Source organism: Mixophyes fleayi, chromosome 8 (genome assembly GCF_038048845.1).
Source record: "Mixophyes fleayi isolate aMixFle1 chromosome 8, aMixFle1.hap1, whole genome shotgun sequence".
NCBI classification, from domain to species: Eukaryota; Metazoa; Chordata; class Amphibia; order Anura; family Limnodynastidae; genus Mixophyes; species Mixophyes fleayi.
In genome coordinates this window covers 96,873,726-96,999,362 of record NC_134409.1, presented here as the reverse complement: position 1 = coordinate 96,999,362, position 125,637 = coordinate 96,873,726, and the positions used below count along the sequence as shown (strand labels likewise).

Below are 125,637 nucleotides of genomic sequence, written 5' to 3'. Positions count from 1 at the left end.
CATCATCATCATCATCATAATAGTAGCACAGGACACCCGAAACAGACACTGGCATGTCCCGTTGCAAAGCTAAATGGGAGGGAAGGGATGCTTTAAAAAAAAAAAACATCTGACTGGTGGAGTCCACCTTGTAGAAATATGTGGGGACGAGCAAGTAGCTAAGATACAGACCTGGTCCACAGTGGGAGAAAAGAAGAAATATCAGTCTTGGTCAGGTGCATTAGTAGCCCAGAGGGAACTGGTACCCCGGTTGCAGAATAGGCCCACTAATTAACTGTCTGAATCCAACAAGTACCATCTTAAATGGAAATACTCCTAGAAAATGAAACACACTACTGTGCATTCTGTTTTAAAATACTAACCTCGCCCTGCAATTCCTGTATTTCATTCAGTCACCAGTAAGGTCTGGACATTTGGAGATGAATGGGGAGTCAGGAGATTGAACATTTCATTTACCTGCCCGTGCCACTGCAGTACCCAGGAACAGAGGACAGACTAGGGCTTAGAGCCCTGTGCCCAGCTCATATGCTGTGTCAATGGACAAGAAAAAACAAAGGAAGAGTAGGAGTATTATAGGAGAGTTTTTCCCCCACTTCCCTGTCCCCTAGGGGTTAAACATAAACCAGTGTCCATTCCCTCCTACTGCTAAAGGACAAATAAATTCTGCTTTTAAAGAATGAGCTTCTAACACATTACACAATTTTCTGGAATATATTCGGGAGCTAAATAGAAATAAAAGCTAATGTCACAAGATACCTTTTTTGTATTTGTTCAGCTAGTATTTTACACTTAGTAGCTTAAAACTGAAAATCAGAGATGGTAGTTACTTAGTGGCTGACCCTTATACTTGGAGTCTTAACATAGATTCTGAGATCTGGGGTATATTTACTAAACCGCGGGTTTGAAAAATTGGAGATATTGCCTATAGTAACCAGATTCTAGCTGTCATTTTGTTGAATCTAATATATAAAAGAGAAAATTTGTCCTTCTGTCTGTCTTTCTATACAAATCCACATTTTTCAAGCGAAGATCATAAAATTTTGCATACGAGTGTATTAAAACATGACGGAGGCAACTAAAAAAATTTAAAATTGAAATTCATTACGGGGTGGGGGTGGCAAGGGGGGTAACACCTAAAAATCATCGAAAACGACCATAACTCTGGAATGTCTGGAACAATTTACACCAAACCTGGTACACATATGACTTACAGTCTGACAGCAAATATTGTGGGGGCAAGACACCCCTAGCACTCCTAAGGGTGGGGGTGGTGAGGGGGGGGTAACACCTAAAAATCATCGAAAACGACCATAACTCTGGAATGTCTGCAACAATTTACACCAAACCTGGTACACATGACTTACAGTCTGACAACAAATATTGTGGGGGCAAGACACCCCTAGCACTCTTAAGGGTGGGGGTGGCAAGGGGGGTAACACCTAAAAATCATCGAAAACGACCATAACTCTAGAATGTCTGGAACAATGTCTTGGAAGAAGTTCCAAAAAAATGGGAAATATATTTTTTGTGGATGCACCCGGAAGAACAGGTAAGACGTTTCTCATCAAGTTGTTACTTGCTAAAATTCGAGTACATTCCAAAATAGCTATTGCTGTCGCCTCTTCTGGAATTGCTGCAACTTTGCTCCCTGGTGGAAGAACAGCACATTCAGCTTTCAAGTTACCGCTTAATCTGGCCCGAAGTGAAACTCCCGTCTGCAATATCACTAAACGAACAGAAAAAGCTCAGATTCTGCAGGAATGTCAGGTCATTGTATGGGATCAATGCACCATGTCACACAAAAATGCTTTACAGGTCCTCAATCAAACACTTCAATTTTTAAGAGCCAATAATTTACTAATGGGTGGAGTCACTGTTGTATTGGCTAGAGATTTTCGACAAACATTGCAGATGTATTGTATAAGCGTCTACAATTTCCAGTTCGTTTAGCTTTTGCCATGTCTATCAATAAGGCCCAAAGACAATCTTTACATGTAGCTGGAGTCAATTTGGAATCACCTTGCTTTTCTCATGGACAATTTTACGTTGTGTGCTCAAGAGTTGGCTCACCAAGAAATTTGTATGTATTTGCCCCAAATGAAGAAACGAGAAATATAGTTTATCAAGCTGTTTTGAAGTAATTGTTTATCGCTTCGTTCCATCATATACAGTTCAAATACAGTTTGACATTTTCACTTTTCACCTTCTACTGGTCCAATTTTAACATAATATTTACATGTATGTTTAATATTTAGATTGATTTTTGTAAATAAACATTCTTTAAATCCCGGGCAACGCCGGGTATTCTGCTAGTGTATTAATAAATGATAACTATAATCTGATTGGTTGCTATAGGCAACTTCTCCACTTTTTTAAACCCGCAGTTTAGTAAATATACCACTGAATTTAAGGCAGCACAATGGCCCTCAGCACTCCAACTCTATTTAATGATTCTTTTTTCAATAGTTTAAGACATAATGAAACATTCCAATACTACCAAAAATAGTGAGTTGAAAACGGGACATCGGGAAACCAGCCAGAGAACCTTAGCCCTTTCCCATCAGTGACATAGACATGTCAACTTAATCATCTCATCAAGGGTGAGGAGCCTGCAGTGGATTAGGGCACCCACAGAGTTTCCATCTAAAAACTTTGCTGTACCTTGAAAATGATTTTACTAAGAGGTGGGGATAGAGGATATTTCCACTGTTGGTCAATAGCCACCCCAGCAGTTATAAAATGTTACCCAAAACATTTTCATATCCACAATGTGGTATGTGAGGGGAGAAGTGTTGTAGGAGTGCCAATTTGGCTGAGAGGGGAACAGAGAAGTTGATTACTTTGCTGGCCAAGGTGAAAACTTCACAACAGAAAGTCTGTAGCACAGGACATAACCAAACATTTGAAACATGTCACCTTCCATAGAACATAACCTCCAGCAAAACTTTAGTTGGAATGCTACATCCTATGTAACTTTACCGATATGAGCTATAACCTATTAATGAGCTTTATAAGCATTTACGAAAGGTTGAGGCATTGGGATATAAAGAAAGCATTCTGGAATATATGCTCCCACTCAGCAAGAAAGAGTTACTACGGAGGTTTGTTTCAGTTGTACCTGTGAATTCTGTGGGTCATCCACAGTCAGATTTATACGAAGGTTATACTTGCTCTACCATTACCCTTTGTTAGCTTAAAAAAATAAGTGGGGGAGGGGTTGGACCTATGAGAGATGTTTGCGAGACAAAGAGATACAGTTCCTAATTTGACAATATTAAAAATTGTGGTGCGATAGCTGATAGTGCTCCTGGAGGTGGGCAAAGGAAAGCGGACCCTCAATATCAAATAGATTGTTCACAGGCAGGATGCTCTTAGCAATCCAGGAGAAAAGATTAAAGGTTAGTAGGAATCAATAAATCGTCCTCTTTAGCGCAAACTTTATCCCACCAGTGATTCCCTAGTCAGAATGGGCAGGTTGTCAGCGGATGGTCTCTAGGCAGCAGGGATCCACAATAGGTCTGCCAGGGGAAAACTAGGGTTAAGTGCCCTTTCCAGGTCTACCCAAGGCTTTAGAAGAGGTGGGAGAGACCAATCTCTCAGGTATGAGAGAAGACATGCCTAGTATTGGATAAGATTTGGTAAAGCAAGGCCACCCTTATTTTAACTTAAGAGTCATACGCAGGGGTTTATTTTTCCAAACGTAGGCCTTTATAACGGCCGATAAGCCGAGCAGGGAGACGGAACGGAAGCAAGCGAAAAATATACTTTTTCATTGGTAAAAGCATCATCTTGAAAACCATTATTCTGCCCAACCAGGAGACCTAGTAACACATCCAAGAATTGGTAAGAATAGTGAGTTGTAGTAAAAGTAGGGAGAAGTTAAAGTCTTAAAAAGGTAACCACACAAGGAGTGATTTGTATGCCAGATAGAGAATGGCAGAAGTTTTCCAGGAATAATGAAACTTGTTTTACGATACATCAGTTTTCCATGTAGGATATTGATCGAAACAGCATCAGACTTGGAAGTATTTAGCCCTATTATAAAGAGCTAGAATTGCCTGGATGTGCACCAGCGAGATCTCCGGAACAGAAAAGAAAAGCAGCATGTCATCCGCAAAGAGAGACAGCTTATGGGAGTCGTTTTTAAAGAGGATTCCCCCACTGGCATGGGATGTTCTAATCTGTTCAGCCACTGGTTATTACACTTCATTTCTAATGTAGAATTCACTGCTCATTTTAAATCAAAAGTGAAAATTGTATTGTGTTTGCATGTGCCAATAGATTGTATAATTATTCAAAATATTTGCAAAACTCCTAAAACTCATTAGAATGTTTGATCCCAGTGCCTGCTGTTTATATGGGTATGTATGTACAGCTTTCCAGTGGTTTAATTATATCTGTATTTACCACTGCCATTTGTGTGAACAGAAAACTGGTGCTGGAACAGTTTATCACAGTATCTGCAGAGTGCTTTTCTTGCCACTTGGTTGATGCTTTAAAAAGTGCTTGTCTGAATAAGAACAATAAACATGAGATCATTAAGGCACATTTTGAAACTATGGATTCCCATATACCACATCAAGGTCACCTCATTCAGATGGGTACCTACACTGTATTGTCAGTCACAACAGTTTTGCATCTTCTAATATAGCACTGAGGGGTACACCTGACTTTACTGAAGCCAGAATGGGGGGAGATGATGTGGGCACTAACCGCCTCCCTGCCACTCTGGACTAAACACTTTCAGTAGTGTAGGGTCTGGTAATCACTGAGAGCACCTTATTTGAAAGCGTGGCCTACCCTCATTTAAATGTGGGGGCCCATGAGTTGCTATGTGAATGGGTGAGATCTGTTTATTACAACACCCTTCCCCTAATGTTATTGTCTGGTAATTATCAATCACTACTAAAGGGCAATATCATTTGAAAGAAGGGAATTCCCTCTTTCAAATAAGGATGCTCCTAATTTTTGTGAAGCCATGATGGGGGAGATATGTGCCCTCCACCCCTGTAACTGGACTTAGTTAATTCTGTAGTGTAGGGTATATTTGCTTGCTCTCCCAGGAGTCCAGGATATCTACTCAGAATTCAGGAGTTTCCTGAATATTCCAGGAGAGTTAGCAAGTATGGATAATAACTATGAAGGGGACTCCCCTCTTTCAAACGAGGGTACCCCTGAATGTCTAGATGGCAGGATTGGAGAGGTAGAGAACTTTTATCACCATCTCTCCATTCTTTGGCTCGTCTTTATTTTTCTGTAGGCAGTGTGAGGGAAACGTGGCTTAATGACATCATTAGGATTATCATGCTTATGATAACATTAAGCCCCACCCCTTCCCATTGACCACAAAAAAGGGAATTAGCTGTGGAGCACAAGTAAAATTATACTTAACTTCTTTGAACTCCCTATGTGCTACGGACGAGTCCCACTGGTTCTTAGCACTGAAGAGGTTAAAGGGGAAGCCACAGACTTTTAAAAGGTTCTTGGTGTGAGAAGCAAGCTGAACACCCTCATGAATTGTTTAAGAAGTCCATTCTTTAAAGGATGTGAATTAGTGTGTATATAATTGTTTCACTTAGATTTAATATTACAAAACATACTAGGGTTAAAAACAAATTTTATTCAGGATATTTTTAATGAAAGTTTCAGATTCATTTTTGGTATCACAAAGACATTCTGTGGTCTCAACGCCAATCCTCAAGTATCCCAAACAGGTCACGTTTTTAGCATTTACTTTTGTGGCGGTTTTGTTATGTTTTTTTTATTATTTGTGGTTGTTTTTATAAATGACAATATTGACACGTAATGTTCTTGGCCAAACCTCCAAGGAACGGTGCCCAGAGTTATAAATGATGAAAGTAGTATCACATTGTAGAAAAATCTTTGGTTAACAAAGACATTGTTATCAAAAAAATAAACAGATATAGTCTGTGTGATCACATTTCACTCCAGCAGCACAGATGCACTCAAAGGATTAATACCTGAATTGAAGTAAGCAGACTATACAGAAAACACACACACACACACCTGTTCTTCTGGCAAATGATCTAAGATTACAGGACGAATACAAAAGTTTATGTCTGCATATAAAACATCCCATTTTCTCCCAGCATCCAGGGACCTGCACAATATAGTAGTCAGTTTCAACATAAATGCCATTTAAAATTAAATTGATCGTGTGTAATACTCACAGGCATAGAAATTTTGGTCAGTGCATACTCTGTCCTATACACAAAATAGTCATAGGGAATGGTCAGTGAACACACTATATAGGAATGCTGTTCTGTAAACACAATTGAAGTGTATAAATGGTAACTTCTCTTGTATAGAATAAGCAATAGAGGAAAATCACAAAGCACCTCGCTCACTGTTCCATATCATTAAAAGGACTCTTGCAGTAAACCTTTCTGATAACCATCATGCTTACAATGTAAACTAATTAATTATCTATGCATAAAATAAATAACTTTACTGCATGTACATGTGCCAGATCCAGTCTACCTCAAATACGCAAATCTGCTATTATCGTTTATTTGTATACAAAGTTATCATACATGATGACCCATAGAGAAAGGACTTGTCATCGCATTCCCAAATTGTGCATGCTACACGCCTGTCCAGCTCTTAAATGGTTAATATATGAACACAGCCGTCCTCCTCACCCCTCTTCAGTTACCTGCATCATGATACTGGAACAGCTTCTCTTGTCATACACATATTGTACACAGTCCCTGGAGCCTTTTAAACACGAGGTCACACCCCCTTATTCCTCATTTGTCACAGAACTGCTCTATGAAAAGAATAGGAAATCCCCATTGGGCTTGCAGTCTGTTTCATGGAGATGCTCAATGACCTGAAACATAGTGATGTTTATGATAAAATGACTCAGACCTCAAGCACAAAATAAAAATACTTAAGAAAATGTTATCATTATATTCTCTGTTGTAAATCTAAAACAATACCAATAATATAAAAATGATTCCTGAATTCCTCCCTTCCCAGTTTTGTGCATCCTTGTGGAGTGGTTCTAAAGTCACAATAAAATGCTTTATCATTGTATTGTTATAATCCATGGAAGATTGGGTTGCTGTTGGCACATCTTGTAAAGTCTATATGGTGCCAGAGGAGAAGTGTGGAGTAAAAGTCTAATAAGATCTAGTTTCTGTTCCTTCTAGTTCTGCCAGTTTGTCTCCTACGTTGGGCTTTGCTTGTGCGTCCAGTCGACTTTACTACGGTTTGCTTTGTACCATCCTGAATCCTTGATGGGCGCTTGTTTGTTTTACATTGACTGCGAGCATGGAGAGACTTTGTGAGGCTGCAGATCCTGTGGGGACAGATTCATTTACATCAAAACCTAGCCTTTGACCACATCTCCAATAAACTAAATTGAAGCACACATACTTAGACACTTGCATACAGTTATTAAGTTAATTTCAGGTTTACTTCCCTATTAACTTATACAAAACAAAATAAAAGTAAATTAAATATTAAGTCACGTGAAATGTATAAGAGTTATTAACATACAAAGTAACTTCTGTGACTCTTGAGACATCCATAGATGCCAAACCCAAAACTGGTTTTCCATTTTGACAATATTTCTTTTTTCTTACTACCATCTGCTAAACAACCAAAATACATCATATAATGATATATTATAGCTTATTCACAAGAAAACTGCTTCAATGAGAAAACAAGATCTCAAAAAACATTGAGCAACTGATTCCAGGGATAGCTGTATGTGGTTAATTAGCACAACTGCTTGTACGCTTTTACAATCCGTCTCTGCTACTATTTAGGATCTCTTTACATGAGAGCTGACCGATAATGCATTGTACAGGTATTGGACAAAAAAAAAAGTAAAAGACCAATTTAACACAGTCATTTAATTTAGCATTGAGTCCCCACATGCACCCTAGTACTGAGACTACCAATGTCTGGAATTGGGTAGTCCCATTCTTTCACAAGAAGATCAATCATCTGGTTAATGGCTCCAGGACAACCAATAAGAGACAGATACAGATAGATAGATTTGCATTGTCACCCTGGAAGACACCCCTCCCATTAGGAAAGAAATGCTGCAACATGATCACTCAGTACCAGAAAGTGGAATACCATGGCTAGAAGTGCCTATCTATATAACCATCAGGTAATTACCTCTTTGACAGCAGTGGGTTTCCAGATTTTCTGGGTAGAGGAACCATGGATTTAAGCTGTTCCCCTTCCTGTGCCTCCTTGTCTTCTTCCTGTAGAAAAAAGTTATATATTACAGACTGTCTTAGGATTCCTATTGTACAAGGCACTTAACGCTTAAAACAGTGTTATCTTCACTTTAAAAAGAAACACATTCTAAATATATCTAATCTATATCTTAATATTTTTAGTGAAAATATAGCTGTAAAGTATTGCTGTAACTATATATTGAGAGCTTTTAGTTAATGACTGCCTATTGTTATAACTGCACTAATTAGAAGCGAGAGCCAAAACTTAGGAGCTAGGAATCTGAAAACTTTGGGATATGTAAAAAGGTATTAAAAAAAATAATATTTTGCAAAGCTCAAATAACCTGCAGAGAATTCCACAGTACAGTACAGTAGTCAGTGACCCACTTGACCACACCAGCACAGTACAGCAGCCAGTGTCTACAATTGACCTCTGCCAGCACAGCAGGCAGTTTCTCCCAACCACCGCCCCCACATAGCCAAGTCCCCCAACTATCACTAGCAGAGTATAGCAATCAGTGGGCCCTCTACCACTACAGATAATGTTCTGCACCAATGAACATACCACCACATGCTCAATACACAGAGCAGGGGACACTCATCTAAGCACTACTGCTCATAGCACTGCTTGCTTTTTTTTTTTTTTTTTTTAAATCCCACCTGGGATGCCACCAAAACTCTTGTCCACTCACTGACCATTTCTCGTCTTGACTACTGCAACCTTCTCCTTACCGGCCTTCACCGCTCCCATCTCACTCCTCTTCGATTTATATGTTCAATCTCTTCTTAATGCTGCAGCTTCCTCTCTCGCCGCTCCACATCTGCCTCCCCTCTCTGCAAGCCTTACAATAGCTGCCCTTCCCCTACAGAATAATCTTCAAACTCCTCACCCTCCTGTACAAGGCCCTCTCCCACATCACTGCTCCCTACATCTTAATACATACTCCCTCCCGCCCTCTCCGGTCGGCCAATGATAGTCACCTTTCCTCCACTCTGCTAACCACATCTCACTCCTGAATCCAAGATTTCTCTTGTGCTGCCCCCCCCGCCACTGGAACAATCTCCATCGTTTTATCAGGCTATCTATCCCTAGCCTGTATAGCTTCAAACGGTCATTGAAAACCCGCCTGTTTAGAAACGTCTACCAGTCTTCCGCTTACCCATTTTACCCATTATACCTCACCCTTCATCTCTCCCATTCTTGCTTCTTGCCCTCAGATCCCCGTACACTGGCTCACCACCATGTGTCAAACGTTTATCTGTCCCTTTCCCTTTAGATTGTAAGCTCTAGTGAGCAGGGCCCTCTTCCCTGAAGTGTCAACTTCAGTGTGTTGGTTTGCCTCCATGCCTCCTTTTCCAGTCAGGACACATTTCTCAAATGAAATTGAGACCAGTACTTGTTCAGCCCTAACTAAGCAAGAGGATGGCAAAGAATAACTCACTGGATTTGATCAAATGCAAACAAAACCCTTTTCTGTTCATGGAGTGGGCCTAAAATAAATACATCATTAGCTGAAGGTCAGCATGTGTGAATACTGCAGTTCAAAAAAGGGTTTATTTTCGTATTCACAAAACTTAAAACAGTGCTTATCCAAGTGTAAAGCACAGTGTGTATTTTCAATATACAAGCTAGGTAGCAGCTTTTGAGACATTAAAGTAGTACTATTAGTAGTGGGCTATTCCTTTAAAGGAGGGAAACACTTTGAAAAACCCTATTTATGTCCAGCCTCTCTCATGCAGTCTCTCCCGAGACTCCCACCGTTACTTGCAGTCAGACAATGCCGATCTAAAGAGTTGCTGTAGTAAATGACCGTGCACATTCAATTCGTAGCTCTATTTTGGTTTATTGAGTTAATAAGGATGGATTGAGTCCTCCTGCTCTAAAACTGCACTATCTGTGATCTCCTAAATGGCACTGTACAGATAGTGGCATAAGGTAATGGTGAGGGACCACCATCAAACTGCTAAATGAGGTGAATTGTCCACCTTAAAGGGAAATAACATTCCATATTTAACCAGTGCACATTTGTAACACTGTCCACAACACATTCCATCAATTTCAAGAGGACACAAATGGAGAGGCTTTTCTGAGCTACAAATGGAAAACATCTTACAAAACAAGAAGGTGCTTCTTCCTTTGGCAAAACACATCTCAAAACTAGAAGATAATAAAGGAAACCCGAAGTATTCATTTCTGAATAATGCTTTAGGCCGCTCCAACCTACAGCCATGGCCAAAAGTTTTGAGAATGACATAAATATTGGTTTTCACAGTTTGTTGCTTCTGTGTTTTTAGACCTTTTTGTCAGATGTTGCTATGGTAAACTTACTTTTGGCCATGACTGTACAGCATCTTGTGGCGTTTGTTTGCAGGCCCAGCCACATAGGCTTATGCCTAGGACAGCAGAAGCACAAGGGCAAGATTGTATTGACTTTTAATTTAAATTTCTTCAAAATAAATAAAAATGTATACATGACCAAAGAAAGAAACAAAATGTATATATTGTGTGCCATTGCAAATTATAATGAAAGTCTGGCAAGTGCAGGCGAGTACCTAAATAAAGCATATATTATTATTACTCATGGCAGGGCAAGGAACATGCGTACCCATGAGAGTGAGGCCATCAGAGGTTCCCAACTAGGGAAATATTCCACACTAGTGGCACTTATCACAGGCTTGAAGCAGACTTTAAACAATCCAGGCAGGCTTACCATACCTTATAAGTAAAATTAAGAATGAAGACAGGAGGTAATAGATACCACCCTGGAGGTCTTAAGCACATTCTCCTTATCATTCATGTCTAACTAAGAGATCCTCCTACCAACAGGCCTTACTTGGTCCAACTTGGAGCACATAAGGCTTGTTGGGAGGAGGCTATACAAAAAATGACTTCAGAAAAGTGAAACAGCATGTGGAGGCATACGGAGATTCAGGTAATACGTAACAATGTACTCTGCAATATGTGGTGGAAGAGTATGACTCCGTAATATGTGACTTATAATGGGGGATATATTTCTTTGGATCACAAAAAGAGAAGGGGGTGGGAGGTTATTTCTCTGCAATGTATGACTGCCAATAATTGTTTATCCATAGATATCTACTAAGATAATGCAGGAGAATGTGCCTGAGATATTGATAAGGTGGATGCAAGGACTCAATAATCCATATCCTCAATTAAATCATTTACATGAGTACTTTCCTGAATTGTGGTTTCAAGACCCAAATCAGGAAGATCAACATATACAGACGGTAAAAAAGTAGATCATGTCACAAAAGACCCCTGCTTTAAAGGAAATAAAAATGATCCCCAAGTCTTCTGTCCCTTGATTGTGTGAAAGACATAAGACCGATGTTTACAGCAATGTGTCCTCAATAAACACTTTTAGCCAGAACAGGTTTGGGGGTGATCTCCCCTGAAAAACTCATAGTTTGCAACAAATCATCCAATTTTAATACTCAATTTTCCCTCTAGGGGGCACTGCTTAACTATGGTTGCAAACAACACATATTTTAACCAATCGTAGTCATTAAAAGGTCCATTTTGATCATTAAACTATGTCAGTTATACACATCTGTGGGCAGCACAGTGGCTTAGTGGTTTGCACTTCTGCCTTACAGCACTGGGGTCGTGAGTTCAATTCCCGACCATGGCCTTATCTGTGTGGAGTTTGTATGTTCTCCCCGTGTTTGTGTGGGTTTCCCCCCACACTCCAAAAACATACTGGTAGGTTAATTGGCCGCTATTAAAATTGCCCTTAGTCTCTGTCGGTGTGTGTGTGTGTGTGTGTGTTAGGGGCTTTCGATTGTACCCCCCAATGGGGCAGGGACTGACGTGAATGAGTTTTCTGTACAGCGCTACGGAATTAGTGGAGCTATATAAATAAATAGATGATGAAGATGATTAAATTGCTCCAGTTTGAAGTATATATACTTATTACTTATTATATACTCTTCTATTTTACCATTGTTATGGTGGTGACACAGGCAGATTCAGTGATGAGGTTTTGAATTTTGCTACACACGTAGAGGAGTGAAGTGGCCCGAGCTGTGGATCATTTGGGATAGCGGGGTCAGCTGAAAGATGTAATTAAGAACATGCCCGAAAATGGTTGGATTACTCTCAATAACATAATTCATAAAATAATACGCCATTGTTTTTTGTGGCCACACACACACACACACACACACACACACACACACACACTCTGATGTGCCAATATATTTTTTTGGGAGTTTTTTAAAGGAGTGATTGTGTAAAACTTGATCCTTGTAAGTTGCATAAATATGTTTGTTACATTTCATGTCAATTAGGCAATGTAAGAGTTCTACCATGAATGCTTTCTAGCCATTTCCTGAGATTTCCATAGTGATGTAAAGGTAATACAGGATAGAAGCCTCCACATAGGCATTTCCCTATAACCAGTAGTCCACTATTTAGCACTGTCCCCAGGGCATTCCCATAAAGAAACAGAGGTGTTGCTATTTTCAGAGCTTCAATGGTCCTCTGGGGCACACTACTGGACTGGAATTGCCCACAGTACAGGAAGTAGGTGATCCCCACCTGTGTTTATACTACGTCCATCAAGCAGTCTTTCCCTTCTTCGCAGAAGGTGTCCATGATAGCAGAGAGGTGCTTCTCCAATTAAACAAGTAGAGTGGCTGACAGCTAGGCAGACTTGCTTTGTGGAAATGTACACTTTGGATTGGTTAATGTGCACACAGGGCCAGTTAGGTCACAAAAATTCAGTGTCCACTTTTTGACCTGCATCAGATCCCATGTGAACACTGTTCCAAAGATGTGGAAGGAATTGTAGCTGTCAGTAGTGGAGTTTGGAGGTAACACTCACTTTGTAACAGAGTTGCAGTGAGGGGTCAGGTTAACAGTGTATTTTACCATTATGGCTCACAGTTGAAGGTGTAAATGCTGGTCCTTTAAAAACAGTGTGTGAAAGCTGCAATGGGAAACAATATCTATATTTCAAAAGTGCTGAAGTGACAGATTACAGAAAGGTTTGCAGTTAGAAATCATTACGTTTATGTCCTGGTCTTAAAATTCTCTTTCAGCTGTTACCACACAGTCAAGCGAAATGAACCATTACTTGCCGTTTTGAACACACCACTGTGTTTTATGATATGATGGCAGATCCTCTGTTAAAATACTAGTTATTCCCATGGACATGTATTAGGAAAAAGTATTCTTATAGATAAAAGCTGTTGGCATTGTGATAACGTGTGCTATAGAATAGTTCTGATCATACCTCTCTGCTGCCAGGGGGCAGGAGACCCACGCCAGACAGGTCCAGGTCACTGATGGTTGTCACAGTTACAGTGTGATTGGGGTGATCGTAGAGAACAGACTCTGTTTTAGAGGTTACCAGCATCTCCAGTTCATCTGCTTCCTCTATAGAAAAGGCAATGACAACATTTATATGAAAAAAAATAAAAAAAATAAAAATATCGCCATAAGAAAAATATCCACTTTATTATGGCCTATACACAAAGAAAATAAAATAAATAATGATACTGAGGCTGCTATATGTAATAAAATGCATTTCCCCTCTTAATTCGTGACATTAAGATTTAATATTTCTTGTGACAATACTCAGGGGGAAAACATACAGAATATAATAAAATGATAAAAGAACAGGACTATTCATAGATAGGCTGCTGAAATAATTAAGATGTCACTGCTTATGTCAGTAAAAGATCCAAGAGTATACATGGGAATTGCACTATATTGCAACTAAAATGTGCTCAGACCACCTTCTGGTTTCTGTTCTACACAAGAATGCCAGGCCCAGCTGACATGACTGCATGTAGTTATTTCCCCAACAATGCAGCAGACTGCACTAAAAGGTTTATGTTCCTGGACAGATGAAAAAATTCCCAAAACAAAGAAGAACCTGTTGTCTGTATTGTCTTTGGTATGACATGTGACTTCCATCGTTACAGGAAACATTCTCATTGGGCTCATGTGCAGGGACTTTTTAAGGACTGACACCAGAGACAAATGCTCATATATTGTTAAAGGTCATTCTTTACTGTGGTTTTATTCTGCTACTAGACTAGCTATTAGTGTCACTAATTTCATACTGCAAGCATGGTAAGAGCATCAAATAGTATGATGAGCTTGGTTACAGGACTGGGCCCCAAGTCTTATGAGGACTTGGCACACCCCTAGTGAAGTGCCATATTATATAAACAGACAGAGCTAGATACATGGTGGTTGCCTAGGAACCTTCTTTCAATGGATCTCCAATAATTTGTTGTACATTTCTTTATTGCGTACAATCCTGCCCAGGCTACATAAAAGGAACATTAACTTTAAAATTAAGTTGGTTCATATAAAATAACTACTATTAGCATTAGCTAATATGTAGGTAATATTATGTAAATATGAGATAAGTTTAACGAGCTTATCAAAATTAAAGTTATTTTATAAGTTGTCATTGCGGTTGGGGAGATTTTCCTACACAAGCAGACTTAATGACCATAATCCCATTAAACAATGCAACTTCTGATAACAGAAAGCAGTAGTTTGCAGTCAAGTGTGCAGCATATGTATATACAACATCTACAACTCTGAAATTCTGAGATATATCTATAAATAATCTTGAGATCATTTGCAAACGACAGCTTGTTCTGTTTAGCACGCCTTTAAAATAACAAGCTGGTTTCAATGGTTTTCCGATTATTAACTTCAAGATGAATTCATACTTCACTACACAAACATTTTAGGATAAGGGGGTATACATAAATGGAAATTGTTACAGAAATTGCTCTGGAACAGCAACATTCTCAACACAGTCAAATATCAGGAAAGAAAAGTATGGAGGAAACAGTGTACCCAATTATAAAATCAACCAGGAACACATTGTGTTTGTTTGCACTAAATTATTTGAGCAGTCTTTTGATTATACCAACATTGTTTTTTCTTTGTTTGTTTTTGCAGTTTTAGAATATACTACTTCTACTGAAATATTGCTTGTTAAATCCATTACCCCTTAAAAAAATAATTACTTTGTAGCATTAGTTCTGAGCTCTCTAAAAACAAAACAGTTTAACAGTAGGAACAGAATAAAAGGTCATTCTAGTCTGCCTGCTTCTAAGGAAATTGGCAGCCAGAAAATCTACAGTGCGATACCACTAAACCTGCTTTTTTATGCCAATCTCAGACTGCAGAGTGCACATGAAATTGAGCGTTACAGCAGGTCCTGTAACATACAGGAAAAACTGGGACACATTGTGTTTGGTAATAAGATGCAGAAAGTACATTCTTTATTTTACACAAACAATATGCAATTCAAAGCAGTATTTAAAATGTAGCATATATATATATATATATATATATATATATACACACACTTCATGTTTCGAAATTGGCAATAGTGTACAAAAAAAAAAATAAACTTTGCTAGAATTTACATACTCATTACAGGTGCTGCAACTGTGGGGTTAAATTGGCTGTAATACAGAGATAAAATCACAGTAACGCCGGTACCAAAGATATTTTGGAAAAAGATGCTCTACATTCACAAAACATGTAACAGCTTCTTCTGATTGGATCCGCCACTGGCTTGTTGCTGAAATAGTGCACAAATGCGACTGTCTCCATGTTACATCCCCTTCTCATACAGTCATTATATTATTACTGTAAGGACACATAATACTGCAGTTCCTGTGTGTCCACAGAATGGTAATTTCTAAGCTGGACAAGTAAATGCTGCATCTTTGTTTGGTATAGGGAGAATGACTCCACCCCAGGACAGTAAGGATGGCGATTTCATATTGATATGGAGATTGCTTGTTTCACCAGAAGTATATCTTGTCTCATGATCAGCACCATAATTGCCTATAATTTGCATTACAAATAAATGTGCAAGGCTACAAAGGAGCTAACATCCCTAACTGAATCACCCTCTATGTATGGCATTCTGTGATCTGGACAGTACAGAATGAAACCATTATTTTTGACACTTCACTTGCAATAAGTATTAACTGTAAAAAATACATTTAAATCAGTGCACTGGCTTACATTTTTTATCATCATCAGCAGTGCAACAGCTTCTCTTACTAAGCTATGTTTGACTATATCAAGGTATTCACTACACATAAGCTAAATAACTGATTTAAGGAAAAAAAATTACCCTCTAATTACTCCCTTGGCCAGACAAAACTGCCCCCATCTCACATGTATAGGTGTATGTATGAGCAAGAGACTGACCTTCTAGTCTTCTGATACCTCTTGTTCCATGAAAGATCATGGTGTACTTTGACAGTGTATTTACCCTTACCACATGGGAGACAGCATCTACCCCTTTGTGTTACGGTAAGAAAAATATAACAATTATAGAAAAAAAAAAGGAAAAAAAACTGTGGTTCTGATGATGAGAAACAAAAATAAATGGGGAAAAAACCAAACACTTTATTGTGACCCATATAGCACACAAAATATCTAATAAAAAGGACATGTGTTATCCATTTAATTGTATGGATGACATATCATGTGGGTATTTGAAAGACTTTAAACTTATGTCTAGAGGCATTTATGTAGGACACACAAATGTCATTTGTTTATTGAATGTGTATTTTTCATACCAGTTTTCAGGAAAATGTACAGGTTTTTAGGAACACAATGAATTTTAATCTGCAACCTATTTTATTGGTGCCTGTAAAAGGTAAAAACTGACCCAGATTTAAATGGCTGTTCATTTTTCCCCAGAAGAGGAGTGGCAGGGAGTATGACATCTCTAATGGAATTCCGCAGTTATAATGACAACTGCACAATCAGGCATACTATACAGAGTGACCATTCACTTTTGGCCAATATAACTACTTTTTAAATCCTTATTTCTAGGAGCATATTTCACCCATGCCAGAGTACAACATTCTATACAACCCTTTGTGAATTTTAGATATAATTATAGTTATCAAATGTTGCAGTGAAATATTTTTTGTTGTAAAGTTTATTATAAGTGGACTCAAATTTTGCAGTACCTGTTTGGTAGGAGTCCCTCTCCTGAGACCTCCTCATTTTTAGCTGTGGGGACCCCTGATGAAAACCCAGTATACAGCGCAGACAACATCTAATAGTTATGTCAGTTCAGCCTGCCAACATCCTAACATCTGAAAGTCCTTGCACATTTAATACCATTACTAGACTTTCAGGCTATTATACTGGTACTGATGAAGGTAAGTCTAATATAAAAATATATAAAAAGTGTCGTTGCCCTTCATGATAAAAATAAATTTAAGCCCCCCCCCCCCCCGAAATTGGACAACCCTTTTAAGCCCTGGCAACACTGGTAAGCTTATACTCTAAACTACAATTAGCAACCGTTTAACAATTATTCCAAAGACAATCTAGATAGATAGCAGACAGATGAAGCTCCTTACCTAAAGCTTCTTCTCTCTCTTTCAGCATCTTCATGTATTCTTTGTGCCTCTATAGGGGAGAAAAGTATCTTGTTGACAGCGGAACCAAATACAACATGTCTGAACGATACCTATCTCACTGAGAGTATTAGATGCTCCCTTGACATTGGTGTACACAGGCATTTAAAAAACACAATAGTTTATTTCCCAGACATCTACCATTTCTGAGCTTTCTACATTACTTTACAACGCTCCTTTCAGATAGTCAGATGTCCATGTTAACGATGTATTGAAGCCCTGCTTAAACCATCACATTGTAAAGGTGGCCTTTAGTTAATATGCATTTACCTCATCTCTCATCTTCTTCTGCTCTTGTTTAATTTTGCGTTTGATCTCCTCCACAGCAGCTTTTCTCCTCTGTAATTTGCGCTTATGAAACCCGGTCAAATATTCCCTACAAGCAGATTGATAAGATCTGTGAATGGTTCCTCTAATCAACACACACGATTTTATTTACTACTATAGGAGCAAACCTACAGTAACCATTTGCTTTCATTAATATGTCTGCACTAAAACGGGCACAGCTACTTACAGGCTGGTTGCGATTGTTACAGCACAACTAGTTACAGGCTGGTTGCTATTGTTACAGGACAGCTAGTTGTAGGCTGGCTGCTATTGTTACAGGACAGCTAGTTGTAGGCTGGCTGCTATTGTTACAGGACAGCTAGTTGTAGGATGGCTGCTATTGTTACAGCACAGCTAGTTGTAGGCTGGTTGCTATTGTTACAGGACAGCTAGTTGCAGGCTGGTTGTTATTGTTACAGTACATTTGCACCTACATTAACCTTTCACAGCAATTATTTTTCTGCAGGTAGATAAACATTGGTCATGAAACTTGCATATGTACATGAAATGAGCAACAACTGGGTTCTTACATCTTGTAGTTTACAGCAGGACTAAGCCGACATGTACAAAAGAACTACTATTTAGTTACAAATATCATAAACATAGGGCATTTCTGGAGATGTTATTTTGGACCTGATTTATGGTTTGGCGCATTTCACAGCCAGAACGTATGTGTAAAAATTGATTACAAAAATTGCAGTCTTTAGTATGAATGTGAAGTTGTACGTATCTCAAGATACACCCAAAGTAACACACAACAGTGTTTCTACATCAGGCAAACAAATGTGTATATTTACATACAAGTATAGCATAGAGACTAGAGAAGTGGACTGACAGTTAACTATAAATGCAGAAGGCTTATTATCCTATTCGTACAAAATAAAATAATATAATGGAATTTTATATACACAAGAGCATAGTGCATTTAATAGTGTTATTAATAAATGCAGAAGTCATATTTTCAAATAATATGTAATGAAATACAAACAACCCCAAACACTGCTTACTGCTGTATCACCTAATGGTGTCTAATTGGAAACCAATAATAAATTTGAATAGAAAGACGCAACATTATGTCAATGAAATCAGTGTTATCAACTGGAGGATTGATGCACAAGCAGCCAATCAGATGCGGCTACGTAGCGCTGCAGGTGTCATCATTTTACATCTTTACACACCTCCTAAGAAACGTATCTGGAGATACTTCGAAGTCAAAATAAGTTACACGACCAGGAAGCATGATACACTTACATGTACAAATCTTTACTTTACTAAACTTAAACTTGCCTGCACTATTCCACCTCTGCAGGCATAGAGGCAGCAAGTCTAAGATACCCTCAAGCCTAAGTACATATGTATTTTTACAAAATGTATTTACAATCAGCCTTAAATTAGGCTCTTTATGTGCAAGTTACAGTCCTCTCAGTCTGTTGCACTTTGGGGGAGATTCAATTCCCATTGTTGTTCTTTAGAACAATGCTGGGTGCGCATCATAACCGTAATAGATGCGCATCATTACAGTTAGTACAGTAATTTCAACAGTGATTTTTGCTCCCTGAGCCATGATCAGAAATCAGTGTTAAAATTACCGTACCAACGATAATGGTACACGCCCGTGCTGTTGAACCTCCCCCCTCGACTGAGATTTGTAGTAATATTATTCTGTGATTTCTTGCTAGTAACTCATGTAATAAAAAATGTGGCATGCATATACATACATTACTTTTGTCATTCTTTCTTACTGCACATTCTGGGATTTACCACTTACTTTCTCTTTTCCTCATCAAATACCAGCTCACGTCGACTTGCAGGTATTTTCTGTTTTCTTTTCCCCATTTTCCTACAGATTGAGCTAAATTACAAGTTCTACTTCCTGATAAGGGTTTCTAGAAACATTAAAATACATAAAAGAAACAAAATTGAAAAAACATAAATATAAGCAAAGAATCCTGCATCCCTGGAAGGGAAAAAAAAAAAGGTTATTGTAATGACAAAATCCCACAACAAAGGAAGTTATTGGTTTTCACATTAGACCTAACTTTATTTAGTTAGTTGACTGTTGCTAATTTTTATAATAACATTCTATTTCTATTTTCTGGATTTCCATACTGCTCCTGTGGCTGGCTCTCTTGATTATAATGTGTTACACATTACTGCACATTATAGTGAACCTAAATATCAAATGCAAATAATGAAGCAGGGAAGCTAAAGGAGTCTTATAGAGATCCTGCAAGACAATCGAATGGTCTCCATGTTGCTGTAACGCTTCTGGCTCCAGTTGTATGCAGAGCTAGGCTCAGCTCACACATTGACTGAATCACCAGATAAGTTAACTAACTTAATAAAGACATCCTTATTATGGTAGTGCAAAAATTAACTGTGTGGAGAAGATCTTTAAATATGTGTTACCTATGCATTCAATAAAAAGCACACAAGAGATGCTCAATAGAGAGAACATATTGGTGGGGGTTGCTGTCAGTGAGCACATATTTCTCTAACGTGTATGGTGTAAAACAACAAATTCAGGAGGTTAGTTGGCTAAAATTAAAGAGATGCAATCAAGGAATGTGAACAACTACATATAGATTTGCACATTGGATGAACTTGGATTAAAGCTAGAGTTGTCCTTTAAGGTTTAAGGATACAGAAACCACAAGATATCCTGGATCATGATATGATGTTACTTACACATTGTTGCCGACAGAAGTTATATTAGGCAAACATATTCAGATATATTAAACAAACTATATACATTTTAAATGTATCCTTCTGTATCCACTGCTAGCCTAATGCAGTTTTCTATTTATAACCAACAGTCCTTGATTTAAACATTTGTTTCAATAGCCAGATTGTGCTAATAAATTAAAACACTAAATGGACGAGAACCGTATAAGTTTGAACAAGTATCTGCACAATAACACTGCTTACATTTTATACAGTATAGGCAACATGCCTCTCCTTAACAGCTGTGGGATTACAGAGCCCAGGCACGCTGACACTTGTAATTCAACAAATGTAGGACCCCCTACAATTCAGATATAAAAATAATAATCGTAAGTTTGGGCAAGATCAACGAGACACACACAAAATAAATACAAATAAGCTGCTATCACTCACGTTAGTACGTCCCCTAGAAGCGCACAGGGGATCACACATGCGCTTCCACCTACTTCTAAGTTCCTTGCTTCACTTTGATGACGTCAAACTTTAGCGCCGAAGCCGCACGAGAGAGGGTTATCCTGCACCCAGATTGTCCATATATTTAGTAAAATGAGTTCTGTGCTACACAAGACAATGTCAAGGTAGTAATTATTGAACTACAAGAAAAGGTTATTTTCCGTTTCAAGGGATTAAGATCCCCACATTTGTACTCCCAAATGGGCGATAACAATCGTCCATCTTTCTACACTCATCTAAGAGTTGGCTATATGCTTATCATAGCGCTTTGTAGCTAACTGTTCCTAATTTAAAGGGACAGTATAATGTCTCATTTTTTTTCTTTAGGGTTGATCTCCTGGCAATAAATGTTGATGTTCAGTATTTTTTACATGTTAAGAGTTGAATAAGTGCGTACATTGAAAGCAGTAGTGCTGGAAAAACAAGGTGTGTTATTTATTTATTTTTTAAATAAAATTTTATTAAGATTTTTCAGAATAAATGAATGGAAAAAGAGAGAAGGAGGCAGGGGCAGTAGGGAGTGTTAGTACAGGGAAGATATTCAGTAGAGGAGATCAAGTCCTCTAAGCATTTACTGGGAACTCAGGAAATAAGCAGGCTATAAAGAAGAGAAATAATTACACCAGGACTGCCAGGTTGATTGAAACTGGTTGGGCCGATCATTTATGATACTAGTTATATATGCTCTAGTTTGTGGATCTGCCAAATATTGTTAATTAGAGCTGGGAAAGTTGGGGGATCTGGCTGCTTTGTGTGCTATTATTTTTTTAAATAAATCTTTATGGCAGAATATATGATTCATTTTGGTATTTACCATTTTCCTTTGGTTTGATTCTTCTGGATGCTATTAATGATTTATAATTCTGCGCTATGTAATGTAAGATCCCCCCTCCCTCTGCCTTCACATGACATGCTCAGAGCATGTGTCAGCTGTATTTTTTTTGCAACCTCTAAAGTTCTTAAGGTAGAAAGACAGCAATGACAAATAACTATCAGATATGTGCTTAAATGTTACTTAGAGGCCTATTTAATAATTAACATGTTTTTGCCCCGTTAATTATCATCTGTCATCACAAAGATGACAGATGACATTTCATAGCAATTTAATAAACAAGTCCTGTCAGAACAGAGTGTCCGATAGGAGGCTGTCCCGGCAATGTCTGTTTACTACTGAAGACTCTGGTTCTGACCTGGTGTCTTAACTGCACATGTGCATATACCATTTGCGGAATCCAGCGCAGGCAAGAGCAGCTGGATCCGAAGATTCCTCTCCTGTGATGCTCTCTCAATAGGATTCATATGCCATTTTTAGATGGCATATGGTTTGTATGCTGACTGTCGCTCTGCTGAATTTGTGGTGCCCTAAAAATAAACATTGATGATGAGAATAAGTCTGTATATCATGAACATAAGTATATTATGTAAGTATATGTAATGGGCATTGGACTGAATGTGGTGGACATAAGGGGCAGATGAGTCTGATATACACAGTATTTACCTTTTCACAATTTCATAGATGCTAAATGGTTTTTGATTTGTTGTACCCTAAGTCCATTTTTTGCTGTGGCACCTAAGCATAGCATGAGTATTGTTATTTTTGTCCTTTATTTATATAGTACTTACTTAAGTTGTGCAGTACAGAGAATTTATTTATTCAGATCAACCCTGCCACAATGTCGCATTATCAGTTCCTTGTTGCAGCACGCTTTTTGGCCTTCATCATATAGATCAAAAATAATTTATCCAAGTCTATGATGTAAGCTTGGATCCTTAAAGATCCTTGGGTCTTTCTCCTTTCCTATCCCCATCAGAACCTATTTAGGCAATCAAAAAAACTTCTCTCACACATGCTGCCAAATCAGTGATCTTGTCCCACTGGAAGCAGGTGGATGCACCTTCTCTTTCTTCAGTTAAAAATCATATCTGGTATGTTGCATGCATGAAAAAGATTGCTTCCTACCTCCACGATAGGCTGGAACTCTTTACCCAAGTTTGCTCCCCTGGTTCTAGAGAAATCTGGCAACAACCTGCCCACACCTAGAGCTTGCCCACTACACACTTAAGCTGGGTACACACTACAGAATTTTCCTCCAACTTTTTATGCCGATCGATTTACATGTGGTCGATGGTCCAATCGCTCAGTCCATGGCCTGCATACACACTGGCCTTGTTTAAGCCTTGTTTAAGACGATAAAGGGAAGAGCAGACGCCCCTTTAACAACTTTTTACAGCCATGTTGTCGTGAGCAATAATTTTAATTTCGTACACACTGAAGCATCATTTGCGGGGCATGTAGCGATATACCAAAGACATTAGCATAAAGGGGCAGAGCTTTCACTATAGTTAACACCCAAACCCGCATAAAAAGAGAAGGCAACACTGTCTCTTCATGCATTCCTATAAAATAGAAGTTTATTACCATACATAAAATTTAGAGAACATTTAAGTGGTAAAGTGCAATGCAATGATTATGACCCAATAATATAATCCCTTTGTATGTAATGGAATGCTCCATTCTCTGCTGGCATCATCGCTGATTGGTCCACAGCAGAAACGAACGCCCATGTCTGAGTGTATAAAATGACAGAGCAACCTGTCTGGCGCCGAGGAGCGTCAGAAGATGGCGAGTGAGGAGAAAGTGTCAGTGGGTGTTGTGGTTGAGGAGAAGGTGTCAGTGGGGGTTGCGGGTAAATAAGAAGGTGTCAGTGGGGGTTGCGGGTGAGGAGAAGGTGTCAGTGGGGGTTGCAGCTATGGAGACGGAGACAGAGTCAGAGATGGTGCTGGAAGGGCTTAAAAATGTTGAAAAATTAAGGTGGGGGATGGAGCTACTCAAGAAGAGCAAAGAGCAAATCCAATGAGCCCAAGAGAGGTGGAGATGATGGTCAAAGTACTGGACCAGGACGACTACGACATTAAAAAAGGTCAGCAGCACATGTAGTGTACCTGTTTGAAGGACTTTATTTCATTCTAGTTTCACACAAAGCAATGTAAACGCCTAATTTGTAACATAGGTTTTTTTGTTTGTCAGAACGAAGAATTATCAGTGAGAAGGGCTGTTTAGATACCACTGATACCACTAATGTAACACTTGTTATCAAACAAGAAAAAATTGAAAAAGAAAAAGATATGAAAGAAGTTAGACACAAAGGTATTTCAGTGAACATGTGTAGACAACTAAATGCTTTGTGCACATACGTGTACCGTTATAATAACCAAAATGGCGCCTGTTTTCCAGAACATATGGAGGTTAAGCCCGCTATTATTACGATTGCGCCACAGGGACCAAAACATAAACTGATCTCGAGCAGCGTGCAAGGTGAGAAAATGAGAGTATTTCTGGCGTTGGATATAAATTACAGATATAGAAGTTTAATGGTAAAAAATTTTATTTCCTTGTTTCGTAGGGAAAGAAATCAAAGGGGATAGAAACCCAAGCGACATCAAGACCTGTTCTGCCACAATCCAGTAGCTCCTTTAAAGTGTAATACTATTTTTTTCACTTGTCATATTGTAAAAAATGTTGTACTTTTTTCCTGCAATAAAACTGTTGCATGAACACTGTGTGGTTTATTCAGGGTATTTTACAAATATTAGTTAATAAAGGTTAATATGACTTTATAACTTTAATAGTTTATAAAGGTATAAGTTTTTAAAGGGTAAATATGAATAGATTGGCAACATATATGCAAAGGGTAATAACACACGTGCTTTATACACGTGTAATGGTCTGCAGCCAGACAGCTGCAATATACATCTATACAAAACACAAGCCTGTGATGTGCGGATACCGCACCATGTGAGACTGGTACACACATATTTACATTTACAATTTACATACACACGCCCCCCATGTCGAGGAAGTATCGGAGGATTTTCGTGGATCGGTTGGAAGTTTATACACATTACACAACGGAAACAAGATTGGAACGAAAATATTTAACGGTACGACCAACCAAATGAGGCAACAATCGTCCATTTGGGCAGACTTTCAACCATCGTGTCACTACACACACTGACCCGACTTTTGAACGAGCGGACGTATGTCGGCTGGTTGAGCCAATTATTGGACAAAAACCCTGTAGTGTGTACCTAGCTTTAGGGTGTTTCCCCCGTCTTCTCGACTGAGCTGTCCTCTTTCCTCAATTTCAAACACAGATTACTGAGTATACCTACTACCAAACAATCTGCTTAATGCCTATTCTGTGCTAGTCTTTTTCCGCTCCTCCCCTTTTTTCTTATTTTCCCTTACCTACCTTCCCCCTTCCCCTTGCACCCATAATTCTGTTTGTATGATGTTATTGTTTATTCAAAAATGTTTTAATAACAAAATATTTACCTTATGCTGCCTTTCTCATTTTCTACTCTGTTTGTATTTATTACATGTGTCCTTTCAAAATTAAGAGTTAAAATAAATAAATAATGTATCCTCCATTTGTTACAATTTGGACAGCACTCATCCACACTCTCCCTTTTTTCTATCATTTGGGTGACTATTTGTGTGTATGTATTCAGTTGAGGGGAGCTTTTTTGTCTGTGCACGCTCCACTGAGTAGATCCCTTATGTGTACATGGTTAGATGGATTCCACGTGCGCACTGAGAGGCTGTGGTTTAATTGAAAACTTTGGAAAGGGGTTTTGTGTGTGCATTTCATAGCAGTTTGTGTGAGTGACTTAAGGCAGGGGGATCCAATGAGTAAATGCTACTACAAAAGAAGAAAATGTAAACAATGACTGCTGGCACCTAACTTTTGGGAGTAATTTCTATTAAATTAATTTGATGGCTCCTTAAAGTGGTAGAAACCCCTGACCACAACGCAGTATTTATTGTGATTCAACCAAGGGACTCTGCAGCAATGGGGCGTAGCTGTAGAAGAGGTCCTCCCAGTGTAGGATGTGAGCAAATCACATTATTATTATCGTTTATTTGTAAGGCGCCACAAGGTTTCCGCAGCGCCGTACATGGTACAAACAGTAGACTATACAGGGTAAGACAGTACAGAACATTAAACACAAAGTACCAGTACTTCAGAAACTCCAGGCAGGCAGATACAGTAGAGACGGAGTGGAAGAACAGGTATGGAGACAGGAAGGAAGATGGGCCCTGCTCATACGAGCTTACATCCTAAGGGAGGGTAAACAGAATCAGGTACATAAGGGAGCCAGTGAAGCAACGGGGAGAGAGAAAGGGGACAGGGGAGAACCAAAAGAGGTGAGAGGTTAAGTGGATGGTTGGTAGGCCTTAAGGAACAGGTAGGCTCACATGAGACTCACATTCTATTCTTGAGTGACCTCTGTAGCCAAATACCCCCAAAGTAGCAAATTTCCTGCATGCTTGCCAACTTTTCATGTCTCCCCTTCGGGAGATCCCAGAAGGGGTGGCCCTCCCTCCTGCCATACAATGTCACAGTTTGCGGCATTTGCATATCGGGGGCTAGGCTTAATGATGCAAATCCCTTCATTAAGCCCTGCCTACGTCTGAGATCTGGGATGGGGTCTGTTGTCAAAATTCAGGAGGCTAGCGAGCTTTCCAGGAGAGTAGGCAAGTATGTTTCCTGGTTGTGTTGCAATAAATATTGTGGGTGACTGGGGCTTTCCGGGGGATTTTGTGGGTTACTAGAGTTGCGTTAATAGAGTTCTACATCATTTTGTCCACCAATGGCTTCATTTGTGAGTGGGAGTGGGCATGATTGCAGAATCTTGTAATTGTACAGATTTTGGATGTTGTATAAATACACTGTAAGAACTGATGCTCTCACTTTTATTTTACATTTCTCTTTACATACAGAGGGCCACAGGGAGACCCGCTCTTCTTTTCACAGGACCAAATTTTCTGCGCGGTCCGTGCTGGGGTTGGTTCACATTGACGGATGGACCCTATACTGTGGGATTCCCTGTTATAGTGTGACCAACCCACTGCAAAAGTAACCAGCCCAGGTTATAGCTCTGATGAATGCGTGCATTTTTATGCAAAATTCCAAATTGGTCCCACTGTGTGCAGTAATACACACAGCAGTTATGAGGAAGTGGATATTAGTAAATGTAGTTCTTTCAGGGACTTCACATGTGTATTAGAGAGTTAGAATTCCTACTAGTGCACATGACATGTGGCCCATGAGGTGCGGGTAGAGTGAAGGTCCTCATATAGCATAGTTTGGGGATCTTTTCTCTATACCACTTGATTCTGTGTGTTGCCAAAGTGCCTGTGCTGCATGCAAACACCGAACATGGTTTACATTCTGCTCCTATCTTATTTTGGTTCTTCTATAGGATGGAACTGTTCTGGTAGTGCCCATGGGCATGTCTGTGGTACAGCAATGTCATGCTTTATTCAAAGGTTATTTAAAGCTCATTTTAACATCAGTGTATATGCATATTCATATGTTTGCTGGGTTATATAAGTTTGTTGAACATACAGTAAAATTTATTTGTCCTGTTTTTGCTTAGAACCCCCCTGTATCAAAGATGAAAAAGATGATTTTATCTTTTAGGCACATCCTGCTTAATGCATGGCTGTCAACTTTATTATTATTATCATAGTTCTGTAAGAAGCCACAGTGCTTCACGGAGCTGTACAGCAGGGAAAACAGGACATACATAAAACAGGGACAAGAAAAACAAAATAAATGCAGACATGAAAACAAATGGTATGGAGGGCCCTGCTCATGAGAGAGCTTACATTGTAAGTGAAAGAGGGCACTGCTGAAACAAAATTAGCGATTGTGTTTTGGAGTGAAGATTGGGACAGTTGTGAGGGTGTATTAGTGTGGGTAGTATCATCGGGGGATAAGGTAAGCTCTAATAAAGAGAATTTTGTGGACAGGAGAAGTCTTGTAGGCAGGAGTGAGAGGTGGTTACCAGAGATAAGACAAGTCACAGGCCCCCGGGACGCCCCATCATAGCTGGTACAGGATCAATTACTTAGAATCTGTCCGAAGTTATAGATGGATATTTACAACCTCTGGTCCAGAGAACTCCAGCATATCTCAGGGATACTAAGGATTTTCTAGATAGATTGTCCCATATTGAATGGAAAAATAGCTATATTTTGGTTACGGCCGATGTCCGTGCACTTTACACGATCATTAGACATGATCTTGGTATCAAAGCAGTTTCCCATTTTTTGAATACTACGGACATGGACGAACACCTTAAAGAATTCATCAATGAATCCATTCTGTTTATATTAAATAATAACTATTTTAGGTTTGATGAAGACTACTATCTGCAGTGCATTGGCACTGCTATGGGCACCAGGTTCGTACCCAGCTACGCGAACCTTTTCATGGCCCTATGGGAGGAAGAATGGGTGAGGGGTTCGTGTGGCTTGGGGGCAAACCTGGTGCTATGGATTCGTTTTATCGATGATATTTTCTTTATATGGGATGGTCCTCAGTCTACACTGACAGAATTCTGTGAACAGCTTAATGCTAATCCATTCCATGTTGAATTAACATTTAACTGTAGTCCTTATACCGTGAATTTCCTTGATATTTCTGTCTACATCAAAGATCGTGTTGTACATACCAAGACCTATAAAAAACCGACAGATAGATCTAGTTATGTGCATTTTGAGAGTCATTATCACAAAAATTGGCTCTCCAATATACCAACAGGGCAAATGAAACGTTTGAAGAGAAATTGTACTGAAGTGGATATATATAATGAACAACTTTGTGAATTAAAGAACAGCTTTAGAGATAGAGGATATAAGGATGATCTATTAAATAAGGCTGAAACTTTAGTTCATGAGTGGGACAAAAGTAGTGTGGCCATTGATGAGGAGAAATCGATAAAAACCGGCCGTAATAGATATGAATGGGCCTTCACGTCTCAATATAATGCAGCTCACAAACAGATAGAAAAGGCGTTTCAGAAACACTGGAGAATTCTGAAAAATGTTCCTGTGATAGGTGCCAATTTACCTGATGCACCTCTGTTTGTGTATAGAAAAGCCCCTAACATCAAAGATGCTATTGTTAGAAGTGTAACTTTTGATGTTGGCCATTCCCATATAAAAAGTGTTGGATTTTATAGGTGTGGCATGTGTATCATGTGTAGGAACACACCTTCCACCTGTAGTAAATTAGTTTCCTTTGTCAGAGAACACCACATCTACTCTATTCGTCAATTTATTACCTGTAATATGAAGAATGTCATATATGCAATTGAATGCTTCTGTCATCTTCTGTATGTTGGCCGAACCACTACGCCTCTAAAAACCAGACTAAGAGAACATGTCAATAACATAAAGAATGGTCTGGAAACCCACACGTTGTCTGAACATTTTAAAAAAATACATCAATGTAATCCTAAAGATATTATTAATTTCTGGGGGATAGAACGAACTGAACCTCATTGGAGGTATAGAAATACACTTCAGAGACTAGCAAAGGCAGAAATGAGGTGGATTTTCCAGTTGAAGACCCTGACACCTAGAGGGCTCAATGCTGATTTTGAGCTAAAATGGTTTTTATGAATATATTTTTTTTAATATTTTATGTATTAAACCAGCGGGCTTTGTTTCTTTTAATCATAGAGTCCCCTCTCTTATGTCCTTCAGTCCAGAGTCCCCTACTGAATTATACCTTTAGGATATGTACCTTTAGGATATGTGCTTTAGAGGTATGCCCACTATATCCTCGGTATAAACTAGGGATGTTTGTCTTTTCTTTTTATGTTTATTTTATATTGTGTATATATATACTTTACAGGATCGTTTTTGTTGTGAATCTGATTGATCATTTTGTATTTCCATGTATATCCCGCTGGAACTTTGGTACTATTACTATTACCGTTTACATCTGGATGATAAGTGCGCATGTGCACTATCAAGATATCTCAAGCCTCTCTTTGGCCTCTACTCCCGATGATGTATGCGGCTCAAGCGGTGATCATGTGATACAAAGAGGGAGATGATTCGCTGGGCGCAACACGTGATCGGAGGAAGCGGTCATAAAAGTCTATGGAAGTGCCGGACCTGTCACCTTGATAAAGAGTCCCTGTGACTTGAAACGCGTTGGCTGAAAGGAGGCACTTGACAGCAAGACGGTGGAGTTACCTCTGCGCTTTTTTTGAGAACTTACTGGACTCGGGTAATACCCACGTTGACGCTGTACATGCTGTATTTATTTTATTTCTGGTACGCATATTTAGCTACCCTTTTATATTCATTTATACAAATAAAACAGTATTATGCTATGATATTCCTTTTTTTTATTGTGATTGCATCGCTGGAGAAAAGTATGGAGGATATGACCATCTCTCCATTGGATGTTATCAGAAGTGCTGTGGTACAAGACACGTGTTTGTAAGCCTAATACCTTTGGGGATTTCCTCACGTGGTGTGAACGATTTGACCTATCTAGACACTCCATAAAGGGACACAGACCCCAGGGTTTTTATATGCTTCACCTGTTTGTACTATACTGCTCTATGTTTCCTCCATGTTTTGTGTTACAGTGATTCGCCATATGACACTGGCATTCATTTATTTGTGACCCAATCAGCGCCAAAAGGTATACTATCTATGTATTATATGTGATTTTGTTAAGAAGTTGGTGACTTCTTTTTGTAGACCTTAGGCAGCGTTTGGGATTCAGCATTAGCGCCCATTCTTGAAATAATTTGCTTCCAGAGGTAGATCTAAGAGGGCGAGATGGAGAGTATTTTGATATGAGATTTGAGATGTATCAAAGGTGTTGTTGTTGAGGGTTGGTAGATTAGGGTGAGTAATTTGAATTTGATTCTGGACAGGGACGCCTTCAGAAATCATGGGGCCCAGTATGCCCCCCCGATGAGCGCCCCCCCATGAGCAACAGCGCAGCACATACTTACCTGGGGGCCCGCTGTCTTGCAGTCCGCTGGTCTCCCTGCGATCATGTGATCTGGCTGTCACAGGCAGATCACATGATCGCAGGGGGAATGATTCCTCCACCCCTGCGATCGCATTATGGTGCCTGGCTGTCACGGTGACAGCCAGGCTGAAGACAGAGTAGCGGAGAATTTTGCTAGCATGTTGGTGTCAGGTTAGCTCATGAATGAATGAGTGAGATCCTGCAGTCTCAACTGGTATTGACTAGACTTCCCTAGAGGTGCGGAGTCTAACAAGATTGAAGGTATTCACCAGGGATTCCCGCAAGGGAATTTGGGCTTCCGCTGCTTCCACACTGCAGGTCGCGGCCCTCCAGGGACGTTCCCAGTGAGACAGGTGGAGAACAGATCTAAACAACAGAAGAAATATCCAATTCGGACATCAAATGGTGATAATAAGTATTACCACTTTATTGTAAAATATAAATACAAAGTTCAATGAAGGTTGAGTAAACTGCAAATGATGGTCACGATGATATACAAGAAAGTAGGAACCGTCAGCAAAAGTTCAGTAGTGTAGATAGATTACCCTACGAGCATAATCACAACAAGGACCACTAAGGAGTGGAACATAATACACAGTTCAATGAAGTTTACTGGAGATGAGCAGATCAATGAAATCCATATTTGCAGCAACGATGAACCACAGCTCACCACAGGGATGTAAAACGAGTCAGCAGTAGACAACGGTGCAGGTAACGTAAATAGCAAATGTTGATCCCAGCGACCACCACGGATAAGTGAAACCACTACACAAAAGATCAGCAAAGTCCAGATATGTACAGCAATGAAGAGCCACAGCTTACCACAAGGATGTGGAACGGGACAGCAGTAGTCAGCGGTGCAGGCAGGGTAAATAGCGGGCGTTGATCACAGCGATTACCATGGGTAAGTGGAACTGGTACGCGGAGATCAGCAGGGTCCAGACATACACAGCAACGATGAGCCACAGCTTACCACAAGGATGTGAAATGAGACAACAGTAGTCAGCGGTGCAGGCAGAGTAGGTAGTAGGTGCTGATTATAGCGATTACCACAGGTAGTTGAACAGGTGTGCAGAGATCAATGGAGTCCAGACATACAGCAGCGATGAAGCACAGCTTACCACAGAGATGTGGAACAGGACAGCAGTAGTCAGCAGTACAGGCCGAGTAGGTAGCGAGTGTTGATCGTAGCGATTACCACAGGTAGTGGAACAGGTGCGCAGAGATCAGTGGAGCCAGACATACAGCAGCGATGAAGCACAGCTTACCACAGAGATGTGGAACAGGACAGCAGTAGTCAGCAGTACAGGCCGAGTAGGTAGCGAGTGTTGATCGTAGCGATTACCACAGGTAGTGGAACAGGTGCGCAGAGATCAGTGGAGCCAGACATACAGCAGCGATGAAGCACAGTTTACCACAGGATATGAATCACGGAGGAGGCATCAGAATCAGGTCAGGTATACCTTGAAGAACCAGCAACGAGAAGGTGAAAGGAGGGGACCTTATAAAGGGGGGCTGACCAATGGCAGAACTGACTAACACACAGGTGAAGTAATCACAGGTGCAAACCATGGCTGACTGCCTGTACTAAGAAGAGAGGTTTAAAGTGATAGTCAGTGTTTAAAGGCTCGAGTGGAGATTCCCGGGGAGCGGAGTGTGACAGTTGAATAAGAAAAGGGAGTATTCTAGCAATGTTTCTAAGGTGGAGTTGACAGAACTGGGAAAGAGTCTGGATGTGAGGAATAAAGCAGAGGGCGGAGTCAAATGTGACACCAAAGCAACGAGCTTGGGAGAGTGAGGAAATTGTGGTGGTTTTGATGGTGAGGGAGATTTGAGGTGAGGAGGGAAGATGATTTTAATAATATGTCCTTAAAAATTGTTCTCCCTGATTTTTTTTTTGACCTTATATTAAATAGTCAATGAAATTCTCACAATTCATCCTCTGGGCTTACATAGGCTTCTTTGCTGCCCTTCTTGACACCAGGCCATCCTCCAAAAGTCTTACAGTTCACATGAAAGCTTAGTTTGTTATATTAGTTTGAAATTTAGTATTCTGGCTTGTTTGCATTGTGATTTGATTGCATATTTTTACCCTAAAAATACACAGTGCTTTATACTGTATTGAATTGTTTCATTTATTTTTTTATAGACTTTGAATTTTTAATGCAGTATTTGAGGTGTGTTCCTAACTATATGTGTCTGATGTATTGTTTTAAAACGTTGTTATACTTTATACTGTAAGCACTTGATAAAGGGCACCAGACCTTGTACATCACAGCACTTGAGTATTGTGCAATCACAGTAGAGATTGATGTGTGCTCCGGATGTGTGCGCCAGAGTTTTTCATTTTTCCTTTATTGGATTACAGGTATTGCCATCTAATGAGTATCATGCAAACAAAATGTTATATTTGTATGAGTTATGTTACAATTAAAATAATACTGTAACACGTCGTGCCCAAACTAGCATAACCCCACCCAGCTAGTGACTCCCTTGTGTCTGCTTAATGGTTAATATTCACTTCAGGAGGAAGCAGGAATATTTTAAAATTCACATGTCCAAACACATCAGCACTTGGACACCGAGTGAGTGGCTCGGCAGCCATTCAATCAGAGCTCTTGACAAAAGCTGCCAGTTAAAAATCAGAGTACTCCTGCCTCATTAAGCAGGAGAATTGAGTTTGATCACGTATCTTTTAAACAAAATATGTATCTTATGAATGGTAGGCGTCCCAGATGCCTCATTCATCTTGGAACGCAATGTGAATGCAATTTACACTTTTTTAAAATCGGATGTAAACTCCGTGCAGGTACGCCTGCATTAGAGTACAAGCGGACCTTAAGAAATATTTCCATTTGAATATGTGTAAGTATGCTCTGGCTATACTTTACTTGCTGTATGCAGACAGACAGAACACGCTGCAGAATATGTAAAATGGATATGTGCAATACAGTCCTTTCAGAATATATATATTGTGGCAATTGGGAAACTTTGCCGCCTTCTACTAGAGGAAAGAGTGGTGGGAAACCACAGCCTAAAAGTGCAGAGAGGGTTAAAACACACACACCGAAAAACTAAAAGGTGACCACACACACACACACACACACAAAAACAAAAAACCTGACCGATTAAGGATCTAACTGTGATAGCCAGAGTTTAGGGCTACTGTTTATTTCTGTGAATGTTTTGTTTGATTACTGAACACACTGCCAAGACTGTTTTTCCATCTTGACAAGTAAATAAACATCAAAGTGCTTCAGCAGAAACTTGTGTGAGGAACCTAATCTGCTTATCGGTTGACAGCTTTACCTTTACAGTGTTACACCCAGCAGAGTTAACCTACCACCATGAAATAAAGACACAGAGACTTGTTTTGGCTAAAGGTCAAAAATGTATTGAAAGATCAATATATTGAGAAGAGGTGGCCAATATAAGCAGACCAATCAGCCCCCAGGCCACACCGATAAACTATAATCTCTGCCCCAATAAATTGGGCACGTCTAAGCGTTAAATGCCATTCTACCCCATTTGGCTCATTAGCTGAGGCCCGCCCGCCTAAGCGGAGCCCCATAACCCAGAAGGGTTATTCTCACTAATTGCCCAATCCCTTTAGGGGAGAGTGCCTACCACGCCTTGAATGTGACCAAATTGGCCGCTGATTGGGCGTCTTACCGCCAATATGTAAACTTTATTTGTGAAAATTTCACTGAACTGACCTGACAAAAATATGTAACCCAACGCTAAAACCCCCCCCAAAAAAAAAAAAAGGAATATATATATATATATATATATATATATATATATATATATATATATATAAAACAAGAGCAAAAATAGGACCCGGGTGGGCGGGAAAACGCTCCAGACGGCAAGACGGCAAGGGGAAGCTAACTGCTCATTCCTGAACCTTATCCTCCTTCCCCACTATAATCCTACCCCCTACGTTCCCCCTGATTGGCTGACTCTTGACCCATTCCCCCAGCAAAGTTAACTCTTGCTATACCCGGTACTTTCTCTTACCTGCCCCCTCAGCGTTTATGTTATTTCGGGCTAATCTCCGCCCTCTGTTATTCTAATCCGCTTATCGGTTGACATCTTTACCTTTACAGTGGTACACCCAGCAGAGTTAACCTACCACCATGAAATAAAGACACAGAGACTTGTTTTGGCTAAAATGAAAGGTCAGAAATTTATTGAAAGATCAATATATTGAGAAGAGGTGGACAATATAAGCAGACCAATCAGCCCCGAGGCCACACCCATAAGCTATAATCTCTGCCCCCAATAAATTGGGCATGTCTAGGAGTTAAATGCCATTCTACCCCATTTAGCTCATTAGCTGAGGCCCGCTAGCCTAAGCGGAGCCCCATAATCCCGAAGGGTTAGTCTCACTAATTGCCCAATCCCTTTAGGGGAGAGTGCCTACCACACCTTGAATGTGACCAAATTGGCCGCTGATTGGGCTGCTTACCTCCACAGCTAGGTTCCCGAAGTTAGGAACCTAAGCCCGCCACTAACTTGACCTCTCATAGCCAAACAAGGCCACTGAAAATCTGCTCCACAAAATACGACAACCCCATCTCCGACAAATGTACCCCATCTGATCTATAAAGATTTGTGAAACGCGCTTTGATGGACGGGTAGCTGATAAACTCACCCCCTACCTTCAAGAATATTCTCCTCACAGCCCTGTTAACCTTCCCGCGAGTCTTTTCAATACGAGCTGGTCTATCCGCTCCCCTCCAATTAATTCTAGGGAGGATGTCCGACCAAATGAGGTGCACTGCTGGCCAATGTAACTTAATTGCTCCAACATCCGCTTTGATACTTTCTATGAGTTCAAACCTTTCCACTTACCCAAATCATTGCCCCCAAGGTGAATTATAAGTACAGAAGGTCGCCCAAATTTCACCTCGCTATCCATCAGACCTTTTAATAGCGACTCCCAACGCAGCCACCTGAGACCTATCCACCTAACTGAAATTGCCCGGGGATATCTGCTCAAGTTATGAGCAGGGCCACTTTTACTGGCACAAAAAAACGAATGAATGGCCAACCAGCCATATATTTTGGCCATCCTGTCGTGGACCTGCAAGATGGATTGCAATGAACATAAAACAAGAGTCATAACACACACCTAGTAAATAAAGGAGAGGAACACTACAATGTATGCAAGATAGGGTGACCCATGCGAAGGTAAAACTAGAAACCCCGGGGTGCCAATCAGGCCATCGAAGAAAAGAAAATGGAAAATCCCTCCACGCCTCCTTTCAACAAGACAAGCAACACATGTCATGGTTCAACCTCATGAAATTGTGGCAAATAACCCTAAAGCGCAATAGATGGCCGAACATACTTTCTAAAACACTTTGACTTCCACCTACCCAACGCCATAATAGACTGTTCTGAAACACCCTCTTCAGCCGCTACTATAGCCGTTCATATTCTAAAAGAATGAGTCCCATAATCTGCCATATTCAAGCCAAGCTTCGCAATGCACTTCTTAAAGACAGCTGAAAACTGGTACTTCGTAAGGGGGTACCCATCTCGGTGCCTAAGCCAATTACCACCAGGGGTGGGGGCCATATCCCTATACAATCTAGCTAGCGCAACTGGACAAACTGCAATGTCCCTATTGCTATGCAAGGAAATTCACCAGATCCGTCATCGATCTATGTATCTTACAAGCTATGCTATCGTTCTTAACCACAACATTCTTGTGAAGTAACCCAGACCCAATCGCTAATCTAGACGATGCCACCAACTCACCTATTCTGAATGCACCGAAAAATGCCATTGCAAAAGCCAACCGGAACAAAGTGGCCTCAAATGCATCGCTAGCAACTGCTGGAATAATATTGACAAGACCAGCCAACAATCCTTTATCAATAGACCTACGCCTGTCTTCCACCGTAGGGGAAATCCTAGCCCATCCCCTTAAGGCCTTGCGGACCAAAACATGCTTAGTAACATCCCGACTACCGTGCAACTACAGAAAAAAGGAAATACCTGCCAAAGCCGAAACCATATAGGGCTTCGATTTTCCCGCATGAAAACAATGCCACACAAAAGACAGTATACACTGCTGATCAGTCTTACCTTCAGCATCCCTCAAAAACCTCAAAGCCGGAGGAGAGGTAGCCTTTTGGTTATTGATAGCATGCACTACCCCCATATTATCACACCAGAAAGTTATACTTCTATTGCCAAGGCGATTACCCCACAATTCCATTGCCACAATAATTGGGAACAATTCCAGCAACAGGAGATTCCTCGTGAGACCTTCCTGCTGCCAAGAAAGGGGCCACGATGCCGCACACAACTCCCCATCCAGGTAAGCACCAAAACCAGACGAGCCAGCCGCATCCGTAAACAATTGAAGCTCGACATTATTGGCGGCAGGGGACATCCACAAACAAACGCCATTGAAGCTCTCCAAAAACAAACGCCACATATCCAAATCGTCCCTAATCTCCTTGGATATCCTTACCAAATAACGGGATTTCGTAACCCCAACTGTAGCTCTCTCCAACTTCTGACAAAAAAACCCTACTCATGGGGATAACACGACAAGCAAAGTTAAGTAGACCAAGCAGTGATTGAACTTGCTTTAACTGTACCTTACCCTCAACCAGCAACGAGTCAATCACACCCCTCAACTTAGCCACTTTCTCCATAGACAGCCTACAGCACTCTGCTCTAGTGTTAATTTTGATACGCAGGTATGACAATTTCTCCGTCAGACATTCCGATTTGTCTGCTGCCACTGGAACTCCCATAACTCTAACCGATGAGTGAGTGGAAAACAACAAATCCTGACACACCGAGGACCCACTTGGCCCAATGAACAAGAAATCATCCAAGTAATGGACCACTCCTCTTAGGGCATTCTCTTCTGGGATGCCCTCCTCCACACGTGGCACAGGCATGCTTTAACCTACAGGCCACACCTCAGTCACAATGACCTCCGTTATATGCAAAACATCTACCCCGAAAGGGCTGGCCCAATCTATTCGGGTGTTGCCTCTGCCTCATCACACTTGCATCACTCACTCCTGATCTAGGCATAGTAACCTCTAGCCACACCTCCACACCCTTACAACCTAAATCCATCACCATAATACCATCCTGTTTCCTGCGAAATGCCTCGTCATACCCCATCCACATGTTACCTCTAGAGCGGGTATACATCCCCTGGATCAAGAATATGTATTTGATAATGTTCATGTGCTCTTCTGGCCTGCTCTCCAAGTAACAAGCCGCAAATACCAGGAAACCCTCCAACCAATTGGAAAAACTTCTATAAGCCTCCTCACCCACGCCAGAGTGTGACATTGCTGCTGCCAAAGCATCCTTAGCCTTGTTAGTAATGGCAAACAAATCCACAAATCGGCCCGTGGGTATCTTGCCACGCACCCTGTTTCTAATGTCCTGCAGGACGGCTGAATTGGAACAGCGCACCACATCATTACCAGTCATCCTGCCCCTGGAGCTGGCATTCTCCACCACCGCCCGCCGGCGGGTACTACCCAACTTCCTCTCCAGCAGCCTTAATAACCTTGTGTCCGAACTCCTGGACCTAGCTGGAACCTCACTCCCAGAGGAAGAAGAGCCTGAATCAGAGCTCACACCCGACACCCCACTGGCATGCTCACCGACTGCCTCACGGCCCCTACCGTCCACTCCTGATGAAGGTCCCGCCGCGGCCGTAGAGGCGGCTTCCACATAAGAAGCACGCCTGGACCCCCGGCCTGATGACGTACACCTGGTCGAACCTGCAGAGGAGAAAACAGAAAAAGAGCTCCCTGGACCAGGTGCCGAGGCCCCTGCAAGCAATGATAGTTCCGAATTATGCTCTAACAATCTAGGCTCAGCAACCATAATCGGACCAGGGTTGCTGAATGGGGTTAATTAAATTTAAGGCAACAGTCCAGGGGGTGCCTCGAGAACCTGCCAGGGAGGACGCATGACCCTGCCCTGAACCTGGACCTCCTGCCACCATCTGCTCGTCCCGAGTACCTAAGTCACTGAAGGGGCTAACGCGGATGTCTGTGTGCAGTCAGACCTTGAAAGAACCAAAGCAACAAGGGCCTAGTGGTTCGCATTTCTGCCTCACAGCACTGGGGTCATGAGTTCGATTCCCGACCATGGCCTTATCTGTGTGAAGTTTTATGTTCTCCCTGTGTTTGCGTGGGTTTCCTCCGGGTGCTCCGGTTTCCTCCCACACTCCAAAAACATACTGGTAGGTTAATTGGCTGCTATCAAAATTGACCCTAGTCTCTCCCTCTGTCTGTCTATGTCTGTATGTGAGTGTGTGTCTATATTAGGGAATTTAGACTGTAAGCTCCAATGGGGCAGGGACTGATGTGAATGAGTTCTCTGTACAGCGCTGTGGAATTAGTTGCGCTATATTAATAAATGATGATGATGATGAACAGAAACTGTGGAAGCAAAGGCACTGTGGTTAAACCAGTGAGTACTGGGACAGGTAGGAACAGAAAAGTAGGGTCCATAGGCAGGGGCGGAGGGGGGTGGATAGCAAGTAGGAAGGCCGAGGGTTGGGGCCGAAACTGTGTAAGGAAAGGGAGGGAGCCTTTGGTTATGCGGGGCCCAGCCAGAGCTACCACTCAGCCATGGGAAGGAAGGATGAGAGAAGGGGGGGTAGGGCGTGTGGCTAGGACCCTGACCCGCAGACCAAGAAGGAAGGTGCCCAGCAAAAGGGGGGCTGGACTTGGCTGGGTACACGGGATGAAAAGCAGGGGGGGAAGGAGGTGGATGCCATCCGTTGCAGAGGGCCGGGACCCCCTTCGCAAAGGGGTCGAGGTGCCTGGGGGGGCAGCAGTCGCTGGGGAAGAGATAAAGAGGAGGGCGAGGTATACACAGGCTGGCCATAGGTAGGGACATCGGAGGACCTGCAGGAAAGTAAAGGACTGACTGGCCTGTGTGAAACAGTAATGGGGGGGTTACTTGTCTCCATGCCCTGTGTCCCTAACGCTACGGGTACAGGCTGGGACACAGGGGATGTAAAAGTGTTAGATGGGGGAGGGATTGTTACTGGTGCCCCCTGCTAATAGTGCTTCTCCCCCTGCTATGCTGACCAACTGGCCTAATGGGAGAGTAATAAATGACACCCCCAAATCATTGTTGGCAGGGGCAATTGCAGGCGGTCCTGGAGCGGCCGTACCTAAGATGGCTGTGGTGGCTCCTTTGTCTACCCGCGCATGCGCGGCCGGGTGCCCACGTGCCTGTGCGCGATTGCGGTGCCCCCCTTCCACCACCGCTTCTCCCCCCCAGCCATGCTGACCGACTAGCGCCCGTGGGGGGGAGGAATCAAAGAGGGGCCATAGACATTGGTGGCAGCGGGGACAATTGCGGGCGCTCCTGTGTTCGAGTGCGCAACCATGCATGTGCGGAAACCATCCCGGCTGCCGAGGATGCGGCAGAACCCCCCCGCTTGACCGATACTCGGCCAGCGAGGGGGGGTAGAGGAACCTGCTAGCGGCGAATTCTCCGTCTGGACTCGCCGCTGAGCACCAGCCGGGGAGAAGGAAGCAGCCTCTAACAGGTGGAGGGGGGTGACCTAGACCCTCTTTGCCCGGAGCATTACAGGTAAAGAGTCAAGGGACAAAATGGAGAAAATAACAGGAGGAGATGAACGGAAAGGGGGTTAAGGGAATAAAATGTGAGGGGTGAATGGAAAGAAAGTAAACACAAAGGGGGCAAACAACACTGAAAACTGGAGACACAAATATCAACTTTAAATTTCAGTGTACAAATAAGCTATCAAGTATTGGTGTGCTACATGAAAAACAGTCAGTATTTAACTTATGAGCAAAACAAAATACTAATTTGCACCCCTTGCATTGTAACATGGTTTTGTCCAGAAGACTGAAATAAGAAGTTTCGCAAGTTAAGATCCTTAATGAATCAGGCCCCAGATCAGCAGAGCAGAGCAGGACACTCACCAGCAAACTCTCCAGACGGCAAGGGGAAGCTAACTGCTCATTCCTGAACCTTATCCTCCTTCCCCACTATAATCCTACCCCCTACGTTCCCCTGATTGGCTGACTCTTGACCCATTCCCCCCAGCAAAGTTAATTCTTGCTATACCCGGTGCTTTCTCTTACCTGCCCCCTCAGTGTTTATGTTACTTTGAGCTAATATTATTATTATTATCATTTATTTGTTAGGCGCAGCGCCGCACACAGTACTAACAGTGGACTATACAGGGTGAAACCATACAGAACAATGAACAAAAAGTACCAATACTTCAGAAACTCCAGCCAGTCATATGCAGTAAAGACGGAGCGGAAGGACAGGTATGGAGACAGGAGGGGAGGGGGCCCTGCTCATACGAGCTTACATCCTAAGGGAGGGTAAACAGACCAGGCACAAGAGGAGCCAGTCAAGGCAAGAGGAGAGAAGGGAGGACGAGCAAAAGGGAGGAGATGGGGGTTAAGTAGATGGTTGGTAGGCTTTGAGGAAAAGGTGAGTTTTGAGTGCACGTTTGAAGGAGCACCGAGTAGGAGAGAGACGTATGGAACGAGGGAGATCGTTCCAGAGAAGGGGGGCTGCACGGGAAAAGTCTTGGATTCTGGAGTGGGAAGAGGTGATAAAAGTGGAGGAGAGGCGGCGGTCATTGGCCGAGCGCAGGGAGCGGGCAGGAGTGTGAATGGATAGTAGGTTAGAGATATAAGGGGCAGTAGAGTTGGAGAGAGCCTTGAAAGTGGTGGTGAGGAGTTTGAAAAGGATTCTGTAGGGGAAGGGGAGCCAGTGTAAGGCAAGGCAGAGAGGGGAGGCAGAGGAGGAGCGGCGTGAGAGGAAGATGAGTCTTGCAGCCGCATTGAGTATAGAGCGGAGGGTCGAGAGACGGGAGTGGGGGAGGCCAGTGAGGAGGAGGTTACAATAATTACAATAATCGAGGCGGGAGATGATGAGTGCGTGGATGATAGTTTTGGTGGCATCCTGAGGACGGATGCGGGCGATGTTGCGTAGTTGGAAGCGACAGGCTTGGGCAAGGGAGTGAATGTGGGGGGCAAAAGAGAGAGAGGAGTCGAGGGTGACACCCAGGCAGCGAAGTTGGGTGACAGAGGAGATGGTGGTGTTATTGACGACAATAGAGAGGTCATGGTGGGATGGGAGTCTGGGCGGAGGAAAGACAATGAGTTCAGTTTTAGAGATATTGATTTTGAGAAAGCGCTTGGACATCCAGAAGTAGATGGCGGAGAGGCAGTCTGATACCCGAGCGAGGAGCAGTGGCACACGCAGGGGGGGTTTCTGGTTCTCCAGAAACCCCTCCCCTCCGCGAACCAACGGTACTGTACAGCAGCCGCGGCGCTGTCAAAGAAGCGTCCGCGGCAGTGCTGTATTGTAGTATAATACAGCACTGCCGCGGATGCTGCTTGACAGCACTGCCGTGGATGCTGCTTGACAGCGTTGCGGCTGCTGTAGAATTCAGACTCGCCGAAATGGAGCTGCTCCCTCTCGCAATATTTTTTTTTTTCGGGGGGGGGGGGGGGGGGGGGGCGGAAACCCCCCCTTCTAAATCCTGCGTCCTGCGTTCGCCCCTGAGGAGGGTGGAGGAAAGATCAGGGGAGGAGATATAGAGTTGAATGTCGTCAGCATAAAGGTGATACTGAAGACCGAAGGAGGAGATGAGAGCACCAAGGGAGGAAGTGTAGAGGGAAAAGAGTAGAGGGCCAAGAACAGAGCCCTGCGGGACTCCTACGGGGAGAGGCTACTCTGTTATCCATCTGTTTGCACACTTTTCACAAGTGTGCAAACAGATGGATTGTGGATTGTGCAGAAGACAGCTAGATCATTGCTGTCGCCCAAGCCAACAAATCCAGGGAGGTGAGTTATGCAAAAACCTCCAGACTACAATGTTTTTTTGCTCCATGCAAAAAGCATTGCAATCTCTGAACACAAAAGAAAATGCAAAAAGTTTTTTTTTGTTGCGGGTCAGGGTCCTAGTACTGCAAAAACCTGCTTATTTCAAATGTTTGCAAATGTGTAAAACTGTTGATTACAAAATCTTTGCTGCAAATGTGTGGAGTTTATAGGTGATTCAAACCTTAAATACAAAGCAGGTGTATGAAATTAATTGATGGTTGTTTGTTATGAACTACAAGTGAAATACAGCCTTTCCCACAAACAATTGTGTTGAATTTATGCTTAGGGAAGCAAAGTTTCATTTACCTTCACACCAAAATAGCAATATGGAGGAACCCTTGAGGGTTCTGGTGAATGTGACCATTCGGCAGCAGGAACCGCAAGGAGGCATTACTAGCTGTAGCTGCTACACAACAAGCACAACAGGCACAAATGCTACAGGTTGCACAGGCCCAGATAAAGAATACTAAGCTCTTGAGTAAAGAGCTAGCACAAGTGAGGCAGGTGCATCATGTGTCTGAGGTGCCGGTCTTGCAGAAAATGACCGCCTCAGATAATGTGGAGGCATATCTCTTAACCTTTGAGAAAGTCGCCACAATACTAAAATGGCCACCAGGGACCTAGGTGGAAAAGCTGGCGCCATATTTGAACGGTAAAGCTCAGCGTACTTTTTTATTTTATATGTATATGGTATGCATATGTGCTGAATTCCGGGTTCGCCGGGCAGGCTTGTGCAGTAGGTGCGTTCTGTTGCTAGGCATCAGGTGCACCTGACCGCCGACAATCTCTGTCCACAATCTCACTCTCCCTATCAGGGCCTATATTAGGCTCCTCCCCTTCCTTACCTGTGTCGGAGTATTGGTTTCACCTCTCTCCAGCGTACTATATCCAGTTCCCTCATTCCTATTGTCTCTTGGTATCTGACTCCCGGCTTGTTCCTGCCCACCCTCTGTCCTGCGATTTGACTCCATTGTTACCTGGATTCTGACGTTTGGCTTGTCTTTTGACCTTCCCTCTGGATCTCCCACGTGTACCGCAACGACCCAGACTGTACGGCCATTCCTTCTCTCTCCCACTGCACTGTGAACTAGCTTGATGAACCGCAACCTGCGTACCCCACACAGCCAAGCCCATACCTCCTTGTGTGGGTCCCTGGTGAATACCGGGGGTACTCCGCACCTTCCTGTCTAGTAGTGTCAATATCAGTCAGTGGCATCCTCAAAGTCATTATCGTGACAGTATACTCTGGACATAAGTAACCACGACGAACTGTCGGCCCTGGATCTTCTGTTGCACTTGGCCCAACGTGTGGACCAGCAAGACGCCAATCAGGCTCAACTACTACAGTGTATTCAGGGTGTAGTTACCCGTTTGGACACCCTTCAAGGGTCATTACCCACATGTCCCGTGCTTCCTTCTGGAATAGTGGCTTCCACTTCTGCTCCAGTCTCTTCCAGCTCTGCCAGTTGATGGAGATCCAAAGAAGTGCCGCGGATTCCTTAATCCTTAAATGTGTTATACAGTTCAAACTCGTTCCTGAAAACTTTTCGTCAGAAAGAATCAAGGTGGCCTATATAATCTCTCTCCTTTCCAGCCAAGCCCTGGCCTGGCATCATCATTATGGGAACGTGACAATCTGTTGCTTCAGAATTCTAATTGAAAGATTTCACAGGGTGTTAGACGAGCCTGGTCGGGTGTTCTCTGCCTCCACTGGTCTCCTAAACCTCCGTCAGGGAACTTTCTCTGCTGGTCAATACGCGGTCCGATTCCGGACATTAGCATCGGAGCTTCATTGGAATGATGAGGCCAATATTGCTACATTCTGGCAAGGATTGAATGATAGGATTAACGATGATCTAGCATCACGAGATCTGCCCTCTAAATTGGATGATTTAATTTCCTTATGTATCAAAGTGGATATTCGCCACCAGGAACGCTCACAGGAGCGGAACGTGGTCGCCGGCCATTTCCACGCTTTGCACCTCAATTTCAATTTCCTGTTCCCTCCATGGAAGAACCTATGCAAATTCGCTTTTCATGTTTATCTCCTGAGGAAAGACATAGACCCAAGATATGCCCCAAGAGACCGGAAAACGCCTCCTCCTAGGTGATTGCAGGTAGGTCAGCCTAGGATCCCGGTTCTCTTTTCCCTGTCCCCAGAAAGAATCAGAATTTCTCATGCCTGTTGTTTTGCTCTCCTCTGATGATCTTCAACTTCTTTCTGCCTTTGTGGACTTGGATCCACGGGGAACTTCATATCTTCCAGTTTGGTCTCGCAGCTCCTTTTGAGAACCTCACCGTTGCCTCAGCCGCTGATGCTCACCACAGTAGATGGAAACTGGGTCTCTAATGGCTCTATCACCTGCATTACTGTTCCTGTCCGGCTGATGGTAGGGGCTCTCCATTCAGAATGGATTAAATGCCTGGTCCTTCCGGGATCCATCAACCCCAATATTCTGGGTCTACCCTGGCTAAGGACACATTCTCCTCAATTCGATTGGCACCAGGCTCAGGTCACCTCCTGGGGTTCTTCCTGTAAGTCATGTTGTCTGACTCCTGTCATTCACAGTAACTCAGTCATCTCGTGTCGAGCTACTCCCTCCTGTGATAGCCTCTCCAAGGTTTATTCCGAATTCCTCAATGTTTTTAGCAAACTGGCGGCGGAATTTCTACCCCCCCCCCACCGCTCCTGGGATTGCCCCATTGATCTGGTGCCAGGCAAGAGCATCCTTCAATGCAGGGTATTTCCTCTGTCCATACCCGAGACCCAGGCTATGTCTGATTACATCTCTGAGAACCTCAAACGAGGATTTATTTGCAAATCGTCTTCTCCTGCTGGTGCAGGGGTTTTCTTTGTGAAAAAGAAGGACAGATCCCTTAGACCATGCATTGACTACCGCAAACTCAACGCCATCACGGTCAAGAACCAATATCCTTTGCCCCTCATCCCTGAGTTGTTCGGTCGTGTCCGCGGAGCTCAAATCTTCACAAAATTGGACCTCAGGGGCGCTTACAACCTAATCAGGATTATGTTGAATGAGGATGAATGGAAGACAGCGTTTAACACCAGAGACGGCCACTATAAGTAATATGTAATGCTCCAGTCGTATTCAAAGAATTTGTCAACGAGATCTTCCGAGATTTATTGTATCAGTCCTTGGTAGTCTATTTGGAAGATATTCTGATATTTTCCCAGGACCTTTCTTCCCACCATGATCACGTGAAAGAAGTGCTTCTTCGCCTACGGGAAAACCACTTATACTGCAAAGTGGAGAAATCCCTCTTTCATCAACCCCAGGTACCCTTTTTGGGATACATTGTCTCTGGGTCTGGCCTGCAAATGAACCCAGATAAACTGAAAGCCATCCTTGACTGGCCTCAGCCGGCAAGGTTAAAAGCTACGCAATGTTTTATCGGGTTCACCAATTACTACCGGCAATTTATTCAGGGGTTTTCCACTCTAATTACTCCCATTACTTCTTTGACATGTAAGAGAGGACAAGTTAAATCATGGTCCAATGAAGCAGTTCTGGCATTTAGAGCTACCAAAGATTCAGCCTGATCAAACCCTTCTTTCTGGAGGTTGACGCCTCTTCGGTAGGTGTAGGTGCTGTCCTGTCCCAGAAGAGTTCCTCCGGCATCCTCAGACCCTATGGCTTCTTCTCTAAAACATTATTTCCCCCTGAATCTAACTAGGGTTTCGGGGACAAAGAACTCCTAGCTATTAAACTTGCACTGGAGGAATGGTGCTATCTCTTGGAGGGAGCTCACTTTCCAGTCACCGTTTTCACTGATCACAAAAATCTAATTTACTTGCAAGCCGCTCAATGTCTAAATTCCGGGCAGGCTTGATGGTCATTATTCTTCAGTCGGTTTTAGCTCATTTTGACCTTCCAGCCTGGCTCCAAAAACCTCAGGGCAGATGCGCTCTCACGGTCCTTTGATTCCTCTGACTCAAAGACGTCTATGCCCGCTAAACCTATTATTAACCCTGAGAAAATCTTGTCCTTGACCCAGTCCTCCATCACGACTCGACTGCTAAATTGGGCACATAGTTCCAAATTTGCAGGTCATGCTGGTGTTAAGAAAACAGTGGCACTTCTCTCCTGGTCTTACTGATGGCCCTCTTTAATTCCTGATGTTCAGAAGTTCATCAAAGCTTGTGAAATATGTGCCAGACATAAGACCCCTAGACAACCTCCTACTGGACTCCTGCATCCACTTCCCATTGCTGAACATCCCTGGTCCAGCATGAGTATGGACTTTATCACTGATATCCCTAGTAGTTTTGGTCATACTTGTATATGGGTAGTTGTTGACCGATTTTCCAAATTTGATCATTTTGTTCCCCTCAAAGGCCTACCTTCTGCTTCTGAATTGGCATCTTTGTTTATTCTTCACATCTTCCATCTGCATGGTTGCCCTCAAGAGATTATCTCCGACCGTGGGGTACAGTTTGTTTCCAGTTTTTGTAAGGCCTTCTGCTGATTCCTAGGAATTAATTTGAAGTTCAACTTGGGATACCATCCCCAGACTAACGGGCAAACTGAGCGAGTCTACCAGGATTTGGAGTCTTATATTTGATGCTTTTGTTCCAAACAGCAATCCAACTGGAGTAAGTTTCTTCCGTGGGCAGAATTCTCCCACAATAATCATTTGCACGAGTCCACTAGCATGTCTCCTTTCTTCATTTTATTCGGTAGACATCCTATTCTGCCTATCTTCTCAGACTAACCTGTCTCCACGGTATCGGCAGCCCAAAACTTGGTTCACAACTTCTCTTCAATCTGGTCTCAGGTACAAACCAAGTTACAACACTCTCTGGATCGTTACAAACACTTTGCAGATCGCCATTGAAAGAATATGCCTATACTCCACATTGGGCATAAAGTGTGGCTTTCCACTCGAAATCTTAAACTCAGAGTGCTGTCCATGAAATTTGCACCTCACTACATCGGACCCTATCCTGTTATTCAAGTTCTGAACCCCGTTACTTATAAATTCCAATTATCCCCCTCCCTTCGAGTACATAACTCTTTTCACATTTCTCTACTCAAACCTCTAGATATCAATGAATTTTCCGAAAAAATGTCTGCTCCTCCTTCCGTCAGGACCGTGTCTGGTGACGAGTTTGAAGTTGAACACATCCTAAAAAAGCAAACCCTTCAAAGTCACTATCGTGACAGTGATTTTGCTAAACTGACGCCATCTTGTTGCCTTATAGCCATTGTATTCTCTTATAGCTCTAAGACAGCTTAGATACAGCTAGTTTGTATTCATTGTTTGCAAGAAACTATGCCCATGACCTTGGATATAGCAGACAGGAGATAAACCACCCTCCTCTGGGGAGAATTCCTGTGTGAAAATGTGAGAATGTAGCAAGATTTGTGTAAAGGAAGCATGAATGGTTAAAACCTTTTGGGGCGTAGTTTTCTACACCCCAAAAGGGTGTAGAAAACACTCTATATAGCACAAAATACGTGATTTTGTGCTATATAGATATGGACTTGTAACTAATAAATCAGAGCTAATTGTACACGCAGAACCTGCAGTGTCTTTTATTCTCTCCGGCTGATGAGCTTATAAACTGATAGACTGACACTTACAGGTAAACAATCTGATTTAGATTCGACAGCTCTTAAACATAGGCTCAAGCACAGTTGCCAAAATGTAGTGATCCGATTTCAAGATCCTGACAAAGCAAATAAAGTACTCGATCTACAAGTCCGACATACATAGCGTAAGTGCTTTGTTTCACCTCCTCCTTCAATTTCTCAAGCTGCTTTTCCAAAAGTTTAATTAAAGGAATCACTTGGCTTAAGCTAGTAGTGTCTGAACTCACTTCACAGGTGACTACTTTGAATGGATTCAGCACCTTGCACAACACAGAAAATATTCTCCAATACGCTGGACTAAAATACATTCCCCCTCATTTCCCAATGTCATGGCTTGTTGAGAAAGCATGGATGGCTTTTCGCTGTACCTTCATCTTAACAAACATGTAAAGGGTGGAATTCCACCTTGTTACCACTTCTTGCTTCAGTGTTGGGAGGGGAAAATAAATTATTCTTGCTGCTGCAATCTCCTACATGCTGTTGCAGAATACCAAAAATGTCACAAAATTTTTCGGGCCACAGACAGTACCTCCTGCATGTCCTGTCATTTTTCAAAAAGCTCTGTACCGCCAAGTTGATTGTATGAGCAAAACAGGGAATGTGATGGAACTCACCCAGCTGTAATGCTCTCACAATATTAGTGGCATTATCAGAAATCACATATTCTGAGGAGAGTATAATGGCTTATCCCGATTAAAATCGGGATAAGCCATGTTGCAGTGATATCCCTTAGTTTTTCTAACAGGTTGTCAACAGTATGGCTCTTAATAAAGCCAGTGATACACAGAGTAGTCTTCCTCTGAAAAATCTGGCGTTGTTTGTTAGATGCTGCTGCTGTTCCTGCTGCCGAAGGCAATTCACCAACCCAGTGGGCTGTCACAGTCATATAATCTTTAGTTTGCCCAGTTCCGCTTGTCCACATATCTGCGGTTAAGTGTGCAGTGGGTAGAAGGGCATTTTGTAGCCCAAAAATTACTTTTTTTCGAACTTTCTGGTACAGGTGAGTAATTGCTTTTCTAGTAAAATCAGTGGCGCACGCAGGGGGGGTTTCTGGGTCTCCAGAAAATCCCCGCCCCCCCGCTAAAAAAGTGCTCCTGAATACAGCACGTACTATACAGCAGCCACGGCGCTGTTAATGAAGCGTCCGCGGCGGTGCTGTATTGTATACAGCACCGCCGCGGACGCTTCTTTGGCAGAGCCGCGGCTGCTGTATAGTACAGTGCAGCCGCAACGGAGCTGCGTGTGCGCGGCAGCTCTCTAGGGTTTTTTTTTTTCGGGGGAAACCCCCCCTGAAAAATCCTCCGTGCGGCCCTGAAAATGGTGTCGACATGGAATTTGTTAATGGGGACACAGGACCACAATTAACTGTCTAAAACCAGCTGCATTATTCGTGAGTATTGGTTGTAGATCTAATACTAGCATAATCGCCATGGTGTCTGTGATCCATCTTACGTCTGTGACAGCTTTCATACTTTATTCCTCTTGCAAAGGATTGTTTAACAGTCAATTGTTGTAAACTACTAGTAGTCTTCTTCTTGGTCTGCTTCTGGAATGATGATCCACCCCCAGCAGCAGCATCAGCAGCAGTGGGTCTAACGCTCAAGAATTCTTCAGAGGAATCCTGGATAGTGGAGGAGTCATCTAGCCTTAGCAACTTGGATGCAGGACTAACTCCGATCACTAGTGAGGATATTGATGAGGAAGGTGTTGTCGGGGTAGATTGCAGGTGTTGGGATCTAGCTGAGAGAACGGAGCTAGCTGATGCTGAACTGCTTGTTTATTATTTTTTTAGCATAAATTTCTGATTTTCCCAAAAGTTTCCCATGAAATTTCTTCAAACGGTGTACCATGGATGAGGTTCCTAGACAGTTAAGGTCCCTCTACTGACTGTGGCTTTTCAAACGCTACATATGGCTAGACAACTGTTGTCAGGATTTGGGTAAAAATAATTCCACACCTAAGAGATGGATGCTTTGTTCTTAAGCCCAGGCATGACAATGGCCACCTTATAATCACTGGCAAGAACTGCTTCCACTGTTGCAGGACTTACACAAGCAACATCATCATCATCATCATCATTATTATTAACAACATCGTCAGCTACAGGAATAGCCCCCTCATCCTATTGCAAACCTATTGCAAATCCAAAGTGGCATCCTCAGTTTTTATATCACCACCAGCTACACTTGAGCTGCTCATCCACACATTTGCAGAAATGGTGAATGGAGGCTTCTTTAGGAGTACACTATCAGAAAGGTCAGGCTTATAGATAGCACTCGTGGATAGACTCTCCTCAGGGATTTGTGTCATTTATGAACATACAGTTTCTTCTACTGCCTTACTGTTTTTCTCCAGCTCGGCTTTTACACATGAAACTTTTTTGGCACCTCTTTTTGACTCAGAATTAAAAGGTCTTGCATCGTCTTGACAGAACTTAGAAGATTCCTCACTGACAGTTGTAGAACTAGCACTCATACAGAAAGGTGAAAGCCTGATTTTTTCCATGCCACTACAAGTGTAGAATGGCATGTTGCAATTTTATGTGTTTCTACATTTAACTTTCCCTTTATTAGCAGTGTTTTTTTCTTTACCAATGTAAAACCTTGTTTTTTGGATTTCAGTTTCCCTGACTTAAACCCACTATGCACTTGAGCAAAGGGTTTAGTATATGACGTAGAGGGACTAATATCATTATGACTGGTGCCAGCAGCTGCTTGGTGCTCCTGCTCTCCTGTGGACTGATCGTCATCCATATCGATGGCACAGAGCAATGTCACTGGAGAGTGACAAGAAAACAGCCACCCCCCTGTTTCTGTGTGAGCAGTGGCACTCAGCAATGTCACTGGAGATTGACAAGAAGACTGCCACCCCTTCTATTTCTGCGTGAGCAATGGCAATCAGCAATGTCACTGGAGACTGGAGAGTGACAAGAACACTGCTACCCCCCTGTTTCTGTGTTAGCAACGGCACTGTACTTCTGTTTCTTTCTGTTTGAGAAATGGCACTCAGCAATATCACTGAGACTGACAAGAACGCTGCTACCCCTCCTGTGTCTGTCTGTACAATGGCGCCGGATCTACGGTGGAGGGAGGTACTTATGGAATCCAAAACCCACGAGATCCCACAACGCAACAATGATGCTTTGTCTCGATTTCAGTTCCGAGGATGCGAGAAAGTACCAAGCTGGCACAGCTCGGTACTCGGATTTGCAATGTTTGTGGGGGCTTGGTTTTCGGAAAACTGGGCATAAGCATCCCTACTTGCTACTCAATTGGCCACTCATCTGCATCCCCTATGATGGAGGAATAATGTTAGCAGTTGCCATAATAATGTGCTCTCTCTCTCTTCAAAATTAAATGTAAACTTGATCTCATTGGAAAGGTGTTTGTACATTAAATCACACAGACGTTGCACAATGCTTACCAGAATCCTGAGTGTGTCATTTCCAGTGAACAGTATCAGTTGTGGGCTAGATAACTTCTGATATCATATTTCTGATGCATGCAATAAGGACTCGCACATAAACTGCTAGATAACGCTAGGTAACAGTAGCCATGGTAAACACGAACAGAACACTCAACATTCAGGTCAAAGGTGAAACCTGGCAATATTAACCAATGACATTGCACCACAGCGTGGAGCCAGATATAAGGATAACATCTGTTTCAAGCCCCTTCAAAGAGGGTTTTAAGTGCCCATTGGTCATTTAACGCTTGTTATTGAGACCCAATGTTTGTTTTGGCTTATATACATGAAAACTATCAAATATAAGTATATTTAATGATGTAGTTATCAATTTTGGGCAGATAAAAGTCTGGTCCAAATAGTGCAGCTGTAGTTGTTATCAATGTAGTTTACCTTTATATGCCTTTAATCACTGTGCTACTGTTAGGCTGATGGTCTGATCACCAACTCCCAGAACAAGATGGCGGAGGTCTTCACCTATAGCAGCCGCCTTTCCCTTAGACCTCTATTTGCTCACCGGTACTCAGATGCCCCCAGGACTTAACTCCAGGCGTAGTGTGAGTTGGTAATACAGACCCGGAGTGGCAGGCCAGGGGGCTGAATAGAAGTCAGCGGATAGTTAGATGTTAGCCAAGGTCAATGGTCACAAGCAAGCAGAGTGGTCAGTAAACACGCCAAGGGACAGGGTCACAGGCAAAGAAGTGGAGTCCGAGGTGCAGGCCAAAGGGTCAGGGTCACGGGCAAACAGGCAAGGTCCAAAGTACAGGCAGAAGGTCACAACAGTAAATCCAAAACCAGAGTATCCACAGGAACTGGGTCCAACAGACAAGACAGGAGCAGATCAGCAAATTTAGTTAGTAAGCGCTATAACCGGCAGGGAGGCTCAGCTCTAATTATACACAGGCCAGTGTTAATTAAATAAGTGCCACATTAATCAGTCCACAGGCTGGGGAAGAATTAGCGCATGCGCCCGGCTGTACTATTTGCTGGGGAACGCTGTTTTGACCGAGAAAAGGGATGTGACGCCCTGGTCGTTATGGAGACGGCCGGGACGTCGGGGAGAAGCAGAGAGTCCTCCTAATAGCTACAAAACCATATTTACCATAGTGTGTATATCTTAAGTATTCTGAGACATATTAAATTACTTATAGAGCAAGAGAAATCATGATGTGAGATTTAACCACTGTGCAAAGCTATGGAAGTAATTTAAGAGGACTATGTACAGTTACAAATCACTTAAACAAAAATAATTCCCCTATTTTTAAATTAATAGAATATAAAAAAAATATGACCGTGTCACTTTCAACCCAGCCTCTTACTTACCCTTACTAAGAGACCTATGGGTCTCCTTTAGCAGTGATAAGGTGGATTTTTTATATAATTATTTAGTTACTATTAAATATTTTAAAAATGAAGCAGCGTACGGTTAACATATCGCCATTCCCTAGGCCAGTCTTTGGGGCCTGTTCCAAAGCGCTCAGTGTGCATTGTTTATACAGTCAAGATGTTCCTCAATGACTTTAACAGTTTACAATATGTTGCACGTCCGTATTGGTGATCGGCAATACTTGAGAACATTTATGTTTAAGTTTATACTTATATACACTATGGGCGTGTTTCATTAAGGAGCGTAAATGGTGTATAATGTGCACAATTGGAGGATACGCCACAGAACGCAGCAGCTTCCAATTAATCTTCGAGCGCAAAGGACAATTACAGCAGATTACAATTTCAGGGGCAGAACAGGTAGGGGAATGGGCGTATGCATGTAGTCAATGTACAGTAAGGATGTTCCAAGCGCATGCAGCAGCGTCAGATTGAAGCTTTGCCCATCTCAAAGATATGTTATTTTCAGTTGTATCATTTACACCAGCTACAGGTCAGGTGTAAGTGGCGATTACTAGTGATGACAGCTGTGTATGCATTCTATTGTGTTTGCCATCATCAACTATAAAAATTAATTTTATGTAGAGTAGACATTAAGAACATCCTAATAAATGTTTTTTTTTTATATTTTTTCATTAATGCCTATATTATTAACAGGTTTAATTGAATATTTGTTATGCTGTGCATTCTTTTGGTGACTTCATATTCCACATATGTATTGGATGTATCCTGCCGTCTCTTGTCTATTACAGCAGTGCGGACCTAGACTCGAATTCATCAAAAGACGTATCTTCACATGTGCTCTTTATTGAGTTCAGACATGCATATAGCCGATGTAAATGCGTTTTTAAAAAACGCACGTTATGTTCTTTTGCGATTGTGTGGAGTGTGTACATGTCCTGACGAAAAATTTGTGGTGTCTTTCACAGGAGTCTTGTGAGAATGAAATGTTGAAAAACAGGTTTACTAATTAAAATATCCCTCCCCTTTTAGGAGTTTACATAAACACACAGCACTGCTATTCCAGACATTACTAATCACCTTGCTCTGTGAGAAAACAGATACACTCAGTTGTGGCACCATATGTGTACCCTTTATCGCACTTGGGTACGCAGACATTGCTTGAGTGTCATATCTGGCAGAGGAATAACTGCATCACAGACTGTTAGACTCATTTTAAAGCTGTGAAATATACCTTTCTTTTGACTGAAACTAGAATGTCTGGAGAACAGGACTGGAATAAGAAATCTGTCAGGATTTTGTCAAGAAAGAAAGGAAACACACAATGTGCAGACTGTGGAACGCCAGGTGAGAGGAAAATAAAATAAAGGACAGAGAGGGAGGTAGGAATATAGTCGGGAAACATGAAAAATCAGAAGGGAGATGAAAGAAAGGGTGGGGTAAATGGAAGAGTGGAGTAGAAGGACATGAACATGTGCAAAATGTTTTCTATTACTGTGCTTTATAGATAAAGTAATTTGATAGATTTTTTGCAGTGTTGTCATTTCACAGATAAAAACTATAGGTGGGTAATGTAATGTGGAGCAGGATGAGACGTTTGCCAACTCATTTGGTCTTTGCCTATGAACTGGGTGGGGTTTCAGTAAAGCTATTTTTTAGCTCCAAGACTGGTGTGCATGGAATTTTCTTTATCTGGCCAGGGTTTTGGGGTGATTTTTGTTAAAATATGATGGGAAAAGACCATAGTTGAAAGGAAATATGTATTTTTCTTCGCAAAGTAAGGAACATACAATACTAGCTCACAAAATCAGGTTTCATTGTTTTGTAGGAACATGTCACACGAGCTAGTTTTTGTCTTTCATGTAAATTAATTATACATTTTTTGTATGTGCACAGTAACTTGTAGGCCATGATCCTTAACCCCTTCAGTGCTGAGGATGAGTGGGACTTTTCCCCCACATACAGTATACTATTAAAGTGCTAAGGAAGAGTCCCGCTCATGGGGTTCAATGATGTAAAAATAACATATAACCTGTCGCCATCTGTATTTCTTGCGCATGGGGACTGGGAGAAGAGACAACTTATGAAGACAACATCATGCTGGTGCATAATGATATTACAAAGCACACGGCACTCAGATCTTAAACTACATAAAAAAATGTCAGAGCCATTGGATGATGGTGAAGGCACTAAAAGTGTCTGATATACCCATTCTGGCACTTTGATACTAATGAGCACCATTGTTTGAAAGAGGTAGATGGTCCCCTCTTTCAAATGATTTGGCCCCTTAGAAATTATTCTCTGTTGATCATGTGTGATTAACGCCCTACACTACAGAAAGCATTAGTAACTCCAGCGATGGTGGAGCAGAGCATGGTTACAGATCTCCCCCCATCCTGGCTCCAGTCCTCATTTGAAAGAGGGGTCCCTTAGCAGTTATTGTTTGGTGATAGCATGTAATTACCAGACAATAGTACCATATACTACATAAAACATTTAGCAGCCCAGGGTTGGGGTAGGGTGTTGTAATGTCAGAACTTCCACTTTTTGGCTCCAAGAAATTACGGAGACCCATAATTTGAAAGAGAACAGTCTCTTTCAAACTACCTTCCCCTTAGTAATTTACAGAAAACTTTAAGAAGTCCATAATGGGGGGGAGGGGATTTATAATGCCTAGATCTCCCCCATTTTGGCTTTAATAAACTCAGTACCCGCATTTGATGCTGTAGGTTGTCTAATTTTCAAAATTCTATGCCTTATTTGGTTACCTATATTATTATTACACATTTTATGTGTAGAATAGCATCCTTTATTTTGCTGTTTTGGAAAAGTGGATTGATGTTTAGAATACAAATTACACACATTTGTTTATAGTTTACTTTCTAGCTATTTCAATTAAAAAAATCCCATTTGTTGACCCATTTGCATATATTTTCTTTGCCATTTCAGGAGGTATAAGTAATGCTGTTTTATGAAAATTCAAAGTCTTCTGAAACAAAAATGTAAAATTTGTGAGGGTACGGAATAAACTGATTTCTGATATTGATGTTAGAATGTGACTGTGACAGGAGGAACCGCCCATGCCACCCTGTCTGTTGTTGCTGGAAACCGGTTGCCACTGTTCCTTTTCTTTATCCCAAATGCGCCCTCTAACTGCAGTAGGAGGGGCTTAAGCTACTGCCACCACTGGACTCCTTCACGGCATCCAGAACCGCGTTCCTTCTGGGTAACAGTCGCTGCTGCTGTACCACCTTGCTGATGCACCTGGACATCTTCCTATAGATCAGGGTTGCTGTAGATTGATCCCCCCTGGCCTATCACACTGGCCAGAGCTGCAGGGTAGCGGGCAGAGTGGTGGAACCGGAAAGCTGGGTCCAAACCTCAGAGGAGCCGGGAACGGATTAGAGTTGGGTCTAATCTGTAGGTCACAGGAATTTCAGCATGAAATAAGTTGTCAAGCAGGTCTTTGAAGCAAGTGATATTTATTTAGCTTCAGTAGTCCTAACAACGACAGTTCACACTGGTTGAAGTTACCAGTGATCAAGAGGTCAGAAGAAACAATAATGAAACATTTCAGTACAAACCAGTGCTGTTTTATACAGTTTTAGACACAGTTTCACAGGGGGTAAGCAAGACCCCTGACGTCTTACTTTTAGTATCAGGATGTGATATGTTTCCCCAAACATGGATTTAAATGCAATGCATACTTTTAACAAAATTTACACTTATCTGTGATATCTTACATCATGTGCTGTTTACAATGTTAGGTTTCCTGTCTGTCTAACAAGACATGCACACAGGTAAGGATCCCCTATTGTGTATTCAAGTGTTGGTCACTCACATTGTATAGACTTACTTAGCATTTCCAGCTTTTAGCAAAACAGACTCCCTTCCCACTTATGCCTAATTGGAGATTTCCTTTAGCAAAGTTACAATGCACAAATTAATTTCTTCCCTGGCTCTATCTCAGCCATAAATACATTTCCTATAAAAAAAAGTGCACACAATATAATAAAATAAGTACATTTCCAATACACAGTATCAAGAATCAGTACATTTGCAACTATATAAATTGGCACACTGTGCTAATAATCTAAATATATTATTACAATAAGTTATTTATAAGTGATCCAGCCACAGTGACTAAACCAAAAAGTGCCAAAATAAGCTCAGAGGAGGGGTAAAGGGATTAATCTTAAAGCTTTCTCTTTCTTGTTGCAACTGTTTCTTTTAGTCAGTGGCTCCCATATTGCACATGTGGGTTACTGTGATTTGAACTAATTGGAAGCTGCTCTAATATTGCTCAATAACATGCTCAGTCAGCCTGTAGAAGGCAGTTTCAGCTCAAAACATTCACATTGACACCATTTAAAACCAGATGAGTTAGGTGTGCTGGGCATTTGCATACTGAGGGGATACGGTGGGCAAAAGTAGTACTTATTTGATAAGAGCAATATGCAGCAGAAAAACCTTCACTGACCATAATACCTCTTTTTTTTTTATTCTGAAGACCCTCAATGGGCTTCCTGCACGCTGGGTGTCTTCTTGTGTGTGAACTGTTGTGGTATACACCGGAAAATCTCCGAGATCAGTACAGTGAAGTCCCTGACTATGGCCAAATGGGAAGAGGACCAAATTCAGGTAATGTCCACAGTTTATTCCTCTATTTTAGAACAGCACATATAGGATTAGATGTTTCACCGGGTTATCCATTGCACATTGCATGGTGTTTTTTTTTTATTATACTTGTTAAACAAGGTTTTAAATATAATGTACTTGCAGAGATCAGCCTCTGGTAGTCTAATGAAGTTTGGGATGTTTTTCCACACAATCGCATGCCATTTGTACAAATGTATCACTGAAGATTTCATTTTCGCTAAAAATAAATCATGATAAATACTTGGGGGGTCTACTTTTTCTAATTGGAGTCATTATGGGATCATTGGTATTTACATGTTTGCACAGACTTTTGTGATTTTTTTTTTCCTCCTGTCCTCACTTTCGGGCACACTTCAAGTTTGTGTGCACATTGATGTGTGCTGGATGGACCATCTGGGCTCACCAGCAAAATGGTGAATGTCAAGTATGCTGCATAAATGTGGCCTATTGTTGTCTATTTGTGTTTGTTTTTTAAAATGTAGTCATTTGTAGGTTGTTTGTCGCGATTGGCACAATCTACCTTTTGTATTCTCCAATGTCAGCACTTACTAAGCAGATACACGATTGGGTATAGCATCCCTCATTTGTCATGACAAATGACAAAATACCTGCTGTATAATAGAAAACTGATGGATAAAATAGGTGTCATTCTTTAATATGCTGTTGAAACTGAAATAGCTGAATTATGTTTTTGAACTCATGAGGTCTGATGTAGATTAAAGTTCCCTTCTAGTTGGGTAACTAAAGTTTTGGAGTCCTCTTTATGGCCAGTATGATTATTATTATCTTTTATTTGTAAGTCGCCACAAAAGGTCCACAGAGCTGTAGTATAGTAATATACACTACACAGGCAGCAATGATCCATAACACATTACAATCCATAGTATATAATACATTATTCAACTAAACATAATTATACAAGGACCAGACACCTACTAATTAACAGATTACACACAGATAAATTGGTAATGCAGATTAAGTTATTTACGTGACAGAAGAAGAGTGATGGAAATGTCCAACTGGAAGTAGGCCCTAGGTTCAATGAAACAGATCTAGGGAAGCAGGCCTAGAGGTACAGAAAGTGATGCAATCGTAGAAGGAGAACACAAAGAAAAGAGGGCTCTGCTCCTGAGAACTTACATCTTAAAGGGAAGGGGAAAACACAAATAGTGTGGCACCGAGTGGTGGAGTGGAGGTCAGAGCAGAGGCATAGGAATTAGGAGGAGGGCTTGAATAAAGAAATGAGTTTTAAAGACACTCTTAAAGCCTTGGAGAGTAGAGACTAATCTGATAGGGTATCGTAAATTGTTCCACAGGTGAAGAGCAGCTCAGGCAAAGTCCTGGAGGTAGTGTGGGAGAGGTAATCAATGTGGTAGTGAGCAGGGCCGCCGAGAGGGGGGGGGGGGGGGCATTTTACCCGGGCACGGGCTGGGCCCTCGGTGTTAATTTTTCATTTTCATTTTTTTTTTCTATTTTGTGATTTTTTTATTTTTTTTTCCCGCGGGGGAGGGATTCGGTCCATCGTTGGTGGGGGGAGCTTGGACAAAAAAAAAAAAAAAAGAGTCATACTCACGTGATGGGCGCCGCGTCCCTCCTCTCTTCTCTGATCCATTCACACTGACTGCCGGGCGTGACGTCATCAAGTCACGCCCGTCAGTCAGTGAGGAGCGCCGCAGCCAGACAAGACAAGAGAAGAGAAGAGAAGAAAATAAAGAAGCTGACAAAAGGTAAGTAAAGAAACGGAGAGGCGAGGGGGGAAACAGAAAGGGACAGTACTATAAAGAAGAGTGAGTAAAACAACGGGAGAGAGGCTGAGAGTAAAAAAAAAGGGGAGAGAAGCACTAATTAAAAAAAAGGGGAGAGAAGCACTAATTAAAAAAAAAAAAGGGGGAGAGGCACAGAGTGAAAAAGAAGGGGGGAAAGCAGCATGGAGGGCGCAGTGTGAGCATAAGGGGGCACAGTGTAGTTGTGATGAAGGGGCACAGTATTGTGTGTGTGATAGCACAGGGGGCTTGTTGCAATGTAGTGTGTGTGAGGTAGGTGGTGACTAATTAGTGGGTGCTATTTTGTTTGTAGGGTGATGGTGAGGCAATTTAATAGTGGGGACTATTAATTTAAGATGGGGTGGTTTGGGGTCTATTGAATATGAAGGTGAGTTTAGGGAGAATGAGGTCTATTTATTAAATGTGACTATGAGTTATTTAATGGCAGTGATGATTGCGGGAAATAGGTATTGCTGTTTGCAGGAAGGGAATAGGTTTATTTATTAAATGTGAATACTATTATTTTAATGTTGGGGCTGGAGGAAGGCTTAATTATTATTAATGGGTGCTATTGATTTAACGTCGGGGCTGGCTGTAATTTTCTAAATGTAGCCATTTTTTTCCAAATAGGTCCTTCAACATTCCAGGATTCGGACAAGCCGCAACTAAAGAAACCAGCAGCCACAGGTGGAGAAAGCCACAGGTGGAGAAAGTGAGAAGAACAGGTAGGAGAGAGCAGCACAGTGTGTGAAATGTTGTGATTCTAGTAGGGACAATGTAAATTTTTGTTGAGTGTTGTGCCCAATGTAAGGTGCAGGCCAAGACTGAACTCTCTGTGTACACACTGCATTCTTTCTATACTACACTTGTGGTGCTAGATGTCCTGAAAGTCAGGAGTGTTTGGTCATATGTGATGCTCCATCGAATTGAGAGCCTAGCGATTTTGATGTTAGCCACGACCCAATGTCGCATTTGCCACGTCCCCAAATGCATGACCACACCGCTAAAAAAATTTGCGCAGCCGTAAGGCAGGCGCAATTTTTTTTTGCATGCTCGACTATTAGGGGGGCCCCATGAATTTGTTGTACCGGGGCCCTGAATGCCTCTTGGCAGCCCTGGTAGTGAGGCATTAATTGCTGGCAGAACAAAGTGTGGGTAGAGATGAGGTTGGAGATGTAGAGGGGGGGATTGTCTGAGGACTTTTTAGGTGAGGAGTTTAAATTTAATTCTATAGGCCACAGAGAGCCAGTATAGTAACTGTCAGAGAGGGACAACAGATATAGAGCAGCGAAAGAGAAAAATGAGGACAATGGATTGTAGCATTTGCAAAGAGAGGGGTGGTCAACAATATCGAAGGCAGCAGAGAGATCAAGAAGCATGAGAAGGGAGAAACGTCCTATGAATTTTGCTGAGAGAAGGTCGTTAGTGACTTTAATGAGGGCTGATTTCGGTGGAGGAAGTGAAATCCAGATTGAAGTGGGTCAAAGAGTGAGAGGCGAGAAAGGAGGTGGGAGGGTTGTAAGCAACCCATTTGAGAAGTTTGGAGGCAAAGGGAAGGAAGGAGATACGGGGGGTAATTAGAGAGAGATGAAGGGTCAAGGGACTTTTTTTTTTAAAATATGGGGGAGATGAGAGCATATTTGAAGCAGAATTGGAGAATTGGGAGGAAATGAGAGACTTAAAGTAGGACTGTTGAAAGAGTGATATGGCAGAACAGTAAGAGACGAGAATGAACCTATAGTGAAGAAAATGAACATGAATGTTAAACCTCCTCCAGAGCCATTCCATGTTGCCGGAGAATTTTTAGTGGGTAGGCTGACAGTGATAGTCTCGGTCACCCCAAAGTATGATTGCAGAATGAGACAGCCTGATCGGGGCAAGAAATGGTGGTAATGGGGGTGAGGAGTGAGACCAGGGAGGAGGAGAAAGTGGTAGGATAAATGGTGTTCAAGTTGCTATGGGTGAGGTTAAATTTATGATAGGGGAGGGGGAGGTGGGAGATGCAAAACGAGAAAAGACTGAGAATGGTGAATTGTTGAATTCTTAGAAAGTAGAAAAATGGGAAAAGACCAGATCAAGGAAATGGCCAATGCTGTTGGATGGAGAAAAGTCCTGGGAGAGACAGAGGGAGGAGTTTAGGGAGAGAAGCTTGGAGGCAGCATGGTCAGTGGGATTGTCCATAGGGCTGTTAAAGTCCCCCAAGATGAGAAAGGGAAGGTCAGAAGAGAGAAAGTTATTGAGCCACATGGTGAAGTGACCGCGGAATTGAAAGATGGGATCAGGGGCGATAGATAACGGCCACACAGAGGTTGGTAAGGTGGGAGAGGAGAATTGAGTGGACCTCGAAGGAGGAGAAAGAGAGGGAAGGAAAGAAGGATTCCAGTTCTGCCACCTTGCCGGACTCCAGGCCTAGGTGTGTGGGAGAAGGACAGAGAGAACAGCGGGAGAGGTGATGTCCTCCATTCTGCTCTACCATAACTTTGCTGCTGCCTTATTATCACTCTACCATATTACTGCTTTCTCACTGTCACACCTTACTGTGTTTTGAAAAGCAGAAAAATGGCAGTACAAATCAGAAAAACGGCAGTAATGCAATAGTAAGGCAAAAGCAATAATATAGCACACAAATGTTATAGAAGAGCAAAACAATGTGAGTACCTTACTTAGTGGCTCAGGAAATCACAGGGCCAGCATATGACATTACTGAGCAGTATGGAATAGATCAAATTTTGAAAGCAGCACATTCATATATTGTATACAAAACCTAATTAAAAAAAAAAAAGAAAAAACTCCAGAGAATTTTCTATTTCGTCAGCTTAAAATTAAAGGTGGATATAGAGGGTGCCTAAACTGAATGGAGTAGAGAGGGTGGTGCCTCAATTTCACTAGGCTTGTTTTAGTTTCTGCTCACCTGTTGAAGTAGTTGTAAAAACTGGTTTGTTGTTTTTGTATGGGCTGCAAGCTAGGTCCTCACATTGAGAAGGAAACAGTAATGTTAGTTATAGTGGGACATGCATAGAATTTCATTTTATTGTCGAAATTTTTTTTTTTTAAAGTGAACTGTAACCTGCTTTCGACACTGTTGCTCACCCTCTTCTCATGCACACCCTTCATTTCACTGGCCATCAGTTCTTTGCTGATTCACTTCCTAGATATCCAAAAGCTCCTAAAATGTCTCTACCTCTGATACATCATTTCCTATACTCCCAATTCCTTGTGTGGTTCCACATGGCTCTGTTCTTGGCCCTCTGTTCTTCTCATTGTATACTTATTATCTAGGTGAACTAATTCTCTAATTTGGCCAGTGTACCACTTCTATGTTGATGACACCCAAACCAAACTCTCCTTTACTGACCTCTATCCTTTATATTACCATATGGATAGCCAGTGCTACCTAGAGCTCAACATGTCCAATACAGAGCTTATCATTTTCCCTCCTCCCTCACCTACAAACCCCTCAACATCACCACACCTTCATACATCTCAAACCTCATCTCAAAATACTCTCCTTCACATCCTCTAACCTTCGACCTGCACTCTCTTTGTCTCTGATAACCACCTTTCACACCTGCCTACAATATTTCTGCTATGCTGCTACCCACTTATAAAATACACAACCGTGACCGATTAGACTCTCCCCCAGCATTCAAATCAGCCTCTGACATGTCAGAGAAGGAGGGCGATCAAGGAGAAGAGAAATCTCTGAGAGTCTACCTAAAAAAAGCTCTCAATGATATACTTCATAAACGCAGCCCTAAAAAAGAAAAAAAGAGTGCGTAACAGAGTTCAGGTTCAAGAAGATGTAGAGGTACAAACAATTCCCAAAGAACATAAAGTAACAATATTACATAATACATTTGATATATAGACATATAAAATACCTACATAAAAGTGGCAGGAGGTCAAATATTAGGGTCAAAAGAATACCTGAATCTATTGAGATGGGTGGCATACAACAAGCGCTTACAAAGTGCTTAAATCTTGTATAAGCCAGAGGGCACTATCATTAAATTCGACAGAGCACACAAGACTACACCCGTGGAGTTTATCCCAGAGACATTCTTTTTTGTTTCCAAGTTTTGAAAGAAAATAGAATGAAGAAGGCCAGACATAGGATTCACCTATACCAGTATCTATCCAGATTGACACACAAGCTGAGCCGAGCATTAAAATCAGAGGAAGAAGTTTCCTTTCTCCTTGGGTACATTCAAAGTAGGTTGACCAGCAACATTGAGATGGCCTGGGGCACATTGGATATTGGGGCACATTGGATAATTGTATTGCAATTACAAAACTGGATATCCCACCCATTACACTGCAATTGTGTTGCAATCTGACTGTGGACACTGAACCTGAATAGGCCTCGACTGAACATGCATGGCAATATCAAAGATATCCAAGAAAATCCATAAATAGGCACCTTCATAGGAACCATCACATATTGACTGAAATGTATCTTCTACTGAAATTGACATCTCAGGACTCACATTTCAATCGCAATTGGCATATTTCTGAGGACTATGCTAGTTTTCTAAAAGAAAGACTGCCTCCTACAAGATCTGTTTTGTCTTTCATTGGTTTTTCTTTTTCACTTAATAGTTTAAATGATCATGTAATATTCAGAATGTACCTATAAGTGTTAGGGCTATACTAGGTAATATACCACAACTGGAACTTAACCAGAATTGTATTACGCATTGAGGTCCCACTTTTTATTGTGAACATGCACAGGCCCAAATCCTACCTCTGCCTTAATCAGATATGGCAAAATATCTTGCCACAATTGGAAGAAAAGAAAAAACATATATGGTATGTAAAGTGCAGTGTAAGGTATAGTAAGTGAAAGAAATATGTGAATGCTCACCTATTTGAGGCTTATAATAAAAGTTTTCAATCAAATAATATCTGTCATGTGACCACTGTGTTTTCAAGTATGGTATTTAGATATTCTTTTTCACCATCCAACTCGGTCAAAACAAATGCAAAGAAGAATAAAAAAAATAGTGCATTCCCTGTCATGTCTTAAGGATAAATATATATTGTGGTGTGCTCACCTGGAACGTACATCAATCAGAAACTTACCTTTTCTCTAGGTGTACTCCACATCAAACATATAAACATTCCAAATACAACAGAACAAACATAGGGGGAGATTCATTTCACATCACCACAATGTCTGGCTAAGGAATTGCCACTACAGGGTGCAAGGAAATATGAGTCAAGATTTCAGCCTCAACATCCATGCAATGTGTCTCTGTGGACTGTTCCGAAACCACATTGTTACGAATCTTCGTCATAGTGTTCTCTGTGTATATGTGAATATAGTGTGGTTAGCAATATCTAAAATCACCCTATTTTGTTTGTTTTTTCAGTGTGATATAACTCAATTATCTCCTAATCTTTCTTAAGGCGGAAAGAACTTTTATCAATCCTTAGAGATGATAACAGCGTGAGTAAGAGCTTAGCAGATCTGCTCCTGGTAGTGTCCATCTCCTCTTCAGAAAGAAGTGTGCAGTTAACTCATATGTGTTAAAGTAGATAACAAGGACATTTACAATTGCTGGACAGGAACCCGCTAGGAGCAGATCTTGTCCATACTGCACAAGTGCACCAGTTATGCTGATTTAGTTGCATCTTACATTTACAAGTTCTTCCGATTAGAGTGGTGGAATGGGGGAGTGAATGGGTGGATAAACATAGGCTGAAGAAAGTAATGGAGTTTACACGTGACTCTTCCCCTTCATTCCCCTTCCCCTTTCCTTCATTCCCCTCCCCCTCTCTATTCCTCCTTCTCTCCCTCTCTCCCCTGTGTCTCTCTGTCAGTCTACCCCACCCCTTAGATTGTACGCTCCTTTGAGCAGGGCCTTCTCTCCTCCTGTCTTCTCCACTTTCAACTCTGCTCGCCAGCTTCCCTGCCTCCTCCTCAAGGACCCTCTTCCCCCGCCCCCTCTCGCTCCCTCCTCTTCCCCCTGGGGGTCTCCCTCTCATCCGTGCCCTCCCTCCTAGGTGCCGTTGTTGGCAGACCATCCCCTCTCCTCTTCCCCGCCCCTCTAGCTGTGCCCAGAGCTCACTGAGTTACTGTGATTATTGTTTACTGTACTGTGCTGTCTCACCTCGTATTGTAATTTCGTTTGTCCCTGTACGGCTCCGCGGACACCTAGTGGCGCCCTATAAATAAAAATTAATAATAATAATAATAATAATAATTGGGATTGAGGTAGACTAGTGCTAGTGCAATGATGATGACAACAATTGGCAGTGCTAGCTAGCAGCTTCTGAATGGCTGCTCGTGTCTTGACCTCTCCCACTGATAGCCATTAATTCTTTAGTGTAGTTGTCATGTTATATGTAGTCACAGCCATCTATTCACATTACTTGATATTTCCATTTTAAATGCGGCAGAATTATAGATTCCCATTTGACTTTTAAAGAGGAAAGCAACAGATGTTTGTATATAATTATACTTTATACGGTAAAAGTGATTTTCACATTTATTAATAACACTGTCCAGACACTATTATCATTTGTGTATATGGCACTTCATTACGTTATTATATTTTGTACAAATAGGGTAATGCATCTTTGCCATTTGCTACTAACACTGTCTAGCCACATCTCTACGCTATCTCTATGCTTTCTCTACGCTGAACCCAGTCCACATCCAGTTTCTCACTTCTACATTGCGACAACTTCTAGAGTTCCAGCCGACATGAACTTAGCCTTAGTTTCAACAGTAGACAGCTTAACAGGTATTTCTACATTTCCATACAAAAGCACAAGCCAAAGACAGTGAATACCACCCGCATAAGCACCACTACATATTTCTCTCCACACCACATAATTCATATAGCAGAACTGTTCATGCAGCAACAGCTTTATGCCACACCTTTCATCAGCTACCATAGCTATAGCCATGGTGATTAAATTAAAGCTTACTGTCTGACCCCATAAGGCAGTGGTTCCCAAACTTTTGCAGTTTGCGGCACCCTTAGAGTCTCCATAATTTTTTTAAGGCACCCCTCCAAAATAATTACCGAGCAGTCCTGTTTTAGAAGTAGTTGGGTCAAAAAATTGTAATAAGTATTTAGGTCAGGACAGAAATGCTTATTTAGTTGTATGCAAAAATGCCCCCTCTGCATCCAGACACTCTGCCCTCTCTCACGCTGCCCCCTCTGCCCTCTGTCACGCTGTCCCCCCCTCCTCTGCCCTCTGTCACGCTGTCCCCCCTCCTCTGCCCTCTGTCCTCCCTCCTCTGCCCTCTGTCACGCTGTCTCCCTCCTGTCACGATGTCCCCCTCCACTGCCCCTCTCACGCTGTCCTCCTCTTCTGCCCACTGTCCCCCTCCTCTGCCCTCTGTCACGCTGTCCCCCTCCACTGCCCATCCCAGCTCCTCTGCCCTCTGTCCCAGCTCCTCTGCCCTCTGTCACAGCTCCTCTGCCACGCTGTCCCCCTCCTGTCACGCTGTCCCTCTCCTCTGTCCCCCTCCTGTCACTCTCCTCTGTCCCCCTCCTCTGTCCCCCTCCTGTCACGCTGTCCCCCTCCTCTGCCCTCTCACGCTGTCCCCCTCCTCTGCCCTCTCACGCTGTCCCCCTCCTCTGCCCTCTGTCACGCTGTCCCAGCTCCTCTGCCCTCTGTCCCAGCTCCTCTGCCCTCTGTCACAGCTCCTCTGCCACGCTGTCCCTCTCCTCTGTCCCCCTCCTGTCACTCTCCTCTGCCCCCCTCCTGTCATGCTGTCCCTCTCCTCTGTCCCCCTCCTGTCACGCTGTCACTCTCCTCTGTCCCCCTCCTGTCACGCTGTCACTCTCCTCTGTCCCCTCCTGTCACGCTGTCACTCTGCTCTGTCCCCTCCTGTCACGCTGTCACTCTGCTCTGTCCCCTCCTGTCACTCTGCTCTGTCCCCTCCTGTCACGCTGTCACTCTCCTCTGTCCCCTCCTGTCACGCTGTCACTCTGCTCTGTCCCCTCCTGTCACTCTCCTCTGTCCCCTCCTGTCACACTGTCACTCTGCTCTGTCACCTCCTCTCACGCTGTCACTCTGCTCTGTCACCTCCTCTCACGCTGTCACTCTGCTCTGTCCCCTCCTGTCACGCTGTCACTCTGCTCTGTCCCCTCCTGTCACGCTGTCACTCTCCTCTGTCCCCTCCTGTCACGCTGTCACTCTGCTCTGTCCCCTCCTCTCACGCTGTCACTCTGCTCTGTTCCCTCCTGTCACGCTGTCACTCTGCTCTGTCCCCTCCTGTCACGCTGTCACTCTCCTCTGTCCCCTCCTCTCACGCTGTCACTCTGCTCTGTCCCCTCCTGTCACGCTGTCACTCTGCTCTGTCCCCTCCTGTCACGCTGTCACTCTCCTCTGTCCCCTCCTGTCACGCTGTCACTCTGCTCTGTCCCCTCCTCTCACGCTGTCACTCTGCTCTGTCCCCTCCTGTCACGCTGTCACTCTGCTCTGTCCCCTCCTGTCACGCTGTCACTCTCCTCTGTCCCCTCCTCTCACGCTGTCACTCTGCTCTGTCCCCTCCTGTCACGCTGTCACTCTGCTCTGTCCCCTCCTGTCACGCTGTCACTCTCCTCTGTCCCCTCCTGTCATGCTGTCACTCTCCTCTGTCACCTCCTCTCACGCTGTCACTCTGCTCTGTCACCTCCTCTCACGCTGTCACTCTGCTCTGTCCCCTCCTGTCACGCTGTCACTCTGCTCTGTCCCCTCCTGTCACTCTCCTCTGTCCCCTCCTGTCACGCTATCACTCTGCTCTGTCACCTCCTCTCACGCTGTCACTCTGCTCTGTCCCCTCCTGTCACGCTGTCACTCTGCTCTGTCCCCTCCTGTCACGCTGTCACTCTCCTCTGTCCCCTCCTGTCACGCTGTCACTTTGCTCTGTCACCTCCTCTCACGCTGTCACTCTCCTCTGTCCCCTCCTGTCACGCTGTCACTCTGCTCTGTCCCCTCCTGTCACTCTGCTCTGTCCCCTCCTGTCACTCCTCTGCACTCTCTCACTTTGACCCCTCTGCCGTGCGCCAGCTATAAAAAAAACAAACAGAAACACTTACCAATCCGCGCGGCGCCGGGACCCAGCATCCTCCTCTCTCACGCAGCAGCTGTCACTGATATGACAGCTGCGTGAGAGAGGAGGATGCTGGGTCCCGGGGCCGCGCAGATTGGTAAATGTTTCTGTTTGATTTTTTTATGGCTGGCCCGCGGCACCCCTGAGACAGCGCCGCGGCACCCCTGGGAGCCGCGGCGCACAGTTTGGGAACCGCCGCCATAAGGTATAAATTAACAATCACATTGGAAACATATTCACAAAAATGTTTCCTGAGAGGTGTCTTGATTCTACGTGGAACTCGGGAAAAAAAAGGCATAGCGCAATAAGGTAAAGAAATGCTGTACAATATTACAGAAGTGTACAAAAACATAAGAACTCATTGGGGTATATGTATCAAACCTTCTAAAAAGGAAAAGTGGTGTTACCCATAGCAACCAATCAGATTCTAGCTATCAGTTATCTAGCATTACTCTAGAGGTGGTACTGAAGTTAGATGCCTAATTTACTCTTCAAGAAGTACAGGATGTAATGAGATCTGCCATATCAGGTAAAAGCTCTGGGCCAGACAGATTAGTTATTGAATTCTATAAATGCAGCAATTAATCACATATTTGACAATAACCACAATAATGATCCAGGCTGTCAATATGCCCTCAGTTGTTTCCCACAGCTCTTGGAGGGTAATCTCATTTGTGCAGACCCATCTTTACTTTCTGTGTCATATAATAGTATGCAGTTTATTTGAATCATGATCCCATTAATTTACAGTGCTGTGTAATATATTGGTATAAAATGCATAGTGTTGATTTCCCTTCTTATGTAACTCCCCTTTCTGGTTAAACTTGCCCAACACTTACCAACCATAAAATAAAGACACGGACACCGACTTAAGTTTGGAATAAAAAGGTCCTTATATTTTATTATTTATTTATTTTTTTTAAATTATTTTATTTATTTTTATTTTATTTAATTTTATTTAATTTCTATCAAAAAAATATCAAAAGTTTCTATCAACAATTTGGACATTTTTTCTTTATATAGGCGGCGAAGAGCAGGGCAGCCAGCTAAAACCAACATAAACCAATAAGGTGGAAGATCGTCTCCTTTCCACCAACCCAGGTTAAAACCTTATCTATTGGCCGGTACTATAAACTATATATTAACTCAATACCCTCTGGACTCAAACTGGTTAAGCCCTTTCTAGGCAAAACCTGATACTCCTTACTAGAGCATAAACAAGTCTGATAATGTCGAGGGAACCAAGGCTACATCGCCAACACTTAAGTACCGTATGTTTAACAACCATCTGATTGCCATGCTCTCCCACCGTTAAAACCTCGCTCCTCGTGATGAGGAAATCTTGCAACTAAATATAACTTTAAAACAGGGCGGGTGGATGGATATCCGGATCCAGGAAACAGGAAGCTCTCTCCTTCTCCAACTGCTTGATATATTCTTTCCAGGACACTTCCACCTCTTCCCAATTGGCTGACTCCAACACAGACTTAAACCCCTAGTGGTAAGTAACCTTGTCAGTTTCACAACACATGCTTTTAAACTCCTTCGGCTTAATGGGCTCTCTCTTATACTTTTATAAATAAAGGATAATAATTATAATAATAATATCAACAGAAAACCAGAGTGTGTTTGAAAAGCCCATGTCACCATGCTACCAAACACTGGCAAAGAACCCTTGCAATGTGGAGGTTTTAGCCCAATTTCCCTTTTAAACATAGATATAAAATTATGCATAAATATCCTAGTGAATCACCTTAATGGTTTTCTTCCTTCAATCATGCATTTAGTCAAAGTGTGCTTTGTCCCCTTAAGGAAAGCCAGGGACTATAAAATTTAAACCATAGATGCTATTTAATATGACCCTTATCACATTGATTATCCTTTATCACTTATCACTTATTCCCATGATGCTTTTATCCACTAAAAAAAACATTTAATAGGGTCTACTGGACATGGAAAATGTGCTTAGCAGATAGGTATGGGAGACCTTTTTGTCACTAGAACTCTGGCCTTATATAATCAAGGGCATAAATACAGTTCCTGTCTGAACCATTCTTTAGAACATACTACATAGGGATTATATAGGGTAACCCTTGTCCACCTTTAGATACATTTTAGCAATAGAACACTTGGCGGTCTTTATTATAAATATCCTAGACAGAATGGGTTTGCTGATCCGGCAATTGTAATGCAAAACAGCAATTTTCTTTGACTCTTGTTTATCATATAAACCCCAGAACCACACTTCCAAACCTGTTGAAACTTTTCAGGAACTTTAGCCAAGTATCAAACTTCAAAATAAATTACTTGAATTCTGAAGTCTTAAACACTAATCTTTCGTCACAGTTAGTGGCTAAAGCTAGGTACACACTACAGAAATATCGACCAACTTTTTATGCCGAGCGATTTTACATGCGATCGATGGTCCAATCGCTCGGTCAATGGACTGCATACACACTAGCCTTGTTTAGGACGATAAAGGGAAGTCCATTTAGCGACTTTTTACAGCCATGTTGTTGTGAGCAATGACTGTAATTTCGTACTCACTGTTGTGGATCGGTCGGAAGTTTATACACACTACACAGCGGAAACGAGATTGGAACGAAAATATTAAACGGTACGACCAACCAAATGAGGCGATAATCGTCCATTTGGGGAGACTTTCGACCATCGTGTCACTGCACACACTGACCCGACTTTTGAACGAGCGGTCGTATGTCGGCTGTTTGAGCCGATTATTGGACGAAAATAGTGTAGTGTGTACCCAGCTTAAGCTAACACAGTCTTTTGTCTTTGAATGGCAACAATCTCACATTTGTTATCTGGAGACTAAAATACTCAATGACCAAACAAATAATTTGTTCTTGGAGCAGATTCAAGCAGCTGCGATGTTCCGAGGAACATCGTGGCTGCGCTTTTTTTACCGTATATACGGTAAAATGTAACGTTCACATTTGCTTGCGTCTCTATGGGGCGTGAGCAAAAGTGAGTAGATATTTCACTAAAAAACAATCACCGCATACTGTCTAGCGGCCGTTCCGGGACACTACGTGGCACTTTTTTATTTTTACAATTGAATCTGCCCCTTAATATTGTTCCTTAATGTAAGAATCCCTAAGTAAAATGTCTCCTACATACGTTCACATACTATTAAAGCGATTCACTAAATTAATATTGACTAACAAACATTCTAGGCTTAGCCTCACTCTTGTATAAACTATAAACCAACAATTGGGGATTCAACACCCCTGTCCTATTGTTACACTCCAACTTTATCTAAGGTTGTAAACTAGAACACCAACATGTAACACAAAATATGGGTCAAAGCCCCGAATATAGTTGCACCTATCCCTCTGATTCACATTTCCTCAGTACCTTCCAGTGCTGATAGGATAAGTCTCACATTGAAAATTTGGTATAGGCTAATCAGAGCTGCCTCAATATCCTCCATGCCACGCCCCTTCATCCCAGTCATAGGGAACGCACAATTTGCCCCTCACCTCAGCTCTCATTCGCTACAATGTTTCTGGGGAAACCAGCAAGTCTATGCTGTCTATGACATTTTGGTTGGGGACAGGTATTGCCAGGTTTTAATAATACATCTTTTTTTAAGTTTCAATAAATGTTTATGGACGTGTCTTTGATAGTTTGGGTGGAGGAGGATTCAAATGGGAAGAGTTGTGGATGGGAAATACACATGAGGTTACCGAGCAACAATGGTGCAGTGACATCTTTTTAGGTTCCCAGGTCTGTGTTCCATTGCATGGCTGTTCTGGTGATGTTGCCTTGATGCAGTGGAGCATAAAGAACATCAGATTTACTTTGTACTACATGAATTTCAAGACTTCTTCATTTTTAATGTGTTTGTGAGCACTGACCACTTAATATATATGTTTTCAATGTTAATAAATTAATTGTTCTACTTATTTGTTAATGGGAGCCTACTCCTTTTTATGGTAATTGTTATATCTAAGTAAATGTTTGAAGGACATCTTCTAGCAATATTCACGCTTATATTGTTACATATATGCACATATGTGTGTGTGTATGTGTATATATATATATATATATATATATATATATATATATAATTGCACAATAAATACTTCTAGGGTCTGAGGTTAATCATTCTCTTTTGATGGTGTAGTGTTATGTGAATGCCTATTGAAGGCATAATTTCTCCAAGTTGCGTAGTATAGGTACAGTCTTGGGACCTGGTTAACCAAGTTGATACAGTGGGCAGCTGTCAAGTGTCCATCGTTTTCATGATCTCTGCCACATTTGTAAGTGCAATTATTACATTGTAATCGCTTTTATTCAAACAATCACTTGATATATTTCAGTATTTTCTATTCTGTTGTATAACGCTACACTGCTGAAATAATCTTTATGCAGAGAGACACTATAGATCTGTTGGCCTGTTGAGGTGTGTGTGGTTGGAATAAGTTCATTAAGTGACTGATCTGAAAGTATTTGTAACTGTCAAGTTTAGATGGGATTTTACCAGGAGTGAGTAGATATCAATCATCTCATTAACTTGGAAAATTTCTTCTATATTATAAATTCCAAGCTTGGTCCAAATGCTAGGGATTAAGTTAAGTATCTTATAAACAAAGAAGGCTAATAGAGTATCCAGGGGAAAGGTGTAAAGAGTGTACAGGTTAAAAGTGGCGTCCCAGACCTTAAAGGTTTGAAGAGTACAAATCTTACAGGCTTTATGGTGGCTCAGGGAAAAGCAGTATCTGATTTGTTTCAAGATAGCTGCTTTATGATAAAGTTCAAAATTCGGAAGAGTCAATCCTCCCTGACTTGTGGAACCTAGCTTTCCTATGTGGTGTCCCCCAAATGTGGTAATTCATTTTCTCTAATGTGGTGATTAATTTATCAGGGGATCATCATGAATGCAATAATTCTACCTAGCCATGAGATCTCATAAGCAAACCATGAGCTTATCATTGAGTTGAATAGGGAAGGCAAAGGTGAAAGTAACAGTAAGTTCATATAGGTTGTTAATGTATGGCGAGATCTGGATACTGAGATATTTTATGGCAGTCTCTTGCCATGCATAAGAGTATGGTTGTGTTTATCTTATAGAAGGAGGTCTCGCTAATCCAATTCCATATGTTATGGAGGGTTAGCAGTGAGGTTTCAGGGCTATTGATTGCCAGTAGTATGTCATTGGCATAGAGACATATTTTGTATCATGCCGTGTGATGTAGGTATCTGAATGTTTGCATCTACCCTGGCTTTCCGCTCTACTTGAGCTTATCACAGTACATATACAGTGCATACAATATGCATACAGATAATCAGAGCTGTCTGTACGCCTGGGCACGCTGGGCAGTTGTTCGGGGGCTCCACGAGCATAGGGGTCCCATAGACTTGCCAACTTTTCAGTTTATTATTGCAGGAGATTTATTCAGAACCTTCAAACCCTCTTCATTAAAACATTTAGATGGACTAATCACCTCAATAACAGCTGTTATCTGTACATGTGATCTTGCTGTTGCGAATACCTATCTTGAACTTGACGAAAACAACATACACGTACTAATTGTACATAAGCAAGTCAAATTCTCCATCTGTGTGATTTACCAACTTAATACCATTTTTATGTTGAATTTCTTGTTTTTCAACTTCAAGCCTCATGTTATATTGCCCAAACGTTTGTGTGGATTAATCTCTGCTCTACAGCATGTTTTTTTTAATGTTTAAACACTGATTTTGTTGGCGGTACCAATAAATATAAGCTTAATTTTATCAATAATTTATATTTTTATTCCTGTGAGCGGTTGTGTAGATAGGGCCACAGTGCACTGCTTTCCTAGGGGCCTATAATGCTGTTAAGACTGCCCTGTAGATAATAGGTATACACACATATACATATATATTTAGTGATTAGCAGTGGAACGCATGCACAACTTTTTTTTATATATTAATGAGGTGCTTTGTTTATGGGACTTGTGACTGTCTAACTTTCTTCATTAAAATAATTAGTGCTCTATAATGTAAAATTAAAGTGCTTCTCTCACAATGTGGAACATGTATGTATTGAAAGTTTTAGGTTTTTGTAAGGAGTGACTTCTCTCATCCCATACATCCACCTGGGTGAGGTGCTGCATTGTAACGATTTCTTACCACTAGCCCCTTGTTGTTTGTCAGCACCGCTGAAAAATAAGAAGCACTCAGAGGACTACTGTAGAGAAGAGAGATTGTGGCTAGAGAAACACAGCTCTGTCCATTCTACTTTTTAGCAGGGGACGCCTTAATGTAACATGCTATAATAAGAACTGAGATCTGCTTAGGAACGAAGGATAATAAAAGATTTGCTGTATCTTTAACTGAGCTATTCTCTGGAGTGTAAATGGTTAACTATTTTGGTACGCCCATCCGGTGTCATAAGGGAGGGTTTCAGAGGCTATAAGTTGGATGGGCGGAGATTTAGTCAGTCTTGCAGATCTGGATGTTGCCCAACCACCATCCCTGTTTCGTGGGTTCATAAGAATATGGAGAATCGGAAGGTTACTTTCAGGAGAGGCATCAGTGGCTGGTGGCGGTCATAGTTGTCCCGAAGATGGATGGAGTATTTGCCGGAAAAGGCAGTTCAGTTGATGGCCAGTGGTTGGTCGGGCGCACATTACGGTATTAGGGAACGTTGAACCCGCCTCTCTTCGAGTGAATCGGCTATTAGTCTCGGTTCAGGTACCGCCCCTGTGGGTTGCCCTGTGGTTGCTTTCCGTATAGCCCAGAGGATGGGCGGGTTCGGTAGAATCCGGATGAAGTGCCCCGTCCAGGTAGATATGTGCGCCTGGGGTGTGATTGGTTGTCCCCCACTTAAACCCAGGGGTTTTGGTTCGCACGGAGGAGTCCTAAGGAGATGCTAGGACAATTGGGTTTTGCCTGGCACGCGTCGGACTGACTGCTTTATTCTCCTCCACCATAGTTAATAAATTCATTTAATTTTGCCACACTCAAGTCTCGTGTCATTACTTTAAGGTGATAGTTGAATAAGACAAAGATGGTAAAGAGGTTAAGATATCAGACATAAGACTTTTATGATCTCTCACATGGGCAGTGCTCTGTTGTACAGGATATGGTTAGTGTAGATGAAAGGAGGGGGACATATTTATCTCTGATTGGGCTTTTATTCAGTATTTAGAACTATTTTAGCTATCATATCACCTAGTAACTCTAGAGCAGTTGTTCCAAGTTAGTCAACCACCTTAACATACATATCACTATCTGTAAAAATAAATAAATGGTTTCCTGGTACATCAGAACTGTTACAAAGTTAAGAATTCTTTACTTCCTTTTACTTTCCCTTACTAATCCCCTTCTTGCTCTCTTAGTTTCTTGACAGGCATGGGAATGACTCAGCTAAAGCAATATACGAGGCTCATGTTCCTGTTTATTACTACAGACCCACACATATGGACTGCCAGTAAGCAGAACTGTCCGGATGTCTTTCATTTTCTGTTGTTATGCAATGATCTACCCAAACTACCTGGTTTTCCCCGCAGTAGAATATACATTGGATGCATCCCAGTTTCTTTCTGCATGTGATCAGTCTGCATTTGGTCAGAACAGTGTTAACCACTTGGCTCTGCAGATGTGGATCATTGACCCATAAAATGATTATGCTGGCAGTACACTACAGCATTCAGTGTCAACACTAGACGACATTGTTGCAACATATACCATTGTCATCTGTCCATTATTCACTCTGAATGCTTGTGTGTACACACTCCTTGGCATATATTTACTAAACTGCAGGTTTGAAAAAGTGGAGATGTTGCCTATAGCAACCAATCAGATTCTATTTATCATTTAAGTGACTTAAAAACTAAAAATTTTGCCAGCGATTTTTTTTTAAGGAGGGGAGGGTGTTAGGGGGGAGGTAGCGAGCTGACACCTGTCATATAATATATAATATATTATTGAAGGTGTGTACAAGAATACAAGAAACTGTGGTACATAAGGTAAGCAGGTACTCTTATAAGTGTCATACTATCCAGCATTAGAAAGACATAGGGGTATATTTACTAAGCTCTGCAGGTGTGAAAAAGTGGAGATGTTGCTTATAGCAACCAATCAGATTCTAGCTGTTATTTTGTAGAATGTATTAAATAAATAACTAGAATCTGATTGGTTGCTATAGGCAACATCTCCACTTTTTCAAACCGGTAGTTTATTAAATATACCCCCTAATGTATGATGATCCCAATTTTCAGTGTTGGTTATGCTGTATTTACCAATCATCCTGAACAAATGTCAGACAGTAGGAAAGCTTCCCTGTTTATCAGTTTTTCTGTCCTAGGCTACTCTTTCCTAGTTAATTTCTTATTTTGCATGGCTGACTCTTTGCCTTAATCTTTACAAATATTGCTGTTATTTGCAGAGTATTACGAGAGCAGTGGATCCGGGCAAAATACGAGCACAAGCTATTTACTACCAAGGAAAGTTCTGATGGCATGCCTGGCGGTAAGAACGCATGTAACCATAATATGTATCCCCACAGCAAATAGTTGTCAATTATTTGCAATTTCTAGGGGTAGGTGTCTAAGACCAAAGGTGAATTTTTTTATATGAAAGTTACCTCTTCCTTTATAACACCCTGTACAAAAACCTGATTTCATGGTATTTTAAGAATACTTGTAAACAGTTACTGGGTTATCAGCCATGCATGTACCCCCTCTATAAAATGTCTACTGATATAGAGGATTGTACATCTTAGCAGACATAAGAGGATGAACTCCACTGTATTCTATGAACCTTGAACTTTGTGATTACAATATAATTTTTTGTATTTAAACACCCATTTTATTAAATATTAAATTATAAAGCCTACAAACATAATATATAGTAGGAATATCGTGCAGAACCTACAGCAAGAGAAGTGGTACAATGTAGCTAGTGATTGCTAAAGAAAACCCCAAAACAACAACAGGAACAGGGTCATGATGGGATCCATATTGTTACGCTGGCCAAAATCATGGTATGTCTGTTCAAATCATACAAAGCTGAAATGTATTAGGCATTGAAAGAATACAAACAATATAAACCGTTGTAGTGAAAAGAACAGACCCCCCCTTCCATAAGAGGATATTACTGGAACATAGCTAGGAAAACTTATTATTAATATAATTAATTATTATTATTATTATTATTATTATCTCTGCAAATAAGCATCTGTTGCAGGAGCTGTCACTTCTGAGGATACCATTTATATACTCTTATAAAACTCTTTAATACTTAACCCACTGGGTTTTCTGTGCTTTGCAGAATCCTGTTCCAAATTGTGCGAAACAGCTATAGGAAGGATTTTGTTTCAGCACTTGCCTGTGGCAAGTTCAGCATACCCAATGGACAAACCCAAGGACCACTAAATATAGTAAATACATGTTTTATTTAGCACCTTCCTTTGGTCAAGGTTACCTCTGTCTGTGCTTTAAAGGGTCTGTGAAGCTTCATCCTAAATCCCTCTTGGAGATCACAGTTTCCCCACACTGAGGTCTCACACAGGGCCCTCTTAAGAACCTCTTGGACCCCCGGGCACAGCAGTGCACCGGGGCCCCTATATATACAAAAATAAAAAAATAATGATTATATATATGGGCCCTGCAGCCCAGGGGGGCCCGTCGGAGGCCAGAAAAAGAAAACCCTGAAAAAAAGAAGAAAATACTTACCGTGCTTTCAGCTGGCGATCCGGCTCCCTCCCTGGTCTTCTCCTCCGTCGCGCTCCGCAATGGATGCCGGGCGGGCGTTATGACGTCACGCCCGACATGCACTGCCAGCGCGACGGAGGAGGAGACCAGGGAGGGAGCCGGATCGCCAGCTGACAGCACGGTAAGTATTTTCTTCTTTTTTTCAGGGTTTTCTTTTTTTCCCTGCCTCCGGAGGGCCCCCCTGGGCTGCAGGGCCCCCGGGCACCTGCCCAGCGTGCCCAATGGGAAAGACGGCCCTGGTCTCACATAAATTCGAGTGTACAACACAGCTAGATTGGTTGCTACCTGAATACACTGCAGGACTCCATCAGAGGTTTATGCCTGCCTTAGCACTATAATGCTTCATCCTGCCCCACTGCTTTGGTCTGTAGACTTTAAGAAGGGCAGACATTTGACATTGTCAGCTGTGCAGGCTCATGCTTACATGCATGCTGTGGAGCCCAAGATGGGGAAATATGTTTCCTTGCAGGAGTGAAGGAGGGATGGTTATATCTAAATATCAACAGAAATATGTTTCCTTGCAGGAGTGAAGGAGGGGAACTTATTCAAGAGAGGAAGAGATAATGGGCAGTATTGCATAAGAAAGTTTGTCCTGACAGAGCTGGATGGCACCTTGAAATACTTCACAAAGCCAGATGTGAGCATCATACGAAAACCGATAATCAAATGTTTAATGTGAATGAGAACTTTACTTTTATAAATTATTTTGTTTTTAATTTAAAAAATGGATAAATGTTCACACTAGTCTCAACTCTAGAGTACACATAAACCTGAGGTTACTTGGTTGATGGTGTAAATTGGAATTCTATGGGCTAGATTTACTAAACTGCAGGTTTGAAAAAGTGGAGATATTGCCTATAGCAACCAATCAGATTCTAGTTATTTATTGAATATATTCTACAAAATAACAGCTAGAATCTGATTGGTTGCTATAAGCAACATCTCCACTTTTTCACACCTGCAGAGCTTAGTAAATATACCCCTATGTCTTTCTAATGCTGGATAGTATGACACTTATAAGAATACCTGCTTACCTTATGTACCACAGTTTCTTGTATTCTTTTAACTGACTCCTACAATCCTATTCTTTTTAGGCTAAGGAACCCAAGGCTGTAATTAAAATTGACAGTATTAATGCTACCTTTCAACCAGAGAAGATGAAACATGACCATGGCTTACAAATCACTTACGTCAAGGACAACAAGACCAGGAACATATTTGTGTACCACAATGATGGACAGGTGAATTAAGGGTGTAATGTTGCATATGTAAGCAAAATAAACAGCATGAACAAGCTCAGGCACTCAATTGTAGGGGAAGATTACAATAGTGCACAGTGTATATGTGTATGAGTAGTACTCTATGTGAAGAGCTCAGTAATGAGGGAACATGGTAATAATATGTGTCTGATTTAGAGCCCAACTGTGAGCCTTAATAAAACAGGTTTTGTTTTTTTACTGTGCATGTGCAGAAAGATAAAGCAGAATTTTGCATTACACATAACCTGTTCTTGTGGCCTCTTGCCCCTGGAGAGGGGGACTGGGGATGTGCAAGTCCAAATTACTTACAGTATGGACATGCACACATAAGTATATCACCATCCCTGGAGGTGTGGCCCATTTAGAGTATTGACCCCTCAAGGTCAGTTAATTAATTTAATTCAGTAAACATGAGGGGGTTAATACGGGAACAGCCTATTAAATTGATTTGTCCACACTGCAGCATCAGATGCAAGCTGCTGTGATTGGCTATTTGATCTGTCTTTGTTTATTTATGTTGTGGCTCTGATAAAAGCAAGTACTTTTTGCTTGTTCTGAGGTTTTTATCCTCCTCAGATTACTTGGGTGAATGCAGGCATGCCTCAGTAAATGTGCTTTTTTTTTTAGTTGCAGTCATCATAAAATTTATGATACTGGCTGCTGTATTTATACTCCAGTTGGTCCTATATGTGTATATGAATAGTATTGTGTCATGGTAATAGTGCACAAGATATGTGTATGTGAACAGCTCAGTGACAGGGGAACATTAATGTACAGAGTGCTGTGTATAGAGAGCTCAGGGATAGGGGAACATGATAATGGTGTATGTATGTATAGGGATATTTGTATATGAAGTTCTAAGTGCTAGTAGAGTCTGGCAATAGTACACAGGTTAGAGAGCTTATAGATAATGGGATATGATCTTAGTATATGTGTGTATTAGGGGTACTCTGTATAAAGAGCTTAGTGATATGGAAAATAGTACTAAGGATATTTGTAAATGAGCAATGTATACACAGGGATGAATACGGGGGTTACCATATTAATGCACAGAATAGGGATGTATGGAAAGTACTCCGCGGAATGAGGTCAGTGATACAAGCATGGAAATAATGCATAGAATCATCAGCAGCAGCTATTTACATAGTGCCACTAATTCCACAGCGCTGTTCTTACTAGTATGTTTTTGGGGTGTGGGAGGAAACCGGAGCACCCGGAGGAAAGCCAGGCAAACACAAGGAGAACATATAAACGCCACACAAATAACACCATGGTTGGGAATTGAACTCATGACCCCAATGCTGTGAGGCAGAAGTGCTAACCACTAAGCCATCATGCTGGCATTTTTTGTGTATAAAAAGTACAATGTTGGAAGTATATGTAGTATAAAGAAAATGTGTGTAATAGGAGTGGGCATACAGTGCTTGATGACCATGGTAAACCTGTGTTAAACTGGAGTTTGTGTTCAATGCTAGGGAAGCAGGGCAACAGTAAGTTTAAACACCAAACATTAACCCTGTTTTTATTTCACAGGTAATCGTTAGTTGGTTTAACGCCATCCGAGCTGCTCAATTTCACTACATGAAAGTTGCATTTCCCACAGCAAGTGACAAAGAGGTAACTGGGTGAAAGGAAGAAGGATAAATGTGTGGAAGGCTGTAACATACGGTTATTTATGCCGCTGTTCTTGTAAAACCACTTTGTGGACCTGTAGCAATGAATTACAAGTTTCTAATTCAACTTGTCGATGTAAACTTAGAATTTGATTGGTTTGAAAGTATAAACAAGTAATGCATGCAACACATTTTTTGCCCTTTCCCGAATGGCATATTCAGGCGCGGGCTGGCAAATTTCAGCCCGGGGGGCACACAGGCGGCCGCATCACATGACACGAGATGCCGAGTGTGATGTGATGCGGCCTCTTATGCGCTGACGTGGTCACATCGCGTGTCCGTGGATGCAATATTGAGGTAATATTGCAACCACGGGGGGGGGGGAGCTGGCCCGAACAGTGGTCACTCTTAGCGCCCCCCCCGGCCCAGCCCGCCCCATGGCATATTATCAGGAATCTGATGAGGATGGCAATTTTGTATTTGTTTTAGTTTTGTTATACAGCAGTGCGATTTGATATGACCCTAGAGCAGGGGTGTCCAACCTTTTAGCTTCCCTGGGCCACATTGGAAGACGACGAGTTGGTTTGGGCCGCACATAAAAGATACAATAACAATAACGACAGCTGATCATCCAAAAAACCATTGAAAACATAGTTAACATATATATATATATATATATATATATATATATATCACTTTTTTTTAAATCCCCCTATACTTACCTTTCAATCGCCCTGTTCAAAAAATCCTCTCTAGTTATTATACTATAATCACTTTTTGTATTGTTTCGATGCAATATCAATAAAGTTTATTTAAGCCAGGCATTGTATATCAGGGTGCCGTGACCAGGCCTGCGGTACCTGACATATACACCACTGTGACCCCAAATTGTCACCTGTTTTGATAATTACACCACTATGTTAGTTAAGGGATAACAACTTATAATGGGCCAAAGAGAATAATATATAATGCCCCATTAGTAATACAAGTAGAAGTATGTAGCAGGGAGATAAGGTCCATGATGCTCCAGGACCAGGTGACTTTTATTCACTTGTCAGCGTCCCTTGAAATAATAAAAAAAATCCCCCTTAACTTACCTTTTAATCGGCTTGTTCTCCTGTCCTCTTCTCTTCTCTCCAATTCTGTGCTGCTAATTGTTCTTCTCGCGCGGGTGACTCCTCTGTGCTGCGCTCCGCAATGGATGTTGGGCGTGATGACATCACGCCCGACATTCACTGCGGGCACCGCACGGAGGAGGAGACAAGGGAGGGAGCAGGAGTACCAGCTGACGTGACTGCAAGGTAAGTATTTTCTTTTCTTTTTTGCAGGATTTTTTTTTTCCTTTAACAGCGCTGCCCCCTTGCCACAACCAAAACTCCTTCTGGGCCACATTTACAGGCGTGCTGGGCCGCATGCATTGGACAACCCTGCCCTAGAGCATTTTCTTAAGCTTCACAACTAATAGGAGTTTCACATTTTAATAATTTTTATTAGACACAGCAGATGGCCTGATTCCTCAAGGCACGTATCTGCCGATTTTGTGCGTATCTTACGCAAAATCACTATGTGCATGCCCAGAACCGGACATACACAACAGAACTCGGTAGCATTCACTACATCTTTGTATGCAAAGTACACTTACTGCAGCCTAGGATTACCGGGAGGGAACAGGTGGGGAAGAGGCGCTCGCTAGTAATCAATGTACAGTAAGGACGTGCCAAGCTGAAGCGCACGCAGCCACGTCCAACTCAAGCTATGGGCATCTCAAAGTAACTTGTTTTTCTGCCGTATCTCTTGCTCCAGCTACAGGGCTAGTCTAGTCCTGATCAGTAGTGATGACAGTCTCGTATGAATGCTATAATATGTGTATGCAATCAGAAACAACTGTAAAAATGTTCACTAGACATTAAAATCACCCTAATAATAATTAAAGAAAAACAATTTTTTTTGTTTTTAACTGTTTTGTCATTAATGCTTGCATTTTTAACAGGTGACATTAATTCAACAAGTTTTTATTTTTTGTGTAAATGTATATTACACATTGGTATTGGATGCATCCTGTAGTGTCTTCTGTAGTAGAGCACAGCAGACCTACAACTGAATTCATTAGCGCACATATCTTCAGAGCTCCTTGTTGAATTCAGGAGTACGCCTAGACAATTTACGACGATTTATTAAAACAAACGCAGATTGCGCTCAGTATGCGGCCTAGATGAATCAGGCCCAGGGAGCTCTCACTTAATACATTTATTTTTGTTTCTTTATCTTTTTTTAGATTGTAGCTCGTTTGCCTAAGAATTTCTTGAAGGAGGGATATATGGAAAAGACTGGACCAAAGGTAATAGAAAAAAGTTGTAGGGGAATTAATTTAGATGCAGTTACAAGCTAAGTTAAAGGCTAACTCACTTTTCAAAGAACATCCCTCTGCCCCTCACATTGATTTGGTTGAGTTAAGGGCTAGATTTACTAAGCTGCGGGTTTGAAAAAGTGGGGATGTTGCCTATAGCAACCAATCAGATTCTAGCTATCATTTTGTAGAAGGTACTAAATAAATGAAAGCTAGAATCTGATTGGTTGCTATAGGCAGCAGCCCCAGCTTAGTAAATCTAGCCCTAAAACTCCATCACAACAATCTCTTTCCAGTGGCAGTTTCAAATCTATGCCACTGAGTACATGACGTGCTGACAGTGAGAGATACCATGTACATTGCTGTCTATTGGTAGAGGTGGTTTCTCATAACAATGAGCAAAATCAACTTACAGACACTGGACTATTACAGACACTGGCAGGCTGTTGCTGTTAAGCCATAGGTCCAAGTTGGTGTGTTTTATTTAAGGAAATGCCCATTAAGCATACTTGCCAGGCTTTCCAATTTGGCCAACGGGAGATCCAAGGAGGGAGGTGGGCATATAGGGGTAGGGCTCAGCCTCTGCAACGCAATGACTTCCTTCTACTGTGTGTGGGGGGGGGGGGTCATGCCAAAATGGCGCGATTCTCAGAGAATTGCATCATGGAGGCTCCAAATCCAGCCCACTTCACTAGGTAGTGGGCAGGTGCAGGAGAATGCCCTGCTCCCCGGGAGTCCGGGAGACTTACCTGGAATTTGGGAATCTCCTGGACATTCCAGGAGAGTGGGCAAGTATGCCTTTATGGCAGATGAGGTCTTGTGGAAAAACACTTTAAAAGTTGAGATAGCCTTTAAGGCAGCAATCCTACATAGAAGATTTATGTTTTTTCTCTGTAAATAACACGTTAAGTACCTTTTAAATATGCATCGTTATCCTTCTACAAATCATTATCTCCATTTCAAAATATCTCTGTTTGGCAAGCAAAAATGGCTGCCAGACACACATTCATACACAAGCTCACAGATTCTCAGCATGTTATGTGTTCACAGAGGGGGGAGAAGGAGGATGTCACAGTGTAGACAGAGCTCGGAGTACTCTTCATCATAGTCCAGCACAATAAATCATTAATAGCCGCCTGAAGAAAAAAAACAATGACATGATAAATACCAACATTTTTCTTATTGAAGTGTGTGTACAGAGACACAGGAATTTGCTGTCTTGGCTCATTTTGGGAATTGGCTAATATCACACAGCCCAGCATTCCTGTAGACTTGGGTTAACAGAAAGCAGAACTGGCACGTCTGCCCCTAACAGATAATAGCTAATCAGAGTACAATAGCTTACATTCAGCTACACAGTATATGAACAAGTATGTTATCTTTTACATATACACTATATGGATATAGTGACAAAAGTATTATATAGTGACCCTTGACCATTGTACAGGGACTATAATGATATTGTATTCAAATACATATACTTTAATATGGAGTTGGTCCCTCTTTAGCAGCGATAAAAGCTTCCACTCTTCTTGGAGGGCTTTCCACAAGATGTTGGGAGTGTTTCTGTGGGAATTTGTGCCCATTCATTCTGTAGAGCAGTGGTTCCCAACCTTTATCGACTTGTGTACCCCTTTTGAACCAATTTCTATAAACTGTACCCCTTCTTTTTAAAATGGTTGTTTTTAAATACTGACACTTTTGTTCACTGCCTATCTTAATGGTGTAAATGAGAAAATAAGTTGGAAAAGGAAAATTACTACACTAAAAGTACAAACCATAGATTTCATTTTACAATATTCATAACACAAGTATTTCACAAACTTTTAATTTATTATTAAGAATAATATTTATTTGTCTTACCTAAAAAATCTCTAATAACTGTTCTACAGATCACTATCCTATTGAAACATTGTTAGTGAGATCAGCCATCCTTCGTGCCTCATGCCTCCTGTCTCAGCCGTCCCTCATGCCTCCTGTCTCAGCCGTCCCTCATGCCTCCTGTCTCAGCTATCCCTCATTCCTCCTGTCTCAGCCGCCCCTCATGCCTCCTGTCTCAGCCGCCGCTCATGCCTCCTGTCTCAGCCGTCCCTCATGCCTCCTGTCTCAGCCGTCCCTCATGCCTCCTGTCTCAGCCGTCCCTCATGCCTCCTGTCTCAGCCGCCCCTCATGTCTCCTGTCTCAGCCGTCCCTCATGCCTCCTGTCTCAGCCGCCCCTCATGCCTCCTGTCTCAGCCGTCCCTCATGCCTCCTGTCTCAGCCGTCCCTCATGCCTCCTGTCTCAGCCGTAGATGAAACAGACCATCACTTTCAGATCTTTTTCTTGTTATGACTATTGAGCTTTTGTTGACTTTGATATAACACTTAAGGGCAGATTCAATTAGCCGTGAGGTGCCGCCAGATATCTAATACGGTATACAATTTTTCCTTGCATCTCTACGGGAGACAGAGATTTCTGTAAAAACTCTGACGCGATTTGTCTCTACGGACTGTTCCGGTCACAGATCGCATCCCCTGGAGCCAAATTGAATCTGCCCCTTTAATATAACATTTTCAAATGTTCACACTTTTGCAGATGTGTTTATTTCGTCAAAGTCAATTTTCTGGTAGTGTTTTCCATATGTTACAATAATGTTATAGTTTGTTATAGTCTCATGCTCAGTTTAGTGAATTGATTTAAAATGCTTCTTAAGAAGAATATATGATGATTCTTAGAGCAAAATATCTAAGTATTTTGTGTGATTTTTGTATTGTCTTACCCACCGTCTCAAAACAAATCGAATTCTAGAGCAGTATAGCTGTCAATAAAGTCAGGAATTCTATGGTACATGTTGAGTAGAACCAAGACTCTGAGTACCAGCTAGACATAGATGAGAGAGATTGTGTTTTGAGGCCTACTGGCTCAACCAGGTAACAAATAGGTGGGAATAATGTCTAAGGAAGACATTTTAAAAAATACAGATTTCCATGACAAAGTTGTCTAAACGAATGTTTTCCCTTGGAGATCTAATATTAATCAGATTTATTGTATCTTTAGCATAGAATACACTAGAGTAAAAATAAGTTTGTGTTGAAATGAAATGAGAACTAACATTAACACTAGAAGACTTGGTGAACAGTCATCATTAATTTAGGTGTTGGTGTAGGCTGAAGACCCTGTGAAACTAATCCCATCTCATTCAGCCCCATAAGGATCCTGTCTTACCAGAGACACTTCCTAAAGTTTTGATGATGTCACAGAAAGTTTCACACTAGCATGTTCCTGCCAGTACATGGGATGTTCACACTCTCATTAGATTTTTGGCATCTTGGCCTTGATGTCATAAGCAATCCCTCCCCAACTACTGAGCCCTCTCATACCTCTGGAGCAGACTTCTCTAATATGCTACTAGACCTACTAGCCCCTATTCTGGACTCAACCCTTCTCCACTCTCTTTCCTCAGCCCTGTCACCATCCCTCATCCAATTTAACTATTCGCCATATAACGTTCACCGTTCATATAAGTTCAAACTGCAGACATCAAACTATTCCTTATTATATTATCATTTGCTGTCATATATACTCAATATTGTACTTTATTCATGTTGCCACATTTGTAAGGATATATGTCTAACATAAACGTGTATACTGTTGCTGATTATATTTTTATTTGCAATTGTGTCTCTCTGGATACTTGTTTAACGTGTAGTTGTTTGTTGTCTGATTGAATCATCATGCCTTGCACTGATAAAAAAAGACACTATAAAGCCCTGTAAAATTAAACACACAAAGCTAATAAAAAAAATATGAATTTCTCGAAGTAATTAAAATATAACTCACAGCTCTCGGTTGCATATGTTGAATACTGTTTTTATTTTTGCCGAATCAGTTTCTTGCTGAATGTATGAATTAACAAAATGTCTATATATACTTATTGATGTCCCTTGAAATTTTATTTTAAAAGAGTATAGATGTAAATATATTTACTTTATTCTGGTTTATTCATCTATACCTGTTCCAAGCATGTATTGCTGTTTCAGTAAAAATATGTTCTAATATTACACCTACTTAATAGCTGCTTGCAAAATAAATATTTGCTATTGTACTTTTTTTTATTATCTTTTGTAGTTAAAATGTCTTTATTGTCCAGTGTAAAACAGAAGCAGTAAGAGCTGAATCATTTATTCCTGTGATTTCTTTTCTATAGCCAACTGATGCCTTCAAGAAACGATGGTTCACTCTCGATCACCGGAGACTGATGTACTTTAAAGACCCCATGGTGAGTCCTTCTTTGACTTATAGATATTTTAGTTTTAACAATGCATTTGGTTTTGGATAGCCAAAGTAATATGAAAGCAGTGCAAGTGCAAGCTTTTGTGACCCTGTGGTCCCATTGTTAGCCAATTTAACTTTAGTTTGTCTAACAAGGAATTCTGAAGGCTTGCAGTATGATTTTCTCCTTGTTCCTCTGTTACCCATTAAAATTCAAATTTTGATACCATTTTTGCCACTTTGCCACACAAAGGTCTCTTATTACCACATATTTTTTCTATTGGCTAAGACAATCCAACAGTTAGTTTTTTACTTGCCAGGTGTTTACTAAATAAAGAATTAATTCTACAAAACAAAAATTGTCTCCATCACATTTGCCCTATTAGACATGAGGAATACTTAAATACATAGATGAGGACAATGGTTTTTCCTAATACGCAACAGAGTAGTGATCGGATTTATCAGCACAAGTGCCATTTAACTTCACTGTGTTCCAGAAGTCGGAAGAGGGCAGGCAAAGAACCCAGAAATGCAATACCTTGCATTTAAATGTTTTTTTTTTAATTACAGTGGTGGTATATGGGGAAAATTCCAATTTGTGGGTAACTACCTCATATTAAAGCTATTTCTCACACCACCTACCTTTTCTTAGACCCTTTTAATTCCAGCCATCATCTGCTAGGAAAACTTCAGAGGTAGGTTTGTAAATAATATTTTTACAGATAGATGTTAGAGAAGAGGTTCATATCAGTTACCACTGCCTCTAAAACTAAGAAGTAGTAAAGTAGTGAAGTTTTATGGTGGGCTGGCATTAGGCATATGTTATTGTTTTCATTGTTCATGTTGGATGAATAGTATTATTCTAATAGTGTAATGTAAATTTAAGTTTTAATAACTGTTCACATTGAATTAATTGTCACACATTACAAAATATATTTGTAAAATAAGTAATTATAAGCCCACAAGAAGAGTTGTGCTTAGAAAAGCATACTTGCCCACTCTTAAAACCTCCCCTCCAGGTGGGGAGGTGATAAGTGCATGACGGGGCATGGTGACGCCATCGCGTCAACCATGGCCCCGCCCCCTGCTACAAAATGCCGAAATTCACAGCATTGCATAGCGGGTTTGATGACGTGATTCACGTCATTGAGCCCTGCCTCCACCATTACCCGGGAGGATGCTTACTCTTCCAGGAGGGCTCCCTGATACACAGGAACCTCCCGGAAATTCTGGGCAAGAAGGCAAGTATGTATAAAAGTAGTACATTAATGAATGTGAAAACCTTTTTAAGCTGTTTGGAATCAGGAATAGTTTTGTCAAACAATGAGTGAACATTGATTTAGCAGTTCACAGATAACATTTGAATTAATTGGCGTACACTAGGCCTAAGCTTGACACATTTTGCGCCCTAAACATACGTGTAAACATTCTGCAGCAAAATATTGCAGACTTAGATGTGTTAGGTTAGTCGCTCATATCCCAAGATACGTCCAACTGAAAACACAGAAGTGAGGTGTACAAATGTATAACTTATGTCCCTCGATAGCGTAGAGATGTGAGTTATAAATGCAAAGATAGCATTACCTCATTTGTACTCAATATAATGTAGTGAAGCGTCATACACAAGAGAGAATAGTGTCTTTATTGTTATTAATAAATGTGAAAATTGCATTTTACATACAAAATGTAATTAAATAGAAACAATTGTCACCTACTACTTTAGGAATCCAGTCAGACAATTATTTCCTGCAATAGTTCAAATTGAAATGAGAAATAGTAAATAGGAATAGACAGGCGCAACTTGACATAATATTGCTGTGATGCTAATGAATGAAGTAAGCAGCCAACCAGAATCAGCTGGATAGTGCTGCTGGTGTCCTCATCATCACCACATCACTTTACACCAGGCTTCTAAGAAGCGTATCTGGGTATGCGTCCACGTCACATGTCCACAGTAGCACACTACATTTTCCACGTGCACTCCTTTACTCTACTCAACCTCTGCATTTTGCTATTCATGCATGGTATGGAAATGTGTATATTTACGCTCCACTTAAGGACTCGCATCCAACTGTAAATGAGACCCAAAATGTGTTTGTCAGGCAGAGAACCAGAATAAACATGTGCACAAATCCTTGTTATGGCATACAGCGTCTGTGTCTATATCATGTATGACCATAGTAGGGATGCAGGAACTGAAATAACAATGTCCCTGTTTCTCTTAGGATGCTTTTGCAAAAGGCGAGGTGTTTTTGGGGAGCAGTGAGCATGGATACCAAGTAAAGGCGGAGATCATCACAAGCAGCTTATGGAATTACGCTGTAACTTTTAGTACCCCTGAGCGTACTTATATATTTACATGTGAAACTGAAAGTGAACAGGACAGCTGGCTTAATGTTTTCAAGCAGGTGATCAGCCTGCCCATGACTGTGCGAGAATATTCAGGTAAAACTACTTCTCCCCTAAGTCTCTTTTCATCTCTTCTCGGTAAATGTGGTGTATCCGTTTTAAAAGTATTTGCACAGTATTTTCTCATGGACCAAACCATGTCACAATGCAACGGGTGAAAATTTGTTTATTATTTTGCACATAAGATAAATACTGGATGTTTTATCATGATAGCTTTAATTTTACCCTGAAATTTAAAGTTGATCTAGGACATGCCCTACCCCAACTATAAATATGCCATCATATTTTAAATTGAGCTCCCCCTCCAATGCAACATGGTTTTGCCAAGGTGCAGAGTTACTTAAACAAGCTATAAGGTAAAGAAACAGAAGTTGAAAGTACGGATTGTACAGGGGGAGAGGACGGAGGAAGGAGCAGGATTCAGTTTATTGGTGAGTTGTCTAAATAGACAGTAGTGCAGGGAAACACGTCCCATAGAAAAGCCCAGCAAGACAGTATTTGTTGCGATGTAGAGGACTGTATTGATAAAGGCATCTGAATTAGGAAAAAAATGTGCTCGGAGGCAGTCAGTGGAACAGTGATCACTGAAGCTTCAGGTCTCGGTAAGTAAAAATGTGTGAAACTTCACAGCAGGTTTATTACTTTTGGTCCTAAAGTGTTGATGCTTTTGAAAAAAAGACCATACCCGACCCATGTTCTTGTACCTCTCTGTTCCTTGTACCCTAAATTTTTGTTTTGGTTTTAATATCCCTCACTTTCCTTTTATTTAGTACACTGTTCCTCTTTCTCCTTTATAGGTGAACTGCTAAATTTATGGTTCTGCACTTTCAGCATTACTTTCTATTTCTTCTTTAAGTGAATGTTTACTTTTATTTTTATAAGCCAAGCCTTCTGTTCTTCATATTGTTTTTATAAAACAGTCTGTTTATAAATAACAAAAGACATGTAAAAAATATTATTATACCGGTTCTCTGGGCTCATTGAGATTTATTAGAATTCTTCTTTAGTTGATTTTTATCTATAATGTCTTAGTTTACGCAATTCAGTGTTTTCTTTTGAAGTTTACTTTTTATTAAGGGATTGGCACTTTCCTTTATGAATAGCTGCATTTAGGACATTGTTTTCATATGGTATTTATATATTTTATATTGCATAATTAGTATATATCTTGTTTAGCGCCTGAGATAAAGCCTTTCTCTTTCTAAAACAAAAAATATTAGTATAGAATGAATGTGCTTTGCACCTAAACAAAATGGAATTAACACAATAATAGTAATTCGTATTAAAAACATAAGCACTTGCTGTAGGGCAAAGTAACTTGAAATGTGTCTACTGGTGGTGACCTGATATGCTGAAATAACTGCAATATAAGTACAAATTGTATTGGCTATTAGTGATATAACTAAATTAGCTTGATGTGGTTCAAAGCTCCACTAAGCTTGGACTTTTTTGGACTTGGATAGTTCGACATTTACTATAATGTCCGTCTATTCTTTTCCCATACATAGTTTTTATACAGTCTAAAAATATATATTTTTTTTAATTCAGTGTTATATTTGCATAAATGTTAAATGACATTCCCTTAAGTCAATACTAGGGCTATTAAAGGTTATTATTTTTTTAGTAGTACTGCATCAGCATTGTTACTGTAAATATAATTTTGCTAGATATTATTATTTATATAGCACCAGCATATTCCGTAGCACATATTTTTATATAGGTCTTGATAATTCTCACATAATGATTTAGATCAAAAGTATGATTTGTAAAAATTACAATTCATGCATTTTTAATTTATTCACCATAATAAAGAAACATTATTTTTTTTTAACTTCATGCATATGAAAAAAATACAACATTTCCATGGGTGGTGATAGCTGGAGAGTATGTAATCATTTATGATATTATTTTTTAAACTTAATATTGACCTCATGGAGTAAAATAGTCTATGAACAACTTTTCTTATAATCATATAACAAAGGGCATGATTCATTAAAGAAAGTTAAGCAAAAAATTGAGTGAGTTTTCTTATTCAAGTTTTCTGGACAAAACCATGTTGCAATGCAAGGGGTGCAAATTAGTTTATTATTTTGCACATTAGGAAATTACTGTCTGTTTTTTTATGTAGTACACAAATAGCTTATTTGCACACTGAAATTTAAAGTTGATCTAGGACATGCCCTAACCCAAATATAAATCTGCCATCACATTTTAAATTTAACTCCCCCTCCAATGCAACATAGTTTTGCCTAACTTACTTTTGCTTAACTTTCCTTAATGAATCAGACCCAATATGCCCAAAATTACTCTCTCCCTCAGTTTTGGAATGTAATGGACTGCCACTAATTGTCATTTTCTTTCCTTATAGTTGAAGCTCAATTTAAACAACGCTCCTAACACCTTCCTTTTGCTGAAATTATCGGGAAGTACACTTCACCTTTTGAAATTGCTCAGTGCCATCAACCAAGACATTTAGATATTGGACTGCTTCAATATCCTATTATTTTAATTTGTCATATTCCAGTGTGTTGCAGTATAAGCCCCCATTTTCTTGAATGACAATGCATTGCTCAATTCTGTACCAGAATGAGGGCAAGTACTTTGATTTTCTACTAAACAAATTGAAAGAGATGGCATTTCTATTTGGGTTAAAAATAGTGTTATGTTAATGATTTATAAATGATATAATTTTTTTATCAATATAAAAATATACATAAATACATTTGGATTGTTCAGGTGGGACTTGCATATAGTTAAGTTGTTAATGGGAGGAGAGTAGGAAGTTAGTTAGTAGACCATATTTGGTAATGCTGTCTCTGTATACCTTGCTGGGAATGAGGTTTTAGGACTAACCTGTCTGAGGAAGAGATGATGAATGACAAAGTAGGGAATATGATGAACAACTCCCAAGGACACTGGTGCTGTAACAAACCTGGTCAAAGACTTTTCTATTTCATGTTGCATTGTTCTTATTATTAGCTTTTTATTAGCATAAATTAGCAACAGTCCAAACCATCATTTCCTTGAAAGACTATTCACGTGTCTTCAGTGTGTCAAATGAGTGCTACACTTGGGATAATAATTCAACTTTATGAATAAAGCCCAAAGCCTCAAGGAGAGAAGCTGAGACAACGATTTGTGGATTGAATGACTAGTTTTAATTTCTCATGAAGAACACACTACAGTGGTCTCACTTGTCATGATTCAAAGTAGAGACTGCAGTGAAGAAAGAATGGATGGTCATGATAAAGCTAACATGTCTATAGAGTCTCCAGATTTCATTGAGGAAGAGGTTTTAATTACCGCCACCTTGAGTGCAGTGCTTGCTGTCATGTTTCTCCTGGGGGTGTCCGGAAACATCTATGTATTGGTAATAACTGTGCTGTCACATAGACCAGTTGGCTCCATGTGTGTTCATGTGGTGAACCTTGCATTGGCAGATCTTCTGTACCTTTCAACCATTCCTTTTGTAGTGAGCACATACCTAGCCCAGGACTGGTACTTTGGAGATGTAGGTTGCAGAATTCTATTGAGCATGGACTTGTTTACCATGCATGCCAGCATCTACACCCTAACTGCAATGAGCGTGGAACGATACAAGGTAATAGTACGACCCTTAAGGTCCCGCATGTCCCACTGCCATCGAAAGTTAACAAGTCTGGCAATCTGGCTCACATCGTTTCTCCTGGCCTTACCCATGATGTGCATGATACAATTACAGGATAGCCAGTATGGAACTGGCAAGAAAATATGTTTTCCTACCTGGACTCCAGAGTCATTCAGGCAGTACTTGACTGTCCTTTTCTGTACCAGCATTCTGGGTCCTGGACTGATTCTGTTATATCTCTATAGCCGTCTTGCTAGGGCATACAGGATGTCTGGCCAGACAGTACGACGATCAAGCCGGAAAATAAATCAGTGTGTTGGGTTGCGTATATTTACAATCATCATTGTATATTGGGCTTGTTTTGTACCGTTTTGGGCATGGCAGCTAGCTAAATTTTATCAACATGAACTTTTAGGGATGGCTCCTTCTACTCAGGTTTACCTGAATTTTGGGGTTACCTGCTTAACCTATGCTAACAGTTGTGTGAATCCACTTCTGTACACTTTACTGACCCGTAATTATCGAGAATATTTAGCTAGACAAATGCGTGAGGCCAGACTGGAAGTGCATGACAAGACTCTGGAGAACTAATCTGTATTGTAATAATGCCACAAGTCTGAAATTGGACTTACAGTATAGTATTAAATTCAGAACATTAAAAGTAAAACAAAATAGAGTTTTATGCATTCTAACCTTCAAAGTAATACATAATATAACATTCTAGTGCAAAAGAAAACTGGTAAATCACTATATGTGATATATGTGTGGAAAGAACAGGGATAAGAATTAAAATCTGATCCAGATAAGTATCTTACAGTACTACTAGACTGGCCTGAAACTTGATCTAGCTTGGCGAGTCTAGTTTACATTTTATATGTGGCTTACCCTCTTCACATAAGTTACGCCATATGGTGATGAGTATGATATGAAAACTGTAGGGCACACGTTAACCACTTCCCCTATTTATTTTTTAACTACGTCTCAAGATGTTCAGAAAAGGGCTGATTGAGTGATGTAGTGCAGCAGCACGTACAGTGCACCAGGGCACTTCTGTAATAAGGGGACGGGGCAGCTCCACTTCTCCCATTGATGCTTGTACATTAAAAGATTGAGTTGGTGAAGACAGGGTTTAAAAGGAATTTCACAGATATTTCCCAAATTCTTGTATGTAAAGGGGCAGCTTGTTATTGTCCAGCACTGACGAAGTCTGGGAATCAGTATTTCACAGTGTGGTGTAATCTGCAAGATGTATGTGTGAGGGGTGTGTGTTGATGTGCATATACAATACATTAACTCCTTAGTCTGTAGCACAAAGAAGGCCATAGCAAAGCATATCAACTATAGTTTACAAATCAATCAAATATTTACATTATATTCAAATTGCCACCTATCCTTGATGAATTTCACACAAACACAAAATAAAATACAATGTTGAGAGTACTGTCAAACATTCTGATTTCAGTCAACCTCATTGGATGACACACTTGTTAAACCCTTCTATGGGACATGTCATTTTCTCCTATAATGTTTAACTCCACAAATGTTTATATATATATATATATATATATATATATATATATATATATATATATATATATATATATACACATACATATATATATTTTTGACACTGGCACCTTCAAGATGACGATCACACTCAATTCTGATAGTCTTCTGCTTTAGTGTTCAGGATGGCAGACATGCTATGCACTAACACACAGTTTCTCCCTGACAACCCGTTGCGTTGAGTTAATATAGACTACTTGTGCATTAGATTGGCCAGCTTTTCCAAGCATCACCTTATCCACAGGAAACACAATCCTTATACATCCTTAGAGACTCACTTAGCTACAGTGGAACCAAGTCAGGTGAGGGGGGGGAACAAGAACTTTCTTGACTGAGCCGAGGGAGAGATAAAGGGATTTATTGTATTTGCATAATAATTATGCATTTCTTTTTTTCAATTTGCTGAGTAGTGCCTCCTTATAGCTTGTAGATGACAATTACAAAGCTATTAGAATTGCTGTATTCTAATTAAATGTATTGAGATGTAGTATATAGTTTGTAAGTTATAATGCATATGAAAGTGTCTCTTCTTTTTTAAAAACAAAAATGTTTTCACAACAAAAATGTTTTTCACAACAAGTTAATGCTAGAATTAAAGGAGAACATAGCTGATTATCATTTACAGTAGTTATGCAGATCATGCGTTTAACAAGACACATAATAAAGGGTTAATAAAATGATTTTCCTATGTAAATTAAGCCATAATACTCATTGGCATTGTTCACTTGCATTTTCCTAGCATTTTAATGTTGATAAAACATCTGTAACAGGTCTGGTAATAGAAACCATTGTTTTTAGTATCATCATAGCTGCTGTCACTTTTACTAGTTTTCTGTTTGTGTTGTGGTTTTCGGGATCTATCTCACTGTATTTTTACAGTGGGTAAACACAGGTAAGGTAAGGTGTAGGTAAGCCTACAGTGAGGTCAAAAAGCAAGTATAAGGAACCAAAAGGCTAAAGAACCAGAAAGCTGGTAAGACCCCAGGACCCTGACAACTTCTTATTGCTTACTATAAAAAAACTGGTTGAATTCTAAGTCCCTTTAGAATCCCATTCTTACATGAAACCTGTGATCCAGCGACTCCATGGAGACTAGGATCACCATTATCCGAAAAGAGAGGAAAGACATTCATAGCTGCGCAAGCTACTGACCAATTTCCTTGCTTAGTAACAACATTAAATTATAGCTAAAATCCTTGCAGATTTAGCTCAGTAATCCCCTCCCTGGTTCATTAAGGTCAGGGGGGCGTTGCATATCCGAAATACTACGAAAACGATAATCTAATCCTACAAGGCTTTGACAAAATCTCCGACCTTAATTCATTCTGGATACTCCAGAAGCTTTCTAACAACTGTCAAAGCTCTATACTCACACCCCTCTGTGAGGATTATGGTCAATGGTTCTCCCTCTGCTCCCATCTCTATCAGAAACAGCACATGACAAGGCTGTCCCTTCTCCCTTCTAATATTTGCCCTTATTATTGAACCTCTCATATCTGCCAACAGGTCCTCCCTAGATATACAAGGTGTAGCCATGGGCAGCTGGAATGCAAATGATCACTTTTCTAGATGATGTTTTGCTAACACTCCAGCAGCTGAGGATTTTTCACTAATTATCTGGCTGGGCAGGATAATTGCCATGAAAATGAATATCCTTCCCAAGCTCCTTTATCTCTTTGAAATCCTCCCTATTAGGGTACCACTTTCTGATCTCTCAGCCTTTCAACAGCAAGTCTCCCAGAGTCAAACTGGTGCCCCTCAAGAAACCCACAATTCAGGGGAAAGAGTATATACTGATTTAAACGCCTATGATCGAGCTGCCCACTTTAGTCAAATTGTGGCCTCTTTTGCCCGTCTGGCCTCTCTTTCCTTGGCTGACATAAAGTCCAAGCCTTAAACTGCCTACACTCTCCTGTAACTGGGGCCTACTAAAATGTACAGAACTGCCGTAATCATATTCTTCCCTACCCTGACCTTCACAGCGAAGACCTTGGAGACTTGCAAATATCACCTATCAATATCTACCACTCCACTGTCCATTATACCTCTATGGAATAACCCCAACTTCCCTCTGGGCCTAACCAGTTTCTATTCTCAGGCATGTATAAACTCAGGAGTTCAGTTCATTGGAGATCTCAGACCAAGGGACTCGTCTTTTCTTAGTAGACCTTGGCTCCAAACACTGTAACCCCCACCTCAAATTGTTTTGAAAATTTGCAACTCATGCACTTTATAAAATCTAATGACAGCCTGCCCGACTCAACATCCCTAATTTGAAAATCATGCGGAGAGGCATGATTTACTCATTATATAATATTCTCTTTGACAGCATGTTCCTGAGAACAGGCACAAGAAGTAGTAAGAGAGAGACCTTAGGCCCCTTCTGGAGGATTATTGGAAGGGGGTCCAAGGTTAAACTATAAGGGCACAGGTGGCCTCTAGCTCAATCTCTATTATGATTAAAGATAATTCTTACAAAGTCTATTTCACTCCTGACAAACTTGCAAAAGTATACACAGGAACATTCTTACATATGTGGTTGTCCTGTCAAAAGATAACTCCCTTCTGTGATAAGGTCAGGACTCACCTATCCTCGCTTGTCCCCTGCCCAGTTTGGAATGGTCCTTTCTTTGCTACCCTCTCCAAGGTACTTGGCAAAGTTGGCTGCTCATATTTTGGCTGATGCCTAATTGCTAAATCATGGAAACGGAATGATTCTCCCAACGTTTCTTAACTAAAATCCTACATTTGGTTTATTGCTCATATGGAAAAGTTTACCATCTGCAAGATAAAGATAAATTCCACCAGATCTGGGTCCCCTGGCTATATATGAAGCCTACTCCTCTTCATCCTCCAGAAAGACACTTAAAAATATTCCCCATCCTTCTCAGCACCCAAACATACATTGGGTCATACCACCTTTCTACCACTACGTATAACGATCACCCTTCTCCCTCAATCCCATTTCCCCCTTTTCTTTACATGCATTAGTTTGTTTATCTGTGTAACTGTTACATTTAACCTGGTCTGCAATGTGATTACAACTTGTATTCTTTCAATTTTCTTTCGTTCATGTTTATAATCTGTGATGGCTAAATAAAAAGTTTTTAAAAAAAGGTTGTATAAATGTAAAAAAAAAGCTAGTGTGTATGAAGCCTAAAATGCTGTTGGTGAGTATTGAAAACAGGCCTCAAAAGCACCAGTAGTCAAACAGTTGTGGCAGCCAGGTCTCTCATGCAAATCACAAATAAACACTTACATTTCTTTCATATTGCTACTTTCCTTGTAATAGCGATCCAAACCACGGCCCCTCTCTATCGATACATAATAATGTTCCACGCACTGTACCTTTCAAAGTGCTAGAAGGTCTGCTGTCTCCATGTAATTATGGTGCTTTCTGCTTAAGCCCAAATTCATCATTCTAACAGAAATTTGGTATGGCCCAGACACTGCTGACGCATCTTTAGTCATTTCTGGGTATTATACACATAAGAAATATAGATCAAAGAGCAGGTTAATCATATTTTATGTTCAGGATTTTGTTAGGTTTTGAACTTCTAATTAGCCCCTCTAGTCCACAGTGACAGAGTCAGTGGAGTGGTTGTTGGATTGCTTGAGTCCAGGAGTTCTGGTCTACACTGAGCTATGTTGATCAGGTGTCTGTGCTAAGTTCAACATCAATATGGTGATTCTGGGGGAGCTTAGAACCACCAGGTTGTACTAAGAAGGGTGAGCTCCATTCACAAGGCCATTACAAGTCTTCTGACATCCCTCCCTCACAGCAGCCTAATTAGGAATTACACCTTTGGAGGTGCTGTTAAAAAGGCTGAAGCTCAGGGCATTCCCTCTCTCTGTCTGGGGAGGAGATCGGATGTCTCCTGGGAGCAGTTGCAAGTTATGCTGTGAGTTCCACTGGTGTGGTTTAAGTGGGGGACCCTAGGCTCCTCCCTCTAGAGAGTGTATTCCACTATGTTTATTTAGCAGCCAAACGGCTAGGATTTTGTTTATGATTTGTTGTTTTGCAAGCTGGTGAATAAAACTAGCTGAGGCTATTAACCTGAAACGTTGGACTAATGTGATTTCTCTGGCTGAAGTGCAACCATCCACACCAGAGAACGGCGACCCCGATTACTATTTTATTACACCACATACATTTGAAAACATATGTAGAAACCTTTGGCTCTCTTTCTCTAAATCCATCATTATTACTGTCGGCTACAGCCCCAAAAAACATCCCTGCAATTTATATCGGATGTCATAATTTCTGGGCAGCACCAACCCCCCCCCCCGGCCGTCGCCTAGGTGACGGCCGGGACAGGAAAACGGAAGTGACGTCCCGGCTGTTACCATGACAGCCGGGACGCAGGAGAAGTGAGCCGCAATCACTGCGGGTCATGACATAAAGGCACCAAACTTACTGACAATTTTAAAAAAAAATTATCCTATCCAACTAACTTTAAGTTTTTCATTATCACATCCTTTTGGATAAATCGAATAATAAGAAAATATGACTATCACAATCATTGAATAAAGTACAATCTTCTCTTAACCGGATGAGCTGACTTTTGGGAACACTGCAACTATGAGGATTTGTGTCGTCTAGTGGCATAAAGGTATGTGTTACCATTCCTTGAAGCTGATCATACAAGTCAGTACATAATAGTATTAATACCAGACAGTAAGCTATTAGAGGGTCTACTGCCACCTGGTGATTGATTTTGCTTTTAACATCTGATTTCTGCAAGTGAAATTTGTATTACCTTAGATTGTTAGATTACTGAGGAATTGCTCAACAGATCTTCTATTTTATGTAAAAAACTTGGATTGTACTTCGTATATCTGGGTATATCTAATTACCACAGCTCTAATTTAACTCGAAAATTTAGGGATCAGCATCTGTTTATACCTTATATTAGATTGTCAGTTCACTGGAGAATCATTTAGCGGATCTGTTTGTCTTGTATGTGAAAATTTAATTGTGCTGTTCTTTGCTCATCTAGGAATACCTAACCCACTACATCTCTGACTGAACTGGGCGATTCAAGGAATTATATTTGTATGTTCATGGTAAAACATTACTATGTCTATGTCATTTCTCCCAGGTGAGAAGATAATGTAAAACTTTTTGTTTTCTATTAGCATTCATACACTGGGCACACTACTCTAAACAGAGTCTCCATTCCTTCATCATCTTGTCCATCTAATGGACAGATTTGTACACAAACAAAAAAAACAAAAAAAGAGACAAGCAAACCTAAAACTCCCTCATCCACAATGGGCAAACCAAAATCACAAAACAATAAAGCCAATCCCCTCCTTCACACCCTCCACTGATGTCCTCCTATCGTCTTATCACATTGCTTACCTTGGACTTTAAAATGCTTACCCGCATTATGGCCAAGCGCCTCCAAACTATTTTGCCCTCTCTGTTGACCCAACACCATTAGGGGTTCATCCACGGATGCCATTCGGTACAGGGCATTCGCACTGCTATAGCATCTATAATTGTCTCTTCCCAAACCCCACACACATCCAATGTACTCTTTAGCCTAGATGCCCATAAGGTGTTTGATACCGTATCTTGGTCCTTTTTGTCGACTGTACCTGACCTCCATATCAAAGCCTTTCTACATCTGCATAACCAAGAGATACTCTCCCAAATTCTTGAAATCCCCCTTCTCATCTTGGTTAGGAAAATATGGCACATTTTAAGGCATAAATTGCAACTTAATCCATATAAATCAATATATCTTCCCCTCCTGAACAACCCTGAATTTCAAAATGGCATGGCGGGCCAACACCTTCACTACATGGGAAAGGGAAGGACTGAAGACAGTGGGACAACTTTTAGACAAAACTAGCAAAAAAACATATCGTTATAGTATAGCACAGGAATTATATCCCTCTCTAGATCCATGTGTCCTCTCTTTCAACCAAGCCCAACAATACGGTCATAAGGTAACATCCCTTTTCACAGAAGTTGATTGGGACAACCCCCTTGACACTCTACTGCTGGCAACCTCTCCCAAACGAGGAGCAATATTCCCTAATTATTCCTTTCTAAGGACCCCCTTGGATCATACTAAAGTCACCTCAGACATAAATAGATGGTTGCTGTTAAAAGCATTGGCCACTTCAATCAAACTCTTCCCGGCCTCTACATATGCTGAAATGTTTGTTAATATTTTTCACAGAGGCTACCTATCACCACATTGCAGACATACCATCGGTCTCTCTACAAATTCCAAATGCCACAAATGCGGTGCTTCCCAAGCAGATTTATACCATTGTTTATGGGCTGGCTCTGTAATTAAGGCACATGTGGTCAGCATAGGTGCTAATTCCGCGGAATTGGGCTTCTTTTTTTTCAATTAGCGGGGTTTTTTGGTGGTCGCAGGTTTTTGGGCAGTCTCTCCAGGCGGATCATGTGATCTGTCACCTCTTACTTCAGTTGCTGCGAGAGACAGAGTGACAGTTATGCCTGGCCGGGAGGATTCTGTGCAGATGGTACAGACTCCCCTTCTCTCCGGTAAGAGAAGGTACTGGATTCCTGCAGAATGAGTGTTTCAGGTAAGCCATTTTCTGACCTTAAAGAGACTATAATATAATGTATTTATCTCTGACCATTATATAATTTACTGAAAAACAGTTAGGGAACAGCTAGATGTGAGAATCATCTCATGTACACTTACATTATTACCCTGCCCCCAACCCAGCCCAGCCAACCCTATCTGTAACTTCATGACCGTTATATGTTATTTTACTTTAAATAAAGCATTGAAGTAACGTGTGATAAAATTTAATCCCTTGAAACAAAAGAAACAATACATTAAAGATTCCACTGGCTCAGTGCAACTGATTGTAACAGAGACTTGTAGAAGATGATGATCCAAACTCGAGTGTCCCAGGTAAAACAATGAAATGCAATGTATGACTAGAAAAATGACAATCGGAGGACACTGGCGGTACTTGTATCACCACTGTATTTCCATTGCTCCCACCATCTCCGGATGGCTATATCTGAAGCACCGTGCAAGAAAGAATGTTTTATTAGCAGACTAAAGAATGTTTTCCCTTTTTTAAAAATTAGCATTTATTTTTTTAGTGTATATTTTTTATATTTTCTTTTAAACTAGGCTTTCAATTTCTGCTCAGAATATGTGGCAAGCAAAAACCTCTGTGAATTGTGGCTGACAATTGAGTCTGTGCAATGTAGCCTGTTCAATGGGATTTGTGCAATGTGGCTGACAATTGAGTCTGTGCTATGTGGTCTGTGCAATGGGATTTGTGCAATGTGGCTGACAGTAGGGTCCCATTTGAGACACCTATGTAGAAACAGTTGTATACAGAAAAACGCAAATGTAAACATATATGGTCATAAACCACTAAAAGGAAAACACACTTCAACAGATACGTTGCGATAGAAATACTTATTAGCATTACTATCTTAAGCATTTCTTTAACAATTTCACACCAGATGACTTTTGTTACTGCTATTTATTATCTACAAGCATTGATTATAAACTCATATATGTGTACTAAAAGGAAAACACACTTCAACAGATACGTTGCGATAGAAATACTTATTAGCATTACTATCTTAAGCATTTCTTTAACAATTTCACACCAGATGACTTTTGTTACTGCTATTTATTATCTACAAGCATTGATTATAAACTCATATATGTGTATAAACCAGGGCCGGACTGGCCATCTGGCACTTCTGGCAAATAGTAAAGTTTATAGTAAATGGACAAAGCATGGAAACAAATTAACCCCAAAATACATTTAGTGTAGAAGTATAGGCTATTGTGTGTTTCATAATTGATGTATTTTTAGACATCACACCTAATTCTGCTTAAAAGTAGGGATGTTGACTTGTTGTAGGTAGCATATAGTTGTATTGTCTCAATTGCCAAAGGTTGCTTACTCCACGTAGTCATATTGCTGGGAAAGTTTGTCCCACATCTTTAGTCAGACTAATAAACTAAAAAATTAAAGTGCTAATCAAGACATTTGTAGACATGTATAGACTCGTAGGGGCATATTCAACTAGCTTAGCAGTCCACGATTACGTGACACTGCACAAGTCCCGTTATCACCACAAAAACAAGGATTTCAGTGCCCTCCCCATAGGGTTGCAAAGGGAAATCCGGAAAGTTGCGGTACTGTTTTGTCACTCAACACACATAGGCGCGCGTAGTTGCAGACCGCAAAGCTGATTGAATATGCCCCATATATTCAATGTTAAATTGCAGCAAAAGAGCGCAGTTGATGTGTCGTTGTTAGTCTCTTGTGATTCCATTGTTTGCAGCTAATGGAGGTGACGGGGAAGAACCAGGATGAGTGTATAGTGGCGCTTCATAACTGCAATGGAGATGTGAATAGGACCATTAATATACTACTAGAAGGCTCACTGTCCAGTCAGCCGGGTCTGAGGAGCAGAAAATAGAAGAAGAAAGAAGACAGAAAAAGAAGATGAACAGGTAAGTACAGTAAAACAGGGGGGGGGGGGGGGGGACATAAGGGATGAAGGATGCCACACAGAAAACAGGAAAAGGGGGGAGAGAATGGCACACAGGGAAAGGGGGGAAAGAATGGCACACAGAAAAAGTCTCTGTGGCATAATATGATTTGGGGCACTATTGTGGCATAATATGATTTTTGGACACTACTGTATAGCATAATATGATTTGGGGCACTACTGTATGGCATAGTATGATTTGGGGCACTATTGTGGCATAATATGATTTTTGGACACTACTGTATAGCATAATATGATTTGGGGCACTACTGTATGGCATAATATGATTTGGGGCACTACTGTATGGCATAATATGATTTGGGGCACTATTGTGGCATAATATCAACTGGGGGCAGTATTATAGTATAATATCATTTGGGGGCACTATTGCATGAACTGGGGCACTATTGTGGCATAATATGATTTGGGATCTATTAATTGAAAGTGGGGCTGTTTGGGAAAAAAATAACGTCTATTTATTAAATGTGAATAGGAATTATTTAATGGCAGTGATGGTTGGGGGAAATAGGTATATTTCTTAAACGTAAATGCAATTTAATTTATTGCTGGGGTTGTTTGGAGGGAGGTATATAGGTTTATTTATTAAACGTGAATACTAGAATTTTAATGTTTAGGCTGGAGGGAGGCCTAATTATAAACCATGGGTTGCATTGATTAAACACCAGGGCTGGTTGGAGGTTTCTGAATTACATGTACCCATTTTTTTTTCCCAAATAGGGCCTCCAGCATTCGAGGATCCAGACAAGCAGCAACTAAAGACACCCCGCAGCCACGGGTGGTGTAAGTTACAAGAACACTGGTGGGGAAGTCCCGAATTTTGGTGACTGTCTCGTTTAGTGAGATTTGGTCCTACTACAAGGACAGTTGGGAGGTAAGTCCCACTTCACACTGTACTGCTTGTGAAGGCAAAGCTGCGTGCAACTAAAAGTAGTGCAGACAGTATTGCCTGTGTATTTGTCTAACATTTTGTCTAATATGATAACCATGTTACATAATAGGGGCTCCCTGTCTTAAATACCCCGGGCCCCCCGAGCGTTAATCCAGCTCTGGTTAGCAGGAGGAATCTGATAGCTGCTCCCAGTCCTGGACAGGACACAGCCTGCAGAGCAAGCCGAGGAGCTCTAGGTCTGACAAGATTTGGGAATCTCGTGAGACTAAGAGCTTCCCTGCTTACTCTACAGAAAGTTCTCACCCTTATGGATGTCAGCAGCACCAGAAGCATAGATAAGTACAGTGGGCTGGAGGCGTCATAATGTGCCTGGGGGGATGGCGTGATGTGGCTGGGAAGGCATGGTAAATGTAATGTTTTATTATAACGTATGTATAAATGCCCCATGTTGGCCACACCCACAACACAATGTGGCCACACCCTTTTTGGCGCTGCCGCTATGTGGCGGCACACGATTTCTTTCCTGCTGGACCTGTGGTGGCCTGTGTACTTTAAATGGCAGGGCTGATTTTCAATCCCAGTCCGGCCCTGCATAAAAACCAATATAAACCATACTTGCCAACTCTCCCGGAATGTCCAGGAGACTCCCGCATTTTGCGAGAGTCTCCCGGACTCCCAGGCGAGTGTGGCAATCTCCCGAATTCTGCCCACTTCACTAGGAAGTGCCCTACTTCCTAGTGAAGTGGGCAGATTTAGATCCCAAACGCCGCGATTCCCGGTGAATCGCGGAGTTTGGCCCCGCCCCCCACTGTCAAATGACGCGGTTGCGTTATGCCGTCGCAGGGGGCGGGGTCGAAATGACGCAATTTTGGCTGCCCCGCCCCCCCTCACGCCCACCTGCACTGGCTGGCTCCCGGAAGAGAGCTGAAGAAAGTCGGTAAGTATGATATAAACATAATTTCTGTATCACACTACCAATTCCCAAGGCAAGTTATATACATAAAAGTAATTGTATTCACAACAATAACACCTCCATATGTAAACTAGTCTCCTATTAGACGTAGTTGGAGGTAGATCTGCTAGTTGTAATATCCCATGAAAACCCAAACTGCAACATTCACTATCGCCTTTACCCGTAAAGAGTGTCGCTCGTGGCAGATACTATGGGGACCCACTGTATGCTATGTGGAAAGTTTCCATTATTGAAACAGTGTCAAATGCTTTAATAGCCATAAACAAAAAAACATACACTTGTTCCTATGGCCTAATAATTATATAGATAAACTGATTTGCCTGAATCAACACTAAGGGGGAGATTCAGTTGGCGGCGATGTGCACACATTGCCAGTAGAAATCTCCACTCATTTTCCCACGCTCCTCTATGGTGAGGAAAAATGAGTGGAGATTTCAGTCAAATATCTGCCATTCGGTATCTCGCAGACGTTCCGGAGACACCACGCGTCTCATTGAATCTCCCCCTAAAAATCGAACATAAAAACATGCCATTCTTTAAAACATCACATGCTAACAGTTACCATGGAGATCCATCACAGATACCTATGTGAATTCCTGTATAAAGATTAGGTTAATCTGAATCTGTTATATCAAATCTCTATCATAATCTTAGTCTACATGAAAGAGATTGATCCAGTGCCTAATTTGCAATAAATAAATAATAAAAACAAATACAATTCTGACATCTCCAACAACAGAATCCACAGGACTGCAAAAGCAACAAAAATGCATTAGAAAAAAAAATCCTTATTAATTAAAATTCCACAGGCTGCTAATGTGTTTTTTGATTATTAATGGCTTTTAATGTAATTGGTATCATTTTGTTAATGTGGACACACAGATATGTTTATATTTAATATGTTGTTTTAGTACATATCTATTTTTTATACTTTTTTATACTTGGACATATGGATAAAGTGTCAGATCAATAAATTCATATAAATGAAGTCACTGCAGGGTAACCAAATCCCTAAATCCCCCAGACTGTAATCATCACTTTCTATACCCACTGAAAAACAAATGCACTAACAATAACCAAGAAGACAGAAATTGTTGTAAATATTTGTTATTGAACATAATTCAAGATATAATAAAATATTATTTTCAAATCAAATGCAAATTTGCAATATGAGCTAATATGAACTAATTACAGGAACCTGTTTTTCACCAGTGTGTGTTGTAGGCACTCCCCACCTTAAACCTACTTCTCGTTCAGGGTGTCTCCAGTTGTCAGTGACACAGATGTAAAATGCAAGGTGTAGTCAGTAACAGAGGTGTAATGTCTAGTTCACATCACAGTTGTTGGGAAAATCAGAACCAGACCATCTCTTGATAAAGTTTGTTCCTATATTGAAGTACTCCAGGAGGCACTTAATGGTTGCAAATAAATTACTGACAGTGGCTCAGTTTCCATGCAAGATATGAATTCCACACTTTAAGAATAGTCATTGTCATCCTCGTTAGCAACTCCTTGGATCTCCCAGTGTTGGGTCAGTCTCTACATCACTCAAGTGCGCCCTTGACATTTTCTCTAAACAATGGTGTATCATATGAATTGCAGATCCCCAAGCTGTATAAAATGATATACAAAGATGTGTGCTTATCACTTTAGAATATATACAGCTGTGACTTGGTCTGTCAGATGTTCCCTTGTGCGGGCTGTACATAAAGTTAATTTTTATTGTTTCTCTTGCTTGCAAACATGTTCTAGCATGCATACGTGTGTCAGTCATCACTAACGGTAGGCACTTACATCCACCACCCCATAGCCATTGTGCAAGTGATATGACTAAAAATCACACACCTAAAAGATGGCCAGAGCTTGAATCAGATGAATGTGCGTGTTCTCGACCTCAGCATGCCCTTACTGTACATTGCCTACTTGTGTTTGTACCTTCTTTCCCCCCCTATTCCGCACAAGTTGTAGGCAGTTGGATGTGTTATTTGTATTTAGACATGAAATGTATGCAATTGTGTTAATTCACTGGCATAATGTCCTTTTATGAGCATGGAAAGAGCAATTTCATGCAAGATGTGGCACACAATGGGCCTGATGATTACTCAGAAAGCTATCTACAGACTATACACTAAAATGGAACTGAACTCTACAGGCACCAGTAGCTTTGCAGGCTAACAGCGTTCTGCAGTCATCAGAAACGTGTGAGAAGGTTAATGCAGTGGGTCCCTTAAAACGGTAGTTTCACTAAAGAAAGAGGTTCTTGGACACATAAAGACAAGCTGGCTGAGGAGAAGGCAACAGCAAAGACAGATGGGGGTCCCTCACAGAATATTCACAGAATATGAGTATGAGCTCTGCCAGATCCTTCCCTAAGAGCTGGTTCAAGGGAGAAATGTCAATGTCACTGATCAACCACCATACAAGAAGCTGGCGAGTAACACATCATCATCATCATTTATATAGCGCCACCAATTCCACAGTACTGTATAGAGAAGATATTTGTAATTCACATCTGTTCCAGCCCCATTGCAGTTTACAGTCTAACTTCCCTAACACACACATAGACTAGGTCAATTTTGTCAGCAGCCAATTAATCTACTAGTATGTTTTTGGAGTGTAGGAGGAAACTGGAGCACCCGAAGGAAACCCATGAAAACACGGGGAGAACATGCAAACTCCTCACAGATAAGGCCATGGTCAGGAATTGCAAGGCAAGGATAGGTTTTGCCCTTTAATCAAAGCCTGCATCTAAGTTTCAGTTACCACCCATAGTTCCTCGAGCCACCCTTATCATTATAATCCCTAGACCTCTAGCCACTGCCCTCTGAAGTAATTTTGGCACCTGCAAAGCTGTCGCCTTTAGCCCCCAGTCGGTTATAATCAGGGGAGGGCTGGCAAATTTTAGCCCGGGAGGGCGAGACTCGATCCAGCAGTCTATTAGGAACATTTTAAAGAAAAATAAATGCAGGTGGCCCAGTGACCTAGCCCAAGGAAACCCACTGTGGGACCACCCCTGGGGGCAAATGTTCTCCTGCACAGCCAGCCCCTGGTTACCAATGCAAGGTGGTCCAGTTGGAACCTGGCCACATTTTAGTGGTTTGGGGTTCCAGTTGGACCTCCCATTGGTATACGCTGGGCAGAAATTTGACTCTATAAATAACCGATGATGATGACTCAAGGAGCCTGTATTCGGACACCCCTACACCGATTAGGATGAAACCAAGGCAGGATGATCCAGTTGGAACCTGGCCAGTTTTTAGGGGGGTTAGGGTCCCGGTCGGACCATTCTTTTGTGTACGCTGGGCATAACTTTGACCCTGGGAGCAAGTTCTGAGCCTGCATTCCGACACCGCTGCACCGATTGGGATGAAACCAACCCGAGGTGGGCCAGCTGGATCCTGGCAAGGTTTTAAGGTGGTTGGTGTTCCAGTCAGGCCTTCGTTTGGTGTATGCTGGGGAGAAATTTCCACCGGAGACCCTGTTCTGGGCCTGCCACTGGATGGATTTGGATGGCATTTAATATAAAAACAAAAACGACATTGGTCAGCCACCTCATGGGTGTGTTGGATGTAACTGTCAACCTTTCAAAAATAATTAGCAGCTCTTCCAACTCATTGATAACGTATTAACTTGAAGATTTAATATAATAAATCAATGAGTTTTGCTGCTTTTCACCAGTTTGCAGGGTGGGGCTATTTGGAGTTGCCTCTTTACATGCAGCTGCAGAGCTGCTGATTGAAATCAGAAATATTTCTGTATTTAGGAACTTCTGTAATCCCAAGTATATGTACTCTTGCTGGACCAATAATAAATTGATTTACTTATGTGAATATTGTATATCCTGGTTAGAATTTAAATATGATACCCTTGTTTTAAGACCACCAATTTTTGTCTTTCACAACGGGTTGGGATCTTAGTAATACAAAGTCTGTGACTTATGCCAGACAATGCAGCTGTACAAGGCTTGTAATAAAGCATAATGGTAGCAAGTATCTCAGTGTGCAGCTATTTTACTACTCGCTGCTCGCAATGTTATAGATCAGTAATGAGGAGCTGAAACTAGTTATCCAGTTTACTGAAAATATAGATTTTAAAAAAGCGCAAGATCACTGTGGTGCCTTAAAACCCGACACTAATGATAACACCACAGTAACTTCCCAACACGCATTACACAGCCCTTCAACGTAATCCTCTATCTAATAGGTCACATGTCTAAATACAGTAACCCTGTAATCTTGTGTCCTGTTTGAAAGCTGCATGAAGACAGTGACGCACGTTGATGACGTTGGACTCTATGGTAGTGACGCAGACATGCGTACGGCAGGACGTCACGTTGTGGCGGAAGTTCCTGGTGGAGGATAGCGTCCTGCTGTGATCACACGTGAGTCTGCCGGCAGAGTGTTTGCTATGTCCGCGGCACTGCTCAGGAAAGGACTGGAGCTCCTGGGCCCTGCGTCTAGTGGTGAGAGCGAAGGACAGGATGTTACTAATGACTGGCTCATTGTATGCACATTACTAGTGAGACTGGGGCACTCTGGCAGTGACATAACGTGTGTATATTGCTATACCTTGGGTGTTACTGTGTGACGCATAGGATTAATGTTTCCCAGTGTCCTCAAAATATGCCGCCTGCTATTTACATTTTCCTGAGTACCTTCTTTATTGGTAATAGTTTATCGGGTATTGCGAGATAAATTAAGCGATGCCTGACGTGCTCCTTATATCTGCCTGGAGTACCCAGGGGTCTTGCAAGTTTGGAGAGTCTGGTGAAAACTGAAAAGTTCAATTCAAAGCAGCATTGCCACTTAGGGGCACATTTATCAATCATCGGCAAAAAATGAAAAATAGTTATCAATCCTTATCGCATTTATAAGGATTGAACTATTTCTCAAATTTATTAAAAACGGATCACAGAAACAGCAGTTCCGATAAACTGCTGTTTCTGTGATAAAAAAAAAATCATACTTACACCGCCACTTCAGAACGCCATGTCCACGGATCTCCTCCAGGTCCTATTCACTTGTTTTCTTACAGCAATTGCGCATGTGCAGTTCGAAAAACTGCACATGCGCAAAAAAAACATCACCGCTCTGTCTCTGCAACTACAGTTGCAGAGAGAGGTGAGTGACAGGGAGGGATCATGTGATCCCTCCACACATGCGCTGTCCAGCTCTGCTCTTCGGAGCAGAGCTGACAGCACTGAAATCTGCCAATTTTGATCATGTACGCCAGCTTCAGCTGGTGTACATTATCAAGGCAAGTTACCGAAAAAAACTTTTTTTCGGAACTTGTTAGATTGCGGTCAGGAGCAGTCGCCATACTGTAGAATGGTGACTGCTCCCAAAAACGAAGAGGAGTGCAAAGCAGCAGATATCCACAATATCTGCTGTGATGCACCTTTCATAAATATGCGGAGGACACAGAGGGACCTTAATTTCACGGTAAGTGCACTATCGTGCTTTCTTAAATATGCCCCTTAGTCATTAAACGTCGACTTTACATGTTGCTTCCCCTTAGTGGAGCCTCAGGAACTAATTACTGAAACCTCCTCCTTTAATGTACTATGGCACCTGCACATTTATTTGCTTATCACTTTAATAATGGCTAGACATGGGGTGTGATCAGGAGTACCATTACGAATCTGCAATCAACATGGTTGTACCATTTTATTGGCCAACACAGTTATGGTTCTTTCTGCAGCTTTACACATCCTTGCAGGTGATGGAAATTTCACTTTGAGACAATACATGGAAAAAACAGCTGTATAGATGAATATTTTTTTTTTTATCTTTCTCACTAGTAGTGTAGCTTGAAAGTAATAGTAGGTTCGACTTGGATGTGTGCATCATCATCAACATTTGTTTATATAGCGCCAGCAAATTCTGTAGCACTTTACAATTGGGACCAAAGATTAATAAAACAATACTGGGTAATACATACAGACAGAGGTAAAATAACCCTGCTCTCAAGCTTACAATTGGTTTACAATTTTACAAGAAATTTACAAGAAATTTGGTTTACAACTGTAAACCAAATTTCTCCTCTAAGTACACTATATTTCTGCACCAATGTATACTTGATATGACTTGATTGTAAGAAATGGTTTACAATGTATATTGGTCTACTGCATTAGAAAATATAGTTGATAAGTTATTTGCATGTGTTTTAAAAAGTCACACAGTACATTGTATCAGTTGCCAAACTGTCCTACTGCACACTTATTATTGCACTTCACCTGTCACATGCAGTGTTTGTTTATCACTGTGGCTTACATTATTAAGAGGCAAAATTTGAAAAAATATAGATTCTTCACAGGACCAAAAAAAACCTTTTGTAAGAGCAACCTGCATGTCCTCTGTAATACTTTTCTCTTAATTTACAGATCAGAAATGCACAACTTTAAAGAAACGTTCAGGAAAAGACAGCCAAAATGAAACCTTAAGCAGCCACAAAACAGGGATGAGAAAACGGATCCGGAGACTGAAACGCCAGGGAAATCCGCAAAAGCAGAGGGCAACAGCCAAAGATAGAGTGATAAAATCAGCAGTAGGTGAGAATTCTGCAAATTAAAGGACACTAGAGCAGAGTATATAATATTTTATTTTTTCAGGTTGTTGAGTGGAAAAAATAGACAGTAGGCAGTGTATGTGTTTTTGTTATTTGTTGGTTTGTTTTGCTTTGCCAGATTTACTGCCCTCTTTCTAAGCAATTGATACTACTTTTTGCTTTTATTTCTTGCATGTTTGTAATGTCTACTTATGCCCTAATTAGAAATATTGTTAAATATCTTTCTAGCTTTGTAATGTAGATATGCATGCTTAAAATACAGGTAAAGTATAATTCATTCTCTTGTCATAGAGGAGTATAAGAAGCATACTGCACAGGATCACCTCGCACGCAACCTCCAGTACATGCTTGGTTCCAGCACTGTAGCAAAAAAAGATGTTGTCAGTAAGGTGAGTGATTTGTATCTGAGAATCGACTGAGGAATGTTTTACTAACAAATTTACTAGAATTGAAAAAATAATGGCACTTGTAAAATAATAACCATCCAAATAATGCAGAGCCCAATAGTAAAATCCAAATGCAGAATTTAATATACCATATAAATCATATAAATTAAAAAACATATAAAACATACAATCCAATGAATAAGATAATACAGTTCCCCACTAATTATAGCTTATAATGTAAAATGTTCCTTATTCGCTTTTCAGTTGGATCCAAATAATTCCTAACGAAATAAGCAATCTAGAAATATTGAGGACCAATAAGCCTGATTGGATCCCAACGGTGAATGAATAAAAAACACTGTTCCTTATGGATGGAAATTAACAGTTTTCTATAGAAGACGTTCTGGTAGTCAAGTGAAGCTTACCCATGCAGCATGTGATAATAGAATAAATTAGTCCTCCTGCAGAGATGTGATATATTACGGCTCCTTACCAGATTGATTGATGTCATAAACACCTCCAGAAGGAGAGAAAACCATACTCCATGGCATCCGAGTATAAGCAGAGTTTACCGCTATAATGTATTAAAGTCACTCACTGTTTGTTAGCTGCCGTGTGGTCTTCTCATGGTCCGTGTATTCTAACAGGTGCACCTGCTAATACCGCCGGTCGGAACTCAGTGTAATGAAAAGGGTTCCTGCTGCATCTGGGGTTCCTAGCTTCACAACAGGAGTTTTGCAGACACTAGTGTCAATCCTTGTGACTATACCTGACGCGTTTCGCCTCTAAGCGGGACTTTTTCAAAGCCTCCATGATCTTCTCCTCATAAGTGTTTATAAAGGGTGGAACAAGGCAAAAACAGGAGTGTTTAAATACCAATTAGCCCTTCAAATGGGATCCGGTTGCACTGATATTAGACAAATCATATACACTTCAATCAGGTTAATAAAAAGAAAAATCATCCCTGCTCACTCATAAGTCAAATAGTAAAATTGATACCAATAAACAAATTTGAATATATCAATTTATAAACAATACGAAAACAAACAAGTAAATATTCAATCAACGATCCAACATCTATAAAGGATCTAGATCTGCAACTAATTAACCCTTAAGGGAGCCACCTACATAAAAAATGAAAACTAATTATACCACTGTATATCTACAATAGGATAATAGAATTATCAAAACAAAAAATAAATTTAGGTAGAAGTATAAAATTATCCAATACATATAAAAATGAGAATATAAACAGATACAGAAATAATATATAAAATAAAAAACATGCTAAAAAAGCATAAAAAATGTAACAATCAAATTAAAATAACAATGTGAAACTAATCTATTCTAATAACCAGAGTAGTCAAAATAACCAAAAAACCTAAATTTAATTCAAACATTGATTATCCAAAGCTTCATTATGTCCCATTGGGTTCAGAGTGGACAATTTAAGTATGCTGGCTGATTTCCAAAAGGCATAATTTAGAGAACCTATCACCCCTCCTTATGGTACTGTCAATATATTCTACCCCTAAAAGGGACAATCCCTTAGGGTCACCATTAACAAATTTACTAGTGTTCTGTCCTCTTCTTACTACAATATCCATAGTTCTATAAAGGATAGCCTTTTGGGCTAATGTCAAACAAGCCAGCATCTTGCAGCTAAATAAATGCTGTGTTTGATCTATGTAGATTATTCTTTTCTATTTCTTTCTTTTTTTGTTGTTTAGTTTATTTCATATGCTACACTTCATTAGCTACAAAGTGCTGTTTTTTTGCTGCTTAGTTAGTCCATCACTAGTCACTAAAAAGAGCTTGGAGACACCAGAGTCTAGCACACTAAAACAGGTGGCTATGTGAAAATATTTTTTTTTAACTACAGTGCTTTATATAAATATTTAAGAAATATAGATGGACAGAAGGGTAAATATCTTTGTGTATAAAGAATGTGCCAGTATTTTTTTTCACTAAGTACCAATAGAAAAACAAATAGTTGTTGTAATTGGGTAAGTAGCCAAGTCACTTAAAAGCACAAATCAAATATTGGCCAGATGCATTCTAATACAAGTACATGCTACAGCCTTCAGAGTTTATCTCTGTGATCAGCGTGTTTTATTTTCTTGCAGATCTTGAATCAGCACTGTGGGCGTAAAGCTAGAGACCGGCAAGTGAGAAAGAAAAAGACGGTGCAGGACAAGACTGTGTTCTCGGATGCGGACTTCAAGCGTTTTGAAAAGGAATACTTTGGAGGCAAATAGTTCTGCAGCAAAGAAAAGTGACTCTTACTATCAGGGCTTACAGATGTCCTCTTCCTCTGCTTCCCTTAACTCCACAGTCTGATTTCAGGAATAGTTTACGTGCCTGTAGACCTACATAGCCTGCTCAGCTGCCAACGTTCACATATTACTTGTACGGGATGTCTGCCCGAGAGAAAACGTGTGTAATCTCATCTTGGAGCAGAGTCAGGCTGTCAGACGAGTGCTATGTTCTCAGGGAGGCTTCCCCTAAACATCACAGCTTTGCTACTTTGTGGGCTGGGGGGAAGCCTGTCTAGGAGAGAGCATAGCACACTGGATAAGATGCTTTCCCTCTGGTAAATGGGTTTCCACAAGGCAGTATGTACACAGGAAAACAACAGGAGCTCGGGACGGGTCTGCTTTAGTTTCAACTTTTTCATATTTTCTTTAGACTACGGCTCCGTTAAGCATCATTCAGATCTAAAATAAATCATGACTGCCACTGGGACTATATTTATTGCATAGGTCATTACTGTATGTTCAAATGTGAATATAAGAAACACATCTCTGTCTCAAGTTCCCATGAAATAGGTCACATTCCATTTGCCTGTCTTCCACACCAGAGAATGTGTTGTAGGGTGGAAGCCCTTTCTGTGGGGTGCACTGGGGCCTCCTGCAACCTAGCATAAATGTGACCTCTACATGCCTTACATTTCAATAAATGATCTCATCACAGCAATGGCTGGCCTTTGTACTTTGTAAGCTGCCTTTAGTAAGATCCTGAGCTTTTTGCATGTATATTTGTGAATATTTCTAGTAGCTTGTATTTTCGATGTAGTTCTCATTTCAAAATCCAACCTGTGCTGCTCTGTCAGCATGAATACAGGTGCCCTAAATGTTTTATACTGTAATAACCTGTTCATGTTGCACCTTTTTGTGATTTTTGACCAGACAAATAAACCACCTTATTTCCTGACCATCCAGATTTTGGTGGGACGGTCTCAGTTGTCAGAATCAGTGTCTCTTTTATGGATCATGCATGGGGCTTATTTTGAGAGAAGTTTCATGCTATAGTACAAAGAGGCAGAGTTTAGTTCTGTGCATGCTGGCATGTTTTAAGAGATCACTATTGAATGTTGCTATATAATATAGTGCAGCCTCTGATGATCTATGACTTGTATAACTCTATTCAGAAATTACGAATGGTTTTCAATTAGGTGCACACCCAGTGGAATTTGTTTGTATACTGTGATGTTTTATGGTTTGAATGAATAAACACTGTTTTTAAATGAAATGATTATTAATGTTAATTGGATGTTTTAAAAGTTTAAGTGGTTCTGGTTCCAGCTCTGATAACAGTCACTGAATATATTTATCCTGCTTTTATGAACTCTGAGGTGACATCTAAAATCCTCATGTTTCAAAGATGGGGATGCATTATTCCTTATGATACAATAATATTTTTATTATCTTATTTAATTGTCTTGGTATATTTACTGTTTTTTAGTTATGGTGCTGTAGGGAGTGAAATTTCTGGAATAGAAAGCTAAGATTTAGGAGAGAAAATAAGCAGAAGGCCAGTAGGTATTATTCAAACACAGTATATTTTTATGCTTGCCATTCTGTAACATGGAAGATGTAAAATGTAGTGAAAAATCTTTCTCTGTTGTGCACTGGAGTCTTGCCTTGGCCTCTGTCATCATTTAGGGCTTACCATTTTGTGAGTACTTTGGTGGGTGCAGTTTTAGTATTTTGCCACATGAGGTCAGCCTTACCATGTTATCACATGTGTAGACTGCTCAAGGAATTGATATTACGCATTTGTCTTCCCAGTTGTTTTTCTCATTGTGGGCAAGTGTCCCAAAATAAAAAAATATGCCCTCAAAAGTTTGTTTTGGGTTATTGGGCAAGCCTCACCTATCCAGGCCCACAAAAAGCCTGCCTGCATGTGAACCAAAGCGCTTGACTTTCTTCCTTATGTGTAGCCAAGAAGAAGCGTTGGTTAAGCAGGCTCTTATGTATCTCTTGATTCTGGATCGGCCTCCTTTATTGTATTTTAATTGAACTGCCATGATTGTGTTGAGTTCTACCTTATTCATCTAGTTGAGTTCTAAAACATCCTCACTGATCAAATTGATTTTTTTAAAAAAAAATTACGTTTCAAAAAATGTGTTCTGCTGTTAGTTTTGACATCAGAGACTGAAAATACAGGGTGATTCAAAAGTCGCAGTACACCCTTTTATTTCAAAAACTCGACAAGAAATTGGGAAACCTGAATACTCCAGTAAGGTATGGGTGACGTGGTCTATCTTTTACGGTATGTACCAAACATGGGCGCCATCTTGAAATCGGCCAATCGGCCCAATTCCTGTAGATTTTTTGAAATAAAAGGGTGTACTGCGACTTTTGAATCACCCTGTATTTGGGAAAGGCCTATCTACTGATCTACTCTAAGTATGTAAATTAATGGGAGGTTTTGCTATGGTTTAAACTCGCTTTGTATATGAACAGTAATTCAGATATTATCTTTAAGAGAATATTGGAGGACATGTATAAAGAATGTTGCACAGCAAAAGTAATAATAATTTCGTGTTTTCATAATGGTCTATGTGAGTAATTAGATGCAGTGCAGAGAGGGTGCAAGATGGGTTTCAATCATATCCTAGCATTTCTCATAGATTTTCTATCGTATCTTGGTTTTCTACCACACAATTGTATTTCTGAATCATCTGTAGCGTGGGAGCAAAATGAATACTATTAAAAGTAAATATTCCCAAAAAAATACAAGATGCTGCCTGCAATTGAAGCACATTGCAGTTTCTGCATATATACGTTTTAGCCATTTGGCTACAGGAGATGGTAAAGAAAGCATTTAATCCCACAACATTTCTTAGGCATGTCTAACGTTAAACAGAAGGCATTTTGTTCAAACAAAGCCAAGTTTGTGGTTACCAAAATGGTAATGTGAAGTGATGTATATGTTACTGTGTTATTTTTTTTATTTATTTTTTTTCTTTTCCAGGCACGTTTGTACATTTGTGTGTTGTGCATGGGGTTGCCTTTTTCTGTGCTGTATGTGGTTGTAACCATGGAAGTGTTTAAGCTTGTGTTTTGTGGCGCCAGATTATGTCTGAATAGACTGACTAATTTGCCCTCGGCTGAATGTTTTGTGATGTTGCCAGGACTTGTGTCCCGATTGGCTTTTACTCCCTGGCTAAGCTTCTCCTAGATCTTTGTAGTATTTGTCTTTCCATTTCCTTATTGAATGTTATGAGTCTTATAGTTTGTAGATCTACATTAAACAGCAGCCTTGTTCTGTTTAGTCTAAAAACGGTGTTTATGTTGGAAGCTTGTTCCTGTTGCCCTGCTACAGCTCCGAGAGCTGCCTTTTGGCCCTTGTGATTTTGTAGAGAAGTTTATAGTCTTCCCCTCCCATAATACATATGCTGGGAGCAGTCTGACCCATATTCTTTGCATAATTGCTGATTTTTCATGGGAAATTCCAGTATTGCACAAATGCTCACTGCTGTGTAACCAAGATTGTGAAAGCCCAAGCAGCATTCAGCCTACAATTTATGGAAGCACGGTGGCGAAGTGGTTAGCACTTCTGCCTTACATTACTGGGATCATGAGTTCAATTCCGGACCATGGCCTTATCTGTGAGGAGTTTGTATGTTCTCCCTGTGTTTGCGTGGGTTTCCTCCGGGTGCTCCGGTTTTCTCTTTCTCCAAAAATATACTAGTAGGTTAAAGGTCTGCTAACAAATTGACCCTAGTCTGTGTGTGTGTTAGGGACTTTAGACTGTAAGCTTCAATGGGGCAGGTACTGATGTGAGGTGAGTTCTCTACAGCGCTGTGAAATTAGTGGCGCTATATAAATAAATGGTGATGATAATGGAAGATTTAAAAAAATAAATAAACATGTGGTGGAAGTGAGGGGCGTTTTTGGATAAGAGATGCGGGAATCCAGAGAAGAGACCAGCAGCAGGTTGTGAGTGTTGCAATAACAGGTAGGAACGAGGGAAGCCGCATGCGCTTGCTCTGGGCGCCATGGCTCCACACTACACTTCTGTGTCCTCTAGGCCCAGGAAAATGAGTTGAGTTGTGTGTGTTGGGGGGGGTTTATGGGCTGTCTCTTTCATTTTGTACTAGGTCCCATGATTTTTGATGCCAGCCTTGATCAGAACATGCTGTTTGAGTTATCTTGCCATTCGTAACATGAGGAGGCACCATTAACGTATCAATTATTCAATTATGGTGCAAGTATTGTTTATTGCTTAAGGGGGCAATATTAATTTCTAATGACATTTAAGGTGGCAATAAGTAATTATGGCGGGGCAAAAAAATTTCATGGCACGGTACCATTTATACTGCACACTTGTGGCACTAAGAATCTCTATTATGCAAGCTCACAGGCTGTGACGTTGGTGTCCTTTGATGCTGTGGACAGCTACTATACTCTGCCCATTGAGGATACTTTTCCATCAATACACTGAATTTCTCTGTTTGTGCCCAATGCATGTGATTTTTTTTTTGTTGCTGTTTTGGGACTGAATTATGAGTTGTTGTTTTCCACAACATTGCTAAGGAATGCATTGCACATGGCAGCCGCAAAGAATTATCTTAGTTTCTTTTGAGAACGGTTATTTCTTAATGGGACTTATCTTGCTGTTTTGATAAAGAGATACTACTGACACAATTACTATTATACAGTATATTAGTAACTATGGTATTAGAGTTATTCTTTATTTTATGTTTAAACTATTTTTATATGAAACCTGTAGTTCGGCATAAGGCTATCTTGACAGCCTCCCCAGCTAAGGCATTGAGGCCTGCATATCTAAGACTTATGCTGGTAGCCTTCGCTTTGACACAGATTCTGTGATTAGCCACTGACTGTGCTATTATGACCTCCTCTTCCTTGTTCCTTTGACCCCTTGGTCCCAGCTGACCGGAACCTGGACACCAGAGAGATCTCCCAGCCCACATAAGTGGCTTGAGCCAGGCATCAGACTAAGAAAAACAGTGCTGTTGTACACAGGAACCTGGATGCGCATCGCTATCTCTCTAGCAATACCTCCAAGTGTGCTGTGGAAGAGGGAAACGACAATCTCCTACTCGCACTGATCCCCGCCAGACGCGAGCCACAACCTGCCAGATCTTCAACCTACTTTGCCTAAGCTACTCAGCCTTCCCGTGTCGGGAGCCTCAGCCTGCTCAGTCTATGAACTTAAGGATCTTTGGCTTGCTAAGAAGCTGAAACCTCCTGCCTATGGTCCCATCAGAAGCTCACCAGACCTCACTATTTCAGGACACCACCTAACAAACAATGCTCTCGGCCCAAGCACCATCTAGGCCTTGCCACTATTTAGCCTTCTGCACTACCTCATCCTGACAATTCTCTAGTCCTCGCGGACATCCAGCCTTCTGTGCTACCTTGGCCTCTGCTTCAACTAGGCTAGTTATGGCTAACCTGTGACACTCCAGGTGTTGTGAAACTACAAGTCCCAGCATGCTCTGCCAGCTATCAACTGGAGTGTCACAGGTTAGCCATCACTGAACTAGGCTCCTGCACTATCTGGACCTTCCAGAACTCTATACCATCTAGGCCTCTGCACCATTCTGGTCTTGGCACTTTGCAGTTTTCTGCACCATTCTGGAACCATCTAAGCCTATTATATGTTTCACTCCTATTGTCTGTCATTACCCTCTCCTTTTAGAATGTAATCTCACGGGCAGGCCGCTGTTCACTCTCAATCTAACTCGTTACTCATGGAAAAAAACTACTTAAATGCATATGAATGTATGTGTGATTTATTGAGACTGAATTTGCAGAACTTTTGTTAATTATTATTGCACAAAGTGTTCAAGGTGCACTAAATAGCAAATGTATAAAAGGTGCAAAAATAGGGCATTTTTGTATATTCAAATCATGATGTACACTTTGATTTGAATACGGACGGAAAGACACAAAATTTGCAAGCCGTCTTTAAGCACATAAACTGCAGCCAATTTGCATTCGGCCATGAATCAGGCCTTTTAATCTTTAGGGGAGGATATAGAATAGTGAATATAATAACCTTTAATACTATCTTCTGGAGTGTACATTATCAAAGAAATACGAAGATTTAATAGGTAATATTACACATGTGAAACTTCATTATTTGTAGAAAACTATTTTACTAGTCACTGCAATGTGTTGGTTTTAATGTTGTTCTGGAACTGGGTTTGTTTTTAATCATTCTAGTTATAAAATGTATATAAAGTTTTAGATACAGAACAATAATCTTTCAGTGGACTTCATAATGCCCTGTTAAAGTACATTATAATTTTTCTTTTTTCTTCCAAATACATGAGTGCTAATAATGTAAGGGAGAACATTGCAATGGTATGCTAACTTATAGATCTAGATAGAAAAATGGTAACTTTACAAGTGTAAAGGAGCACCTGCCACGGGGAGTAATGAAATTATGACAAAATGGATAATAAAAAAAAAAAAGTGCTAGTTAGTAAATTTCCACATTGGCATCTTCTTGAAAAGGATGAAATTAACACTTTATAACAAATGTTGCAGAATTAATGTTATTTAGTGTTGCCTAAACTAAAGCTGGTTTGTACACTACAAAAAATAAGTGCAGATGGGGTTTTACCAACGACTGATTGTGTACACCCTTACATAATTGACCTTCAGATCTGTGCTCTTAATCTGTCATAAGTATCTGCTGAAAAGATGCACACTCTATGAAGATCTGCCTACACTCCTGCTCGAGAGTGCAGACACACTTCTACATTTGGCTGACATCATTGATCATGATTTTTGGGATGTTTATAAAATCAAGTCAAATGATACAATGTGCTTTGGTACATTTAAACATGATTGTGGGATCACTATTGGGCCTAATAGTTATTTATTGTTGCATAACTGGTTTAAAAACCTGTAGTGTGTACCAAGCTTTAAGATTTGTGAGACTATGGACAACTACTGGAGCGTAAGGAATGGGCAGAAATACTTTGCTCCATTCAACTCTGCTCCTGAAACACCAGTATGTTAGATTGCAACGACAAACTTGTTTCCAGATGGTACAGATTCCGTACACTTTTACATTTGTCTTCTGTGCTCATCACAGATTGGATCCTTGCTACAGATCTGGTAGACATGCCCATAATGTACTCATTGCAGGTTAGAAGTGCATAGAGTAATAATTAAAAAACATTACTACATTACTACAATGAATTTCTGTAATTGGAGGTTAGTAAGTTTAAGTAATAATAAGATGCCGGTCCCCCATTATAAAAAGCAATTCTGAGACCTCTACTACTGGCAGCAAAGCTATTAATCCCAGCAAAATGGAAACAAAGGGAAAAATCCCACCATAAACGAAGGGATTCTAATTACTATATTTTGTGTTATAAAAACACCTGCAAATCTGTGATTTTCGTTTTGCAAACTAATAAAAGTTTTTGATAAATCAAAAAATCATAATAGACATCACAGATACAAATAACTGTGCTGTTCATTATTGGAATGGTGGAGAATTGAACACCATGGGCCTGATTCATATTGATACATGCTTCCATTTGTGTACTGTATCTTGCATGAAATAGCTCTGCGAATGCTCAGAAACGGACCTTATGTCAATGAAAGCAATTGCTTGCAATTCATGTCTGAATGAAAGTGACTTAGGACTACCTACGACTTAAGAGGTAGTACGTGGGAGGGAAGAGGCAGACTAAGGTAAGCTATGTACCGTAAGGGCCTTCCGACGCAGATGCGTCCGATTCAAGTCCTGGATTTCTAATAAGTGCACTTGTTCTCATTTGTGCCACTTGCCCCCACCTGATAGCGATGACATTCATGGCATAGCCTTTGATTTAAACTGCACATATGCAAGTCCCTAGCTAGCACAGAATATCTGTATGCAAGTAAGATAGACTATAAAAATGCTTTTTATTAACAGTACACATTGAAATTCTCTTTATGTAAATAGTGTAAAAATATATGTATAAAAAATATTTCAAATGTAATATTTATATAAATGATTATGTGGAGAACAGTATTTTATTTCCCAATCAAATTTTTTTCGTATGCATTCTTATGTGACCTTTTATTGTGCATATACTGCAGTCTGTTCTGTGTGTCAATGTGCGGCAAGTACTGTTTAGGAAGAGCGTACTTACACCCATATTCACATGGAAACGTATCTTGAGCTATGCTTGGATTTGAATATGGTTGGATCTACGCACAAGTTCTGTGCGGTTTTATTTTTCCAATGCAACTTATGTGCAAGTTGCGTTCGGACTTCAATCATATCCTATGTTCCCATGAGCTTGTATAAAATTGGTTGCATAAGGCGTATTGATCTACCTTTATACATACTTGTGTACACCATGATTGCCAGCAGGGCCGGACTGGCCATCTGGCAGTTCTGGCATTTGCCAGATGGTCCGGACGCCCGCACCTCTTCCTGCTCAGAGCGCCACCCATCAAGCAGAGCGGAGCTTGATGGGCATTTTCATAGTCGCGCGGTAGCGCGCTGATGTCATGACGCTGCGCGTGACGTCACTCGCAAACGCATAGTGGTTAGGAGGAGCTGGGTACAGAAGCGTGTGGAGCCGTGGGCTGTGAGTGACGAGAATAAAAACCAGCAGGCAGCCAGCAAGCAGGTAATTCAATTGTACTTTTGCATGGTCCTATGGTGATTGTCCTCTTTTTTAATTAGCCAGCAGCTTAGGATTTGTATATTATTATTGCCTATGTATAATTTTACACTTATTAGATGTTTTTTATTCATTATTCATTATCCATTCTGTGTTGTATTGATATCATATAGATGGATGTGGGGTATCCCTATATGATCACCTACTATGTGGCATCTATTACAGGGTCCACGTAGTAACCACTTTTATTGGTTCACCTTAGACCTTATCACCTATGAGGTCTTGTTATTATCTTTATAGTGTGTTCGTTACTTTACATATATATATTTATATATATTTATATATATATTTAGAGTATTGTGTTTTGTTAATTATGTATGACACTTTTATGGTGTTGTTTTGTTTTTTTTTTCATTTCTCCTCATTATGATGGGAGTAATTCTTATAATTGTGTCACTATGTATTGCAATTATTGGTCTGTGTTCGCTATATTTAACTGAACAACTCAGGCACTCTTACAATGTATTATTATGTTGCACTGTGTGTTTCCATACTCTAGGGCTTGGTTGAACATATTAGGATATGCATCTATGTTTTATGTATACTGATCGTTTTGTGCTTTAAGATTTATCTGGATTCTGATTCGTTACTCCGATATGAGCTATGAGCTCATAGCCTGCTATCACGCACGCGCCGACTCATGTAGCGCATCATTATACGTCATCACGCTAGCGTTGATAGATGCAGCGTGTTTCAGAGAGAGTCCCAACATGGCGCCAACTAGTGTAAAGTGTGGCTCCGTTATTACATCCATTCTATTGAACTTTCTCATCCTGATTGAAGTCCTTTAATCACATGGACGAAACGCGTTGAGGATTTATCATTTTCTACGCTTGGTTATCGTGGTATGATCGCAGCAAGAGGAAACTGATTGTTAACTGGCTGTGACAGGTCCCGCGAGGAAGAATGCATGCTAGATGAGTACCATAAAAGATACCTTTATATACACTACCTGTTTGGTTTTATGTAAGTTTAATACTTACTTTTAAATAATAAAATCTGTATCATACAGTATTACACTATTTTAGTTTTTTTGCGCTTATGGTTCTGAGGTTCCAGTTGGATCCAGTGTTCCCCTTTTTATGAGGAGTGATGATATTGGAGACACCTAGCAGTGTTGGAGATACCGTCAGTTACACAGATAAACCTAAAAGGCTCTATATCTGGTACGCAGACACATTACTAGTGGTGTTCTCACCTGGGATTGGTTGCAACGTGTTTACACGAGTGCTTTCTCTAACCACCATCTTGGTTTTTACTGTGAGAGTCACAGAATATATTCTTAGAGTGTATTTAATTTACCATGTTCCATTTTCTCTCACATTGTGGTATAATATATACTGTGGTAATACACTATGTGGCGCCCTGTTCCCTTTATTTCCTTTTAGATATTCCAGATTGACCGTCTGTTACTGGGACCGGCTGCCTCCTGCAATTTGGACTGGGTGTTTACTATTTTTATATTTAAACAGTATTTCTATACAGTGACTTTTTATACAGAAGTGGGTTACGCGCCCCTTTGTTGGTATCTGTTGTTTGTGTGTGTGTATATATATGTGTGTGTGTGTGTGTGTGTGTGTGTGTGTATATGTTTAATTTTATTGTGCTTGTTTGTTTTAGTTTGGAAGTAAGCCCCGCTAGAGTATTCTGTCCAAATTTTTGTAATTACAAATGGTGTTTTTTCTTTGATGTCATTCCTTTGGGAAATATAGGTACAGT

General features: G+C 41.0%; 5 protein-coding genes across 6 annotated transcripts; 4 read left to right on the top strand and 1 right to left on the bottom strand.

Moving 5' to 3' along the window:
- Nucleotides 1–5,600: 5,600 nt before the first annotated feature.
- Nucleotides 5,601–21,209, bottom strand: NOL12 (nucleolar protein 12). 2 transcript variants are annotated; one of them, XM_075182929.1, is made up of 7 exons: nucleotides 21,117–21,209; nucleotides 19,768–19,885; nucleotides 17,943–18,048; nucleotides 17,616–17,664; nucleotides 13,478–13,620; nucleotides 8,155–8,243; nucleotides 5,601–7,324 (listed from the first exon to the last, which is right to left on the bottom strand). In XM_075182929.1, the coding sequence occupies exons 2-7, from the start codon at nucleotides 19,833–19,835 to the stop codon at nucleotides 7,156–7,158; spliced, it is 624 nt and encodes a 207-aa protein (XP_075039030.1). In that variant the 5' UTR covers nucleotides 19,836–19,885; nucleotides 21,117–21,209; the 3' UTR covers nucleotides 5,601–7,155. The 2 variants fall into 2 exon arrangements, with proteins under 2 accessions (XP_075039030.1, XP_075039031.1); XM_075182930.1 differs by lacking the exon at nucleotides 21,117–21,209 and adding an exon at nucleotides 20,928–21,040.
- Nucleotides 21,210–23,927: 2,718 nt separating this feature from the next.
- Nucleotides 23,928–38,759, top strand: LOC142100254 (uncharacterized). Its single transcript, XM_075184185.1, has 5 exons — nucleotides 23,928–24,097; nucleotides 24,205–24,324; nucleotides 24,412–24,492; nucleotides 24,581–24,641; nucleotides 38,468–38,759. Exons 1-5 carry the CDS (start codon nucleotides 24,031–24,033, stop codon nucleotides 38,757–38,759), a joined length of 621 nt encoding a protein of 206 aa, XP_075040286.1. The 5' UTR covers nucleotides 23,928–24,030.
- Nucleotides 38,760–54,432: 15,673 nt separating this feature from the next.
- LOC142099465 (arf-GAP with dual PH domain-containing protein 1-like) lies at nucleotides 54,433–93,100 on the top strand. Its single transcript, XM_075182927.1, has 11 exons — nucleotides 54,433–54,696; nucleotides 57,860–57,990; nucleotides 76,176–76,267; nucleotides 77,225–77,307; nucleotides 79,076–79,188; nucleotides 79,646–79,792; nucleotides 81,344–81,427; nucleotides 83,699–83,761; nucleotides 87,958–88,029; nucleotides 90,248–90,467; nucleotides 92,800–93,100. Exons 1-11 carry the CDS (start codon nucleotides 54,606–54,608, stop codon nucleotides 92,826–92,828), a joined length of 1,125 nt encoding a protein of 374 aa, XP_075039028.1. The 5' UTR covers nucleotides 54,433–54,605; the 3' UTR covers nucleotides 92,829–93,100.
- A 471-nt stretch (nucleotides 93,101–93,571) lies between these two features.
- Nucleotides 93,572–100,908, top strand: LOC142099466 (urotensin-2 receptor-like). Its single transcript, XM_075182928.1, has one exon. The coding sequence runs from the start codon at nucleotides 93,631–93,633 to the stop codon at nucleotides 94,627–94,629; it is 999 nt and encodes a 332-aa protein (XP_075039029.1). The 5' UTR covers nucleotides 93,572–93,630; the 3' UTR covers nucleotides 94,630–100,908.
- Nucleotides 100,909–110,320: 9,412 nt separating this feature from the next.
- On the top strand, nucleotides 110,321–116,495 carry RPS19BP1 (ribosomal protein S19 binding protein 1). Its single transcript, XM_075182925.1, has 4 exons — nucleotides 110,321–110,473; nucleotides 112,394–112,561; nucleotides 112,870–112,967; nucleotides 115,091–116,495. Exons 1-4 carry the CDS (start codon nucleotides 110,419–110,421, stop codon nucleotides 115,220–115,222), a joined length of 453 nt encoding a protein of 150 aa, XP_075039026.1. The 5' UTR covers nucleotides 110,321–110,418; the 3' UTR covers nucleotides 115,223–116,495.
- Nucleotides 116,496–125,637: the final 9,142 nt, after the last annotated feature.

What these genes read in the sequence shown, in the direction of transcription:
- NOL12 (XM_075182929.1), bottom strand. Translation starts at nt 19,835, where the DNA reads ATGGGGAAAAGAAAACAGAAAATACCTGCAAGTCGACGTGAGCTGGTA. An exon ending in TTTGATGAGGAAAAGAGAAA is followed by an intron (nt 18,049 to 19,767) that starts GTAAGTGGTAAA and finishes ATCTGCTTGTAG; the next exon opens with GGAATATTTGACCGGGTTTC. An exon ending in AACCCACTGCTGTCAAAGAG is followed by an intron (nt 7,325 to 8,154) that starts GTAATTACCTGA and finishes CTGTCCCCACAG; the next exon opens with GATCTGCAGCCTCACAAAGT.
- LOC142100254 (XM_075184185.1), top strand. Translation starts at nt 24,031, where the DNA reads ATGAGCCCAAGAGAGGTGGAGATGATGGTCAAAGTACTGGACCAGGAC. An exon ending in CGACTACGACATTAAAAAAG is followed by an intron (nt 24,098 to 24,204) that starts GTCAGCAGCACA and finishes TTTGTTTGTCAG; the next exon opens with AACGAAGAATTATCAGTGAG. An exon ending in ACCTGTTCTGCCACAATCCA is followed by an intron (nt 24,642 to 38,467) that starts GTAGCTCCTTTA and finishes AATGTCCTGCAG; the next exon opens with GACGGCTGAATTGGAACAGC.
- LOC142099465 (XM_075182927.1), top strand. Translation starts at nt 54,606, where the DNA reads ATGTCTGGAGAACAGGACTGGAATAAGAAATCTGTCAGGATTTTGTCA. An exon ending in AATACTTCACAAAGCCAGAT is followed by an intron (nt 79,189 to 79,645) that starts GTGAGCATCATA and finishes TATTCTTTTTAG; the next exon opens with GCTAAGGAACCCAAGGCTGT. An exon ending in TGTACTTTAAAGACCCCATG is followed by an intron (nt 88,030 to 90,247) that starts GTGAGTCCTTCT and finishes TGTTTCTCTTAG; the next exon opens with GATGCTTTTGCAAAAGGCGA.
- LOC142099466 (XM_075182928.1), top strand. Translation starts at nt 93,631, where the DNA reads ATGATTCAAAGTAGAGACTGCAGTGAAGAAAGAATGGATGGTCATGAT.
- RPS19BP1 (XM_075182925.1), top strand. Translation starts at nt 110,419, where the DNA reads ATGTCCGCGGCACTGCTCAGGAAAGGACTGGAGCTCCTGGGCCCTGCG. An exon ending in AGTGATAAAATCAGCAGTAG is followed by an intron (nt 112,562 to 112,869) that starts GTGAGAATTCTG and finishes CTCTTGTCATAG; the next exon opens with AGGAGTATAAGAAGCATACT. An exon ending in AAAAAGATGTTGTCAGTAAG is followed by an intron (nt 112,968 to 115,090) that starts GTGAGTGATTTG and finishes ATTTTCTTGCAG; the next exon opens with ATCTTGAATCAGCACTGTGG.